General features: G+C 39.3%; 1 protein-coding gene across 1 annotated transcript; it reads right to left on the bottom strand.

Annotated features, from left to right (window-relative positions):
* Nucleotides 1-59,706: 59,706 nt before the first annotated feature.
* foxo6b (forkhead box O6 b) lies at nt 59,707-135,641 on the bottom strand. Its single transcript, XM_028461779.1, has 2 exons — nt 134,586-135,641; nt 59,707-62,198 (listed from the first exon to the last, which is right to left on the bottom strand). Exons 1-2 carry the CDS (start codon nt 135,078-135,080, stop codon nt 60,492-60,494), a joined length of 2,202 nt encoding a protein of 733 aa, XP_028317580.1. The 5' UTR covers nt 135,081-135,641; the 3' UTR covers nt 59,707-60,491.
* Between the last annotated feature and the right edge of the window lie 8,538 nt (nt 135,642-144,179).

Below are 144,179 nucleotides of genomic sequence, written 5' to 3'. Positions count from 1 at the left end.
AAAGGAGACCACATAATGCTGACCCACAATTCCGATAGTATACAGATTACAGAATTTATAATGTATGCAGAAATTTATGTTTTGCAATGACCATTCAAAATTGGTTTACACTTGTGAATAAATACTGCAATACATCTGTAAAGTGTATACTTTTATACTGTGCTAAACAATCAAAGATTAGCTCACTTGTTGATTGACGATGCAATAAAACATCTATTGGTTAAAGAGTAATTAATACTTAAGCGTAATTTATACTTTTACTTAAGTATATTTTTTTACACCAGTACATTTGCTTGTAATTGAGTAAAATGTAAGCAATGTAAAAGTACATTTTCAGTACTCTTTCCACCTCTGCAGTCAAGAGATCATATAAGTTACCTATACAATAATATGCTTTGAACAACTTTAAATAATCTAAAACCCATAATTTATCATATGTAATACATATTATCAGATTATAACTGACATAAAACAATCTGTGGTTCCAGAAAAAGGGATCAGAGACATTTTTAACCACATTACGTTTTATTTTTATTTTTTATTTTTATTCAACACATTGAGTGTGAGCAACCATTCTCAATGTGAAGTTATTTTACTTTCACTTTTGTTCCTCGTTGCCTGGTAGCATCTTTTCCTTTGATATACATTCAAACATTGTGATTTTTGAGCTTATATCAGCAAAAAGTGTCACAAATGTGCTTTTAGTCCATTTTCGGAAGCTTGGAGTTTTTTCACCACGGCATCCGTCGGATTATTACGTCACCTCATGGAAGTGCTTCTGATTGTCAAAACAACGTGATGGCCTTTCCCTAACTCCTTTAGGAAGTCTCCTAACACTTTTCCTTAACCCTGTAGATGATGTCACGGTGTTAAAGAGATTTCAAATACTTTATTAATCCTAGTGGGAAATTCAGGTTTCACACTCTGCTTTTACTCTGAAGGTGCCTTGCTCAAGGGCACCTTGGCAGTGCTCGAGAAGTGCCCTGGCAACTCTCCAGCTATCAGAACAACTTCCATATTTTTGGTCCGCACCGAGACTAGACCCTAAATAAATACAAAACTATAAATATATATATTCTTTTTTTTATAACTTGTCATACATTACCTGAATAAGCAGTGCTTTTTTTGTTTTAAAATTCAAAATCTTAATGATGAAATGTTGTTCTTGTTGTGAGATATTTGGATATTTATGGGGAAATTAGAGCGAGAGCTTAAGTATGTCACATTCTGAGTGAACAGGACCAGAACAAAGGTCCGCTGCATCTGGCTTCCCTCCACAGTGTCTTCACACACAACGGGACTTTTAGGATTTATTTCAGCAGTTTTCAGGTTCTGCTCCTGTTTTCATTCAGTCTGTGGATGTTTCCGTAACAAGATGCTCACGTTCAGCCGTCAACATACACGGAAGTTAATCACAAGAAACAAGAAGCACCAGTAGATTACTTACGCTACAGAAAACCGTTGCTTGTCTGGTTTGTGATTTTTCTGTATTTCTGTTTTAGTTTTAAATTAGTAAAACTAAAGAACCACAGCGTTTATGTTATTTTAATTCACTTTTGAAACGAAATAATCAAAGAACACGGATAGTGTTCGTCTGTTCCCTCTTTGATGGAATCTCTCGCAAGGAGCCGAGGCAACAATTTATCGTCATCTTCTAGTCACAACTGATCAATTGTTTTAATCTCTTTATTGAGACAAATAAAGCAGTAGTGGTGCATATACTGTAGTGTCTATTTCCTCTGTTTCTCTTCTTCTGCATTTTTGGAGGTGGTTTGGCTAGCAAACAACATGTCTTATAAACGCATGTTTTATTAATTACTTATATGATGTAGTTACTGTATGTAACGTATATGACTTGTAATTTACAGTTATGAAAATATATATTAAAAAAGTGTATTATGAAGTGGGCCTCTGATTGGAGGGTCTGTCACTTGTACCAGCGACAATTGCTGGTTTTTAGCGGTATTGCAGGAGTTACAAGTTTAAAAGTTACAGATTGCATTCGCCATATGTGTTCCAAAAGTCCGGTGCACAGAGACAGCCAATAGTGTGTCCCGGTTTGATGACTCACGCATACGGATGTTAATACAGACACAAAATGGATTACACAGACTTTGTTTACAAATCTACTCACATGGATGGAAACATACAGATACACAGATTGTATTTCACACACACACACACACACACACACACACACACACACACACACACACACACACACACACACATGGTTTTACTTAGACAGAGCAATTCTACACATAAGGATTGAAACACACACATGGATCAAGGTACAGACACACGAATTGTATTACGTACACACAAATAGTTTTGTTACAATAATGGCCCCATAAGAAGGACCTTAGTCAGGGACGTGACCAAGACCCCAATGGTCACTGTCAGAGCTCCAGCGTTCCTCTGTGGAGAGAGGAGAACCTTCCAGAAGGACAACCATCTCTGCAGCAATCCACCAAGCAGGCCTGTACTGTAGAGTGGCCAGAAAAAAGCCACTACAGAGTAAAAGGCACATGGTAGTCCTGCTGGAGTGCCAAAAGGCACCTAAATAACTCACAGACCATGAGAAACAAAATTCTCTGGTCTGATGAGACAAAGATTGAACTCATCACCAGGCCAATACTATCCCTACAGTGAAGCATGGTGGTGGCAGCATCATGTTATAGGGATGTTTTTCAGCAGCAGGAATTGGCAGACTAGTCAGGATAGAGGGAAAGATGAATGCACTAAAGTACAGACGAATCCTGGATGAAAACCTGCTCCAGAGCATTCTGGACCTCAGACTGGGGTGACGGTTCACTTTTCAGTAGGACAATGATGTCCTGGTAAAAGGATGTCATTGGTAGGATGGCATTTATCCATTAATAATCTTTCCTAATCCTAATCCCTAATCAACTTTCAGATCTGCACCAACCAGGATCTTCTAACAATGGGCAGGTGATTTTCTAAGAGAACTGATTGGTCAGGACGCAGATGGCGGTGTTTGGTTTCCAACTAAACACACGTGGCTTTGCAGTGTTTATTTTAGATCAGGTAAGTGTTCCCCTAAAAGGCTAATGAATGATTTCTCTGAGTTCGGGATTTAATGTTTTAAATGTTTGTGTGCAGCATCAAACATTCAACATAACGTTAGCTTGACATTAGCCGGACACATCAGGCTCCCATTTTTTTTTTTTTTTTGATTTAAACATGAAATCAATTGTTAATCAAACGATTAGCTTTCACCCTTTATGATAAAAAAGATTGCGCATTTTGTCACGGTTCTAACGGTGTATGGTTGACTACTTTAAAAAAAAATGAAAATTGTAGCAGTGAAAAAAAAATACCAACATTAGCTAGAAACAGAATAAAGAGTAGAGAAGAGAACCGTGGAACAGCTCAGTTAGCTACAGAGTCACTACTGTGAGAAAAGAAAATTGGTTATTTGATTTCTGTTTTTCAAATTTAAGGCATATTTCTTCATCAGGGTCAAAAAGGGATAAACTAACAATTAAAAATCGATTGATTTTCAATTCTTGATTCTAAGACGAAAAGTCCTTTATCTTCCTGTTGTAATTAGCTTTTTTGGATGATAAACAGTGTGATGACATGACATTCCACTCAGTTGTTGACCGCCAAAATGGCTCACACTCGGCTAGGGGTCATGTGACTGGTAGGTCCCTATATTGTGTATATGGTGACATTTTGTGTTCTATGATTAATGTTGTGTTTTGGAGTCATTTATCTGGCATTTAAAGTGTGAATGTGTGATCCTGCTGTGAAATGGTATTTTATTTTGTATTGTGTGCTGTGTTTTAGTGTGTTTTGTATTGGTTTTATTTTTGCAGTGCATTTTAGCTTTTGTTTTATGAACCTTGCCAGTCACATGCTGTAATTTGATCAACCCCATCACATGACTATGTCCAACCCTGAGGCTAATCAACACACCTGAGGTTAATCAGCACCTGTGGCTGGAGCACAATAAAAGGGGCAGACAGGAGAAGGAGCAGAGGGGAGGAAAAACGACACAGACAGGAGAAGGAGCAGCAGGGAAGCTGTGGGTCCTCCCCAGGTTCCCAGGGGCAGAGGAGGACTCTGCCCTCCAGGTTCCCAGGGCACAGGACGGCACACGCATCGGGGACCACAAGCACGCCGGGATCACAAGTGTTGCGAGGCGATATACACGCAGGGGCAGAGGAGGACTCTGCCTTCCGTGTGAGTACCCTATGGGAACGTAGTAACACTTGTTGGACAAAGTCAGATCGGGGATATTGTTGTGGGACGTTTGACTGCCGGTAGTTGTTCTGTGTAGGTGTCCCAGCGTGTGGAGGGCTGGAGCCAGCGGGAAGTATCGAGACTGATTGGAGTGTTAAGAGCCACATACACGCAGAGGCAGAGGGGAACTCTGCCTTGCCCTGTAAGTGACGTGGCAACACCCCTCCTTCGGACGTAGTCTCGGACCCCCGTGCTGGCCTATGTTTTGCATTTTCAGGGGACCCTGAGCCTGTGACCAGTGGGATCTACCGCCTTGGGACAAGGGAGAGCGGAGGACCTGGGCGTAGCTGCACATTGCACTTTATTGTGGACAGTGACTTTTTCCCCTATTTTATTCGTTCCTTAGCCCACATTGTTAATGGATTTTAGCATACATTGATTTTAATTTGTGGGCATTTTAATCTGTTTTATCTTAATCTTTTTAATAAATTTGTGACATCATGGTTGCTGTCCTCCTTGGTAACTAAGAGGTGCTCACACCCGGTCGCTTTACTCTCCCTCCATAAACATTTGGTCAATTCACTGTTATTCAAACTTCCCCAGCAACACCCCACCCCCATTACAAATGAACATGGTACCATGATCGGGATCACTGATCCAGATAACTGTGAATATCTGACAAAAGTCTGAGGTTAAAGGTCATGTGACAATGTTTCAAGATAACATTCATGACACTGTTGGTTGTCGGTTCTCATAAAAACCACATGCATGTTGCAGAGGATCTTCTCCTCCTCATCCAAAGGAACGCTCCCACCTGACCTTGCTTTCTCCCATAGCGCTGCACATCTACACAGTGATAACAAACACTGTGAGGATCAGCGTCTGATGGACGACAAAGGATGAAGAGGAGGATGGGTACAGGCTGCCGTTCAGAGTGAGGCCATGTCTCAGCAGCGTCCTCTCCAAGCTCGCTGGTTTTGATGCAGGCTTGGCTTTTTTAATGCTATGCAACTTTGAAGATGGAGTGTTTGAAGTTATGCATGAATTACACTCATTTCCAGCTTCTTTCAGATTTGTTTTTGTTGTCCACAGTGTCTTTCTTCTCTTCGAGATTTTTTTCATGGAAGCACAAGTTTTGTGTTTGATGTGTGGGGATGTTTCAAGGGTATCTACAGCAGTGACCATTGTGGAAGCAGCGTTTTGTTGCACTCGTGGCTTAATTAAGTAATCGTGACTGTCGTTTCCTTCTTTCCTCATTCCTACACATTCCATAGACTCTCTGCAAACGACCATGTTCTTAATGAGAACCATGTGACTGAAAGAATGTAGTAGCCTAAGGTCATGACGTGTGGGAGAAAATATTTAAAATAAAACATCAATAAACCATTTAAGTGTTTTTTTTTTTTTTTTTAACTCAGCATTTATACATTTTGTTTAGTGCTAATACCGACCATTAGATTTACATCAACACAGGTTAGTGCGTTTGGAATGATGGTGCATTTTGTTTTGAATTTTTTGTAAGGTAATTATACAAAATTTGAAAATGTCACTCTCTGAGCAATGACATCACTTAATGCTGGATTTCAGTTCCTGTTTGTTCATTTTCATCAAACATACTGGGCACTTTTATAGACAGTTTGATGAACATACCATTAGTTTTTTTTAAATATATATATATTGGTACTTGAATTACAGTTAGTTACTATTTAAATACCAGTGATCAGGGGGAGGTGATTCAGGGAGGGATTCTGTGTAGGTCATAAAACACATTTTTTATATGTTCAATGAGTGGCTGGAACGTGAGAACTACAGACACACTGGCCTACACTCCTGCAGACGTGCAATGGAGGAAAGACACAATATTTTTTTGTTCTCCGCATCACACATTTTTGTGGTGCTGCTTGGAACGAATTGCAAACCGAGTATGTCAGTGGAGATATCCTGATTTACCCAGGACAGTCCCGGTTTTCAGAGTTACAGTATGTCTCGTGTCCCGGTCAATTTCCCTAACCCTTACCCTTTCACAATCTCAGTCCCGCTTGTCCAGTTTATTAAAGCTCCCATGTCATGCTAGTTATCACCCATCTCCATTTGTTCTAAGAACCCCAAAACATCGTATTTGAGGTTCATTTTCCCAAACTCGCCTGTTTTCCAAAGTTTTAGCCTGAAAAAAGTCACTTTCGTAGCAACTCCACACAAACAGGCTGATTTGTGGCCTACTTATGCATATTCATGAGTGGGTGTGTCTATAGACGGGACACTGACTTCCTCTTCCCCGCCCGGTGACGTAGGGCCAGAGGACGGCTCGCCCTCCTCCTACCCACTCCGTAGCTGAGATCATGCTGCTTTATAAACACGAGACAGAGCGTGGGGGCGCGGCGTTGCCGGTACATACATAGACTGTAGAAAATCCATAGATAGGACTGCGCGAAGGACGCTGACATGCTTACCTTTGTGGGCGTGTCTTTTTACATATTAATCACGGCAGAGAGCTTCCTGGAGGCGCGGCTTCTCCAGCTCAGTACCGCGTCAAATTCGTCATCAAAGTGGGAACGCATCATCAAATTGGAGCGAGGTGTTTGGGCTCACCCTGCAGTAAGAAAGGAGCAAATCACCCTCTAATGATTGAGGGAATGAAAAATGAAAAAAACACTTTGGGCGTGTGTATGAAGCCCAAATAGCACTTTTATAATGTTTAAAGCATAGAAAAGTTGATTTAGAAAAAACATGGGCCCTTTCTCATACTGTAGGCCAGGGATGGGCGACTCTATCACAGATATACACAAAAAATTGTTCATAGTTATTTGAAATGTAAAATAGTTGAACGCATGACTGCAATAGAGGATGTAATGGAATGCATAACTATGAAAATTGAAATGAAAAAGCAAAAAAATATTGTAGTTTGAACTCCAGGCTCCAGCATAAACACATTTATTGATAAGTTGGAAGAATTATTTGTTAATTTGAATGAAAATAAAACTAATTTGTAGAGACTTCAACATGAATTTGCTGAATGTTTCCACTGATGCCAACAGTTCAAATTTTTTGGATGCCATGTACAGTGCAGGCCATCACCAGGTAGTGTTGTGTTCAAGACCGCACTATCCGAGACCAAGACTTGCCCGAGACCAGAATGCACCGAGACCAAGACAAGACCAAGACTTTCGGGAGCCGAGACCGAGTCAAGACCAAGACCGAGACAAGCCGAGACCGAGGCCAAGACCGAGACCATAAACATTTTTTTTTCAATTTAAAAAAATATATAAATGAATAAAATTATGACAAGGTTCAACAGTTAAATAATATTCTCTCTTTAATTTTAGTTTATTTTAAATACATTTGACAGACAAAAAAGTTGCCTGCAAAAAATTAACTAAAATATTAAAACTACTACTGCTACTGATAAATTCACAATTGTTCTACATATTTGAAAACAATATTTTTATGTCAGCTGAATGTACAGCAAGTGTTTAAAAGTATTTCTGCCAAGAAATAATGATTCTTGATTCTGATTCTTTGAGTTGTTCAGGTTTAACAGGTCACAGATTTCATGATATTTTTTTTTTATTTGAAAAAGCCTTTACACAGGTTATTTTTATTAATTCACTTAGTTGATATAGTTTAATTTGGTTACTGTAATATAACTAGGATATTTAATTAACAAAGGTTTCCAACTGTAACTGTAAAAGTGAAACTTTCTGAAATAAAACTACAAACAAGTTGTCAGCAGTGTAAAAAACATAGAGCTACAGGTAGATGTGAAACTAAATAAAACAAACTCGAACACTGGAAAAGTCATGTGACAAATTAATCAATAGTTATTGTTGAGAATTATTATTATTATTCTGGATACAGTGGAAACAGAAACTATAAAAAATAATTACATTGTGAACCTGTTTATATTGTGGGGAACATATTATATACATAAATGTAATTAAAGTCTAAAGACACAAAAAAACACCACTTTAAAAAGATAATAGACTAATATAAAACCTCTTTAGTTATTTGACTCATTCTGGCTTGTGCAACTCTGCGGCGATGACGCGCTGGTGACGACATAATCCAAGATGGCGGCGGCCCGGACTAGAGCCGACATTATGTAATAAAGCCTTAAAAGACATGGATATAATGAAAAGAGTGGATGGACAGATGCATAAACATGCGGACTTTCACACGGACACACACGGATTTATTAAACACACACGGACCTCAGTAAACACGGTAAACGGAACATGCTTCACCGCTCGGCTGGCACTAGGACCCAGAGGCGGAGTGAGTGCGTCCCCCGTACTTCACAGGCTGTAATATCATCAGTTTATCATTTTACCAGTTGTCAGAGCTACTGTCTTTATCAGGGAGATAATATTTATTACTGGTGATTGTTTTCTGGAGTTTTACTGGGATTTTTACCGGTGATTAGTTCATTTCTCCCTTGCGCTCCGCGGTCCAAACTGACACCGTAGCCACACGTATGAGTGTCACACACGTCACTCAGTCACATTAAGGAAGGTTGTGGTCAATATACGGGGTGGATTAAATAATGAATAAAGGATTGTTTTATCCCGTTCTTCTCCGTGTTATTATCACATTATAAAAAAGTTTAAAAATAGCAGGAATTAGTGCTGGTCTCGAACGGTCTTGACGGAAAATCCCGAGTCCGGGCAGCCCGAGTCCGAGACAAGACCGAGTCAAAATGCTTCAGAGACCGAGACAAGACCAAGACCTTTAAAATTTGGTCTCGAGACCGGTCTCGAGACCAAGACCGGTCTTGACCACCACAACACTATCACCAGGCCCACTCGACTTACCTCTAGATGAGCAACATTAATAGATAATATTTTCCTAAACTTAGGCCTACTAGAAAACTCAGTCAAAAGTGGTCTCCTGATAAACCACACAACTGATCATCTCCCAGTATTTGTAGCATATTCTTGCGAAATAAATAACTACAGTTGTTAAAATGAGAACTGAGGAAACATTAAACCGATTTTGGGATGATCTACTGAAAGAACAATGAGAAAGTGTTTGTAAATCTAATGGGGCAAATGAGGCATATAATGAATACATGCCGCTGTACGATAAGAACAAAAATATAAAAAAAACAAAAAAAGCAAACTGTGATGAGAAGCCCTGGCTAACAAAAGGTATTCTAAGAGCATGCATAAAAATAAATTAACAAGTAGAGGAATGTAAGAAAGATTATTACTCTAATGTGTTGTCAGAAAATAGAAATGTGGAAAGTCCTACGTGAAGCTATCGACAATAAAGTGACACATAGCCATCCATCTTTTTAAATTAAAGAGCATAATAAAGAAATAGATGCTAGCGAAATGGCAGATTCATTTAATTCCTTTTTTGTTAATGTTGGTCTCAATCTTGCTTGATCTATTCAAACAAATAATGAAGACAACAACAGGAAAAGTCAAAGCAAAGTTAAGCTTTCTGTATATCTTGGGGAACTTAGTGAGACTGAATTGCCAGTGTTTCAAAAATGAAAAGGAAATAATTGTGTGGCAGTAATAGTTTAGATATTGTGAAAAAAAAAAAAAAATAGAGTGTATTTGCAAACCATTAAAGTATATTATTATTCTTTCATTCAACACTGGTCTCTTTCCAGAAAAAATGAAGGTAGCAAAAATAATTCCCATTTTTAAATCAGGTGACGTGCACAGTCTCACAAACTATCGGCCTATATCTTTACTTTCTCAATTTTCAAGTTTTTTTGTTGAAAAATGAAAACATTTTATTGAAAGTTTTTCCCGAATACACGAGAGTCACTTTGGTTTCAGGAGTAATAGGTCAACAGCATTAGCATTAACAAAAAATAACACATTACAACAGAATTAGATAATAAAAATTATACACTTGGAGTTTAATGACCTTAAAAAAAGGCTTTCGACATTATTAACAAAATTACAGGCATATAGAATTAGAAGCGTTGTGATAAAATTGGTAGCTAGTTACTTAGAAAATCTTCAGCTGTATGCAGATTATGCAGGGCACGTTTCAAGAAGTCAGCAAATTAAATGCGGTGTCCCACAGGGGTCTGTTTTGGGACCTAAGTTTTTTTTTTTTTTTTTTTTTATATGTATTTTGTACATAAATTCCCTCTGTGTTGTGTCTAAAATATTACGTTTTGCTCTTTTTGTAGATGACACAATTGTATTTTGTTCTGGGAACAATGTAAACACACTAATCAATACTGTTGAAAAAGAAATGGTCCAACTTCAAAAATGGTTTGATAGAAGCAAACTTTCATTAAATTTAAGCAAAACTAAGTTTATGTTGTTCAATCAAAATGTACTAAAAATATTGAACTAATTTTTAATGGAGTTAAAATTGAAAGAGTGTCTGAATTTCGTTTTCTTGAAAAAATTTGCTGTTTTGAGCAAAGTAAAATATTTGTTAAATTATAAGGTAATGCAAATTTTATATTGTTCATTAATTTTGCCATATTTCATGTATTGCCTTGAAGTCTGGGAAATTTGTACAATACTAATTTGATTCCTTTAAGTCATGTACAAAAAAGAGCTCTACGAACAATATTCAAGACTGCTCCAAGAGAACACACCTCAGAACTATTTTTGAAGTCAGGACTATTAAAACTTAAAGATCTAATTGTGTTACATACTTTATTAATTGTGTTCAAAGCAAAACATTGTCTTTTGCCATGTGGCCTGCAAAGGTTTTTTACTGTAAACAGTGAAAGCAACAGAAGAAACCTTGACTTTAAATTGCCTTGTGCGAGAACCACACTTAAACATCTCAATTGTAAAGCACTGGAACTCTTTGAACAATTAACGTAAAACATGTTCAAACATCAATCAACTTAAGAACAAATGTAAATAAAAAAATTATCAAGTCTTATGTAAAGTGGAGAGAAAAAAAATGTTTGTAATCCACAGTTTATTGACACGAAGCATCTATGTTTGTTTATTTATTGTTGATGAGAACGGGGTAGGGGTTAAATAAGACTTTGTCTTCATCCTACTCCGGTTCTTTATGTGAATGTATATTGTACATTACATCATAAAACAACGAATAAAATGAAATGAAAAAAATATTCTGTAATTAATTAATCGCAATTACCACGTTAAAGTCGCAGCTCTAATATAAACATGTCTTACTGGTTCTTTGTCAGATGTCACTCTTTACTTTTGATAACAAGTTTGGATGAACTACGGCCGGGCCCGCAGAACATCTCCGTGCTAAATAGCATCTACCATTTTCCCAAGAATCCATTCAAATGACTCGGTTCCACCAAGTAAAACAAGCATTAATGGTAGTCATTTGAAAAATGAGGCCCCCGGGGGCTCCCTGGCACCCCTGTGTCACATACAAAGTAATGAGCCCCATATATTGGTATGTGTCAATGATTTGGTACCACCAACTGCCGCAACATTTGACACAAATAAATGAGAAAACAACTTTAATGGAAATTACCGGAAACTGGGTGGTGGGTCCCCGGGGGCCCCATCTCATCATATTCATTCATAGAGTATTCATACCAAACTGCATACCAATCTAACGAGAACTAACGGAGGAGTAGTCATTTGAAAAATGAGGCCCCTGTGACACGTACAGGGTCATGGGCCCCATTTATATATTGGTACGTGCCAAGTATTCGGTCCTGCCAACAGTCGTAATATTTGACTCGCAAATGAATGAGAAATCGACTATCTTTTTTTTTCTTTTGGGTGCTTAAATCAAAAATTGGGCTCTGAGCGTCGATGCGTACACGTCCATAGATTATAGCGACCAAATTTCAGCCCGATTCGTTCATGAATAACAGAGGAGTAGTGATTTTAACTACTGTACACAACAACAACAAGAAGAAGGAGAACAACAACAACAACAACGTGAGTGGGTCCGGTAGCCCGGCCTAAAAAGTCCTCCTCAGTGCCTCCTGTTTCTAATTGTAAATAACGTAAACCATTGCACTGTGATTGTACTGTATTTGGGATGAAGCTCTGACAGTTTGGACGATGACCACGATCTCTGTGATGTGCACTTTTAATGAAGCCCATTTAAATGGAGTGGCAGCTCCGGTCAACAAAAAGTTGGTTGGTATTGAATACATTTGCCGCAAGCTTACATAAGTCCTCTTTAATTCGGCGCTCCAGCCCCCTCTTTCCAGCAGCCCGAGACAAGGCTCCCTTCCTCAGCCGAGAGGCACGCAACAGCAATTAGCCGTCCTCTGGAGTCTTAATTAGGGAGCCACGTTGACCTAAAGATGAGCACATGAGAGGACCACATGTCGGTCAACAGCCAAACAAAACAGATAAGAAAAAGACTGAAAAACTAATATAGGCTCCAATTAAATACAAACACTAAAGTGCATCAGTGCAGTAATAGCAGCAGCTCTGAGAGAAGAGATGATGGAGCAGTGATCAACAAAGTTACCATGAACAAAGAGCTGTTGATGTGCTGCGTCCACCTGATCAGAGCCTCATCTGTCATCATCACATGTAAAATACTAACAATTAAAAGAGAAAGTTAATCTGTCCACTTGACTCCTCTATAAATTTGTTTTCTGTATGATTTTAAAAATGTTATGAAAGTCGCAGAATTTAAGCATTCCCTGTTCAAATCCATTGAAAAAAAGCGAGGAGGCAAAGAACAGCAGTTCTTTACCTGTGACGTCACTCAGTCTCACACTAATGGAGCAGCCTGTTGCTTTCTCTCATTAAATCACTAATATACATGTTTAAAGGGTACCTGTAGTGAAAATGTATATAAAAGTGTGTTTAATGTATTACCAATAAACAAAATATGTGCACCTTTTTTTAAAAAAACACATTAAAAACTATTTTATACAGTATCTTGGGGCATAAACTATGGAGAGCTGCCATTTTGATCAGGATTTGACACACGTTTGTTGCTTCCTGTTAGCAGTTGCTAGGCAACAGTGCCTGAACAATGGCAGAGTGTAAATCAATGGTTGCTATAACAACAAGAGATAAAAACTCAGCAGAAACATGTATTTTGTACGGTGGCTGGGAAGTGTCAGGTGAATGTATTTACAGAAACGAACACAAATGCAAACAGGTCACAACACAGACGGACAGGTATTATGATATGATAGCCTGATATGAAAAATATAAGAGTATCCTAATCAACTTTCACTTACTTTCATACGCGTTTCAATGTCTTCTTCTTGTTCTTAACTGTTCTGGTTGGTTAAAAACCTCCGCCAGAAACGTGTCCGTCTGTAATACCGGTCCGTCGGAAACACTTCTGTTGTGGCCATTTTACATTCGTGTTGTGACCTTTTTGCGTTTGTGTTTGTTTCTGTAAATGCATTCACCTGACACTTCCCAGCCACCGTAATTTTGCATCTCTAAAGTTATCTAGACACTGGCTCCATAATATTGGTACACAGGGCTGCTAAATGACAAAAGTGAGACTTTGACCTGATGCATTCCGGCGAAAAAAAACGTGTCCTTTTAAACATGGCTTTGGCCTGTTATAAAGTTGATTTCTACCTTCAGACTGATGTCCTCACCTCCATGCCAGCGGCTCTCTCTGCACTGTGGCCTCCTAATACTAGTTTTAACTAACCAGAAATTAGAAATGAAAACTAACAAGAATTTTGACAAAATACATTTATTTGTCAATATTTCATTTCAACCATCTCTCCATCCTTTAGCTGGGGACATGTCTCATGTTGTAGGTGTTTGTACACGCTCATCAGAATCATCATGGAGGGACCAGAACAGATGGACTATGATGCCAGGACAGATGTTCAGCTGTGGTTCTCCCAGAGCAAGGGTCTGCAACCTGCGGCTCTGGGGCCTAATGTGGCTCTTTGACTCTTTTGCAATGGCTCCCTATGGCTTATATATATATATATATATATAGTATATATATAAATAATACTTGTTTTTTTACAGAGGCTATTAATGATTAATTTTTACAAATTTTTTACAAATTAAAAATTAAATCAAGATATAACAATTTTTTAACCTAAAATAAATCACATTATGCAATGACTCAGCACTTTCCTACTTCATCTCCTGCAACATCTACAGACCATCAACTTTCCTGCACCTGTGGCTAACCTTAAGTTTTAAATCCCTGGTAAGATAATTAAACCAACAAAAACACTATTCTGGAAGAAAATAGAGATTTTAATTGTGTGAGAACAGATTCATTGTGCCTTTTACTTTTTGTCGCCTTTCAAATACATTAACTAAAAAAATCTTCTTTATATAACATTGTGTTCACTTAAAGTGAGATGCATAAGAATTTGAAGATAAAAGATACTGTTTTATTTCTTGATGCCAATTTATTTTATTTTAAACAATTTTTAAGTTTCCATTTACATGATCAATATAAATCAAATCAAATCAAACATTATTCTATATAATTTTAACTGTATATAATTTAATACACTGTATTGTCTTCATTGAGAAGGTATTTTTCTGGCTCCAGGAGGACTTTAATCCAGGTGAGATGAGGTTAAATGGTTCTTTGTAGAGTAAAGGTTGCAGACCCCTGACCAGGGGAAGAGGGTTAGGAGACCCCGCTATCAGAGCTGGACCCTCTGAATTTAATTCCATGCGGTGAAACAATGCAGATGTTAAGTTAGTTATGCTACTGTTAAGTTAATTCAAGCATTTCTGTAAAATAAAAAAACAGAATACATGTAACCTGTTGTTATGATTTGCTGTTATTTAAAAAAGATGTTACGTCTTCTTTTAAAATTATATTAAATAAATGACCTGTTATTTCAGCCACTGCTTGTTGTAGAAACACTTAATATTGACACAAACATTAAAACATTTAGCAAATATATCTCGAGTCATTGTCAGTCTTTACTTCATACAAAACTATGGTACGCCAGTTAAGTCAACTATTCATTAACATGTATGGCTATGCTGTAGACTACCCCCACCCCCGCTCAAAAAAAGGAAAAAAGGCTGCGACCAAATTCTGTGCTGGTGCGACCAACTGAGAAAGTTAGTGTGGAGCCCTGATTTGTTTCAATTACTATGTATTTATGCTGATATAACCTAAAAGTGCAAATCAGTAGCTGAATAAGAGCTTTAATTCATTTGAGTTCATGTCTATCACAGACACACATGTCGGAGTAGGCGTTATAGGGAAAAAAATCACATCACAATTTTTTCTTTGTAACATCACGATCACAATACGATTTTCTTCATTCAAATAATTTAGACTATTTTAAAGTTGTTTACCAATAAAACAAACCAATTCACCTACTTAAAATCATCATAAATAGAAAAAAAGGAATAAAAGATAATTTAAGACAAGGTAATTTTCAAATATTTTTTTAAATAGTATGTAAGCAATTTATCAAACTGGTTCCAAGTACAATTAACATCAAACAAAAGGGCTGATATGTTCTCATTGTCACACAGTCTTTTTACTTTACCTAAAGTGGTGTAGCATTAGCATTAGCATCATTTGCTACATAACAAGGCAGCATATCTGTCTAGTGATATCCATTTGTTATTGAGGTAACACACTCATATTAATAAAATCCTACATCAAGCAGTTGAACAGTGAACACATTTCACACATAATCATATCCTTTACAAGATAAAACGTTACTGCTTTGGTTACATTAGGCCTGGGTGATATGGACCAACACTCATATCTCTATATTTTGTCTCAAAATGGCATTAGGTTGAAACAATTCACCTGTCTCTTCCAAGGCAATAAAGCTACAACGCACTTTTAGGTAACGGACGGATAGGTCTACCAGCAGGGATGAATGCCAACACACACACCAACACATAAAAATAGCTTTGGCTTTAGGTATTAGCCTTGTATTTCAGGCAGTTTAAAGCATAATCCCACCCAAACGCTTGAGCGTAAACCCATGTACAAACATACAAACAAACACAAAACTACGCCCTATGGCGTGAGGAAAGCTATAGTTTGGCAGTCCATAAAAAGTCCATGCAACCTGAAGTCCAAACCCCAATGCCTTGTTCCCACCGCAGGCTCGGTCCTACGGGGTAAAATAAACACACTTGTAGCAACAGGTAGCTGGCTACGTGGCCCGAGGCAGCCAGTTTACTCACAAACACCAAGCGGCTGCCCTCCCGTGCATCCAAAGTTGGACCCGATGATCCCAGCAGCTCCGTGAAGCGTTATTCCACCCGTCAATGGATGATAGAGGAAACACAAACGGTACAATCCACAAAGAGGTTTGCTGCACGGTATTGCAGCTCTGGGCAGTGTCAAGTCGACATGTGACGTCACAACACTATGCACGTCCGCGCACGCGACCTGTTCCCCTCATATAGTGGTGACATCTCCAATTCACAATTACTTTCATACAGCACACTTTCTCACCCACCTCTGCACCCTCTCTTCCAATGTCATTGTGCTTGGCGATTTTCATATCTATGGACAATCTGAACCACTTACTCACTACTGACTTCACATCATGCCTGGACAGTTTTGGTTTTCAGCAGTTTATAAATTTCCCTACCCACTCAAAGGGTCATATCTTTGACCTGGTCTGCTACTCCGGTGTCTCCCCTTTTAACTGCTCCTCAAATGAACTCCCCATTTCTAACCATATGTTTGTATCTTGAATTTGAATCTGTCAATCTCCAAAATTAAAACATCACGCACCATTTTATTCCGTAACATCAAGAACATTAATATTACAACTCTCACCACGAGCATCGAAGCCCTCCCCAACGTCAGCATCCCCTCTACCACAGATGAACTGGTTTCCCTCTACAACAACAGTCTCCATACTCTGCTGAGCTCACTGGCCCCCCTTAAAATCCGTACTGTATCATTCACCCACTCTGTTCCCTGGTTCACTCCCCAGCTCCGCCCCCTCAAAGCTAAAGGACGACAACTAGAACGTCTCTACAATAAAACGGGCCTTACTGTTCACAAGGAAGTGTACCACCACCATATTCTTCTATATAAGGACTCAATCAACACTGCTAAGGACCAGTACTATGCTACTCTCATCAGTTCTGGTGATGGGAACACCCGGACTCTGTTTTCTTTAATTAACAACTCCCTCCATCCACCAGACTCTCTCCCCTCACACTTCTACTCCATTGATCATTGTAATTCACTCATGAACTTTTTCAATACAAATATTGATCATATTCATCAGAAACTGACCAGTTACACCTCCTGCAGTCCACTCCCTCCTGTTCCCTCAGCTCCCTCATGTCAGCCACTCTCATGTTTTCACCTTCCCTCCTCTGCTGACATATCTGTACTCATTAGAAATTCCAAACCATCCACCTGTCAACTTGACCCCCTTCCGACACCCCTGATCGAAGCCTGTCTCCCCTCCCTGTCACCTTTGGTGACCTCTATCATCCACTCCTCCCTTAAATCTGGTTCTGTCCCCTCAGCTCTCAAATCTGCTGCAATAACTCCCATTCTCAAAAACCCTGGTTCAGACCCCAGCAACTTCAATAACCTTCGTCCAATTTCCAATCTACCATTCCTTTCAAAAGTCCTGGAAAAAGCAGTTCCAGTCCGGTTTCTGCCCCCATCACAGCACTGAAACTGCACGACTCAAAATAACCAACGACCACCTTATGTCACCAGACTCTGGACTCCTATCCATCCTCATCCTCCTCGACCTGAGTGCAGCTTCTGACACCATCTCCCATTCCATCCTCCTCCATAGACTGGCATCCATTGGTTTATCAGGCACACCCCTGGACTGGTTTTCTTCATATCATTCAGTTAAAAGCATTCGCATTCCAGCCTTCTCCACTCTCCTCCGGCGTTCCCCAAGGCTCTGTCCTTGGTCCAATCCTCTTCATCATCTATCTTCTTTCCCTCAGCCATATATTGCAGAAACACAACAATAATTTTCATTGTTATGCGGATGACACCCAGCTCTACCTCTCCACCTAACCCACCTCCACCCTTCCTCCAACCTCCCTCTGTGATTGTCTACAGGAAATCAAATCCTGGTTCTCCTCCAACTTTCTCAAACTCAACAGTGATAAAACTGAGGTTCTCCTCATTGGTTCAAAATCCACTCTCACAAAATCAAAAACCTTCACCGTCACCATCGACAACTCTTCCGTTTCCCTCTCCCCTCAGGTTAAGAGTCTGGGTGTCGTCCTTGACGGCACTTTGTCATTCTAAACCCACATCAATAACATCACTCAGTCTGCATACTTCCGTCTTGGAAACATCAACCGCCTTCGTCCCTGACTCACCTCATCCAGCACTGCCATCCTGGTCCACTCTCTGGTCACCTCCCGTCTGGATTACTGTAACTCCCTTCTGTCAGGTCTCCCCCAAAAGTCCTTATATAAACCACAACTGGTTCAGAATGCTGCAGCCCGGATCATCACCAGAACACCTTTCATCCACCACATCACCCCTGTTCTCCAACAACTCCACTGGCTCCCAATCACACACCGCATTGCTTACAAAAGCCTCCTAACCTTCAAGGCCCTCCATAATCTCTCCCCTCCGTATCTCACTGAACTCCTCCACATAAACACACCCAATCACACCCTCAGATCATCTTCCTCTCTCAGCCTTCTCATCCCTCCTGTCCGCATGATCACCATGGGGTCCAGAGTCTTCAGCCGCTCTGCTCCTACCTCTGGAACTCCCTCCCACCTGACATCCGAAACATTGACACTCTGACCATGTTCAAATCACGTCTAAAAACCCACATGTTCAAACAAGCCTACTCACTCTGATTTCCATCCACCACACTGCAAAACTTCTTTTTTTTTATATAATTGGTTTTTAGTAAAAATGTTACCTACCTCCTTTTTAAATCTCTAATTTTTATGTTTTCTATTTACTGCTTTGTAATTCTGTTTTTATTGTTGCTATTTTAACTCTGCTTGTAAGGTGTCCTTGGGTTTTTTGAAAGGCGCCACAAATAAAATGTATTATTATTATTATTATTTACTATACATATTCATCAGAGGGAAACGTGCTAAATGGATTGAGGGCACATTGCGACGCGCAGCAGCCGTGCACTCCTGATTCCCTGGGATTTGTACTGTTAATTAATGACGTTTTCACACGTTTTAATACCCCTAAACTTTTAGTGCATTGTTGCTGTTTGTATCACCTTGCTTTTGTTCACTTTGCCATCGCCACGGTGATGAGGAAGAGCATCGTAGAGGATGACAAAAGGCAATTGCCATGGTGACAGCATTGCAGTGTTTGTGAGTTGCGTCGTAGGCAGTAGAGATGATCCAATGACATGGTGAGGATGTCTGTAGGATTGTTGTTACAGCTGCCACTAAGTGTTTGAGCTTCTGCTTCTGCTCTCCAAGGCCCTGAAGTTCCCTCACGGCTCAGACTCGTGTATCAGATTACCAGCAACTCTGCAGGCAGGAGACAGCAGACTCTCGTTTACTTTAATGAGATAAATCCATGCCTCCCTCTTTGTCTGAAGAGTTTGCTTTTAATATTCAAGTGAGGAAATGTGCGTTGAAAGGATGGAGCGCGGCTGCGACCACGCTAACCAAACAAACGGAATAATGTAATCTGAGAGAGCATAATGTCAAACGCCATCACCAGTCATTTGTGTTTCCTTTGATGCGTTGGCATGTCGACTCGTGCATTAACCATGTTTTTGCGTATACCATTGAATATTTGCAAATGAGCAACGCTAGTCGTGCTTCAGCAGACCTTGACAGCTGACATTATACAAATGCTAGTCTGCATTGTTGTAAAAAGCTAAGCATATGTGTGTAAACGTATGTGTCTGTGTGTGTGGCTGGGCGCTATGCCAGTCTCTAAGTGACAGCACCCACTCTCATCAGAGCATCTTTGTCTCAGAGACTAATGGCACACACAGAATCAATTACCTCCATAACGTTGGTGCTGTGCCAGAGCTGCTGGAGGAGAGAACCAGCCGTTCCTTTGCACTTCCTCCTCCTCCTCCTTACAATTCTCCTTATTCTTATTCTCCTACTCCATGGCCTAGCGTGTCAACCAATGGCTTGTTTGTAACTATGACGTGTCTCCTCGCTTCCTGGCATCAGGCTTTTTGTAGAACACCACAGAGAGATTGTACCCTGCTCCAGAAGCCGCAGTCGCACCCCATCATCAGGGAGCCGAGGATTCCAGTGATGAAGCCGTGGAAAGACACCCAGCTGATTGGAAATTTAATTCCACTGCACTGTTGTTACAACATCCATCTGTAATTTAGTTTCCAAACTGGGATCCTATTCTGCTGTCACACTTATTGTAAACTCACACAGAAATCATACTTTACTGCAGATCCCTTGTTTAAAACTATCTTTTACATTACTTCAAATATAAAAATATAAAATGAGCATGGCTGTGTTTTTTTTTTACACATTTATGCTGCATCTACACAAAATGAGTGTCAAAGGATCTTTGATTTATTGATCTGAGGCCTACACTATGGCTGTGTTCCAAATGTCACACTCCATACTCTACACCAGTGTTTCTCAAATGGGGGTACGCGATGGCACTTGAGAAAGAAAGAGAAGAAAATTAGCAAATGAAAGCATTAAGAATATGGGGTTGGTCATGCTTAATTTTTAGTTAAAAATTATAATCCTACTGAATATTACCAGCAACTCACAAAACAACAACAAAAACATGCACAATAAGAGAGAAATGTACTAAATAATAAAAAAGAATAAACAACAAAATGACACATGCACTATGAGAGAAAAAGCTGTTACCAGCAGCACACAAAACAACAACAAAGACACACTAAATGAGAGGAAAAAAAACAAACAACAACAAAATAAACAACATGATACCAAAAACACACAAAATGACATGAAAAACACACAAAATGATGATAAAAATGATTGTGATTAGAACAAGAACTGAGTCGGTCTGCACACCAGGCGGGAGCTGACCATAAATAATCAAGACGATAGAAATAAATCTATTCAGGAGGCACTAAATACTTGGGATGCACCAAAATGAAAATTTGAACCCGAAGCCGAATAAAATATAAACGATTGGCCGAATACCGAATATCAAATGCGGTTGTTAAGTTTTTAGTGCATAAATAGCCTAGAATACATTTTCAGACCGGTTTTTTTAAAGAAAGTAAATCTTTATTGAATATTATGACATTTTTTAAATATTCCAGTAGCCTTTGCTTTTCATAAAAAGCACAACAAAGTTTTTCATTTATATTAGGCCTTCAAATAAAACAAAACATGTATCTAAAAGCTAAAGTGCATTAAAAGGGAGGTATGATGAAAAAAAATCACTTTATAATGGTTTTGCTACAGTGATATACATTCTTTAGCCTCATTCAGAGGAACAAAGTTGAAAAAGTTATGTTTCCTCCCTCCCTTGTTATTCCACAATTTGTAAAAATCAGCTTTAAAAGGGACAGTTGGATTTTGCCCACCTTGGTAGGTGACGTCACCTAACACGCCTCCTAGAATGTGAGCTCCTCCCTCTCCAACTATCCAACAGCTAAAACTACACTGCTGTTTAATATAGAATATATATGATACTTTATTGCCATATATGTAAATACAAACTGCACTACTTTTTTGCTGCCGGTCGTGTTGGGAGTCACTGATTGGAGCCACGGACACACAGATCAACTGTTAGCACTCCATGCTAATGCTACACCAGTCTATGCAGTGAGACTTGGTGTCATGTAAGGAGAAAACTATAAGGATGTTTAAAGATTTGTGGCTCACAGCGCTAACAACGGAGCAAAAAGGAGAGAGTCTGGCTGTGTTTGTGTGCAGAAAGGAGGAGCAGCTGCTTCTGCAGCAACGCGCACACACTTTTCCGACTCAAAATTACTGCAAGTTGTTTGACTGAGTCATTGCGTCACACGCTACTATTCGGCCTTGCTTTTAACTCACGAAACTGAAGGCCGAATGTTGCTTTTTTTGCAATATTCGGCCGAATATATTTGGTGGCCGAATGCAATATTCGGCCGAATATATTTGGTGGCCGAATATTCGGTGTATCCCTATTAAATACTGTTTCATTCCACTTATTTACAAAATTAGATTCTTTAAAATTAACTATAGTTGTTTTTTCATGGAAAAAAGGGGGTACTTGGATTAAAAATGTAGAGAAAGAGGGTACTACAAACTCATCTACACCACAAACTCATTGAGTATATACTGTCTACTATTAGGATGATGAGTGTTCCAACTGAAAATTTAGGAATGTAAGAACAAAAAGTTATTATGAAAAATGTATGAAACTGGAAACTTGGTCTTTGCTCCATCCATTTCTGGGGCATTTGAGGTTTTCCTGGGAATGACATACAGTGTCATTTTTTGATTGGGTAAAATTTATCACCTGACTGAATTATTTTATCTCCATATGAATTTCCTCGGAAATCACCACTTATTATTATTTATTTACAAATATGGGACTAAATAAAGATAGCATGGACATTTCAGCACTCCTTATAATTACTTTGTTTTGTAGATGCAGTCAGTACATACAGTGTAGTAATAATGGGAGACTATTATATATTGCCGGGTGAAAACCTCCCAAACGTGTGCCTGTAGAAAAAAGCAGGCTTTGGAGTAGGAGAACGTTCACACCTTCTGAAATATCAGAGAAGATGCTGAAGTTACTCTGGAACCCAAGACAATCTTACAAACACAACTTCAGGAAAACATGTAAAGTGGCCAAGTAGTGACCAAGTAGAATATCAACATGTGCTCATTTGATCCATAAAACTCATCCATCCATCCATTTTCAGACCCTCTTGTACCTGTTTTTCAGGGTCGCGGGGCCATAATACTCAAGTGTACACATTTCATTCTGAAATGTCAGAGATTTTCAGAGACCCTCCTTTGTGCAACTGACAAAACTTCACCCAATCATTTTTTTTTTAGATAAAATCATAGTGTGGGCCTCATATCAATGAATCAAACATCATGTATTTCAAAAGGAAAATGTCAAAATTGTCCCTTAAAAGTTTGATTATATCTCCGCAATAAAAGCTCTTTGCGCTTTGCATTGTGGGACATGGAGTCACGGAGACGGGTGCATAGAAGGGTTTTTACTTCATTCTGATGACACGGGGAATACCGGGAAGAAAATAGAACAAAAATGGTGCCAAGCAAATCACTGTCATCCATGTCTGGGCAAAAACAAACAAATAAACCAAAAAATCACAGTGAGAACGAAGTGAAAACTTTCCCATTTATCTGTTCATGAGACCCCCAGCCAATAAACTTTAAAGCAGCAATTTTTCCCTTTGCTTTTGGTGAAAATGATAGTTGGACCATTGAGCTATGAGGCTTACACTTTGATTTTATGTAATAAAATAGTTATGAGAAGCAGGATCTGTATGTTTTAAACTATAACTAATAATATTCCTAATTAAATGTACTCTTTGACATGGTTGGAATTAAACGAGAGAGTATGTGAGGAAATGTTTTTGGAACAATGCTTGATGAGTTTCAACGTTTGCTTTCCTGCATTTTTTGAAAAATCATTTTAAGACAGAGCAACTGTGTCCTTTAGTGCTTCTCTTATTTCCATGCTTGTCCAGAGTTAAACATCAGGAGCTGCACGAACACCCTGTGGCATCCGCTCATGTACACACTGTTGGTACATGGTGACAGCCTGATGCAATCAAAAGCCAGCGCAGACACATCGACCTGCTTTTCTGAGGCTCAGCCCACAGAAAAGGAACATCGCCTCAGCACTGATCTCACGTGCCGTGTTTTTCAAATTATCCATCAAACGAGATCAGATTGTCTCACTTCTCTCACGGCTTCAAACACGAGTAAAGGAAGAGGAGGGATAGAGGCAGAGAGAGAGAGGTGGACGAAGGCATCTGACAAACTTATCTGCTCTTTGGAAGCAGCGCTGAGTGTCTGTAGTAGGAAAACTAAAAGAGATGTCTGTCTTGGGCTGTTACAGTAAATACCTTTTATTTTCTCCAAGAGGAAGAAGCACAGAAGCCTACCCGAGCTTTGAAAGCTGTCTCGTCTAGACAAGGTAAACGGGCTCCATTTGAAGTGATGCCAAACAAAAGATGAGCCGTTAGTCAAAGGCCTCTCCACTCTGTTTTTTTTTTTTAATCTGCGCTCCGTCTTCTTCCCTCTCGAGTTTCTACATTTACTGCTGTTGGCACCTGTGTTCCGGAGGATAAGCACTACATTACATTAAAGAATATATGTCTTTACTGTTCCATCATGATTATTGTTATTATTATTATGCTATTATGCTCCTTATCAGTGATAATTTAAATCTTTTGTTTAGTTTCCTAGGATTTGATAGATTAAAGCTACAGTATGTAACTTTTTTTTGGCGTCATTTGGTCAAAATGAGTGAGAAATTGATCAGTCTACCTTTGGGGTACAGTGTGTGGAAACACTTTGACTTTATTACAGACTGAGATTGTCTGACATTAAATGTTGTTCACTTCTTTGTTTATGTCCTTAATTAATTTATCAACGATTCACTGACAAGAAACCATAGGAATCTCATATATTTCACTCACACTGGTTACATTATTATTTTGGCTAAAAATTTACTGAATCGTGATTTGAATCAAATCATTGCTAAAATGAATCGTTACACACCCCTAGTAGTTAGTACAGCATAGATTGTTTCTCGTAAAGTTGTAACTGCTCCAGGAGGCCCGCCCACAATCAGAGCATTTTTTTACATTTCCAACCTAGATACAGGTTAGTCATTTTAGGGGACAACAGCAGTGTGTGTGTGTGTGTGTGTGTGTGTGTGTGTGTGTGTGTGTGTGTTAGCAGACAGACAGTGAGGAGGGGGAGATGATTTAGCGAGGGTGATTGATGGCAGCTGTAGTGCATGTGATTAATCACACCTGGAACGGCTGGAACAATACTTTATCAAAAAGTCACACATAAATCTGACCATAATCTTTTAGAACAACTTCATTCATTCATGTACCAACATAAAGGCTTTTAACATACTTCATTTTTGGACCAGGTATTAAAGCCAAGATCTTTAGCTGAGATCAGAACGTGTGATTGGCTGCTGCCTGGCACCTTATCATTGGGTATGTGTTGCATTTGCAGATAAAAAATTCATCTTTGCAAAGAGAAGTATGTATCTACTTGTGCTCCTGTGAGGGTGTTGTGTCTTCATCATTATATAAAAAAAAAGGTTATGATGGAAAATGGGAGGTCCTACATATGATTTACTAATAGCATCTTTAAAAACTTGATAAATCAGTTAAAAAGAAAACCCAAATGGAGTTGTTTTGCAGTCAGCTGCAGCTTTTTGGACCTTCTCCATCCTCTGCTACATTAGGCTGACCCATGAATACCTCCCAACATGATTGATTTTCCTTCAGATCAGCACCAGTGTGAGACTCAACAGGGCAGAGTCTCTCAGTTACGTGCAACATGTCCTCACTGTTCAACACTTTTCTGATGTGACGTAAATTAATGAATAACCTGTGATTGCAGCTCGGCTAGCTTGGCTTATCGGTGCCCTTACTTGGACTTTTTTTTCTAAACATAGGGAGCAGGGATAACCTTTTCTCTAAAGCAGCTACACAATGGAAGCATCTTCAACTGGAGTTCAGTGTTGATTTCAACAGCAAAGTTTAATTTAGTTTTTGTGATAGATTTTTGATTAAAATTCTCTTTAGTTTCTGTCAAAATGTAGTCTGTTCTCATCTCAATTTGCAGCCGAGTGTGAAGCGAGTGGGATGAGAACCAGCACTTTCAAATCTGAGTACATGTTTCTGGATTGGAAAAAGGTGGAGTGCCTTCTCCTGGTTGGGCATGAGGTCCTGCCACAAGCGAAGAAGTTCAAGTACCTCGGGTTCTTGTTTATGAGTGTTTGAAGAATGGAGCGAGAGATTGACAGGTGGATGGTGCAGTGTCTGCAGTGATGAAGACTCTACACTGAACCTGTGGTGAAGAGGGAGCTGAGCTGAAAGGCAAAGCTCTCGATTTACTGGACAATGTTGGTTCCCGCCCTTGCCTATAGCAAGATCGCAGGTCCAAGCGGCTGATATGTTTTTTTGTGTTTTTAATAGAAATGAGAGCTATTTCAAAAATAGTTATGTGACGTTTTGCAGAATGCACCTATTATAGGTAATAGTTTATCTTTATTTAGTACTTCCATTAAAGTGAGTTTTGGTAAAACTGGTCATTTTTGTCATTTTTCTGTTAAGGGTTTGGGGGTGTTGTCTGCAGCTGCTGAATGTAATAAAGTCACTTGCAATCTAACTTAGTTACTTTTAGAATCAAGACATCAGTAAAGTAACAAAGTTATTAGTTAAAGGAGTAATAAGTAGTCTGATTACTTTTTCAAGGTAACTGTAGCAACACTGATTGTAACTAAGTAATTGGATCCCAAAGCTCTAGAGCATAAAGATTTAACAGATGATATCTTGATATCTCAGTCTTCCCCGAAGCTATTTGAGCTTCTGTGTGATGCATCATGTTTCCTACTATCCTATTTTTATGTTGTGCTCTTTTTTGTAAACAATCAGATTTCCGTAGATTTCCGCTGTAAACCTTTATGTCTGAAGCCTTATTTAGCAGATAGGCAGAAGAGAACGTCCCTGGATGGCATTTCAGCTCAGAGCCCCCAGGGTGGAGTGTCTGGTGGCTGTGCAAGAATGTGTTTGGCTCAACTGAGACTCATCAGTCGACTTCTTTGGTCAGAGTGCCAATGGCACTTTGAAGAAAGCTGGAATTGGCCTGGGTTTGATGAAGAAGATGACTAAAGTTTTAATCACGTCAAATCACAGGTTTCTTTTTATCCCCTCAGCGTTGACTGCCTGCACAGTATTTTTAGCCTATGGTCAGAGATTCCCATAGTGTGAGATGAATAAGTGTGCATCACTCATTAGGCAGCACACACTTTAAATACAGGGAAGTGACATTCCTTCCATGAAGAACCATTCCGGCTAGGACAAAGGAACGCTCCATCTCTCCTTTATCTCTGGCAGAAAATAAAGTTTTGTGTGACACAGTAAGATCAGGAGTAAAATAAAAAATAACTTCACACTGATGTTGTACTCAATACTACACTATCCAAAACTAAGACTTGGTCAGAATTCACCAAGACCAAGACTTTTGGAAGTGCAGACCGAGACAAGACCAAGACCGAGACAAGCCAAGACAGAGTCAAGACCCAGACCATAAAAATCAATTTTAAAACCCATGACCAACAAGATTAAACAGTTAAAAAGCATCTCTCTTTAACTTTAGATTTCTTTTAAATCTAAGTTGTTTTGGGGTTGAGTTAGGGAGACAAAATGCTGCAGCACACAAGGAAGGAAACATTTGCAATGACCCAGTAATCATTCTGTGTCCAAACATCAGCTAAATAGTGATGAGGCTTGACTGGGAACTGGCCACACACGGGTGCAAAACAGGAGGGAGTAATCACTCACAACCCAAACACACTGGCTGCGTCGGAATAGTCCCTCCTATCTCCTTTCCTTTCCACTTGTCCTTAACATCCGAAAGTGTTTTAGTGGTGGCCATGATAAGGAGTGTTTGAATTGTCTTAAAGCTAAGGAAAGAAGGCTCAATGCTTCCTTTAATACCTCTTTTATCCTAGGAAACACTGATGCATCCTTTACCAAAGGACATCACATAATAATTCCAGTTAAAAGGACTCACAATGACATAAAACAGAGCACTCTGTCGTTCAAATAAAAGGGATCAGTAGTTGGGTTTCCATTACAAATTTTTGCAAAATAAAAGTGATGTTTCTAAATGTCGACAAAGTATAATTGCGCTTTGAACGTGTTTTCATTCAGTATTATTTTGGGCAGGCGCCTCGTAACTCCCATGAAATCTCATCCTGCGAGACTTCACTGCAGAAAAATGGAGGCTTAGAACCTCCTTATAACACTCTGCATTCCTTTGTTGTTTCACGTCTAATGTGGCAGTATTAATTTTAAAGTATAATGCTGAGGAATGTCTCCTCTTCTGTTTACATGTACGGCGTCATGTTTTCTGGAAGAGCAGTGGTCATGTGACTACGTACCTCACGTTCTGTGACGTGTGTTTGCGGAAAAGTGTTTTCATGGTGCTTTTGTGACACATTTCAATATTAACACGTCTGAAATACCTCCTCATGAAAACGTAACAACATTTTTGAAATATTTGAGTGCTTTTTCGAAATTAAGGTGTTTCCAACACCAGTTTTTATTGCTCTATTTAGATTTTGTGCATTTTCAAGGGTAATGGTAATGCAGCTATAGACATTTTTAGCCACATTATGTTTTTTTCACCTAGGAATGCTTTAGGCGGTTGTACATGTGTATACTTACAACATTATGTAGGCCTATATCTTGCATAAATCTAACAATTTCATAAAATCATACTTAGTTTAGATTAACGTGAGTGGAAGTTGAGTGTGAGCAACCATTCTCAATGTGACATTCTTTTAGATTAACTTCTGTTCCTCACAGCCTGGTAGCCTCTTTTCCTTTGATTTACACTCGTGATAGTAGACTATATCAGCTGTTAGAGGCACAGGGAAAAGTGTTTGTAGTTTTTCACCACGGCAGACGTCATTAACCTTCGCCGTTGTCTGATTATTATGTCACCTAATGGAAGTGCTTCTGATTGTCAAAACAATGTGATGGCCTTTCCCTAACTCTTTTAGGAAGTCTCCTAACACCTTTCCTTGACCCTGTGATGTCATTAACGAGGTTAAGGAAAAGTGGATAGGAAAGGAGATAGGAGGGACTATTTGGACGCAGCCACTGACGTCACTGGGAGGTGGAGACACGGGCAGGAATACTTGGGAAGCACAAAAAGACAAGAGTTAAAACATGAAACAAGAACTGAAACCAAACAGAGACTTACAAAACTCAAAGAGGACCACAAGGTCAAACACAGACACCAAACAGACCCTGACATTTCATGATCTACCTTCTAATGGCAAAATACAATATAATAGATGAATAAGTTGTTATTTTCCATGAGGTTTTAACAACACAAAATTCTTCCTTCAGAACAAAGACTTAAAAAAATCTGAATTCAGTGGTGACTCCAATAATCACCTTTATTATTATGAAAGTAGATATGTTGTAGAACGTGATGTGAGCTTGTGTATAAAAAATCCACACGTGAAAAAAATTTAATGTCACAAATGATGGAAAAAAAAATGTATAGACTGATATTTACACATAAAGTTACAGCTGCTAACTTGTAATCCAACATTTATTCACATGTTTTTTAATTATTTGCGTTAATGATCGTTTACAACCACAACTCTCCGGTTACAACTTCTCCAATCTATCGCTACAGATGCACAAACTGCTTTTCCCGTGTGAATCTGCGCTGCTTGAGTTTTGCAACACATTTTGCGAGAATTCTGTAGCAAAACTGATTAATGCTCGTAGAAATGGCCCCTCCCCTCCCCGCCCCCCCCCCCCCCGTGTGTGTGATTGACCAATCAGAAGCGAGGATCTGGAGACAGTGGGCTGTGTCTTTTTTGCACAGCAGCCGGTGATATGACCGAAACAAAGTCATTTTTCTTCACTGTAAAGGCAGGATGCTGAAATTTGCCTCCACAGATTGTTTGAAAAAGGTTGTTAGAGTCGTTTATAAACAAAAAGTCATGGAAAATGATTCTCCTTGTGTACATTTAAGCTAACGCTATGTGGAGATGAGGATCGAGAGCTGACAAAATCTTTATTTTCATGAGACAGTTCACATACATGTTCATTGTTTTATTGCTTCGTCACATTATACAGATTGTAGATTTTACGCAAGTAATTAAGAAAATTTGAATCCATGTTGGATTACAAGTTTGCAGCTGTAACTTTTTGTGTAAATATCAGTCTCTAAATTGTTTTCCCATCATTTGTAACATTAAATTTATTTCACGAGTGTGGATTTTTTTATACACAAGCTCACATCACATTTTACAACTTCACATCACATTCTACAAGCTCTCACATTTTGCAACATATCGAACTTCATAATTATGCATTAAAGTAATCTGTACATTGTTCATTCATTGAACCAATGAGAAACATCTCGTCCTAGAAATTAAAACTATAACAAAAAAACTCAAGGTCTAGAAAACAGTAAATAATGGTTAAATATACACTTCAATAAGAAACATCCCATAGTTCCATGCTGATTCTGAGCTTTATTCTGTCTGTTGTCTGGGGAGACATGGAGGTGATGAGGTCTAGACCAGATGATGGAAACTGTGGAGTCTCAGTTAATGGTTATCATGTCCAGGGAGGAGCGTGTCCACTTTCCATGTACTTAAAAAAGAATAACTAAAAGAAGAGTTAGAAATTGTAATTGCAATGTTCATATTCATCAAAAGAAAAACTGAGAAATTGAAATAACGTTACCTTATAGGCTAAGTTTCCTCCTTTGTTTTCAAATTTGTTTTTGAACTTCCACCCATGGAGGTTTTATCATGATCATGCAGGAAAGTCATCCTTTTCAATTAAATTCAGTTAAATTGTGTTTCTTTTCATCTCTCTCTCTCTCTCTCTCTCTCTCTCTCTCTCTCTCTCTCTCTCTCTCTCTCTCTCTCTCTCTCTCTCGCTCTCTCTCTCTACCTAGTGTGTGACGATTTCGTCAAAGCCAAGCAGGTTTTTTAATGATTCCCTGTGATTAAAATTACCATTAGGAACCATATAAAGCAACTCCTTAGCTTTCAGAAACTGGTGGGATTTCTCCAATAGAGCAAATATTAGCAGAGTCATAGTATTTTAAATTCATGAGTTCTTTGAGATGCGTTCAAGTTCCCTGGGAAATCTGTCAAAATTCAAGAATTTGTAAAACAAGACATGAAAAGGGGACATGTTCGGGTTAAACACCTCCTGGGTCAGCCTACTGCTGTGGTTGAATATGAATTATTGCACAGAAACTTCTATAAACAAATACTCCCTTGTATTGCTGAGCAATGTGAAGCTTTTGGGGAAATAGGATTTTGAGAAGTGCAAAAAGTTGAATGTTCTTTGGATGTGTGAGTCCGACTGTTGTATGACAGCTCGATTATGTTTCTCACAGAGGAATCATTTTCCCTGCAACGCTGTCCACCTCCACACTCTGCTCTCTTATTTTGTGGTAAAGGAGCCAATTCTCTGCAATTCCCCAGGTGTCAGCCTGCACTATCATATCAGAGCCCTGCCATCCTACTCTGACTAGCTTGAAACAGTTGATGTAGAGCCAGGCACTAGACATCTCATTACGCTTTCATACTCCGCTAACTGCCGCAGGTTAGCTGGCTGCTCGTAGCACAGCTTTATATAGACGGCTGCTACGGCTCCACATGCCCAGAGGCACGTGCTTCACTCGCTGCTTCTACAATAATTAATTTCCTGATGCGTCACTCTTCGTCATCCCTGCAGTTCCGTCTTAGGGCTCACTTTAATCCAAGATGTGTGACTTGACAATGCTTGGCTGTGATCTCATTCCTGACACCAAAGCATATAGCTGACATACATTGCCTTAGGTTACGCCTCTGGCCTCATTACCTTATGGGTAAGAAAAGGAAAAACCTACATCCAGTCCGAGGCATCTTCTGTGTTAAACCAAGAATGGATACACAAGCACTCGGAAACAAAAGTCATACAAATGTCTGGCTTGTTTGAGTTGATCGTCAGTACCTATTGAGGAATTTAGTTTTGATCTTGATGTTATTTTTTAGGATAAATGTTAGTGTATGTCAATACTTCAACGGTCACACACCTTTCTGCTTAAGTCCCAAATTGGTCCCTTTGGAACCAAGACAGGCAACTTTTATCACAGCGAGACCACGAACATGTCATTGTATCTGATCTGAGGGTCACATGATCAACATCCAGGTCAGTATTTAGAATAATGACCAATCTGAGCATTAACACAGGAAACGACAAAGGGTTTGTGCATTTTCTCTGTATGTTTTCTTGTCATTTTTGTATACTTGTATTGTTCTGTGGGTTTTTGTTTCGTGTATTTTATTTTGTTTTAACATTTTTTGTTTAGTCACTTTGTGTGTTTTGTTGGGAGTTTTTGTTCATTCTGGGCCTGTACTTCGAAGCTGGAAAAGTATATCCTCTCCGTTAGCCTCACCTAACCAAACATTCTCTGTCAGTGAACCCCTGTCCTACAAAGCAGGTTATCAACACGTTCACTTAAGACCCGGGATTTGAGCCTGGCTACGTGCAGGCTCCAGTGGAAGGGGTGAAGATTGTAGCATCTGACCAATCACAAATCAGAAAAAAACTCTGCAGATTTAAATCACACATAATTCAGACCAAAAACAACACTGTTGCTATCACAATGAATGTGACTGAAGCGACTCCAGTCACATCGCTTAATTCCCACATGATGAGTCGCTTGACCATTGCAAGGCAAGGACAAGGCAAATTTATTTGTATAGCACATTTCATACACAAGGCAACTCTGTGCTTTACATGATAAAACATTCAACTGTTTAAAATCAATAAGAACACTTAAAATCATCAGTAAAATCAATTCAAATCATCAACAAACACATTACATCAACAATATGACCAAACATCACCCTCTCAGTCATATGCAGTAGAGAAAAAAAGTGCCTTTAACTTTGATTTTAAAATGTTCACATGTGATGCTGACTTCAGCTCTGCTGCAGTTTGTTCCACTTCTTTACAGCATAACAACTAAACGCAGCATCACCATTGTCACACTTTTTGGTTGCTCCATGACTTAATCGCTCCAGTAATGTGATGACCGGGGAATAATATGAATATAAATGTGTCTGTGGAGCCATTGGCAGCACTTTGAGGGCTGCTGCATCAAGAGGGCTGTAAACTTCTTCTCCAGCCGTACTTTTACAGCACTTATCATAGACAGCGTGCTTACGATTTAAATAATCAACTTACGGAGATACTAAAGGATGAGTTCACTCAGAATATACTTATTCAAGGAGTTTGCAACTTTCTTTTGGCCCCAGTGAGTTGAGGAAGTGTACTGCAGCCTCTGGCTCTACAGACAGTGACGTCCGGAGGAGTTGTCGCTTGAAGTCGATTGAAAAGTTCAAATTGTTCAACCTAGTAACTGGAATCATGCAAGTTGCGTTGCTTGAAGGGAGGTCGCTTGAGATCGCACCATTTACATTGATTTTTGGCTTCATCAGATGATTAATGTAGGTCAGTCCATCAGATAAAAATCAATGTTTCCTATAGGATGTCATCAATAAATTAAAGGATTGCATTGATGTCGAAATATTCTCTCTCTTGTCAGCGTCACATCAGATCCTCACATTGACGTTTTCACAGAATAATCCACCTTTTATTGGCAGGTTGTTTTCTAAGAGAACGGATTGGTCAAGAGGCGGAGCTTTTTCACTCGCTCAGATCTTATCCACAGAAGTTTACCTGCGTCGTAGTACTTTGTGTTATTTTGGGGGTTTTTTTGAGTCATTTTGTGTGTTTTTGTTGTGTTATTTTTCCTTTTTGTGTGTGTGTGTGTGTTTTTAATATTTTTGTCATTCTCAGTGTTTTTTTTTCTGCTATTCATTTTGTGTGTTTTTGTTTGTTATTCTTCTTTATCATTTGAATGTGCGACAATTCACATTTCAGATTAAAAACACAAATTTGAATAAATTCAAGCACAAACAAGAACAAAATGCACAGTGTCACTGACGATCAAAGGAACCTCAGACTAAATCGTTGAGCAAGAGAAGAAAAGGAGAACTTTCTGCCTCAATGACAATATTATCCATTGCTGTGCCTGGTCTAAAACAAAATGTCTACAAGGTCTAAATTTAGTGCCAAACTAACCCAAACAAGCAAAAAAAGTTTTATTTTCAGTCTGATCCTTTATCATTTGTTTTTTATTTATTTATTTTTTTTTTATGAGACTTTGACCTATTTAAAAAAATCAGCCAAATAAAACGAAAGATTTGCATACTTTATTTTGAAAAACACTGATTTTAATAAGCTCTAAATTTACCTCAAAGAGCGAGATGAAGGTTGTATGGGAGCTCATTGAAGATGAACTAAAGAAGCTGGGTTAAAGCACGCTTGTCATTTCAGCAGCTAAATGAACAGCTCTCCACTGTTTAGTTAAATGGACTGTGTCTCCTCACTGGGTTACTGAGGTTTCTGCTGTAGCGACAACCAGGATGGCAAGAATTAACGTTTGAAGTTTACTTCCTTTGCTCTACAGTTGGTTTTTAACAAAATCAGTAGTCCGAGCAAAGATTTTCTCCTTTTTGGCTTGTTGTAGATTTCTCTTAGGAGTATCTGACTGGAGTGCTCAACTATTTCTCCTGCACTTAGTTGGTGGAGAGCTCAGTCTTTATGAATGTGTTGAGATTCACCTGAGTACACGTCTATCACATCACTCACACACAAACCTTGGGGATAAGAATGTGTCCTTATGCTCTCTGCGAATGGATGGACGCGTTTCTGAAAGTCGTGAGAATGGAAAAAACTAAGACAACTTTGCTGAGTTATAGGACACGAGTCTACAACAAAAAAATAAAAAGTGGAAAAGGACAACAAAGAGTTAACTGAAACACTGCTGCTGGCTATCGCTTTGATCTGTGCAGCTTGTCAACGGCAGGCATGCAATAAAAAGACCAGGGTCTTGTAAAAATGCATCAAACTATCATTAGCAAAAACAGGTAAGGGAAAAATGATAGACACAGTGGTTTGTGATTCAGGACTTTATTGTTGCAGGAATCATTTGGAATCACCTAAAACAGACGTTAGAACTATGGCAGCATGGGGGCCACTTTCACCCATTTTCTGCCCCTGAAGCAAACACACAAAATGACAGAGGGTCAGGTGTATGTGGGGGCATTTGCCGCTTCTTGGCCTGGGGTGTTTTGGTCGTGAAGGGGTTACCTGGACCTCCTTGGCTCCCTTTGTTGCTGTCGGCCTGGCTGGTCTTTCGGGCACAAAGCAGCACCTGGGTTTACATTAGCGGCTCTTGCACGCACATTGGTCGTGGATGCACCGGCATGCTTTGGGCTGTGGGATAAACTTGTATTGGGCTTAACAGATACGTTAATCCCAAATATCAGTTTTAGGTATTAACACTCACTCCTTTACTATCTTCACGGCCACCATCATTATACTTTAACCTGGTGTTGCATCACCTGCTTCAATCTCTCCATATTTGTCACCAAACTGGTTCAATAGATTTCACCCCACAGTAAAAGGACTGGAGAGTGAGGAGTTCCTTGAGGTAGGAAAGGGGAATGTCCGTGGAAGCACTGACAGGTGAGGAGGGAGACATTGTATTAAATTCTGAGTGAGACAGGGAGCCAGTGCAGTGATTTCAGGATGGGGTGATGTGATCATGTTTGTGCACCCTCATCAGGATCCTGGGAGCGATATTCTGGATGTACTGGAGTATCTAAATGCTTATGCCAGAGATCCCAATGAGGAGCGCATTACAATAGTCCAGCCTGGATGACCCAAAGGTGTGGAAACATGTGATAGTGGAAGAACGGAGTTGATGAGGTGTGCCAATAAGGATGTCTTCTGTTTTGGTACTGTTTAATTGGAGGAAGTTGAGCTTCATACGTACCTCTATCTCCTCCAGGCAGGTGGTCAGTGTGGATTGTCCTGAGGTAGAGCTCTGTGTCATCAGCATAGCAATGGAACAATATCCCATGTTTGCTGATGACACTGCCCAGGTGGAGTAGATAAAGGGAGAAGAGAGTGGGGCCCAGCACTGATCCCTGAGGGATGTACAGGTGAAACTGTTGGTGTATGATTTTGCTCTGTCGAGGGAAACATTCTTTTTATTGGTCAGATACCAGGAAGGAGGATGTTGTGGTCAACTGTATCAAAGCTGGCTGTCAGGTCAAGGAGGATGAGTAAAGATGGGGAACTGGTGTCTAACCAGGGCAAAAACCAGACTGAAAACTTCTGAAAAAGATTGTTGTGTTTGAGATTATCCTGAAATTGTGCTGCAACTCTTTTCTGCAGCACCTAGATACCAATCGTGAAGTAATCGGGTTCGATATTGACTCATGTCAATTTCTAATTTCTAATTTATTTAGAAATAATTTTGAATATAATTTTATTTTGAAAATAATTTAGTCTTATTTTTTTAACAAACAGTTGTCCTTTCTCCCATCAGATGCAACTTGATGTTTCGCGGCATCGATGGCTTCTCTTAAAAGGCAAGTTTTCTAATTTTAAAAAGCAAAAAGTAGGAACACTGTCATTAACTTGTATCTCAACCTGATTATGCAGTCCATGTATGGTATTTTTATCTTCTGTTTACGAAAACTTTACTGTTTATTTGCATAACTGCTTTTCTCTGTTTGCAGTGTCAATTTTTATTTAACCTTGTAAAACTATTTACGTATGTTTTTTCATGTTTCATGTTTTTTCATGTTTCATCATGTTCCTTGATGCTGCAGCCAACAATACAGCCAGTACTTCACTAGGATTTTTTCTGGATGGAGCGAGAAGATTCGGATGGCCTTACAAGTGAGCACATTTACATACATTTTTATTATATATAACATGTATATAAAGATAAGTACAAATCTTGTCCTCCATTTGTTGGATATGCAAATGCCATCCAATGCTGTTAAAAGTATTAGTGTGTTTACAATGTTGACTTTGTTGGCTGAATACCCAGGGTAAGAAGTGAGCAAGGAGTTGAAAATGTGGAGATTGCCCAGATGATGTTCACTGTGAGAGGCACAGGATGTGGAAGCTTTATTAGTGGAAAATTCATGCACAGCCAGACGTAAAGTATTTATTTTGCGGTGAAAATTAGTCAATTTAACTTTTTTTTTTTTTAATGTTTCGACATTTTAAAACATGTATATGTAATTTATGTATTTGTTAAATTGTACGATCGAACGCCTATGGAGGGATGTTTGGACTAGTGTGACGTACTGTATACATACGTATATGCTGTATATGTACTACACAGCCTGGAAGAAGATGGATCCCTCGACATCTCAGATAATCTTCTTCTCTTTTGTGCCCAGTACATTTTCCTTCCAAGACTTGAAGCTGATTTAACAAAGTTTTCTGCAGGTTGGAATGATCATCCCACCAGGACGGAGTGTGGACTTTCTCCAAACTAGCTAAGGGAACTGGGAATGATGCAGCATCCCATCAGAACGCCAAACATGTCTGAGGAAAATGTGGCAGTTGAGTAATGATGGCATTTTTTAGTCATGCTTAATAATACAATCCTAATATAATTTACAGTCTAAAGTCTAAATATTAAACCTTAATGCATTTTTGTTGGTGGAGATCCATATTGAGGATATGGATTGGGAGAGCACAGGGACATCCCATCATACTATCCCAGGAGTCACTGTGCCAGAAATGGAAAGCCCATTGAATGCTGAGGATATTCAATCTCTGCGCCTTGCCATTGATCCCCTTTCACCTTCATCTAGTTTTGGAAGATACATTTATTTGACCATACTCTCACATGCTTTGTACCTACTCCACCATCATTAAAGATCATATCTTTGCTGATCAGATGGTTCAGTTTTATTTAACAAGTCCATCACATTTTCCATTGACAATAATTTGACTGTCATCAGTAACTCCAGAATTTAAAAGTACTTCATATGTTTCCCGCTGATGTACAGTGGTTTATCTTCTACCTGCAAAAACTGACAAGTTGACACACACATGGAGGGAATGAAGTTAGAAAGCAAGTCAAAAAGCATTAATTTTTTTAAAAGGCAACTGAAAACAGATTTAAAAACCTGTTACTTTTTTCTCTTTTTACTACTTATTTAAAATCACTGTAATGTATGAGTTTTGGATTGCATTACTCTAGAAGAAGCTTTTTCTGGAATGGGCAAATGCAACAACATTTGACAATATATGATCTCTCAAGACTAGATCTGTTGCACGCTCTCACATGCTTGTAAAGATGAGACAAGAATTATTCAGTGGCAACATGCAACCATAACACTGGATCATCAAACATTACACACTGTCCATGAAAAGTTATGAACATTTTCAGGATTGTAAAAAACATGTCGTTTTAGTTGTAACGAACAAATGAACTGCATTTTTTTAACGAAGCTTTTTCTTTTAACTGAGGGTTTAAACTATCCAAAACTTATGAAATACCTACCCATGCTTGACAGCCACTGTCATCACTTGTTTGCACTCTGCATAGGTTTGCATATGCTGGACAGGTAGTCAAAATGTAATGCAACATGCCGAAACTGTTGGATAGCAAACTACATGAACAACACCATATTCAGTGTGACAGGAGTGGTTGAATTGCACCCTGACCCTGAAGTCTGTTTTCTCTTCTGGCAGAATAGAAATGTGGCCCTGCCTGTGAGACACTGTAAGAATGTACTCGGGGAAAGAGAAGTTGGGTTGTCATCAAATTCTGGCTCTTCACCTTTTCAAAGACACAACAAAATTTTTAATGAAATACTGGCCACTGTTTACCTGTAAAAAGGACATAATTTAACAGTTGATTATTTATATGTAAGCATGTAAGATTTGCAAAACAGAGTGGAAGGAAGGACATTACATATTAAAATGACATGATACCAGCTCTTGCAAGAAGTCCTGTTGATGGTTCATATTTCTCATTTCCACTTGCTGTTTGTTGGAGCCCTTCTCACTAATCTCAGGATGGCACATTTCAAAATCAGAATCAGAATCAGAATCAGAATCATCTTTATTGGCCAAGTGTATGTTGTACACACGAGGAATTTGACTCGGTCAACTGTGCTCTCTCCAATAGTGAAACATTCAATAATAAACAATCAACTAGAAGAGATGATAATAAGTATAAACATAAGTATAAATATAAACAGTAGTTAGACTAGAATGTGCAAATAACAAGATAATAATAATAATAATAATAATAATAATAATAATAATAATAATAATAATAATAATAATAATAATAATAATAATAATAATAGTATAAAAAAAATAAACAAATACAAAATAAAAGTTAAAAAAAAAAAATAAGATAAAAAGAACGAAAAAAGATAATAGAAAAGAAAGATAATAATAAAATATAATAATAATAAAAGGAAAATAGTGCAGTAGAGCATTGATAAGTAGTGCAGGAGAACATTTAAATTAAAGGTATGTACATGAACATTCTCAGTGTCAGATTGATCCAGGGTTGTTATGTTTGGTTCCAAAAACAAAGTCGGCATCAGCCTGGTAACAAATGAAGCAACAATGGGAGTTTACCTAAAGTAGACATAATAAAAAACTGTATTTTAAAGGTGCAGTCTGCAACTCTTATAAAAGTGACTTTTTGTCATATTTGCTAAAGCTGTCACTATGTATGGACAGCTTTACATGAAACTAGTAGTTTATGTGAAAAAAAAACAGACTCATTGAGTTTCCCCTGCTGCTCCTGCAGCCTTTGGCAGATTGCCAGAATGCACCACGCCCGAGCAAATACAACCAATCAGAGCCAGAATTGTGTTTGATGGGCTGTCTGACAGCTGTTGCTCACAGGCCCTGCCCCTTTCCCAGAGCTTGAGCGCCGTCTTTTTTACAGTACTCTGGAGGAGTAATAGATGGACTTGGTGACTGCTTGATTTACATTATGTTTGATTTGTAATTGTTACACTACAAATCTGTAGTCTATATGTTGTTCATGTGCGTGCAGCAGCCTTTGTGTGGGTGCTGGAAGTGACACTGAGTTGTTGCTGCTGCTGAGGTGTGTGCACATTGAGAGAGAGAAGAGCGGCTTTTAACAGAGCATGTTATATTACTGTGATGTTGCTGTCGGACTAACGTCAGCTTGTTAGCTCCTCTGAGGGAGGGACTTTAGAAAGTTTGGAGGCAGGGCAAGAAAGTAGCGGGGAGGGAGGGGGAGAGAGGGATCTGAAAGTCGTGAACTGCACCTTTAGGAGAAATAATCACTATCATACTACGAAGTAAAAGGATACTTTTACTATTATGTTACAGTTTTTTCCATATTCTATTGAGTTCAGTTGTTACGCCAGTTCATTATCAGACATAGACCATCAAGAAATGTATTGCTGGTAAAAAATATTGCATTAATAACTTGTTGTAACTTGTAGTTACAACGTGTTACTGCTAAAACAGACAACTCGTACAAACAGTGGTTGGCAGATGTTTGAGTGTTGACACATTAGATCTACAAGACCATAAAGTTTCAGATCTTCACGTAGCTGAGAGAGAAGATGCACCAGCTGAAGTGTGGCATAAAATACAACAGCACTGTAGTACAGAAAATAAATATGGAGTTTGATGGTTTAAAGACAGTAAATAGAATTATGTTACCGAATAATTTCTTCCGATTTCAGCTCAGACCCTCCAAAATCCTTCTTAATTGAGAACATTATTGAGCAGTAAAAGATATATGACCCGAGAGGTAATGGAAGTGTAATGAGCATCACAGACATCATCTTTTGTAAGCTTGATCTGGAGCTCTCCATTGTACAAGTACTTGTAACACCAATCTTTGAGGCAGCAGGATGGTGGCCCATCTTGAGCCAGACTTGTTGCCCAAATTTCAACAGCACTGTTGATAGAGTGAATGAACAAGAAAACAAAAACATTTGGGAAATACATTCATCATCCAGATTATCAAGTTTTGAACACACCACTGCATATACAGTAAGTATACCGGAAGTTTCCTTGATCAAGATACAGCAAGGAATATTTGGGATATTTTCCAGTCTGGTCACCCTCAAATAACCTTTGCTGTAAGTCAGCAGCTATATCTATAAAACAAAATCCCTCCATATATTCCCTCCAGTAGTCATCACAGTAGAGTCATGTCAACTATCAAATTTAAACCTGCAGTATGTAAGTTTTTTTTTGGCATCATTTGGTCAAAAATCTATAATCACCTTTGATCATATTGTAATTCAAAGTGTTCTCAGTGGACAGTGGACCTAGACCTTGTCTTAGCTTTAGAAATCCAGGAGCGTGATGCTGGATTTCAGCTAAACGGATACCTTTCTACAAGCAGTAAGGCTGCACGATTATTCGATGTAAAATCAAAATTTTATAATTTATTGAGGGGGGATTTTTAACAAGTCAAAATCGGTAAACTGATTTTGCAGTTTAATCATGTGTAGTCACAATCTGTGTACCCTTCGTTCTTTGGTTATTTTATTTTAAAACCAAATAAAAAACAAACAAAAAACTGGTCAACCATTGCAAGAGACCAATACATTCAAAACCTACCTATTTACTAAAGAGTACACCGTATAGTTGCGATATTTCAAGAGGACAAGCTCCATCTTGACGTGATCTTGTACTGATTGTAGATCGTCGAGATCACTACGTGCACCAATTACAAGACAAAACATTGTCTGTAATGGTAGCATCAGAGCATGTGGAAGGCCACACAACATTTAATATTAATATTAGCCGGACAACTAAGAATGAGTGTATCATAGTGTATCATGTTTTTCCTGCAGTCTGTGCCTTCTGTTCTCCCTCCGCTTTCTTTTCTTTTCATGTGTCTTGATGTTGGAGCTGGCGGTTCCTGATCAATGGTTCTACTAGACTAGACTAGACTAGTTCAATGGCTCAAGTAGTCTAGGAGACTTGGATGGACTATCCTTCTATCCTATTCTGTTTGCCCTTCTGTCCACTAACTCCAATCAGTCGAGGTGGATGGCTGCCACCTCTGAACCTGATTCTGCTGGAGATTTCTTCCTAGCAGCAAGCAGGAGATTTTGCACCTTTATTTGAGATCTTAGTAAATCAGTTCCTTTTAGTTCCTCTTCAGACCAATTTTATTGGCGCACCTTCATTGAGTCGAGGACCAGCACCTAACTAACAGGTCAGTCCTCCTGGAAGAGTTCATCATGTAGCCACAAGGAAATAGGAGGGAATAATCTAGTGGGGGTGCGGTTAGTGCTGTAATAGCCACCAATAGTATCCCCTGTAAGCAGGAACGTATAGTGCTCTGAACAAGTATGTTTACAAGCTGAATTGAAGGACTTTCTGAGAAGGAATTCTGTCTGACCTTCGTTATGTCTGGTTTCAAACGTAACTTTGGCTTCGTGCCCATTGGCAAATCCCACAGATCCTTCTCATAGCATCTTAGCTTGTAGGGGTCCTCACGTACCACTGAATTTTGCCCCAACAAAAACGTTTGAAGTGTGTACCCCGTACCGATATCGATACCGATATTGGAGCCAACGTCTGGTTGAATGTTTCTGATTTATAATAATTTTTTTGTTGTTTTTTTTAATATATATAAGGAAATAATGTTCAGATGTTAGAGTTGTCACTAAAGCAAAAAAAATAGCTTTAAAGTCACTGACAGGGAGGAGAGATTCAAGGTAGAAATGTGAAGGGTGGGGAAGAGTTGATTATTGTAAAGTGAGAGTGAGATGTGAAGTTGTAGGCATGAGGCTTAGGTATAATGGTGGTGGCTGTGGACAAAGGGAAGGAGTGAGTGGTAATACCTAAAACAGGTATTTGGGATCAATGTGTCTAAAGTTAAGCCCACTATGAGTTTTATCCCACAGTCCAAGGCCTACCAGTGCATCATAGACCATAGTATGTGCAAGAACCGCCACTGCAAACCCAAGCACTGCCTCGGACCTGAAGATGCAGCCAGGCTAGCAGAAAGAGTTGGGGCCAGGGAGCCCTGGCAACCCCCCCCACGGCCGAGCAGCCCTCCAGAAGCCCATAAGACCCCAAGCTGAGAGGCAGCCACTGCTCCCCACATACACACCAGAGAAAGCACCAAGGAGCCGAGGATCCAGCACACCCCGCCACCGACCCCAACCCCGCACCCATTCCACTGAGGGGAGGGCCCAGAGAGCCCCCCGCCCGAGACCCCAGCAAATAATTATATGTTCTTCTTTTGTCACGATAACAGTCTGGTCCCAGTACTTCCTGCTTCACTCTCCACTCTTCTTCTATCCAATGACATTAAAATGTTTATGAGCCATTTTATAGCAACATCACGCTGCAAGGTAAAATTTTATTAGCTCTATACAAACCTTCTTTGATGACTTTTCTTGAATGAAATTTACTTCAAAGACCTCTTCTTCTTCTTCTTCTTCTTCTTCTTCTTCTTCTTCTTCTTCTTCTTCTTCTTCTTCTTCTTCTTCTTCTTCTTCTTCTTCTTCTTCTTCTTCTTCTGTACACATATACAGTGTGTGCATGAGCAGGTTATCTTCTTGTGGTGATTAACGACATTTGAAGTTGTGTTTACACTAAGCTTTACAGCTAACATACATTCTTTTAAATCATTCTTCAGAAAACACTAATGTTGTTCACATCTAGGAAATAATTTGATTGTAAAGTAGAGAAGGAAAAGGGTTTTTGAAGCCTGCCCCCCTCCCCCACAAACTAAAGTCACAATCAACTTCCACATCTATTAAGCATTCGCTATCAAATCTCACACTGTGTGCGAGAAGGCTGAGCCGCTTATTACAGTGGGGATAATTGTTGCCTTGCGGTGGTTTGAAGTTGCTTGCTGGCTGACTGACTGACACTGATACATACACATACTGTACATGAACTGTAATTACTGACGAGCACATAAAGACACATAAAGAATGGCTGACATTAGTAATTAATCCACATGCAACATGTGAAACTCTCATTCTTCTCCGTTTGAGTGAAGACTGTGTACACGCCATTCAGAATAATCCATCTCCATCATGTCGACACAGCGTTCCATCTCTGGGATTGTCACCCTCACTAATTACACTTTAAGATAATCAGCCTGTGTGGCTGGAGATGCAGCTCCCCTCTGTGGCTCTGTCTTCATGGGAATGAGAGGTTTAATCTGAGTTACAGGGAGGAGGAGGTGGAGGAGGGACGGGGTGCTGATGGAGGGAGGGGGCTGGAAATGAGAAGGAATTTGGGCATCTTAACAAACTCTTAATTACGTTCTCTATCCTCTGCTGGTGGCAGACGTAAATGGCAGTCCCCAGGGAGCCTGTGATCCACTTTCTGATCTGTAGAATTCACAGCCGAGCTGCTGATCAAAAAGATGGAGCGGCCTAGATGCTTCAAACACATGGGACCTTTTTCCAGCGCGGGACTCATAGCTTGTCACCGAGCGGAAGTTCGAATTGTTGAAATCCATGCTCAGAAAAAAAAGGGAAAAGCACATAGTTCTTTAAAGACGTGGAAAAAAGAGATTTTGAAGAGAGCTACAGAGCTTTCAATGGCGCCATGAATTGATAATGAGCATTCATGCAACGTGCTGAAGGCGTTTGTCCCATATATGAAGCAGAATTCATTGGAGATGACCTCCACCCACATTCTCGCTGTTCTAATATGCCAGGCACCGCTTTGATGCTTGCCATCAGCCAAATCCCTGGGGAGGCACTGCTGTAATAAAGCACTGCAGCGAGCACACTGCGGCGTGCTCACCAGCAGGAAGTCCCATCAGCCCATCCCAGCGGCTCTCTGCGAGCTGCGTGAGGTCAGCAGGCCACAGAGGCGGGATCGTGACACATTACTCTACAGTGGCTTTGGTGTCTGACAAATGAGATATAAAGGAATGTTGTAGATAGAGAGATTTACTCACTCACTTCTCCTGAAATTCATATAAGGAGAGAAACCATTAGATCATGTATGATCTGAAAAAAAATTAAGTGAGAAGTGTTGGTTTGTCACAGTGAGAAAGTTGCGGGTGTAAAATCTGAGGCACAGGTCCCTTTGTACGGAGTTTTCAGGTTCTCTCGCCTCCGATTCTCCTGGGTGCTTCCACTTCCTCCCCTTGTTTCTATTTGTACCCAGCCTCTAGAAATTACATCCACCAGATTTGTAAACACTCCTCTTTGGCAGAGATTGACCCAGAGAAGGATGAAGATCCTCCTCCTGAGCATCCATGGCCGTGTTTTTTAGGCCCTCTTTCAAGGTTTTTGAAACGAAAAGCAGTAATTTAATGCTGGAAAAATGAAGTCTGGTTAGCAAAACAAAAGACACGCTGAACATTAATAATACAAACGTTTGTAGTTTTGTTTTTTTGTCAAATAAGCAAAAATTCAGCCCAGGCATTTTCTGTTCATCACTAAAACAATGATGAAACTGTTATTAAGTCAATAATGCTGAACGTGTGACTTTGTCTTTATTATAATTATTATTCCCCAAGAAAACCTGAAAAGAGGGACACTTTTTTACAAATTTTTTTGGCCATTTTGCAACTTCATTTTGTCCCATTTTTGCCTCTTTTCAACATTTTTTGACACTTTTTTCAAACTTTAGCTCCTTTTGTTAATAAATAGCCCCTATTCTTTCTATTTTGTAAAAGTTGTTTTTGAAACTTTTATCCAATTTTTGTCCTTTCTTCAACCATTCTTTTGCCAGTTTTTGTCCAAATAAGCTACCCTTTTCCCAATAAAAACCACTTGTTTCCCTTTTTCCATTCATTTTGCCCTGAATTTGGCCTATTTAAGCTACCTTTTGCCATTACATACCACCTGTTTCCTTGAAAATGTTTTTCCACTCTTGACTGCTTTTTGCCCATTTTTGTCACTTTTCATTCTTTTTTTTTGCCAGTTTTGGACAATTTGTTGAAACCTGTTTAGTCATTTTTTGTCACTTTACTTACCATGTACACCTCCATTTGCACGTCATTGCCAATCATAGATTATATCACGGAGTCTGCCCCGCTCCTCACTCGTCTCCTGACCCAGCAGCACCAGAGTAGTATCAACGGCAACATATAGTTCTGCCAATTTTGTTCTTTCTGTTTCTCAACTCTACCTAGACATTTTTTCCTCCTGTCCATTTTTTCCTGACTAGTTAAAGTTAGCAAACAGTTAGTAACACGAGGTCCCACCCAGCCTGGTTCATGTAGTGATTGACAGCATTAAATAAATCATTGCGAATCGGACTGGCCCACAAGGACGATGCCCGGTATGCCAGATGTCCAGTCCACCTCTGGTTGTAACATACTGTCATATGATCTTTTGATAGAGGTTGCTATTATGATTTAAATTGCCATTTCCATACAGTATTATTAAGTGTGGCTGGTCACATTATTTGTGGTTTTTATCACAGGGAATGTACTTCAGTCCCAGAAGTGTGTAATTGGTCATTTTAATTCAACTCAATCCTTGGACCAGATTACTTCTAGGTCAGAGGTGCACAATACGTCACTCGCAATCTACCATTCAATCGCGGAGGCATTTTGCGTCAATTGTGCACGTGGGCCTCATACTAAATGAATGAGAACAGCACAGTCTTGTTTACCAGAAATAAAACCTAACAATTCAACATTTGAGCTCAATTTGAGGTCGTGCTTGTGCACTAATCTGTTAATTTAAAAGTTCTAATAATCAGTAAAAGAAGACCTTCCTCCAGCCCAAAGCCCCACTACATTTATAGACCTTTCTCACAACATTCGTATTTTGTGTTTTTGCTGTGGAAGCCTTCTTTCCACTCCTTACCTGTTAATAGTGAAGCTAGACAAAAATGGTTTCAGGCTTTTCGACGGGATGAAGGGCCAACGTTTACTATTAAAAAGGGAGTACTTATGTCTGCAGCAGACACTTCACGTCTTGGCGATCACTGTTTCCCTAGCCCTTTTCCTTGGAACGATTACACGTCCAGTACATAAAAAATAAACATTTAAAAGTGAGTTTAAAGTGATTCCAAGAAAAGACAACAGTGGTCAGAGGAGGAGAACATTGCTTCCTGGTACTGTGGGAGTCTGAAGAGATTCAGGGGAAGTGGATAGATTGAACAGAACTACAGCCATGAAGGAACCCATCCTGTAGAACTCAGTTACTGGTAAGTTTTATTTCACCCTGTTCTTAGTCTACTATGATACACTTGCTTCACTCATCAATATTATGAATGTTACATCTAACAAGATGCAGGCTAGCTTGGTAGCCGTTGGTTAGCTACCCTTGTTTTTACACAATATTAATAATAACATAGTTCAGTAATAATATTACTGAATTATGTGGTAACAACGTTTCTTGTTTACATGGATTTATAGCCAATGGTTCACATGTAGCTCAGCCCGTCTTCATCTCTGAACAAATCCAGTAAGATTTATTCATTCTATACAAACATCAACAGGAACAATATTATCTGTTGATCCATCCTGAAATATCAATATACACCATTTACTTGAATGTACATTTGTTTATGAATAAAGGCAAGGGCAAGGCAAATGTATTTGTACAGCATATTTCATACACAAGGCAACTCAATGTGCTTTACATGATCAAAAAGTGCAACAGAAAACATTCAACAGCTTAAAATATATAAGAACATTTAAAATCATCAACAAACACATGACATCAACAACATGACCAAACATCTCCTTCTCAATCACACGCAGTAGAGAAACTTTGATTTAAAAATGTTCACATGTGATGCTGACTTCAGCTCTGCTGCAGTTTGTTCCAATTCTTTGCAGCATAACAACTAAACACAGCATCACCATGGTTACTGTGAGCTCTGGGCTCCACTATCTGACCTGTGTCCATAGATCTGAGAGACCTGCTGGGTTCATACCTGACTAACATCTCACTGATGTATTCTGGACCAAACCCATTCACAGATTTATAACCAGCAGCAGAACTTTAAAGTCTATTCTGAGGCTGACTGGGAGCCAGTGTAAAGACTTTAAAACTGGACTAATGTGTTCTGATCTCTTTGTTCTTGTTCAGACCTGAGCTGCAGCATTCTGAACCAGCTGTAGATGTTTGATGGTTTTTTGGGGGATTCCTGTCAGAAGACCATTACAATAGTCCAGTCTGCTGGAGATAAAAGCATGGACCAGTTTCTCCTGATCTTTCTGAGCCATTAAACCTTTCACTCTGGAGATGTTCTTTAGGTGGTAGAAGATTTGATCTGACTGCTGAATGTCAGATCTGAGTCAATCAGAACACCAAGGTTTTTGACTTGGTCTTTAGCTTTTAAAGATGGAGACTCAGATAATTGTTGACAGTAGTCCTCTTTTCCTTGTTACCAAAGACAATCACCTCCATCTTGTCATGGATTAGTTGAAGGAAGTTTTCACTCATCCAGAAGTTTACTTTTTCTAAGCAGTCATGTAAATAAAATAAAACAGTAAATGAATCAATTACTAAGAACTGATTGTATTTTAAATCTTCTATGCAGGAAAAAAGGAGGAAGATATGAACACAGATGTTCTTCCATGCAGCAGTCAGGGACACAGTTCATGAACCAGATCCAGCAGGACCAGGACCATGTCCATGGACCAAACCTCCAGGTCATGATGAACTCCACAGCACTCGTTGGACTGGTGTTGATTCTGGAGCAGATAGAGACAGGTTTGGCCCTTTGTAATAGAAAACCCAGAATCATTCTTAAGTAAATGGTCATATATATTAAGTTAGTTTGTAAATCTATTTTTACTTTGTATAAATAAAGTTATTTATTTTGTATTCTACAAGGACTTTGTTCATTGTTTAATGTCTACTTGTAAGTACAAATGAATTTTTTTTCCAGATAATTTAAGTGCTCTTCACAAACACACATTCTGAGTTTCAAACATCAGCATTTGTTGGGTTTTTTTTTTCACTCCAAGATAAAACATAACCTGCCCTGCTGTAGCACATACTATTAGGTTTGTTTGTTTAGTTTTTTTGTGTTGTTGATATATTTATGGGAATGTAAAGTTATTGCAGAGGGACATTTAAATAAAATAATGCAATTGATATTTCCTCAAATCACACAATTTATTGAAACGAATCAAACAGCAGCAGTGGGTATAAAACGCGTGGATCAATAAGGTGTCGTTTGTCATCGATCATTAATATCAGTTCCAACACAAGTTGAACAGTATGATGAAGTGGACATACACACATATGTTTATTTAAAAACAACAGCATTCCTTCAGTCACGCACACAGTAGCTCCTCGGTCCAAATGCAAATGTTTGGAATGACATCAGGACACATCAGGACATCAGTCCCACCAGCGTGATCGTGGACGTGCACAGACAGTCAGCATTAAGAGCATCTATAATTATAAACAAACATATCAAAATCAATGTACTGCCTTTATCTGCTGTAAATATGCAAAGCTAAGTAGCTTAGCAAAGGCTAACACTAACACGGGCAATAGTATCCAGCTGCAGCCCCGTAGCGGAAGCCCCTGACGGGGGTACAAGCCTCTGGCTAGACGGAAGTGCCCCTGACGTGACAGTGGAAGCTATTTTTCAATGTGACAAACCTCAAATTTAGCCAGAAAGTGGAGGTGTTAGCGGTTAGGGTTAGTAAAAAGGAAAGGTAAGGTAATTGCAAAGTTGCCAGAAGAGTGGATAGGGTTACTGGTATTCTACGTTACTTCTGTCCAGCCAGGGGCACATCTGCCCAGCCAGAGGCTTGCGTCCCGTCAGGAGCTTCCGCCCCGGGGCTGCAGCTGGATACTATTCTCATTGTTTAGCGATCAAACATCATTGATAATTACCTGTGTTCCCAAACGTCGCAGATTCCTGTGACTCCAATGAAGACGGGTAGAGATGTTCGGCTGAATCTTTACGTAGGATAGGCAAACCCGTGAGAGAAGTTGTATAGACTCTGGTCCATTTTAATTGGCCTGCTGTGTTGACATTTTACCGGAAGTCTGCATACACTTTGATTGCGTATTTCCGGTTATTGTGAAAAGGTCTATTAGCAGCATCTTCAGACTACCTATTGAAGTTCTTCTAAAGAACAAAATGAGCTACAAATACTGAAACGCTCTGTGTGACTGACTGGCACCACTAAATGTGCTTTTTATTGTATTTTATTTTCTTTGATGACGTGAGCAGCTGCTTTTGGTGCTTTGGATTTTCAAAATGATTTTTCTCCATTGTATTTTTGGAAATATATTTTATTCAAACTCAGTTTTTAGGTGTTACTGTTTCAATATTATTTTGGTATTCAACACAGCTGAAGCCAGCTCTTTAACACATTTGAAATCCAAGTTAAAGGCTTTTCTGTTTCTCTACTGATTATGACCGAGAGGGAGAATTTAAATGTACTTAATGCTGATTTAAAATGTTTTTACCCCTGATTTAATGTTCTTATTGATTTTCTAAACTGTTAAATGTTTTCTGTTGCAGTTTTTAATCATACCTGTCAAGTATCCCGTTTTGGCCGGAATACAGGAATCCAGGAGTATTTTACCCTTTTTTCCCGCCAATATTAGTATTTTCCCGTAAATATCCCGTATTTTAATGTAGTATTAATTAAAAGCCTTACTAAACTGAGCGCCGTCACTAGCCTCGTGAGAACTTAAACCTGAAATGGCCTGGGTGGCAGTTCTCACGAGATTAGTGACGACAGTGGCAACAAACCAGAAGAGAGATGATGAATGAAGACGTTCAGGTGAAAAAAAAAAGAACTGGTGTAAATACGTTGTTAAATGAGACACAGAGTAAACCATCATAAAGACCATCAGGATGGGACACAGTTACACGTTCTGTAAGATTAATAACTGAGATTTTAACGGAACAACGAAAAATCAGCCAATCACAAGCGCCACAAATATACACTGCTTTAAAAGTGTTAAAGAATGTAAAGGCAAGGCAAGGCAAATTTATTTGTATAGTGCATTTCATACACAAGGCAACTCAATGTGCTTTACATGATAAAACATTCAATTGTTTAAAATCAATAAGAACATTTAAAATAATCAGTAAAATCAATTAAAATCATCAGTAAAATCAATTAAAATCATCAGTAAAATCAATTAAAATCATCAACAAACACATTACATCACCAACATGACCAAAAATCTCTCTCTCAATCATACGCAGTAGAGAAAAAAAGTTCCTTTAACTTTGATTTAAAAATGTTTACATGTGATGCTGACTTCAGCTCTGCTGCAGTTTGTTCCACTTCTTTGCAGCATAACAACTAAACACAGCATCACCATGGTTACTGTGAGCTCTGGTCTCCACTATCTGACCTGTGTCCATAGATCTGAGAGACCTGCTGGGTTCATACCTGACTAACATGTCACTGATGTATTCTGGACCAAACCCATTCACAGATTTATAACCAGCAGCAGAACTTTAAAGTCTATTCTGAGGCTGACTGGGAGCCAGTGTAAAGACTTTAAAACTGGAGTAATGTGTTCTGACCTCTTTGTTCTGGTTAAGACCTGAGCTGCAGCGTTCTGAACCAGCTGTAGATGTTTGATGCTCTTTTGGGGGATTCCTGTCAGAAGACCATTACAATAGTCCAGTCTGCTGGAGATAAAAGCATGGACCAGTTTCTCCTGATCTTTCTGAGTCATTAAACCTTTCACTCTGGAGATGTTCTTTAGGTGGTAGAAGCTGTTTTTGTGATAGATTTGATCTGACTGCTGAATGTAAGATCTGTCAATCAGAACACTAAGGTTTTTGACTTGGTCTTTAGCTTTTAAAGATCCAGACTCAGATACTCGCTGACAGCAGTCCTCTTTTCCTTGTTACCAAAGACAATCACCTCCATCTTGTCATGATTTAGTTGAAGGAAGTTTTCACTCATCCAGCAGTTTACTTTTTCTAAACAGTCACACAACACCTCAATGGGACCATGGTCATCTGGTTTCAGTGATAGATATAGTTGTGTGTCATCTGCGTAGCTCTGATAATCAACCTTAGAGTTCTGTAAAATTTGTCCTAAAGGAAGCATATAAAGACTAAACAGAAGGGGTCCAAGAACAGAGCCCTGAGGAACCCCACAGGACATTGGTAATCTGTCAGATTCAAGGTTTCCAATGTTACAAAATAGCTTTGCTCCTCCAAGTATGACTTAAACCATTGCATTACTTTTCCATTTAGTCCAACCCATGTTTGCAATCTGTGCAACAAAATTGTATGATCTACTGTGTCAAATGCAGCACTGAGATCCAACAGAATGAGAACAGATATTTTTCCTGAATCAGTGTTCAACCTTATGTCATTGATCACTTTGATCAGAGCAGTTTCAGTGCTGTGATGAGAACGAAAACCTGACTGAAATTTATCAAATATTTTGTTGAATGTTAAGAATTGACTCAGTTTGTTGAAGACCACCTTCTCAAGGCTGTAATAAATGTGTCTAATAAGTCATTAGTGAATACCAGAGAACCACATGAGTGAGTATGAGAAATTATAAGAAAATATATAATAAAAATAAAATGTTAATGTCTAACTTAAAGACAAACAATGTGAAATTAATTATAAATATGCAACGTGTTGACTTGTATATAAACTGTAAGTAAATTAAATAAACACGTGCTTCATATACACATTTATGTTTTTATTTAGGCTGTTTTATAATTTAGGAATTAGGGCTGGGCGATATATTGAGATACAAGATGTATTGAGTTTTCTGTTTTGGCGATATAGAAAACTATAATATTTCATATATCAATATATATATTTATATATTATAGGTTATTATGTATCAAAATACTAGTTTTATGAGTCGCTGTTTTTACTTATCAGAACAACATTTAAAGCTCAGTTAGATGATTAATGAGTGGCACATATTGATCAGCTGTTTGTTAATAAATGTTCCTGTGTAGCATTTTGCATCAGCAAAGTTAACGCAGAATTGTTTTTCTGGTCAGACTTTATTTGATAAAATTATCTAGATTTATATCATTTATCACCATTTTGAGAAAATATATTGAGATATGAGTTTTGGTCCATATCACCAGCCCTAGTAGGAATGTTCACAGCATTTCAATGTTAATAAAGGTCGACCTTCCAGACTCTAATCACATAATTGTATTTAGTAAGTGGTTGATAAGTGGCTTTAGATTTCTTGTACACCTATATTAAAATATAAGCGATAATGAAGCTTGGTTTGGGGGGTGGGACGACTCGTAGTGGACGCAAGAAAATTAAAGCACATTGAATTGCCTGCGGTATGAAATGTGCTATACAAACACATTTGCCTTGCCTGTCTTCCCTTAATATTATACAGCTATTGAAAAAATATGTAACAATTGTAATAATTATAATAACGTCTTATCATCACACTTTTTAGCGTTATTTACAGCTTACCAAAGTGCTCTGTTCGTCGTCTCCAAAGATAGAAGGAATTGAACCCTCAATCAGACAAAGTCTTTTGGTAAATCCTTCTTTATACTGGTGGAGGTTGATGAAGCAGTCATCCTTGAAGTGCTTAGCGCACACAAAAATGACCTTATCCACAGATGTGGGTACATTTCCATAAAAAATAAAACTCAACCAGGCACTTTGAAAAGGTTCTGATGCTGGGAGATGGTGTAATGAAGCGTGTGGGTTACTACATCCAACAACCGAACATTTTGACTTGTCCTCTCGTAACTTCAACATCCTTGAGCTTGGACTACAAAATTGCAGCGAGAAATAAAAATGGCGGATTGCTCGAAGTGTTGGGCCTGGAGTTGATGTCTTAATTTGGCAGTTCCGCTGCAAATACTGTGACGTAATAGTTCAAAAAACGTAATAGAGAATAGAAAAATCGAAACAGATAAAATATGACCAAAACAGAATAGAAAGATATCTACGGAGCACCTGAAGAGACTAATTTGATTTTTTCTGTACTTCTAAGCACTAAATATACAACAAAATGCATTTAAGGGCTAAAAGTGTAAAAGTGTATTCAGCATGATATGTCCCCTTTAAGTGAACTTCACAGCCACTGCCAGTCTGATGACACACATGGGTAACAGATTTGTCTTCCGTCATCTGCTACAGTAAGCTACACCCAAGTAACACCTCTATTCTATTCTATTCTGTGCTATTCTATTTCATTATATTCTATTCTATTGTGTTCTGTTCTGTTTTATTTTATATTGTTCTATTTTTTTCTGTTCCTTTCTGTTCTGTTTTATTCTATTCTATTCTCCAGATTGTTCCATCTGCCTCAGATGATCCAGGAACAGCCTGAGCAAATCATCTCCCTCTGTTTGTGCAGCAGAAAACACGACTCACAAGGCCAGGACGAACAGACTAAAAAACGTTGGTTTTTTTCATCCCAGAGCCATTGATATCGTGTTAAATGCTGTTTTTGTAATAGTTGCAGTGCGGTACGTATGTTTTACTGTTTTTTTTATTTCCAAGTACCGCTATGTTCAGACAAATGTGTACATCCAGTGTTGTGACCTGTTGAAATGACATCATTCTGCTTGACATTGACATCAGATTTCTATATAATAAGTCTATACGACATTTTTTGGCTTCATTAAAACTGAATAGTTTTAGGTATACATATTTTTTGAATCAATATCTGCATATGTGGTCAGAGTTTAACACTACATGTAATAATAATGATAATAATAATAATGCATTCAAATTATATAGTGCTTCTTTGGACACTCATAGCTCTTTAGATTGTTTCACTCCACACTTAGTGGTGGTAAGCTACTATTGTAGCCACAGCTTCCCTGGGGCAGACTAACAGAAGTGAGGCTTCCGTAGTGCACCATCTGTTCCGCCTAAGAACACAATGACAGATAGCTAGAGCTACTGGTAGAAAAGTAAAAGGTGCAGAATTACAGAAAAAAAAACAATCATTACAAAATGATACTAAAATTATAAATACAATTATAAAAAAAAGCTTTCAGACTGATGAATTAATTCATTCATGTATTCTACAGAGACACACAGAGAGCCTCAGTCCTGTAAAATAATCTAGGTTATATAAAATACAAGTCAGACCCTTCAGGAATTTAAGAAAAACTATTAAGGCAAATTCAGCCATTCCCCACAAATTCTGCGCGGCCCTGCAATTCTTTCCAATCACCGTAAATTAACGCATTTTTTTCCATTCTGACAAAAGATTCCTGTCGATTCGACGACACGACGAGGCTGAAGTCCGTACCCAAGTGCAAGAGGAATCACATTTAGTCTGGTTGCAGACTGTGTCACAACAGCCAAACTGACTCTTTCGAGCAAAATAGCAGCAAACGTGTCTCACGAACGCAAATGTTTCATGATCTCCTGCTGCGCTATAAAAACTTTTACAGAAAATAACCTCATGACACCTCGATTATTATAGATAATCTTTGATAGAGCTTCATTACAGGTACCGTCTAAAACGACAGCAGTGTCCAATATTATTGGTGCTCCGCCCCCTGGTGGTCACTCCACGCACACATTTACAAATTGCTGACACATGAGACTTTTCTGCAACAAAAGTGTTTATAGCAAAAGTCATGAGTGCATTGATTAGAACAATTTTTTATTTTTTTTATTTTAGGATTTTTCAATTTTTGTTTCAAAAACTTAAACTGATTCTCTGCACTGGAAACCATTAAAATGTGATGGAAATAATCCACATCTTGTTAAATTATTGTGAATCTGAGGTCTTTTCTGTATTGTTATGAAAGAATTCAAAGGCAATCAGGTTTTTTGGCAAATTGACCATTTTAGGCAAAGTTAACGAAAATAACAAAGCCTCAACATTGTGCAACTTTTGCCAGTTTTTTGAAAATACTGCGGCAAAATCAGGCATTTGAGGCTGCAACAATCACAGAAACTGGCCATGAAATCCTGGAAGGACTGAGAAATATTGTCCATCTTATGATCTCTATGAACGCAGCATCAGAGCCACAGACAAGGTACAGCATGTGCCTTAATAAAGTGAATTTGATCAGTGTCTGTATATTCTCCCATTAATTATTATTGTATCATCTCACTAATTTAAGCATTAACATTCATCAATTCATGCATTCCTTCCTTCCTTTTTCTGCAGCAACAGTGTTGTTTTTGGGCTGAATTATAGATTTTAATTCTTCATATTTTTAAAGAATTATTCCTCAATTGTGACGTAAATTGCTCTACATGGTTTCTTCATGTTTGTGATTGTTCTGACTCTGCAATCTCTCCCCCTTTTATGTGAACACGCAAGTAGCCAGGCTAAAATCACCAGGGTTAAGCGAACGTGTTGATATCCTGCTTCATAGTACAGCTGTTCTGTGACAAAGAATGTTTGGTTAACTGTAAAAATACACAAAACAAACACAAATACACAAAATGACTCCAAAAACCCTGAGAATCATCATCTCTGGACAGCACGGGGAATTTCAAAAGGCCTCATTAGCAGTCAAAGGACTTTTCAGGTCTTTTCTAATATTTATTGGCAGACCCTGTGCGTTGATCAGCAGTACACAGATATCACACACGGATATCAGCCAACAACCTTTTGTCAGATCACAAAATTCCATATCCTGTGAAATATGGAGAAGTGTGTGAACTCGCTGCTGAGAAACACGCGCAGTCAGATTAGGGTGGAAAAGTGCATTAAAATGCTCCGGCTGTAAATATATACGAGGAGAGGAGGGGGGAGACAGAGAGGGAGTGTAGGTTTTTAAGTTGCTGTCACCGAGCTGTCACCGTGTCTGTCAGAACAGATCCATCAAGCCTCTGACACGCCAGGCGTCACATTTGCATAGGGTGTAGTAAGAGCCGGTCCTTATTATACATTCTGTCTCCCTCACTCCACCAACAACTAACTAGCATCCGAGAGGCATATTTTAAAGAGCTGAAAGTTATTGTGTTATTGTGTGTGTGAAGGGTTCAGGTGTGGCCGTCTTCCAGCTGTACCTGGTTCAGCCATCTTGTTAGATGACCTGCTTCTAACTAGCTAGCTTTAACTTAACTTTCTCTCTGCTGCAGAAACGCGGTCACAGAGGTGTTGGGGGGTGATTAGAAGACAGCCGTGTGTGTCTGGCACAGTATGGCGTTGCAGATGCACTCGGTCCCTCAGTGAGGAAGTCTCCGCTGGGACAGACACAGCTGTGGCACAGCATCGGGTTGCTAACGAGCCTTATCGCAAAGGCGCTAGACGACACACACACACACACCTGTACACACACACACACAAAGCCACAAAACAAAGAAGGTTTGGGTGATGCTTTTGTTTAGTAAAGCTTCATGAAGCTGAGCTCACACATATTAGCCAAATACAGGTTAGTCCCTTTTATTCTGTGACATTGTAACCATTTTAGTTTGAAAAGCCTATAATTAATAGGGACAAGATAAATAGAAAACAAAATAGATTGTCTATCTTTGAAAAAGAAAATATTCTTGCCTCCCATTCTAGTTTTGTTATATATTATCTAAAGCCAGAAATGAACTGTTATCTTGTTGCAGACATTGGCATCTAACGGCCTGGGGGCCACATGTGGCCCTGAGTCTAAACTTGTACTACCCCAAATTACATAAAAACACACAAGACGACTAAAACCACCAATATAACAAAAACAAAAAAATGACTTTTTAAACACACAAAAAAATGTCAAAAACATACAAAACAGAACAGCGTTACACCAAACGACAACAAAAACACACAACGCAGAATCAGAAATAGTTTTATTGCGCCATACAATGTCTCACCTTTTTAATTGTGCCAAAATAGCTGCTTTTGGTTTCCAAAGACGTGCTGGTCTATCTTAGGCCACCAAAAATAGGAGGAATTAGTTTTGATCGGTTGGTCAAACAAATATTGAGACAAAGACATGAAGTGAGCAAACAAACAAACAAAAGAACAGTGGAATTTTTGGAGGGAAGACACATGATGATAGTGCATGTTGTCATGAGTAATCACATTTGCATTATATGTTAATGTAACATATATTGTCTATGGTGGTGGATATGTTGGGAGGTGGGGGTCTGGTCTATCTCACCCTAATGGACCAGAGCCTCCTCTTTGAAAAACACCATATGTGCACAATGTGCACAAAAAGAAGAGACAATTATTTAAAAAAAAAAATGATTGTGACCCTGAAAAGGAGCAAGTAGGTTGAAAAAGGAATTAATGGATGATTTACAAAATAACTCCCAACACACAGAAAATACACAAAATAATACCACACGACTACAAATTGAATACAATACACTCACTGTAGGCCAAAGCACCGTTATAGTCATGCTGTGTGCAAATGTGTGTGGACTTTACACCTCAAACTGGACTAAACTTTATTGATTAAATGATACAATGTTGTAAGGATTGATTGGATGGTGGAGATGCTGCTTGTGTGTCCACGACTTCTCGCCATACTAGGATTTCTTTCCACAATCTAAAGCTTGTATGTTACTTGTAATCTGGCCATTCCAATGACCTTACCTATCTGGCTACATAGGTTTACATGTATTAAAACCAAACTAAACACGGTTTGTGTTGATGTGTATTTATGAAACCCAAAGAGACAAAAATAAAAAATAAACGAAACAAGCATGTTCATAATTGTTTTTATTGTACAGTCACTAGATGAGGAGATACATCATTTTAGAAAAGAAATTGATATTTGCAAAAAATTTATAATTTTATCAATATAGATTATGTACAGAATGAATGTTGGTCAACAGAAATAGCATTTTGGCTCTTTCTCATTACATAGATAAAGGAGTGAGGGATCTGAAGGTCCACTGTAGACCCATTTTCCCAACCAATAAATATAAACTGTATATATTATGTATGCTGCACTCAGCCAGGCATGGACAACACCAGGGCAAGCTAATTCCCAACAATATTCCCTTAATCAGTTCTTGTACATCACTCTGCTACAATAACACACACACACACACGCACCCATAAGAAGATAGGCCTACATGTACACACAGTGCACGCTGGCCAGAAAACAAATTACACTTGGGATACAACAATGGGCAATCCTAAATCATGAAAGGGCAAAAAGAAACCAAGATCAAGAATGAAGAACTGAAAAGAAATGTGCATGGAAATACCCGTCATTGTCCTTGATCGGAAAGCAGGAGTGGCTTTGTGGTCAAAGCTCACCGGAGCTGCCTGAGCAGCACTTGACATTTGGCCTGATTCAAACAGCCATTTCTACAGAGAGCTCCCGAGCTGGAAAATTTCAACTCGCTCTACTCACCTCGCTCCTTCCCTCCCATTCTCTGTCTACCGTTATTCCTGCTCTTGTTATTGTTTCAGTGTGAAGTGGAACAGGTACCAAAATCAAGGGTTGGCAACCACTTTTGTTTGTTTTTCTTGCCACAAAACAATGAAAACGAAATGCACACTAAAGCTCCAATCCACACTGCATTGAAACAGGACAAACGACTACACAATTACGGAACAAGCACAAGAAAAGACAATAGCAAAATAAAGCTGGGGCCAGAGGATGCTTGTAGGACTTAGAGGACACAATGAGAACGCCAATCACTGGGCCACCTTGTTGCCGGGTGCCACACCTCTCAAAAATGGTCGTCCTTGTGCTTCGGAGAAGAATTATGACTTGGAGCCAATGCACACACTTGCATAAATCATCCATCTTGTTTGGCGGTTAATTACTCTTGTTTACCCTCAGAGTAACCTGAGGATGGGGCGGCGCGATAGGAGGGAGTCTGGGAAGAGGAGATAGCGCCACATAGTAATCTGCTGACGCTGTTCATCAGCGTGCAATTCACAGGAGTGAAAAGCACTGAGTGGGCTTGAACCGAGGGTTAGTGAATTACACAAGGTTGCCCAGGGTCTGAGGACGGCAGCTCCATCAACGTCCCCGGCTTGACCGCAGCAAGCTCGCAAGGCTGTTACAGGGTCAGCCGGTGAAGGTGCCGCTGCTGAGACAAGCCGGCGCCGGCCAATCAGGGAGCTCCTCTGGATTGTAGAGAAGGCTCTGATCGTTGCTTATTTCATTACGGGGAAAGCTACATAAATCCACAAAATGGAGACCAAGAGGCACAGAGGGAATATTTGCATTTCTCCTCTCCTATCATCTCCCCTCTCCTCCCTCCCTGACATCACCCCTTTCAATCCCTCCTCTATTTAGTGCAGAGTGACTTTAATCATCACTTTCACCCAAACACATTAAGCCAGTATGTCCGAAGTTGAAAAGGGATAGGTGGGGGTTGAAAAAACAGAGAGTAGCGCATTAGATTTGCAACACGGATGCATCACTCTGGTATTACTTTGGAGATTAAAGATGGGATGCTGCATTTCAATGGAGCGCTGCTGATAGTTGCCTGATGGATGTCTGTCCTAGCAGTACAGCGACAACCAATGTCCACCAGCAAAGGAGAAGTCCTACTGACCCCAGATTTCTCCTCATACTTTAACATGAGCACACATGTACAGTATACTGAAGATATTTATGCATCTGTTTGATCGTGTTGTTAGGAGGGGAAAATACTGTAAACCAGATTACATACACTAACTTATTCCAATAGATAATGTGACTTTACTTAGTCTTTGTATTACTGCATCTGTGTGAAAAGATGGATGTAAAGTGCTTGAGAGCTTAGGGCAGGCAGGAAGAGATGAGCATAAAAATCCACAGAACAGAACTGAAGGGCATCAACAATGAGGGTGTAAGGGTCATTCTCAGAGCTGGGCTCAGTGAGGGCAGGTTCAATATGGAGACCAAAAGCTTCATAAACAGAGTGGCAAAGAGAGAAAGTGTACAATGTGGGAAAACGGGCAGACCCCGGGAAACAAAATGACAATACACATTGTCTGAGAGAAGCAAAGTCACAGACAACAAATATAGCCCGTCACCAGTGTAGCCTAGCAGACCAGCGATGTGTGTCCACAGCCTAAGGCCTCAGTTCACCCCGGCACCCAGCTCTGGCTGCTGTGTGCCACTGGAGGGCAAGCAAAAGCCCCTAAACTCAGCCCCATCCCCATGCCTACTCCTTGAGAAAGAGAGCCATCAAAGTTGAAGTCCATGCTCTCTGTGTCCATAAAGTCATTGAGCAGTATAGAGTCCACATCACAGTCCAGGCTATTTGGACCGTTATCCATTTCCAAACTGGCAGGCATTCTGCTATGGGAGTTCTGTTGTTGTTCCTGGTAACCAGTGTTCCCGGGCTGGTGGTTGTTTTGGTAGTAGCTGTGCCACGAGTCAGCCACACCCAGATGGTGAGCTGCAGGGTAAGGCTGGTGACGAGGATGGGAAGCTGAAGCTAGGCGACAGGGGTCCTGAGGAACATCGATGACACCAGCAGGGTTGGCTGGCAGAGTACGGGACATTGTGAGCTGAGGTCGGGGTCCATAGTGGTTTGAGGTCTTAAGACTGTAGGGCTGCAGGATGTCAGTGCTGACCCGTGGCGACAGGGCCTGGTGGTGTGGCCTGCTGTGCATAGGGTTATGAGGATTGTGCGGGGTTTGATTGTGCATCTGATTGGAGCGAGAGTTGTGATCCTTAATACTGTGTCCGTGATCATGGCTTTCACCGTAGTCGTGCGCCAGGTGAGGCTTGTGACTGTGGTTGTAATCCAGGCCGGCTTGGTGCTTGTGACCCTGATCGTGGTCCGGATGATGAATTGTATTCTGATCATGCACCGAGCTACGGCCATTGTGTAAACTGGGGTTGTGGGCATGGTCTTGACTGTGATTGTGGTTATGATTGTGACTGCGATTCTGATTGTGTCTGTGCTGACTGAGAACACCGTTGGCTTCCTGTGTCATGAGGGTATGGGGTTCACGGCCCTGACCCAGCACTCCATCTTTACTACAGTACGAAGCACTTCCGGTAAGTAGACTCTGGAGGGCATTATTCTCTGAATATCCCCTTAACGGGCGCTGAAAGGCAATTGGTTTGTTCTCTTGGATAGTTTCCATAGGAGTGTGGTGCCGGAGCATTCCGATAGGAGGCTGTCCATAGATTGCCCCACCATAGGAACCCTCTGCCTTGGGCCCAGGCACATAGGGGTAACCATTGCATTTGATTTGGGGTGGCTGGGAATAGCCACTCTCATCGAGGCTGATTGCCCCCGTCAGGTCAGTGAGCTGAGGCAGCTCCACAGTTGGACAGTGGCCCCCAGTGCCCAAAGCTGGGGAGCGGTTGCTGGTGGGGCTGGGATATAATCTTGGGGAGGCTGAACAGGAAAGCACGCCGTCTTCTGGTTCTTTCACCTCCACCTCGCCTAGAATTGGAGACAGACAGCCACTCAGCGTGGAAGCAGAAGAGGAAGTACGAGAATGAAGCTCAGTCCAAGTGTCAAACTCCTCTCCACTCATGCCAACACCTCCTTTTCCAGCGGGACTGCCGTGCTCAGGGGAGCCTTGCATTTGTGGTCCGCCTCCCTGTCCCTGTCCCCTTCCAAGACCCATGGCCCCGGCTCTTTTCCGACTGATGCGACCTTTGGTCTTCAGGTAGCGTGTGCCGTTGTCCATAGATGCTGCACGTCTTCTGGGTCCTTTACCCATCTTCCCTCCTTCAGGATTTAACATCCACCAGGAACTCTTTCCAGTGCCTTCATTTTGAACACGGATGAAGCGACTGTGCAGTGACAGGTTGTGTCTGATCGAGTTCTGGAGAAAGAAAAGTGAGAACAGACAGAGTTGGGAATGGAGAAAGAGGGAGAGGAGAAAAGAGATAAATATTATCACCAGTGGGAACATTGGGGGTAAATAATCATTTTCTGAAAACACATAGACTTTTGAAAAGAAAAAAAAAGGCTAAACTATCAAGGCTGCATGACAAGTGAAAAACAGATGAAGAAAAAGCAGAGGAGAGAGGGAATAGCCAAGATAACGTTGAGAGTGAGAGACCAATCGATACCTCCCTTGACCAGCCTCTCCTCTGTGCACACGCTTACAAGTCATAATATGGACATGGGTGCAGCCTCCACATCAAACCATCACCAAGGTTACAGAAATGAATCACGAGAGGCAAACCAATCACAGACAGTCCATATCGATTTCAGAGCCTCCAAAAATGAAAGCCTGATATCTAACCAGAGACGGCCCAGAAGGGGGAGGGGAGGGGCAGTAGAGGGCAGTGTGAATTGGCAGAAGAAAAAAAAAACACTCATACACAAGCCTGGAATGTGATAGAGCAGAGCTGGGCAACTGTTATCACAGCCACAAAAGTGTGACTGTCTGACCCAAGGGTCACATTATTAACGTCATATCATCATTTAGGGAATAATGATCAACCTGAGCATTAATACGGAAAATAATACAGGCTTTGCATGTTTATAGAGTCTTTTTGTTGATTTTCCTCTCATTTTGTGTTTTTACAGTTATTTTTGTGTATTCTTGCTGTAGTTTTGTATATTTTAGAGCATTTCTGTAGTCGTGTTGTGCGTTTTTTCAAATAATTATCACTGCAAAAAAAGTAGTAGCTTCAGAGGCATTTTGTTTTTTTTGTCTAATAGCAGGATTAGGTCATTTTAACCAAATACAGACCTTATGCCATGCAAGATTCTGTTAAATCTTGGTGGAGATCCAAATCAATATGCTGAAATGAAATTAAGATTTTTAGAGTAAAAAGGTGAATTTTTGTGTTGTTTTATTGTTTTTTAATTTCTTGCGTGTTTTTGGAGGTATTTTGTGTATTTTTGTGTATTTTGCTATCCTTTGTTTTTAAATTTTATTCTAATATTTTTGTAAAGATTGTTTTTGTTATTTTGCCTTTGGTTTTTTATATTTTTCTAAATGTTTTTGCATTTACAATTTTGGGGGCTGCACAAAATTATCCCGAGGGCCACAAGTGGCCCCGTCTGTGATAGAGGGCATGAAAAAGGAGAGATGTGGGGATGGACATTTAAACTCTTTTGAAATCACTGTATTCTTCTGTAGCGAGTTTTTAAAGGGAGGACAGTTAAAAGGCTTGGGAGTGTTTTTTGTATGTGTGTGTGTGTGTGTGTGCTATAGAATAAGATGCCTCCCCAGTCTCCCTGTTTAAGTGTCTGAGTGAATCCTGTATAGCTAATCCAGGGCTACGCAGCGGCATTTGAAAGTGTTGCCAACCTGGAGTGAGTTGATGAGATCTAAGCCTGCCTAAAGGAGAGCTTAGCGAGGGATACGCATCATCCCAGCTGGCCAACTTAGCCTAAGTACAGCATGTTCCTCCAAATTCCCTCCTTATACCATTATGCACACTCTCTCCAGTCCCTCCACTCTCTTTCTTTACCTCACTTTTTGCTTTTTACTTTGGGGAGAAATCCCCCCTTTAACTCTGCACGCACAATCACACACTTTTCTTTTTCCTCTCCTGAGATATCTATCTATTTCTGCCTTGTTTATTACCTGCACATAGCTCACAATCTACGTCTCCTGGTATCTCAAACCATTCTCTATCTTCATTCACTACCGCCTCCTGTCCAATTTTCCCCCTCTCAGCCCCCTTCATCTTCCTCACCTCGTGTCCCAGCCACTCTTCATCACAACATGGCTCAGTCTGCCTCTCTCTCAGCCTCCATCCTCTCATCGTCTCACACCACTTTCTTCATTCATTCATTCGTCTTAAAAAGTGAACATACATACAGACAGATGACTATTCATCAATTCAGTGATCAATTTCACACACACACACACACACACACACACACACACACACACACACACACACACACACACACACACACACACACACACACACACACACACACTCAGGTCTGAAAGCTGAAATAAGGTGATGCCTCTTTGTTGTCGTGCAGTATTACGAAATCACAGCATCCAAAGCAGCAGGTAATCGCTTTTCTCGCAAAATGTTTACAGGAGAAATTCAGTTTTAAGTGGGCTTCAAATCCATCTTGTGTCTCTCCAACTGTTATTTTCATTCATGTAGAAAAAGCCTCCTCTGCATATACCTGCTGTCCCCACAGCGTGATTCCCAACAGGTCATTTTACCCCATCCTCCACTCAAATCACGCTCTTTTAATGGGACTCATTTTTTTTTTTTACGGAGGAGAAAATCTGAAAGGGTTCTCAGTTTGTGAATCTTTGTTGCCATTTTGCCTGATATATTGTTATTTTATGTATTTTTGTTGTTATTTTTAATATTTCTTCTGATCATTTTAGTTTTCCTTTGTGTATTTTTTGAGTTATTGTGTGTATTTTTGTTGTTGTGTATTTCTCAGTTTGTGTATGTTTGTTGCTGTTTTGTGTGTTTTTGGCGACACTTTGTCTATCTTTGTTGCCGTTTTGCCTGATATATTGTCATTTTGTGTATTTTTGTTGTTATTTTTAATATTTATTCTGATTATTTTAGTTGTCCTATGTGTATTTTTGTTGTGTTGTAGTGTAGTTCTCAGTTTGTGTATGTTTGTTGCTGTTTTGTGTGTTTTTGACGACATTTTGTGTATTTTTGTTGCTATTTTTAATATTTCTTCTAATTATTTTTGTCGTCATTGTGTATATTCTAATTATTATGTATTTTAGTTTTCAGTTTGTGTATGTTTGTTGCTGATTTGTGTGTTTTTGGCGACATTTTGTGTATCTTTGTTGCTGTTTTGCCTGATATATTGTAATTTTATGTATTTTTGTTGTTTTTCTTAATTGGACTCTTTTCTTTTTGGAGGACGAAATCAGAAAGGAGAGACGGACTATTAGAGCTGTTAAAAGGATGGGGGTTCTCCTTAATACTTTGACAAAATGTTCACAAGCCCAATGCTCAGTGATGAAACACACTGAAACTGAAGCCACGAACACGATAATGGACGCTTAATCAAAACCAAATAGTAGGAATGAAAGAGGACACGTGGCAAAGCGTGATGCGAGAGCAGCGCTCTGACATGTTCCTCTCTGTGAGACGTGATGCCTCTGACTGAGCGTAACCATAGCAACAGCGTAAACCAAAAAAGAGGGAGAAGTGAGGCACGGGAAGGTGATGGAGGAGAGGAGGTGGTAGAGAGTGGGGGAAGGCAGGCAGGCAGGCTGAGGCTGTTTGATGCTGCAGGCAACTCCAAACAGCCTTTTATCTGAGTCTGTCAGATTCCTGCTTCCAATCCACCAGGGAGGCTCAATCACCAGCAGTCCCAGTGCCTCACTACCTGAACCTAGCTGTGATTAGCTCTCCTGTGTGTGTGTGTGTGTGTGTGTGTGTGTGTGTGTGTGTGTGCGTGTGTGTGTTTATGTCAGAGAGAAAGTGTGAAATGGAGAGTGGCGTAAGTGGCAGAGAAAGAGTTTCAAACAACTATAAGAGCAATAAATACCATGGCAGTCGACTGGAACAATGGAGCCAGTTGGAAAACTCAATACAAAGCTAGAACTGGGAACTTTATGAAACTTAGTAGTAGGCCTGTTTTTAGAGACAACCCAAGCATTTCATTGTCAGCCCTGCTTTATATAATAATAATAATAATAATAATATTTTTTTTTTAAGGAGACTTAAAGCGTGTTACACAAACCATTATTAATTCACACCAGTCACTCACATCAGTCATACCGGTGGTGGTGGTAAGCTACATTGTAGCCACAGCTGCCCTGGGGCATACTGACAGAAGCGTGGTTGCCATTTCACTCCTACGACCACCACCAACATTCATGCACAATCCATGCCCAGTCATACGGGGCCTATACTACAAAGCTAGATTAGTATATCTGGGATATCTTTCTGTTAGAGGAGTTCACCTAACCAAACATTCCCTGTCAGAGAGAAGCTGTCATACGAAGGACGATAACAACACGCTAATTTAAGCCAAGTGATTTCAGGTTGGCAATGTGCGCGCTTCCATAAAAGTGGTGGAGAAACCTGGCAGAGCGAGGAACAGCTTATGATCTCGAACAAATATAATGAATTCAAAACCACGATGACAGCAAACAGCAACAGTGTTATCGCAGCGCGCACCGCGATGGAATGGTGAGGAGGCGGAGCTTTTATATCCACTCAGATCTGATCCAGTTCATAACCTGGTCCTGACCAGGTCAGGTGTTCAGCTTAAGTTTAAAACTATGAAGATATAAAATCCATAATTCAGATCAAAAACAACAGTGTTGTTACAGAAAAGGCAGGAATGAAAAAACATAGGCAGGAAGTTGCTGACACTGTTAATGTGTAAAAGTATGAGATTATTTTATTTTATTATTAATCCTTTAGATGATAAACGGACAGTGCTCTGATCAGTTTCACTTTATTACAGGCACATATTTTTCATATATTCAGGTAGACCTCTATTTATCAGGCGGGGCTTAGCACTCACTTACATCCTAGCCAGAACAAAACCTGGTCCTGACCAGGTAAGGTGTTCAGCCTAAGTTACCATGGTGATTTTCATATGAATGCGCACGTACCGAGGCTGAAAACACTTGGTTTAAATTATCGACTGACGTAGGACAGCTTCGCTCTGACAGGGAATGTTTGGTTAGATGAGGTTAATCGGATATGAGATTAATCCAGGATATTATGATCTAGATTTGGAGCATAGGCCCTTTGAGTTAGAATTTATTTAATGAAATTATTTAATTATATCTAAGAAATCTCTCTCTAAACTTAACCAAACACACAAAGTTAAAGCTTTGAAGTTGAGATGAGCAGATGGTTGAATTATACTCAAGACTGTAAGAGGGAAATATGTATTTCCAACTGGGGGGATAAAATCCTACATTTTAATGCAGAATGCAGATGTTTTTCTGATTTATAAGATGACATGTTGTGTCATGCTTGAATATCCAAACAATCAAGGAATTTATTCTGTGTTATAGGAAGTGACGAGAAAGTATTGTATATTAGAACAAAATAATGATGGTTTATTATTTAGTTTAAATATTTGCTAAAGGTTGTCTAACCCTGAATTTTACAACCTTTAAGAGAGCACCTACAATTCAATTCATTTAGCAGGGAACTCTTCTAGCCGTGCCCGCTGTAAAACATCATTAGGTTGGTACACTTTATGACTGAGGACATGAATTAATCCTCTAATCCAAGCTTCTCTGATTAAGATGCATTTGTTTAATGCATTATGTCCCTGAAAACATGCATTTTTATTTGGTTGTCTTTTCCTTAACAATAAGAGGTTTTCGTGTTAAATACATTCAACTTTAAACCTTCATTATTGAGGGACTAAAATATCAAACGTGCACTAAATCAAATGTTGTAATGCAGTGGAAGTGAGGGAAAGGACTGAAAGAAAAGAAAGTAAAGTTGGACACATTTTAAGTGACGGACAGTTCTAGAGCAGAGTGTAGACAAAGGATAAAACCATGTAAACAACAATGTTTGTTTGTTTTTTAGTAGTATTTATTTTAGAAATAATATAAAATAGTAATATAGAATAGAATAAAAAAAAAAAAGTAGAAAACCCTAAAAAATAACCTGAATAAATCCAATATTAACAAATTAAGTATTGGAGCGATTATATCAGAGATTTTAGAAAAAGGCCAATATAATCCAGTAATTTTTTGCTGATATTGAAGCGATAATGGATTGCAAAATCTGACGTGTTATGAAGCGATGGGACCGACTTCACCTTCTGAAATAGAAATATCTATAATATACAGACTAAACCACTGTAAAGCGGGCGGTCTAATGTTAGCTTTAGCAAGTGTAGCAAACAGCTGGACCCTAAATCTTGCATGATTTAATGTTCTGCTTGTTTCAGCACATTTCTGCTGTGTATAAATTGACATTAATGACAATTTAGTTAGTCATTAACTGTATCAAGCATGTTTGGCATGATTTCAGGAAGTTTAAAAGTTTGTAATGACATCTGATTAGGGAAAGATGAACTGAACATTCAGCATTCTGTTTAATTTTGTGCAGCCCCCCACAATAAATGCATAAAATGACCCCTAACTACAGGAAAGTACAAAAAAAATACACTAAATTTATCCAAAAACACACCAAAAAAAAACACAAATATACACATAAAGAACAGAAAAATATATAAAACATCAGCAAGAATAAACAAAAGAACTCTAAAAACACACAAAACAACAATAAAATACACAAAACTACTAAAAAAAACACAGTTATTTGTTGTTTCCTGTGTGTTTCTTTAATTTACTGCAGACATAAATGTTGATCATGTGACCCTCAGATCAGATTCAATTACATTTTGCAGCCCCTGAAAGTTGCCCATCGTTGCTCTATTGTGTTTAGGAGCAGATCCTAGATTGTGTGACTGTTCAGTGTTTTGTCCTAAAAAATGTCCTCTAAACATCAAGGGTATTGCAAGACAAGCTGTAATAGACTGTATAAATTACACGTGTTATACTGAAATTAATCTGTTACTCCTTTAAAGGTAAATATACAAGATAAATATCTTCTTTTACACATGGGTCTAAAAGTGTTGCTCCACCTGAAAATTTGAGCACAGAAACGTGAAAGATGATGGCTCCACAGACACAAAATGATGCAATACACCTGCAAGATACTGGGTGACTAAAACTTGCTTCACAGTTTTCAGTCCCGTGACTTTGTCTGGGTTTCCAATCATGAAGATTTGAGGTGCATTTAACTACCACAGCTAAACGACACACCCATCAATAATCTGTGTGCGTGTGTGTGTGTGTGTGTGTGTGTGTGTGTGTGTGTGTGTGTGTGTGTGTGTGTGTGTGTGTGTGTGTGTGTGTGTGTGTGTGTGTGTGTGTGTGTTTTGGGGACAACATATTGTGAAAAGTGGCAACCACTATCTAATATTTCCCAAGGTGTTCACCTTAAAGCGCACATGTACAAGGACTTCCCTCACTATCATCAGCTGTTAGTCCCTCCCTCCCCAAACTGGCAATCATCCTTAATCTCTCTCCAGCCTGAGTAATCCGTGACAATCCGAGGCTAATCCTGGTTAATTCTGGGCACTCCTCGACTGGGTTTCAACCCTAAAACCACAGAGACAGGGAGGGGATTGGTTCTCATGGTGGCGATTGAGGGTGGTTATTACACATAATTGGTTGGGCTGTTTATTGGGAAGTAAGAAAAACAAGCACAGGTTTTCACGGGTCTTCACAAATACGTGCGGATTGACCCTTTCGATCCCCTATTTGTCACATCCTGGCTCCATGGTGTAGAAAACATGTTTTCACCCTGTGCTGTATGTCTGCTTTGTCATGAGAGGCCTCAGTGCAGAATGTGTGTAACCTTTACTGAATAAGGCAAAGGAAAGAAAGCTAAAAAAAAAACCAAAACAACAACAACAAATGGGCAGGTTATACACCGTGGGCCATTTCTCTTCTGTAAGGGCTTCTGAGAAGTCATTAGCCTCTATTCAATCAGCTCTACCTATTGAAGCTCCTCGCTCAATTCTTCTTAGTGGCTATTGATCCTGATTCCAAAACGAAGCACTTAAGACGCCTTGATCAAGCTGCTCCTTAATCTAGCGTTAAGGAGATTGAGACCTTTTCACCTTGTGTCTCAGACAGACGTATTGCTTTGGCAGAGCGGAGAGCATTTCCCCTATCAAAGCCTCTGTTTAAGGTCTTTAGGTGCAGAACAGAAAGACTTGCTGTGTTTGAAATCTCATACTAATGTACTGCTTTTACTAAGTGTGACGTCGAAATAAGTATCTAGTGCGTTCACATTAGATAGTATGAAAAGATTGAGTACGCAACAAAATACTCAAATGTATGCACGGTGGGCACACGTCATACTCAACCATCCCATGATGCATTGGGAGCGGAATATAAAATGGTCCTGGGACTGGCTTTAAGCTAAAAATCAAGCATCCCCTTTTCAAAATAAAAGCATCTCTTTTTGTCTTCCATTAGTTTTTGAGCTCTTCTGTAAATAGGGCTCTTGTTTTGTCAGTAGCACAATGGACGGTCTCCGAAAAACTCTGAAAAGTGTATACATGAGTTTTATGAATCAAATGAGCACATGTTGATATTCTACCTAATCACTTTCTCGCTTAAAATGTTTTCACAACTTTTAAAGGTGAAGAATCAACAGAGATATTTAGCCTCAGGTTATTTAGATTCAGGTTATTGTTGTTGGTTCCAAATGCATCTTGGGAAACTTGGAACTATGCTTTAATGGGAACGTTAATTATCCTAATCAGTGACGTGCAGTCAGGGTAGGCAGTGCCTACCCCAGGGTGAATTGAAATTAATGAATTAATTTTGATTATTTGTTTTAATTATAAAATAATTATAAATAATTTTCCAAGTTTCCATAGCCTACAATACTTGTGAGTTTGAAAATGTCAGCACTTTGTGTTTTTTATAGCCCAAATGACGAAACCTGGTAGGACGAATTGCTGCACAAGTCACTCTCACTCCTGCGCTGTATTACGGTGGAGGCCGAGCAGCAGTGTGCCTTTGGGAGGGGCCACACCCTCTCCCAAAGGCACACTGCTGCTTTGCCTTTGCCCTTCATATCAGTGTTTATATGTGTTTGCACATGTGCAGTCAGTTCCCCAATATGAAAACCATTTACGTAAAAAGACAGATCGCCGCGCTGCCTTGGGACGTAGCATTGCTCTTGCTAAATGCTATATGTATGATCACAGTGCATTAGTGAATTGATACAGCGCGGGCGCTGTGTCGCTATGTTTTCTAGCTAATGGGCGGGATAACACGACAGGAAGAATGACAGTGCTAGAGAGGATAAAGACATTTTCACAACTTTCTTTTGAGGAAAAACAATAGCTTTTAAAAGATAGGAGACCAACACCTGAGCTACAAGACCTTCAGCAAAAGAAAGGTCAGAAAATTGTATTTGTATTTTCCAGAGTGAATGGTACAAATGGTACAAAAGAAAGGATTGGCTTTGTGGATACGCCCCACTGCTTCCCATGTTTGCAGTTTGGTGGCCGTGGCACCACCGACAAGGTCTGGACAAATGCGGGATACTGAGATTTGAACAACTTGCCCTGTGGCATAGCCAAACATGAAAAGTCAGAGATCCACATACAGAGCAATATTGCTCTGAAAACATTTAACAACAGCAGAATTGACCTGGCTTTGGATGAGCAACGACAACTGGGTGTTAGCATGTACAATGAGAAAGTAAAAAAAACCAGAGAGATCCTTAAAAGTCTCATTGATGTTGTGTATTTCCTCTGTAAACAAGAGCTCGCTCTCAGTGGAAACAATGAGATTGAAAGTTCTTCGAACCGGGGAAATTACATTGAGCTGCTGCACCTGCTAGCCACTAAGGATAGAGATTTAGCTTCCCACTTGGCTTCATCGACAGAAACTGAATTCAGAATGACTTGATTGAGGCCATTGCACATGTTCTGATGGATGACATTAAAGACAAAGTGAGTGCTGCTCAGTTTGTTGCCGTGGAGGTAGATGAAACTACAGACATCACAAACAAGGCTCATCTCTCAGTCATTTTAAGGTACGTCTCTGGCAGTGAGGTGAAGGAGGCTTTTTAGGGCTTCGCTAATGTTAGTGATGGCAGGAGAGCGTCAGCAATCAGTAACAACGTGTTTGGTGTACTGGACAAGTTTAACTGTGAACACAAGTTGGTAGCGCAAACCTATGATGGTGCGGCAGTTACGGGCATCCCAGCTAAATGGAGTGCAAGTAAAAATCTGAGAAATGGTCCCAGAAGCAATGTTTACTCCCTGCTACGGTCATAAACTGAACCTTCTCCTTTCACAGTCTGCACAGATGAGTGTAAAGTGTTTTTTAAGACTATGGAGGGCCTTGCTCTAGCAGGTCTCTCAGATCTATGGACACAGGTCAGATAGTGGAGCCCAGAGCTCACAGTAAACATGGTGATGCTGCATTTAGTTGTTATGCTGCAAAGAATTGGAACAAATTGCCAGCAGAGCTGAAGTCAGCATCACATGTGAACATTTATAAATCAAAGTTAAAGGCACTTTTTTTCTCTACTGCGTATGATTTTTGGTCATGTTGATGATTTTATTTAATTTTACTGATGATTTTAAATGTTCTTATTGATTTTAAGCTGTTGAATGTTTTCTGTTGCACTTGTTGATCATGTAAAGCACATTGAGCTGCCTTGTGTATGAAATGCGCTATACAAATACATTTGCCTTGCCTTGGCTTGCCTTGTTTTGCTGTTTATTTTAGCAAGTCCACGCACAGCAGCTACTAGATGGAACTCAAACTCCAGGCTTGTTCAAACCATCATTTCCAACCATGTAGAGCTTTGTGAGATGTTCAACCTTATTCAGGAAAACCCTGATGAATGGGATGGACAAGCTCTAGTTATGGCCTCTGGATTCAGTCTCTGGCTCTCTAAAGCTTCCACCTGCTTTCTTCTCCTGGTGTACAGCGCGATATTCACAGAGACAAATGCATCAGTTCCATGTTCTTCAGGCCAAGGTGATGGACATAGGATTCCGTTCCCTTCGTATCAGCGACACCATGAAAGCCTTAAACAACCAGCGCGAGTCATTTGACTCATTTTATGATTGTTTTCAGGAGTGGTGTGAAGCTCTGAATTTCATCGACAGCAACAAGCGCAGCAAGCAGCAGACCCCAGTGGAGAGACGAAAGTTGTTTCACAGCATCCTGGATAGCATTGGCTAGCAAATGGAGGCACGATTCCAGAACCTTAGAGAGCTTGATTTTCTGGCTTTACTTGACAGTAAAAATTTTGATGATCTGTCAGCTCACCTTGATGACGCAAAACTGCACAGCTTCACTAATAATGACAAGCATTATATTTTGGGAGGCTAAAGGCCGACTGCAACTGCTGGCTTTCCTGGTTGAAAATGACCTTGAACAGACTGTTCCAGAGGCAACAAAACTGCTGAAGTTGGTGTTGACCATTCCAGCCACCACAGCATCGTTGGAGAGGTCATTTTATGCCTTAAAACGCATCAAAACCTACAGCCGCAACAGAACAGAGCAAGGAAGACTTTCATCGCTGGCTCTCACATTTATTGAGAAAGAGAGACTCATAAAGCTGAAGGCCAAGACAGCTGACTTTTACACCGCTGTGATCGACATCTTTGTCAAGAAGGACAGGCGCATGGACTTCATCTTTAAATAAAGTAAGTCTAAAGTTTAAACTCTCTCTCTCTCTCTGTTGTGTGATTACAGCGAGGGTCCTTGTGTAAGCTATATGGTGTGTATATGTTAAATTATGGCGGGAATCTGAAATTTCTATTATTAGCTGATGTCAGGATAACCGTGTGGCATGAATTAAGAGGAAGAGGTGCTGCACATTTCAATATGTGCATAAGCCTATTGTTGTAAAGGTTTTGGCTGTTACATGAATTTGGAATGCAGACGTGCCACTGTTATTTTACAGTGTAATGAATCGCTGGCCCTTGTTTTGTGCATATCTAGCTAACTCACTGCTACTCGCTAAGCTAGCGCTAACTCGCTAGCTATGTTTGTCATCTTGCACATCATGGACAATGCAATTAGTGTGTTTGTTTTTCTGCATTGTATTGTCTAAATGTGGAGTACAGTAGACGGATGCATATAAGTGTTTTCCCTTCATTCTCAGGGTGAGTTCACACCGATGGACTCTAGGATTGGTTTGCTCTGATAGTCCGTCTTGTTTGGTTGGTGTGAACAAAGTCTAGAGCGCATCAAACAGGCGACTTCTAGAGCGATCGTTTCTGTCGGTCTCAGAGCATTTCTAAATGAAGTCTAGAGCGATGAGGTTCGATGTGAACCCAAGCGCACTCGGCGCTGACTAAAAACAGGAAGTATTGGAGATGATGTTGAGAAAATGCTGTTGCTGCTCCATTGTTGAATGTTGGTCCAGAACAAACGGAGAAGGCAGAAAATGAGAGCCCCTTCTTTTTACGTTTCTGTTTCTCTGCCTAGAAAAGTCTTTACTCCAGTAACAACTGGTTTTGGCGCAGGTCAGATGTTGCTGATAAATGATCTGATTAAGAAAATATCATCTCCAGCAGCATTAATATCAGCAATCGGAGATTCAGTGTTGGAAAATATCGGCCTAGGAAGCAAAAAACTAATATGGAACATCTGTAGTTTTAATTAAGTTTGCAGGCAGAAACTAAGTAGTGTTTGTCTTTGAGTGTAAAAAGTAGAAAATGAAAAGTGGCTCACCTATTACTGTGAGCGATCTAAGGAAATATGTGCTAGACGCTGTTATAAGCAGCTTTTACCTTTAAGTTCTCAGAGGAGAGATGAGTAGGAACATCATGTCGTGGTTTTTATCGCGCTGCTTTCTGCTTCACGTTTGAAGACACCCTGCTTTAATTTACGACACACTCTGCGGTGCGTTTAAAAGGACTTTTGCATTTTTAAATTCCATGCAGCACCCCCATTAGATGTGGTTTGCTCAATTCATCCAAGTGGGGTTTGTTCCACGCCGCCTTGTTGGGAACTAGTGAGACTAGGCAAAGCCGTTCTTTCCCCTTGCTCAACTATTATTTATTAATCCATTTCACACAGCCAGCAGTCATTATGCACAGTCTTGTCAATGGGTATCTCTCTATGCTGCGCATTTATTTGATAATAAGCAGGAGTGGGGGAGAAGATAAAAGCGTATTCATTGTGGGGATTTTTCTGCAGGCGGGGAATCTTAAATGAGAGCAGCCAGGCTCTGTGTGGGAATGGGTCTCATCGGCTGAGCCTGTCTGGAGGCAATCGATGGAAATTAGTCAACGGTAAAGATTCACTTCCTGTGACTGATGTCATGGCCAGCGCTTGTCTCTTTGAAGGGAAATAAAGGAGTGGGAGGTTCAGGGATTAATGGGGTTGGAGAAGGTGTGAGCAGAGCTGTGGGGCAGCAGGGGAAAGATGCTGTTCTTTAGACGGATAAGGAATAGAAAAAGGCCAGAATAACCAGAGGAATGTGCTGGAGTGCTCCACTATCTCACTAAGGCAGTGGAAGATGTGAAGCTCTGATAAATTTGTCGTACCAATTTGTGTTGTGGGATATTTAACAAATAATCAACAACAACAACAACAAACGTGATTGTAGCAACTAGTTGTTCTGTCAACCTGGGAATGTGACGCCGTTGTTTTCTAAGTGTGAATTTGTCAGTGGGAGAGTTTTTCAATCACACGGGCACAGAGAGACAACTGAGGACTAATGTGTAAGGAGGAAAATAATCTATTATTAGGGCTCAAGAACCAAAAGCCCTATTGTTCCTGTACTGATTCGTCTTAATATTATTCTTTTTCTGACACTTTACTTAGATTTTTGAGGCCCTTCCCGGGGATGCAATTTCAATAAGATACATGTTATGTTGTTGGTTGTTCAAATTCGGATAAAGGATTTATTCAATTTTTTTTTGTGTTCATTCTTCTCTTTCTTTGGCATATTCCACGCTAAATAACAACGGAATCTGAGCACTACAAGATTAAAGTTGTAATATTTTGAGAATAGAGTCGTAATTTCATGAGAATAAAGCTGTATCTTAAAAAACTCATAATGGTACAGCCCTGATACGTAACGGTGATAGCTCTGAAGTCGACCACTTCCAGCCAGTTCCTCCTCCAAAATAAAAGAGGATATTTGCACCAAATCAGTCTGGTTCTTTAGTCAGAACACACGCAAACATCTGCGAAATTGCTTTAAAGTCCTTAAACTGATAAGAGTGTGATGAACATGGGCCATAAGGCTCAGTATCACCACAAGAGTGACCACAACACAGATCCTGTTTGTATTTACATTTGATTGTCTAAAATTATGACTTTATTCTCAAAATATTGTGACTTTAATCTCAAAAAATTACTATTTTATTAAGATACCACTTTATTCTCGTAAAATTACCACTTTATTCTCGGAATATTACAACTTTAACTTCATAGTGCCCAGTTTTTTTATAGTTTTTTTTTTTTTTTTATGTGGCCCTAATACACAGTTGTATTATCATTATTATTGCTGTATTACATCAACAGAAACATAAGGAAAATCATTCTTTTGCAAATGATCGGTATAACTCAATAATAGTAATAAGTTATTTTTCAATTTAAAAAAAAAAAAGGTTTTCTGAAGATTTTTTTTTTCCGTTTCATTTTACTTTGATACTAATAGAACTAATAGAGCTGGGATTATATGCTTTTGTCCTGAATCAATGTTTTGGCGTCTATTCGGTTCAATTGTAATGCTTACTGTGATTGTAATTTTCTTATCCCAAAAAGTTAATCAAAAAAATGTATATATATATATTCTCCCCTTTATTCATGGGGAAGAATATTTATCATTAATAATAAAAAAAATTTAAAAAATGTACCGGAAACCTGTATTTCTTCCGCAAACACACGTCACAGAATGTAACGTACTGGGTCACATGACAACTTCTCTCAAACATGTAAACAGAGTGGCATTATACTTTAAAATCATTAGTGCCACATTAGACATGAAACAACAAAGGAATACGGAGTGTTATAAGGAGGTTCTGATCGTCTGTCTTCCTGCAGCGAAGTCTCGCGTGATGAGATTTCATGAGAGTTACGAGGCTCCAGTCCAAAGCAACGTTCAATGGAAGCACATTCAAAGCAGCGCAATTATACTTTGTCGACATTGAGAAATATCGCTTTTATTTTGCGAAAATCTGTAATGGAAACCCAGCTATAGATATAACCTTTCTATAAGTAGAGAACAACTAACAGTGATAAAGAACTAGCTGCAGTTATTAGTCCTATATTCATAGTGGCTGTGACTATTGCATGGGAGTTTGTGTCTCAGGCAGTTGTAGCTAAAGCTGCAGCAGTTATCTCATGCTCACTGTACAGCTGGGAGACTACAGCCAGCCCTGAGGCGACAGAAGGCCTTTCACTCCTCCTTATTCCCTGTGGAGATCCACAGACGCACAAGGAAGGAGCCAGCTAGTCCAGGAAATAAGGAAGCTGGAGAAAAGAGAGGAGTTGGAGAGGAAGAGAGTGAGTGAGGCATCGTACGGGGATAACCTGAGGAAAGGTAGACAGGAAAGAGTGCCTGAGGGGCTGGGGGAGGACAGCTAGCCCAATTCCCACAGAAGAGCCCTCTAATTGGAGCTGCCGGCCGTCCGAGGAAGCCTCTCCCTCTGTGGGTGAACATAAGGAGTTGAAGGCGGAGAGCCCGGAGTGGGAGGAGAGGGCAGATAAAAATAGAGCCGACATGTAATTGAGCAATCTGAAAGAGGGGCAGGGGAGAGGAGAATCCTCGCTGTGTGCCACAGATGCCCAGTCCAGTCCAGCTCTGTAATGACCAATGGAGCCTGATGGAGCCTGGGAGTACCATGACTTCTAGCCGTTATCATAACTCAGTGCTTTCTTCCAAACCTGTTTTTCTGAATTTAGAAAATAAAAAATCTAGCTATTTAATTTGACATTTTTGGGGAGTGGCCTAATGTGAAGAAGTATTAATGACTGGTTTAACATAGTTCCAACCTATTGGTCTGTGTGTGACAATAAACATGATTGTTGGTCATCATTAGATCCTTCGTAACATTAACCACATTACAAAGACTTAAAGCTGATATCCCGAGTTTCTGAGAAACGTCTCGATGTCCCGCCCTAAACAGCCTCACTTCCTCCCACTGCCTCTGCCAATCTACCAGAAGCCACACCTCTACTTTTCTGCACTCGCATGGCCGAACATAACAAGGTCGCATCGGGTCGCATTGATATAGGTCTATGGTGTGACTCCGCTACAGGAAGTTGAAGCCCATTGACTGGGCGATCATGGCGCTCGTTTCCATTTGTATAGGGGTCTATAGGAGGAAGGCGGGATTTATATACATTGAGGTATATGAATGACCACCAACAGTAGGCCATAGTAAAAGACTAGTTAGGTATTTTCAAAAAAATGATACATAGACATAGATTTCTCAGAAACTCCGGATATCAGCTTTAAAGTTGCAGTATGTATGTTTTTTTCTATAATCTATAATCATCTTTGAACATATTGTAATCCAAAGTGTTCTGAGTGGACAGTGAATCTCTTCTTTTCCTGGCCCTGTAGGGCTTTAGAAATCCAGTAGCGTGACGCTGGATGTCAGCCAATCAGAGATCTTTATACTGTACAAACACGTGTGCTCCATGAGCTGTTTTGGGCATTACTATTGGCTGCTTGACTGAAGTCAGGCACGTTCACGTACCATCAATAGTAAAAGTGCAGTGGCGGACGTTCCGGCAGAAGTCTCCAGCACATTGTTAGACACAACAGTTACACGGCAAATCAAAAGGTAAAAGGCAGGCAGAGGTGGAGAAGCAACTGCAGCAACTGAGTGATCACAGCTGCTGCTGCGTGATTGATTAAAACTGTGACAGACACAGACTTCTGTCCACGTTGGTCACAGTGATTCATGTCCAACGTAAAGTCACAGTTTGATTCACTACAGGGTGAAACAAGCTGTGTATGCAGATGAGGATGGACTACAAACTGTTCCCACACATATGTTAATGAGGTTCAGCTCAGGTCGCTTTAAACAATTTATATTTAAAACTGCGTATTATGGAAGCCAATAGTTCTGTTTCACTGTAAACATCCCTCTGTATTAAAGCAGGACGCCCTGTGGCCAGGTTATTTCCTCATATCTCCAGCATCTAACTCTGTCACGCTTTACAGCGATGATGATGATCAAGAAGAGAAATTTTAAGTGACTCGAATAGAAGAATGCAGCTGATCGTCAGTCACACTGCAATAATCTCATCAATGATCTGATCAATCAACCAACCTGTTACATTGTTTATCAATGAAGGCATTTCAAATTAAAAGTGAATTTTATCATTTTCATGGATTTCAATGACATCAGCCCGCCTTCATTCACAGACTACGTGGTTTTGCTCTACTTACGCGCAGTGGGCGTGTCAGGAGACGTACGCGTAGGAGAAAAGTGCGTAACTTCAGGCGCGCAAAAAAGCGCTAAGTCCAGACGGGAGAATAGAGCCCATAGTGAACAAATTACCTTATAGAGTTTAGCTAATCCACTAGAAAAGGCATGTTCTAACTATGTGCGGCCCACAATTTAAACACACAAAAAGACACCCAAAAAAAAAAAACTCAAAACAAAATATATTTAAAATATGATAAGCCGCATTGCCCGATCTCATCAGATCTCGGATGCTAAACAAGGCCTGGTTAGTAGTTGGATGGGAAACCAAACCACTAAGAACATGCTCGTCCTGTCGATGACGCGCTGGTGATGACATAATCCAAGATGGCCGCCCTAAGCAAGCGTTGGACTCAAGCCGAGATTATTTATTTATGAGCCTTAGAAGATATGAATATAATGAAAAGTGAGGATGGACGGAAGTATAAGCATGTGGAAATTCACGAGCAAATTACACACACACACACACACGCAGACATCGGCAAACGAAACAGGCTTCATTGAGGACATGAAGACCTGCACCAGGACACAGAGCTTCACTAATGAAACACGGATGGTCACTAAGTTCTCCTTCCACTCAACATTCTGTAGATGGAGGTAAAGTAGCCGCTGCATTAACCAGTGGCTCTGATTGGCCAAAGTACGTCTTCTATCTCCTTCTCCTCCTCAGCTGGCCAAAGTGAATCAGTATGTTATGGTCTAGCTGCTGCTTCAAAACCAATCAAAATAAAAGTGAAAATACTTCTTATTATGTGGTCTTCAAAAATAAAGGGTTGCTTTGTGGGTTTTTTCTGATAGACGTGAAAATGTCACCCTGTCCAATCAGAACCCTTCCCAACCCCCAGACCTAAAGTGGACTTATACATATAAACATATTATACATATGACTATTTCCATGTAAACACGAAGCAGAATACTTTAATTCCGAATTATTTAATTCTAAATATTTAAATCTGAATTAAAAAAAAAAAAATATCATGTAACCGTGGCCAGTGTAATAGTAACAGCAGTGGCTGTAGTTTGTCACCTCCACCTTTCACTCATAAAAGGACAGACCTGCAAACGCCCCTAGGGAGCGTTTACATGCCAGGTGTAGCATTGTGACACCTATGGGAGCCAAAGCAGGATCTGATAAACAGGCCTTATCACACCTGCCATCAGGCCTCCAGAGAGCACCACCCACCTCAGCACTCAGGTGTCACAAGCATCCACACACCCACAGGCTGTGCAACACCTCCAGCAAATGTTCCCATTCACAGTGAAGAGCTGGAACTGGCACCAGAGGAAATACCACCACTTATCAGATGAATTAAAGAAGAGGCAACACGCTGCTGACTACTCCTGACACTGCAGCACATGTTAGAGGATGAAAAAGGAGTTTTTATGCTTGAATAATGAGCTCAACCTTTGGCCCTCTCACCCATAAATTAAGTCAGTTTTCACACGCAAACGGTATAACCCTGAATCAATGAGACACTACAGAAGAAGAGCTGTTTACGTTGGGCTCATTCAACAAACCACTTCATCCTGGCCATGAGCCTTGCACACTATGAATACATAATTCATTATTTTTTAAATGACATATTGTTGAATATTTAGAACCTTTGATCCCAAATTACTGATGGATGAAAGTATCACATTTCCTTCTTCAACAGTGAACATTACTCACATGATAATCAAAGCAAAATGCCATTCCTTCGCACTTGAGTCATTTTTTTATGTGATTGCTATCAAATAATCCACTTATTATTGCTAACGTGGATTTCTAATATTATTGGAGAAAGAAAGCCATGTTAAACATCTGCTGGGGCAGATTACTGGCAAATCTTCTGAATCCGGAACTTTTCCTGAATGCATTTGGATCATTTCTCCTTTTAGCAAAACCCTTTTTTCTTTCCAGACTCGTTGACTCCTCTTCTGTATCCCTTTGGAGGGATGCAGGAGTTGTTGGAGCCCATCCCAGATAATTTAGGGATCAATCCAACAGAGAAACAATAGTTTAGAGCCATTGGCAGAACTTTAATATAGAAAAAAGCATAAATAACAAAGTGCCCACAAGTGAACCCTGACTCACAGTCATCCAAGCAAATGTTCCATACTCATGACATAAATAAAACATATACGTATATCCTTCGGTTTTTTCTGGCCAAAATCAGATTTTTTTCAGTAGAGGAAAACACTGATTATTAATATACTGATCACATGAATCCCTGTCACAAATCTAATACCAGCGTTAGGTAGAATAAAGGTGAGATATTGTGATTGATATGTGATTACAGAACTCTCTCCTGGTCAGTTCTGGTCAGACTGCCCTAAGCAGGCTCTGCTCTGTTATGACTACCGCTATAAGCATCATATACAAAACCCTGAGAGCACTGAACAGCAGCAGATTCACTGAAAGCCTGTTTACCTCCTAATCCCAGACCAGTCTGTTCTCCAAAACCCTTTGACGTAATAAACCCTGTGTCCACATCTGACCAGCAGCCCTAACGCTTGACTCCATCTCATTCATCTAAACCACCACAACAGTTGGGGGCTCAGGCGGGATCTACAGTAAATACATAAGAAATCAGTGCCTTGCCTGGTAAATGATTGACTACATAAAGAACTCTTTAAAATCTTAATTGGTAGTGGTTAAATTATGTTAAATTTTTATTTCATTTTTCAAAACAAAAGAGACGCAAAGCAGTCAAGGATGAGGGGTCCACATTAGAGATAAATTTGTCTTGTTGCTGGAACATGGCCTGGATTTATTTTTTACTATGACTTTAAACATAATGTGGGATGTTTGCATTAAAATCCACACAAAATGAGTGATTTCAACTTTGGGCAGTGATAGTAGCATATGGGAAAAGACCCTGTGGGACAGGTAGAGACGAGTGCTCATGAGGAGGGAGTATCCCCAAAGGGATTGAGTCTCAGTTAGAGCTGGTTGGACTGTGGCTGAGGGACTGATTTCCAAAATGAGATGTCAGTATAAAACACCATGAGGTGTATCACAGAGGGGAACATTGGTGTCTTGAGGAGGGGGTCATATAAAAAAATTAAAAATCCCTCTGTGTTCTTGTGTATCTTCTTCAGACAAGGAGGACAGTGATTCGTTCGACTCCATTTTTGTTCTCGTTTGTTCCCAGTATTTGTGATATCACATCACTCCAATAGATATCTAATTTCAGGCGGAGCCCCCAAAAATCATCCACCTTGTTTTGCCACAACTTTCACCAGATGTGTTGGGAAGTCACTTTGGCAGTGTTTTGGGGTCAAACACAAGACATAACAGTAAGAATGAAGTATAAACACTTCTATGCATCCGTCTAAGGGGACTCCACATCCCACAATGCAATGCATCAAACTTTTCCGACAATCTCAATAGTGTTTACAGTAGAGATTAAAGCAAACTTTCAATACATATCTCGTCCCCGGCAGCTTTAAGTTTTTTTTTTTTTAATTATAATTTTTTTTGTCATCTTTCTTTTTTTCCCTTTTTCTTCCTCTTCTATTGTTTCTCTTCTTGGTTTAGCATTTGGTTGTGTATTGTGTAGAGGTGTGAGATCTGCTTTGCCAGTGTAGTGACATACTGTATAAAGAGCGAATATCTACGCTCAGATACAATCATGATAAGAGTGAACAGCAGGAGTAGATGTGTGCTTCCATATGTAACAGTGTTAGGGCAAAGTACTTTTGAGTTTGTGCAGATTTGTGCATTTACTATCAATGAAAACCGTGTGAATTCAGGCAATGCGAGTAGTTTTGTTTGGTTTTTATTATCTGTGACGGTAATGATAAGCGCTTTAACCTTCATTTCTGGACATTTACTAGCAGGTATTTAAGATGGGTGGATTGATTGAGGGTCATCACTTATTAATCTTTATAATTATAAACTATATTTGAGGTGCATGTTTTGAGTGGATGTTGCATACTTAATCTTGATCATCATTAGTTATTTTTAAATGTAGTCAAAATCCGATACCTACTGTGGGACCAGCAATCACACATTAAGGCTGAAGGGACACTTATCTATACCCAGTGATTCGATTAGAGCTTCTTCTCTTTCAAATACTTCAAAATCTCATTTTATGATTGACTTTACTGCGTCTAAAGAGACCATTTATGCCAATTTATTCACACTTTAAGGACACAAATTTCCGTCTCCATGCATGCGTTTTGAAGCCTGCCAATTTTAGAATAAAAAGAGAAAGAAAGAGACTGTCTTTGAAATTATCTACGGTGACAGTCATTATCCCAAATCAAAGGTAAACACTTTTGTATCACAGACAATGTAAGTAAATTGGAAAGTGTATGAAAATGTTGCTTTTACTTGCCAAAAGAACAGGTTCTAGGGATAGATTTGGAGGATAAATGGAGTGAGGCTTCTGAAACAGAGAAAGCTAATGACTCAGATGTGAACTTGTGCGTGGGTTTGTAAATAAATGATCACGTTTTAGCCCTTTGAAAGTATTAAAACCACCCAATGTGTCAATGGCATTTAAAAACCATTTAGATAAGGAATAAAATAGTAGTTATGCAATGCTGCTTCAGTGCTGGGACGTACTCACTCTGAGAGTTTTAAAGTTCCTAAATGTTTGTGTGAGTATTGGGACTGTGAGTACACACCTCTGTGTACATCATGGCTGTCAGATTAATTTTAATTCAGGGGTCAATAACGGACCAGTTTTATCCTAATGGGCCACAGATTTTAGGCAGGAAATGTGATAATTTTAACTTTAATGTGCTCTAGTTTGCACTTCATGTATAAATGAGATGTAAAGTATGTGGCACTGACAATATCCAAGTAATGAGTGACATATCAGTTCCTGCAGGGTCTTCACTTAAATGTCCTTGACTTTGTGATCATTTTTTTATTTCATTTATTGTGGAATAATTTGAGAAAAATGGCAGGATTTTAATAAAAAATATGTGATGATACGTGAGGCCTGCAAATATTGTGGAGTTTATTCAAGTATGTGTATTTGGAGGGACTGAAAAATCTACAACTGAATTAGTTTATAATTTACACAATGACTTCTCTGTCATTTTCACTTTCACCTGAATTCAGTGTTCTAAAGCATTGGTTCTCAAAATCTCAAAAGGGATTCAAAATTGAAGGAGAAGTGACAGAAATGAGAGTAATGTAGCAAAAATGTGTTAAAAAGAGAAAAAATATGCAAGAAAAAGTGATGAAAATATGACAAGTTTGGTAAAAATAAGCATAAATAGAATCAAATTGTCCTAACATGTTCTTGGTTTTTTTGAAGGCATCTGGCAACCCTCTCCCAGTGTCTGGCGACCCCAAGGTTGAGAACCCCTGCTCTAAAGGGCCAGATTTGGCCCCTGGGCCTTAAGTTTGAGTAAGTCTAGTTTAACCTTTTACCAGAATCAAAGGAACTTTTCATATTATCCTGTAGACACCATTCAGTGTCTGTCACTATGAAAGACTAATACAACTTTCCTGCTTCAGTTTCCTTTAAGTTAATAGAGCCCAAGTTTTTCTATTACAACATTTCCCAAATTCCATTTCAGAGTTTATCCATTTCTGCTTCATTTCACACTTTTACGTTTCCTTTCCGTTTCTTCATTTTTCTCTGTTTAGACGACAATACTGCCTATTAAACTTCCCCAAATCGTACCAAACCAAGTTAATAGAGTCAACTACTGTTATTTATTTTATTTCTATATGCATCGATGAATAATGGAAACGGTTAGAGGTGTAATGCTTCTCCCGTGACCTGTCACCAGGTAAACTTATCACCAGTTAACCTAATACACCAACGGCTAAATCTGCCTTTGTACCGGAGCCTTTTAAGATTTTAATGCAGTCATCATAATCTGAACAACACATTAAAAACACAGGCTCTGCATTCTTTCTGTCACAGGACAACGTGAGCATTAGTCCATCCGTAACACACAGCGTGAGATTTTGGTTGCAATTGTGTTCATTTCTTACATTTTCTAGTAATTGAGGGCTCTATTCTCCCGTCTGGACTTCAGCGCTTTTTTGCGCGCCTGCAGTTATGCACTTCTCTCCTACGCCTATTCTCCGGTCCAGGATCCTAATACGCCCACCACCAAAACCGGTAGTCTGTGAATGAAGGCGGGCTGAAGGAAAAGAGTCATTTTTTGGGGTTGTCTAGGAATTACGGAACATGCCGTTTTCCCAACGATTGTAAATGTCATTGAAATCCGTAAAAATGATAAAGTTTACTTTTAATTTGAAATGCCTTCATTAAAAAACAATATAACAGGTTGATTTGATCAGATTATTGATCAGATTATTGCAGTGTGACTGAGTCAAAATTAAAATCTCTCTCCTTGATCATCATCATCATCATCATCATCATCTCTGTAAAGCGTGACAGAGTTAGATGCTGGAGATATGAGGAAATAACGTGGCCTCAGGGCGTCCTGCTCTAATACAGAGGGATGTTTACAGTGAAACAGAACTATTGGCTTCCATAATAATGACAGTTTTAAATATAAATTTTTAAAGTGACCTGAGCTGAGCCTCATTAAAATATGTGTGGGAACAGTTTCTGGTCCATCCTCGTCCGCATATGACAGCTTGTTTCACTCTGTAGTGGATCAAACTGTGACTTTATGTTGGTATGAAAATAGTTGAATCACTGTGACCAACGTGGACAGAAGTCTGCGTCTGTCAGAGCACGAGTCCGTGTGGCTTCAAATGTAAGGCCATATTTCTAGTGCAATATAACGTTTCACCTTATCGGGGCGATGCACTTATCCCAGGGTTAGAAGCGCATAAGAGGAAAAGGACTTACGCACACCGGAGAATGCGTGTAAAGCCAGATTTGAATGGGAACGGCCACATTTCAGGGTTGCTCCACCCACAGTGCGTAACTGGGATGAAGGCGCGCAGCGACTGACTAAAGTACAGGGGGAGAATAACACACAGCCAAAAACAGCGCTGCTGCACGGCTTTTTTGATTTACGCGCATGAAAGAATAGAGCCCTCAGTCACCTGTTTTCTGGTGAAAAATAGTGTGTATATGTGTGATATTTGCCCAAAACATGCATGTGAAGCATTTGTGTGTCATGTTAGGGCCTGACTTTAAATAAAGAGAGAAAGGACAACAACATGAATGTAAATTCTGTTTCTTTTGGGGGTTTTTGTCTGTTTTCTGTGATCACTTAAAATCAGAGTCCCTACTTTAACTAATAGAACTAATATGCATTCTTCATCAGAAATCTGAGTCTTTTTGTGATTCCCTGCTTTAGAAAACAGATGTAATTTCAAAAGAAAGAAAACCTGCTCAGTGTGCATAAGTTGTATTGGAGTTTTATTGTTGGAAATCTCAACAGTTTGACACACACACACACACGCACACACACACACACACACACACACACACACACACACACACACACACACACACACAAACACACACACACACACACGCGTCATGCTCCGCTGGCATGGCATGCTGGGCCGACTCATTACTACAATGCCAAGCTACTAGTTGCTAAGGAGACCTGAGGGAGAGGGAGGGTTCCTGTTGCCATGGCAGCAAGCTGCATCCTGCCAACTGTCTCCCCTCATGAGACCTGACCACCGTAGACCGAGAGGGAGAGGGTGTGTGGAGGGAGGAGCAGAGAGAGGAGCTGGAGGGCTTATGGTTCAGATGTTGAAAGAGGACGACTTGTAAAGATGCCTGCGAGGCTTGTTGGAGAATCACAGTAACTGTTGCAATAATGCACAAGGAAAATTGATGGGGTGAGAAGGAGCAAAGGGAGACCTTGGAGGAAGAAAAGAAGAAGAAAAAAACACTCCACGATCACTTTTCTCTTCCTTTTCAAAGCACCCATGTGCAGGAAGCAGCTTTTCCCATGGCTAGTGGGACTGTGCCTGCACGGCAGACCACAACTACATCCAGGCACTAGACAAAGACGCCCAAACAGCCCCCACCACCATGCACCAAAAAGCCAGAGCCCTCTTTAGTGTGTCAGTCACAGTATCGATGCCACACGGGTCCCCGCATGAACCCGAGCTGCTTCACAGCTTTTCCAACACAAACTGAAGATCTGACAGAGCCTAAATGAGCTTTTTGCAAGCGATCATCTGTCATGGAGAGAAATGTGCTTTGGTGAGAACGAGCTGTAATGAATGCTGGATGGTGGAGAGAGGAGAGCATCTGTGAAGGATGAGCAGGCACAGATTAAACTGATAGGGCAACAGAGAGGTCATACACGGCCAAGAGAGAGAAAAAGTTCTTAGTCTCAAATTCAAATTAGCTTTATTGCTTTTCAAGGACACCAAATTGTTTCCATCTCCTGTTTCTGTCTCACTGCCCCCCCCTCTCTCTTTCAATTTTATAACATGTTAGTAAACATTTTTTTTTTTTTAATAAAATGCAGGTCAGTGCTGCAGCATCAGGAAAACCTTAAAGCTACTGGAGACAATCGTTTTATATCCAATAAAGACACAATGTAGGCCTCAGAGAAGATCATCTATTAACTAACATTTTTCCCTGTATTTCCTCCAAAAGTTGTTCTCATCCAGTACTGATGATCAAAAACTCTGCCAAAGTGCCATTTCAGCAGTTTTCACTAGGGGTGTAAGGATAAACTCAAATTGAATCAAAGGTGGGATGTAATGATGAATTTAATTTATTTCAATTTGAATGAAAAAATTGAATTTAAAAAAATTAAATGAGTCAAAATACAGATTTTTATAATTTTATTTAAATTGTCAAGAATTTTTTTTGAACTAACATATTTCCTTCTTATAACCTTCTTATAACCCGTTTGTATAAACCAAAATAAACTGCACATTTCTTTATGTATCACAATGCAAAGTTAAACAAAAATACACATTTAAAAAAAAAAAACTAAATAACAATGTAAGAATAGTTTGCTTTTGTGCTGTAAATCAGATTATGTGTATCTATTGACCCAAGAAATGCTGACTCTCCTGAGATCTACATGCATTCTACATGCGCACACACTAGGGCTGGCCAATATATCGAGATTCAAAATATATTGAGTTTTATATTTTGGTGATGTAGAAAAACACAATATCGCCTATATATATATATATATATATATATAATTTTTTTTTAATAGCTCATTTTTTATTGAAAACTTGTTGTAGGAGTCGCTGCTTTCGCGACTTCTCAGAACAGCATAAAAAACACAGTTTGATGGATTGCTGAATGCGTTCTAACTCAGACTTTAGTTAGGACCCTAAACAAGCCATGCTTCACTTACACGTGCTGTCCCTTATGAAAGGAAAAGCCAAAAGTGGCACATACTGTTTTCCTCAGCAAATTTAACCCAGAATTGTTTTTCTGGTCTGACTTCATATTGTATATCGCCATTTTGAGAACCATATCGCCCAGCCCTAGCACGCATGGATGTGAATAGTGTTGAGTTGAAATGGGTTTAGACTTAAAGAGACATCAGCTTCATTCGGGTCGGACGGGTTCGGGCCGGGTCATGTCTCCTTTTATTGGCCTGTACCAGAAACGTCTAAACAAGTGGCTCTAAAACAGTCATAGGACCCCCTATTGTTTCAGCAGAGTATTGAAGCACATACTATGCTGTAGGCATTTTAATCCCCTCTTATTTGCATTGATTTTTGATTTAGGACATATCCTTAGATCCCAAATGGTATCAAGTGAATCACTGTCTTCCCTGTGTGGTGAAGAAAAACACATGAAATCACAATCAATAAAAACACTTCATAAATATCAAAAATATGACTTTGAACATCGCAGTCTAAAACTTGCATCTTAAGTTTAGGCATTGCATGTAATTTGCAGGCAAACCAAGAAAAAAAGAATATATTTTATTGCCTGTATCCTTATGATCCTCTGTCGTGAAACTTTCCCGCTTCAGCCCCATCTTTGCATTTTTCTTAATCCTTTAAAACAATGACGGAGACTTTCCTGAAGTTCAAGTCACATGACTATTTGTCAACAAACCCAAAGACAATCGATTTCCACCTTCTAAATGTGTCTATTCTTGCTTTTTGCAGGAAAAATCCTTTGATTTATTGATCCGTGAGGCCGACACGAGGTCTTTATCTGTGGTTAAAAAATAAAAGAAGAAAAGGATCAGCCTTGGGTTTGATTCCTGAGGCCTTTCTGTGTGGGATATGCATGTTCTCCCTGGGCCTGTTTCAGGGAGCCAAAAAGATGCGATTGTATCTGATCTGATCAACGTTCATGCAATAATTCAAGACCAATCTGAGCAATAATACAGCAAAGAACAAAGGGTTTTTGGTGCCATTTTGTAGTCATTTTGTGGTCTTTTCAACTCTTATTTTGTGCATTTTTTTGTCATCTTGTGTATTTTTTGGTGAAATTGTGTATTATTTGTTTTGATTATTTCCTGTTATTTGGTTTTTGTTGTTTTGTGTGTGTGTGTGTGTGTGATGGTTGGTTTTGTTATTTTACTTTGTATTTTGTGTCTTTTTTAGTGTTTTTGTTGTTGTTTTCTAAAACATTCTGTCTTTTCATTTATGCATATTTTCCATATTTTTTGCATTTTTATTGTCTAGTGTGTTTTTCTCTAATTTTGCATGTTTGTGTGTTTTAAATTAATTATTGATAAGTGTTTTTGGAGTATTTTTGTAAATTGTTGTGTATGTTTTGGGGAGTCATTTTTTTTCAATTTTGCTACTTTTAGTGTATTTCTGCCGTTTTATTTGTGTATTTTTCCTCAATTTGATGTATTTTTCCAAGTCATTTTGTGCCGTTACTTTGAGGTTGCCCACTTCTGGAGTAGATGGTTGTAACACAGCACATTCTGAAAATATTTAAACAGACATCCTAACTTTTTGTGTAGCGGAGGTTCCAATACTGCTTTGTATTCTGTGTTTTATAAGCATTTGAAGAGTTTTTTGTTTTTTTTATTGGACACCACAACAATGTATGACTATCAAATGAAACCAATACCACTCACCACGAGCTAAGTGTATATTTTCACCCATGTTACGACTCGGTCTTGTAATTTATAGCTGTGGAGCAGTTTTTCTTCAAAGACAGAAAACACCCCCACAGTTAATTAATGGGTTGCATATTTTGGGTCTGCAGAGCTGGACCAAAACTGTCAAACAAATCCAATCACAGGCGGCAGAGCTCGCTACATGTGGATCATCATGGGTGTGCGCAGAAAAGAGAATTCCAGCCAGGGATTTGACGTAGTGATATTTATAAGCCCCTGGTGAATTTTGATTTAATGGAACACACCCACACATTAAGCCATGTGTGAATTTATAAGAGCGTCCAGCGTATTTGTGGACTTTAATAAGATTCTGACATTTTATTTATTCCATTTTATCTGAATCAGATGCTTGACATAGCGTGGTGTTGTCATTCTGAAGGCAACAGGAACAGCACATACCTTTCACTGTGCTGGTCACACCATATTCACTCACTTTTTATCTTCCAACAGAATCAGATGTCCTAACTTGTTTCAGATTAAACTACGTCAGCTTCAATCAATGAACTGTACAAAAGTGGCTCCAGTGTGGGACCTTAGAACAGACATGGGCCCTCGGTTTCATTAACCACACAACAGAAAAAATAGAGAATAAAAAAGAATGAATAAAATAACAACCAAATCTCCTTCAAGCTCCAAATCTCCTCTTTTCCAGATATTGACACTTATCTGGATGAGTGATCCTGATCATTATTCCATCATTATTCATACTTTAAAGGCTTGGAAGAAATGTATATTCCCATTAACAACCATACAGTAGGTCCAAATGTATATGGACACTAGGGATGGACGATATTGACTAAAACAATTATCCAGATAATTTCTGGTATTATCACAATAACAATAAAATTCATGATAAATAAAAACTATGAATAAAAAAACTTAGTGTAAACAAGTTCCTTACAAACACAAATAAATCTGAATGTATCATCATGGACATCTGACGGAGGAACTTGAATGGGTTCACTTTGTTGCATGGTTATCTGGTTTTAACCAAGTAGTGGTCCATGATGTATCGCAGCACGGCAGCTTCAGGGAGCCGCGACGATCAGCTCACATGTAGAGGCGTTTGTGAGGGGGGCGGTGGTCGTGTACACCGTGGAGGCTCGGTGGCAGAGCTTCCGTAAAACAACGTTCCGCTCCAGAGAATAAGTCGTTGAGAACAAACAGGGGCAGTTTTGGGCCATTCTTGGCTAAATACAAATGGCCCGTGGCCCTCGCTAATTTCCAACATGGGAATTTATCGTTTATATCGTGGGATGAAAAATTCTTACCGGTGAGAATGTTTTTGACAATAAATCATGAACAGGAGTACAGCAGCCCGCCTACCTGCCCGTTCATAACAAGTAGTTATAAGCATCTAGAGAGTTGTACGCTTTTAGGTTTTCTTTCATATATACACTGGGTTTTTCTATCAGATATGTATACCGGAAATATCTGGCCATTGAACATCGGGCCAGGAGAACACACCGGATGACCACGCGTTTTCGGGAATGCTTGATGGGTCCTGCAATCGTTCACCTCTACTTAAAGTGAGTTTCCTTAAATAAGCGGCCGCGTCCTCAGGTATCAAGCTTTCTACATACGACCAACTATTTTCGAGCCTTAACAGCGATTCATTCATTGCCATTTTTCAATTTGCAATATGTACGCGCACGTCAGTCACGTGTCTAAGGATGTCCCGATCCAATCACGTGATTGGAAATCGGGCCTGATCACGTGGTTTCAAACTTGATCGGAATCGAACGTTATCTCCCGATCAGGACTCGGATATATATTTATTATCATTATAGGGGTGGGCGGTAAATTGGTTCATACCAAATACCAATATATATTTTCGTTATGATATATATTTTTTATATACCACCGTACCAGTATATTCATTACACAACGTTCGGAGCATCAGACCAGAGCCTTTTCAATGTTGCACTGCAAAGGTAAACAGTGGTGCTCTGGTTACGTGTAAATGGATAAGAAAGCTCTGAAGCTGCAGAACTAGTAGAACATGATGACACAGAAGAAGTTGTGTCAAAAAGAGGAGGAACCATGTCTGTTGTTTGGTTGGCAGAGCAAGTTGGATGCAGAGCAGAGGTGGAGAGTTAGACCAAAGTTCTCAGACGTTTGTGAATAAAGGAGTTCAACAGCAGGTAAATCCCTACATTTGTTCTGTTTGGAAGACGAAACGTATCGTCAGGCTCTCTGGTAACTAGCCTGATGCTAGTGTGTGTGCGCACTGCGCACAGATGTTTGAGGGCGGTCTGTGTGCTCTGCACTAGTGTTTGTGCATGCATGCCCGCTAGTGTTTGTGTGATTTGCGTGTGTGTGAGAATAGACCATCATAAGTCAATCTACTGCAGTATTTCCTGTATCAAGCACCTACAGCAGGATGTGCAGGTGTGTTCTAAATCAGTGATTCTCAACTGGTGGGTCACAGACCTGTACTTGGTGGGTCGCAGACAGCTGGTCAAAAATAAATGAATACTTAAGGTCTCATGTTGGACTTGTCTTTTATTTTGAAAGAAACTTTTCTTTTGACTGGCATGCTGTGACTGCATGTTGCACAGGAAAAATATATAGATTTTATGTTTTAAAACAGATTATGTGGGTTTTCAACAGCTATTTTTGTAAAACTAAATTTGGTTGAATTCTAAAAAAAAAAAAAGTGGGACCCAATGACAAACTGTGGGTCCTTGTTGGATGAGACCAGCTGAGAACCCCTGTTCTAAATTAATTAAGAGTGCAGTTCCTAAAACCACATTACTGGCCTTACTTTACAGCACTGTGGCACTTTTATTTTCTTATTTGTTAACATGCCTTTTGGGTATTTTAAGATGAGGCACTATTCATTTTTTTATGAGACATTTTTATTTATTATTTAATGTACTAAAGTCTTAAGTACATTTTCTTTTAATTTATTGCTTGATTGATCAAGCTACATCACAGAAGTGCTCTGTAAAGGGTTGAATGTTAAAATAAGGTGAATAAAATAATATACACATCCTGGATCTGTTTTTTTTTTGCTGTTCTTTACCTTTTTAATGTATTATAGAAGTATCGGACGGGACTCGGTATCGGCCAATTCTCCAAAATAAAAGGACTCGGGGGCAAAAAACCTGATCGGGACATCCCTACACATGTCTGTTTGTCCACATTTAAATGGGTCTATAAATGGTTTGGTTTTTGCAAGGATATCAAAATAAGCGTTTGTGTGCATCACTCTTGCTGTGTTGCTGTGTGTGTCACATACAGTATGTGAAGAGCTGTGTGTGTTACAGCAGGAAACAGGTACATAGCGTCTGTAGCATCACATGAAGCTGTTTAATTGTCATGTTTACAGTTGTATGCAGAACAAATGGCTACTAAATAAAGACGAGATATTAAAAAAACTAGCCTACATGTGTGTGAATAGTGTCGGCAGGATTAAAGAGAGATTTACACGAACAGAGGGGGTAGTGTTTTCAAAAACTTCCACTCTGGAGTTGTCAAGCACCAAAACGCAACAAAACTTTTGCTGTTTCACTAGAAAACGTTCTCGTGTAAACAGGGCCTTATAGTTTCCAGAAAACTACAATGAATCAGTTTCCGTGCGATGTGCAAATAAGCAGAAACAGTGTGAGCTCTTCCCTCTCTCGTTCTCTTTCTTTTGGTCTCTGGTTTTAATCTCCTGCTGTGTTGCTCTCTTCTTCTGGCTCTTGGTGTCTCTTTCTCACTGAGGCTGTTTCTTATTGTGAGGGAATGTGCTGTGGTTCTTTGTCACACATGCTGGGAAACATGATGCTTCATCACCCTCAGCCTCATCCCATTCAAACACAGACACACACACACACACATATACACAGCTTTATCGACTTATTCATGCATGGGTTTGTTTTGGGGGCAGAGCGTCTGACTGCCAGTCCGACAGAAACCCCTCCCCACATCATCCCATCCTCTCAAAATCCCCTCTACACACAACACACACCCAGCTAACCTATGCATACGGCACATACAAGGTACTCATGAGGTTCTCTCAGGTTTTTTGCGACCGTCCCTCCCCCTCAGTGCGACGATCACTTAGTTTCCCACCTCTTCACTTCTCAGTGTCTCTTTTCCCTCCCTGCCGTGGAGAAAAGGGGAAGGTATGCCCACATTTTCCAAGAACAAAGACAGCCCAATTAAGTCAGTTTGAGTTAAGGTCTGTGTGGCACAGAAAAGATTGGAGGAGAGGAAGCTGAAGAGGGAGAAGCGACGGCACAAGAAGCACACAGTCGAGAACGGGAATTGGGGTGAAAGAAAAGTCGGAGAGAAGGAGGAAGAAAAAAAAGAGGAGCGCAAGTCACTTTGTAGCGGAAGCGGGTCGGCGTCGTTTTAGCTCCTCTATGGGAGAATATGAAATATTAATAACTGCTCCAGCCATACACTTCTGAGCCCTATGGTGAAACTTAAAGTCTAATGAGACGCCGCTCATGAATTGCTAATGGCTGATGCTGGAATGTGTGTTTTTGTGTGCGTTTCAGTAGTTTTTCACGTTTATGTGTATACGTGTGTGTATGTGCGTTGAGCAAGGAGATAAAGTGTGTGTGTGTGTGTGTGTATTGGGGGGGGGGTCAAACTGGTAACAGAGGGGTGAGCTTTCACTCTTTTTAAGAGTAAGATAAGAAACTTCATTAGAGTTGTTCTCAGCGCACATCCCAGCTTCCAGTGCACTTCTCAAACCAGCACCCAAAGTTTGAAACATCCTGCTAATTAAAACAAAATGGAATGAATGTGTTTGTCTTTTTTTTTAACACTTCTCGTCTTTTTGTGAACACAGTTATTGAACTAAAACTGCTCAGACAGTTTGAGACTTTGTTGTACAGACATCGCCGTCCATTTTCAGTGCAAATATTAGCATTTCTAAGACGGTTGGTGAATCTGCATACAGCAAAGTTTGCAGCTTTTTTTTATTTGTTCATTGTTTATATTGTTCAAGGCAGGAGTGTCAAACTCTATTTGGTTCCTGGGCTGAAACAACCCTGTTTGAATTCAAATGGGTCGAAACAGAAAATAACAGTATGTCCAAATGGGGTTTTTTTAGTTGTTGAAAATTGCGTTAAAAAGCACAATCTGGATCTGATCGAGATGAAACTTGGGAGACATCAAGGAACAAACCCTTTGAACTCAAAGCAACCAAAACACAACAACTGTATTATTCTTATGTATGAGAAACTGATTTGACAAATTATTTTGCTTTAATCACAAATGTCACTACCCCAGATCTTCACTTTCAAAATGTCATGATTTTGCCGTAATTTTAAAAATAAATAATTGTAATGTAAATTGCAGGCATTTGTTGAGTAATTTGCAAAAAAACTTGCTGGGTTTTATAATAATAGGAAGTCATGCAATTGTAAATGACCATAATGATGTAAAAAATATACAAAGAAAATTTGCTCAGTGTGAGGCCCTTCAAAATAAGGGCCTGAGTGTGGAAACAAATAGTTATTTATTCACAATAGGTTTTTTTCTGCAACTTTTACTTTTAAATAAATCCTTGAGTATGACATGACCCAGGTTTTTGACATGGTACATGTTACACACGACCCTATCCTCACAGTAACAAGATATAGGTTCAACCATTGGATCATTCAATAATGAATATTGATCATTGGCTGATCAAGTTTAAATTGGCTGCAGCTGATCATTAATCCATTCATACTAACTGTGTCAAATAGGGATGTAACGATTCACTCAACTCCCGATACGATTCGATTCACGATACCTGGGTTCACGATACGATTCTCTCACGATTTATTTTACAAAATGGGACTGTATATACAGTAAATGACTGAAAAATATTCCTTTATTTTTTTGGGAAAATACAGTACAATTTTTCATTGTCAAAAGAATCCTTTGATAAACTATTCAAAACAATGCAATTAACTAAAAAATAAATCTTGAATGAAATAAATAAAGGAATAATACAAATGAAGAAGCTTATTTTTAAATTCTGATTCTATAGTAAACAATACAAAACTGCATAATAGTTCTTTTTCTTTTTAAAAGGGCAACTGAAAATGTATTTTGTGCCTTAACAACTGGACTTACAAAAAAAAAAAACAGTCATTTTACAGTATTTAGGGCAGATATTTGTTTGAACCAGCAGAGGGCGCTGGTAACCCAGTGGTCGGTTGGCATGCAGATATCTTGCAGTGAAGAAGAGATGCTCTGGCTAGCAGACAGAGCTAATAGAAAAAACGTGACTTTTACAGAGATATTCGTGTAATATTACAGAAATTCTTTCGGTGCTAAAGGGGTAAGTAATCATTTATGAATATGTTTAAGAGTAGAAGGCGGCCAGAAAGAAAGTATTAGCAGATTTCGCCCGCCGCCTACACTCGCCCTCTGCTGGTTAAAAAAAGTACTGCGATTCATTTTTCACAGCATCGATGTGAACCTTGATACCTATGAATCGATTTTTACTGCCTTACGATTAATCGTTACAATCCCTAGTGTCAAACAAACAATAAAAAGTTGTTGGACCACACAGAATATGCGCTGTGCGTAGGGGCATCATCTTCCATGCGGGGCCACGTTTTGCACGAGGGGATGCATTTGCACACATAAGTTCTGGAGCTAAAACAGAGCTGTAATAAATGTGACAATAACCAATCAGAGGTGAGCGTTTGCAGAACTGCAGAACGTGAAGTTGTCGACATCCTGAGTGAATCAGGAGTGAATGAAAAGTTCAGTGAGTAATTATTCACCAATGTATCCTTTATATCAATCATTGATTAAGGTCTCTAGTAACTAGTAGTGCATAATGTATGTTTAGTTAGTGAAGGCTGAAAAACTAGTAAACTAAGTAGACCCCAACATATTTACTAGTGAACGAGTGGAAGTAAGATATCTATTAGTAAAGCCATTTGCTTTTCCATACAACCAACTACTTCTTTAGTTACAGACAGTATATATTTATTACTATTAATGGTTGCCAAGTTAAATGTATGTTGTTATACGATCATTTTGTACTAATGATACATTAGAGACAAGGTGATTTTGGGGCCCCGGGTTCCAAAATCTTGCTTATGGCCCCAATTTGGTGAGGGGCGGCTCTGAGTTGGACAAATACATGGATGAATCCATTGTGTATAAAGGAACGGGATTTGGAGTCAGCGTCCTTGATGCATGGTTCGCAAACCGAAGTTGACCAATCCCAGTCAAGCACTAGCACAACTAAAGAAACCCTTCCTAAAGCTGCATGGAATTTCAAGGTGAAATAATCATATTGTCTTTTTCCAGGTGAATGCACAGATGAAAGCTGCAGGGCTCAGTTCCTCCAATGATCTCAAGAACCACTGCTGTAAACTTTTTAACAAACTTTCTCAGGTCACTTTCTACAGAGTTAACATTGAATAATATCTTACTGAAATTGATACACTGACATCTAAAAGTTGTCAACTTCTTTATTGTGCAGAAATGAAACAGTTATCCTACCTCCATACAGAAACTGTATAGGACTGTAGCACTAATTTGTCCCACCACAGCAATTTGATTAAAGTGAAACAATCTTCACTTTTTGTGTAATGACTTTCACTTTGTTGTTTTATTCCCTGTAGCTTCACCAAAGAGTCTTTTCCTCCTGTTATGCCTCAGTCAAGCAGATGGATGCATGCTATGTGAATATATATCATATACTTTTCCTAGGGACTATTTATGAATACTTCCCAAAGGGTCTGAATGCGGCCCACATAAGAAGTCCTGTGGAAGCTTCACAGCTTTTATCAGCATTTTTTAATAATAAACCCTACTTCCTCGTTAGAAAGGGAGAACGCTTTGACCTTTTACTAATGAACTTATTGACACGAAAATGGAAGATGGAAAGTCGGACATAGTTACCGCACAGAACAACTTATTTGTAATTTTCTTTAAGCCGTCCATTAATAACAGGCAAGCTTGAGATCTTTACACGGTAGACGTTGCACTGCTAAAGCATTCATGATTGTGTTAACAGAAGATTACATTCAGCCAGGAAACACACATCCCTCCTCCAACTTACTCCATTAGTCTCCAGCAGAGATAATAGAAATAAACCAACGGCCACATCTCTGTGCCGGAGCCATCGGGGCCTCACAGCGCCTCAGTCGACCCCTTGAGCTGAACCGCAAAGGCAAGTGTGAGCCATCAGCTGGGCCGGGACAGAGGGGAGCCCAGGGGTGTCGCCTCGTGTCACAGCGCTGCTCACTGACCTCATTTCATGGCTCCCTGTAGCTGCCCCAGCAGGGCACTGATGTAGAAGCGCCAAGTCGAGCGATCAAATAAGACCGAGCGGTGCGACAAAGGGCCGTCTGTAGTGACCCTTTAACGTGGCAAAAAGGAAGACCTCACATGAAGATATGGATCATATTTCCATATGCCTGCCTGTTTATTATTAGTCAAGGCCAATTCATTCATAATTGGAAACAAGAGCAGTGGGAGAAGCTAGTGCTTAAGTATCAAAGAACATGGAGATATTTGGCTTTTATCTAAGGCTACTTCCACTTCTTCTTCTGAAAGAGTAACTAAACCCCAAACTAACATTTTTCTGCTGAAAACATATGTACTTGGGTATTAAGTAGTGCTGTTGATTGATCCTAGTCCAACTTTTAACATTTTAGTAATTGTATTTTTATTTTGCATATTCAGCTGTAAAATGTCAGAGTTACTGCCCTCTAAGGGTTGAACAATTGAATTTTGCTATTGGCTGAGATGGATTCTTTTGATTTTCACGCATCACTAACTTTCACTGTTGGCCCCGCCCCTTCTATAAAAGCTGAGAGGAGGAAGGAGGGTTTCCGCCAATCACAGTCCTCAGTGAGAATTGATTTACAGTTCTAATGAGGAATTCCTTTCTTCAGCGGTGATGCTTTTGACTCCTATAAAGAGCAGATTCTGGTCTAATCAGAGGGTGCATCAAGTGTTAATGTATAAACACAACGTGTACATCTCACTGCTGTGTGTGTCTTTATGTGCATGTGTGAGGCTGTGATCTGAGGCTCATGGCGGGAGTAGAGCAGGGACTGTTTGTGAGTAATATAGTGTCTGTGGGGCTGTGTGTGCTGTGTGTTTATGCTTGTGGGCTGTGCATTGTGTGTAGTAGTTGAGCAGACAGCGTTGCCTGAGTGGGCGTGTCTGACTGCGTCAGGAGCAATGCCCATAATCAAGGGATTTTTTGAATGTCCCCCTAGTGGCAGCTCAGCAGAAAGCAGGGGTTTAGTTATTCTTTAAGCACATCGCAGAGATTTAAACACATCAGTAGTGCGCTGTTGACGCTCTGTAGCTTAAGTTAGCGAAGTCTGTGGTTACTCGCTAACTTCAGCCACCAGGGCGTCAGCTGCGCACTGCTTAAAGGAGGGTAAAGGTGCCTTAGGAGAGCTCTTCTTCTCTACTTAATTGTCCACTACCAAACTGCAGAGTCGGAACTGTCACAACTTGCGGTCACATTTTTAAAAGGCAATACAATTAATATGGTACATAATAATGCGATTTGTTTGGCATAACTCTTTTAATCAGTACATTTCAAAAACTTTAGGCCACATTTGTAAAAACAGCGAAGGATCCCTTAAAGCAAGATTGTTAACCCTAACTGCTAACAGGTCATCATTGCAACTTGTTTTCAGTGACTTCTTTGGTTAAATAAAGATAAAATTAAAAGTTCCTCACACCACAAATGTTCCACACAATCAACAAGTCAAACCTGCATCTTTATAAACATGATGAACAAATCCACCCAGCTACTTTTTACACAATATTCCTTTATTAAGTCATTCACCTAAAGCTAGCAAAAAGTGCAGAAACCTCACTGATGCACGCCTCTTACTATTCACTTCCATTCAAAACGTATATGCTCATTTGCATAAAACTGCATTGAGGGTAATTCAGCTGCTCAGTGCACATTCAATAATGTAGGAGCAGAGAACCTATATACACTGTGTGTGTTCGTCATCTGCTCCGCGTATATGTCTGCTGATGTGTGACTGAACAAATGGGCGTGATCGGTTAATGTAGCTCTATGTTTCATACTGAAAACGCTTATGCAAGTTGGCGTGCATGTTTGGCACACATGCATGTTATATAGGAACGGGATGTGCAGGAGTTCATTAGTGTGTGTGTGTGTGTGTGTGTGTAGGGGGAGCAGATTTCCACATGAGTAGAGCTGTCAGTGAGCATCAGTCAGCCAGGCAGCGACAGGCAGAGCAGATCATTAGCAGCGATGGCAGGAAGAGAAAGGGAGAGAGAGGCGCTACAGAGCAGAGGGAAGGCCTCACAGTCGCTTCTCTAATATCCGTCTTACAAAGATTACACACATGCACACACACACACACACTCAGGCTCTGCTCAGTCACGCAAGCCCAGTTCTCCACCTCTGTCCTGTCCTCCTTCCACCCTTCCATCTGCTCCAGGATCACAACTTTCACCTTTTGACTCCAGAGTCACTAAAGCTCATATTATGAGATTTTAAATAACTTTGAATGGAGTCAGTTTGGTTCAAACTGTTTGAATAGTTCATGTTATCAAAACGATAGGAACAGGTCTAGGGGGTACTCCAGAAAGGAGGTTCAACAAACTCTAAGTCTATCCATAAACATACCCCACGATGAAAAACTCTGAGTATCTGATTCCAATACAACAGGTATGAAGACGGTCAATCAACTCTGAGAATGTAAACCTTGGGTTATTTACGTGCACAAGTGCGATAAAAAAACCCATCATAAATGGAGCAAAGATAACAAAAACTACCATGGCAACCACCCAGAAGAGGGTGATTTATTCACTCAGATGGGTGAAATAATCAGGTGTTTGTGGAATATGAGCCTGTTCAAAAGGTGCGTTCACACAGAACGCCACTTCAGCAACTATAGTTGCTTAAATCGCCCATGATGAGTCGCTTGAACATTATCGCGCTTTTTGGTTGCTTCATCACTTCATCGCTTAAGTGACGTGACGACCGGGGAATAATATGAATGGTATAAATAGTATGTGCGGAGCCTTGGGCAGCACTGAGAGGGCTCACTAAGTAGAGGAAGTGCACAGCCCTTCCGCTGCAGTGAGAGGGCTTCAGCCTCGGCTCTACAGACAGTGATGGCCGCTTGGCATCGCGTCATTGACATTTATTTTAAATGTAATGTAGTCATCAGAGTCGTCTGTACATCCAAAAAATTCTAGACATAAAAAAGATGACCAGTAAAATGTGAACCTTATGCCTTCAAGCGTGCTTCCTTTCTCATTGAGCCACCACCTCACACACACTCTATCGTATCAAGTATACACTTACTTGTAATATCCATATTGCTCTTAGATCTTTTTAAGAATTAATGTAAATGTCGAGCCTTAAATGTGTATTTCTTTTAATTGACATTTCCCCTTTACATTTGCCACAGGTTTGTATCCAGGAAACTTTACTATAGACGTCACTAGGCTTTTTAATGCAGTTGAACCTTTCTGATTGATCCACATGCAGTGTCTTTCCCTAGATGCTCTGCATCCACAATTGTATAAAAAAAAAAAAAACTAACATTTGCAAAAAACAAAAAAAAAAAAAGAAAAGCAGAACATCATATGTATCAATGTGAGCACGTCTGTGGTGTGTGATGTTACTAATGTGTGTCAGAGAAGAGTGTCAAGGTAAATTAAAGTGTTCCTTGAGAAGTGTTCAGGTGGGTGGAGCCAGGTAGAAACCCAGAATTTCTTAGATAAAACCTGCCAAGGAACAGGTTCAGTTCGAGAAGATTGTTACCATGGCAACATACTCACAGTAGAACTTACCTTGCTTTCAGGAATGGGAGTTTGAGCTCAAATGAGTTTCCCTCATTTGAGCTCAAACATACTGTTAATATGAACATAACCCGCTTTCTGTAATGCCCCTCTGATCTTATGGGTTTGCTCTGTTTTAAGAAGAAAAACAAAGCATTTGACCAGAATATGGCCTTCTCCACATGTAGCTGGGTATTTTTATAAAAGAATATCCACTCTCCTCTGTTTAAAAAAAAAAGTTATGTCCACACATCATTGTTTAAAAAAATAAATAAATCCTCACAAAACTGCATAAATGTGCTATCCACAAGTGAATGAACTTCACTCATTGTTGTCAACAGCTTAATGTATTGGGGTCCCAAGTTCACTGTTAAGGCTTTGCACACCTGCCTAACAACGTTTGAGACGACCTGTCTGTACAAACCAAAAAACGCTTTTGCTGTTTTTTGCGTAACCATTCCTGTGACCAGAAAAGGTGCTGATGAAAGGCAGCTCAAGTGAGTGTTTGAAACAGCTGACTCAGCTGATATTTGAGAGTTTACTTCCCTGCGGCACATATCACTTTTATGGGATGATCTGACATGTTTGTGACCTAATGCGATGCAGCGGTTGGACAAAACAATGGCCTATCATCTTAAATGGACTATTCCTGTGGTCAGTAGAGGTGAGGAGAAGAATGATTTACTGCTGCTGCTGCTGTGATAAACACAGCATGCCTGAAGCAGCATGTGTGTTCACGCCCACTCATGCATATGCATGAAGGCACAAAAAACAGCCTGTTTTTAGGAGCAGTCTGAAAGTGACTTTTCAGCGGGCTAAAACTTCTCAAAACAGGCCGGTTTGGGAAAATAAACCTCAAATGCTACTGTATGTTGTTGGGGTTCTTAGAACAAATAGAGATGGGTGAAAAATAACAAGACACGTAACTCTGTTACTGTTACCAGGGGTGGAAAGTAAAAGTACTGTTACTTTGATGAAATTTTACTTAACTGAAGTACTGAATCAACTGAATGGCTCGTTATCATGCTTCTGCAGAGCTTAATGACAACACAGTGGTTTCAACCAGGTGTGATGGAGCAGGGACACATCTAAAAGTCTCAGGAATCCAGCCCTCGAGGACTGGAGTCCGGCACCCCTGGTTAAGGCTGTCCGGATCCTGGAAATACATTTGCTTAACAAAGCATGTGAACAAGTGATTGGACAAACAAGATTGATTTTTAGCACACACACAAAAGACTATTGTCTATAAGACACTGTGGAGTGCGCCCCCTGGTGGGTAGTTGTGATGGTGTAGTAGGGACACTATTATTTTTGTAGCTCCACGAGTCGAGGTGAGTGGCTATAATAATATATATTTAATCTTATGGGTTCAGATACAGTTGGTTGAAGTTTGCTGGCACATAACGATGAACGGAGCACACTTCCAGTTTTATTTTAGTATATTTACATCAGCATGTTGTCGAGTTAACACAGTGGCTCAATAGCTGTGTATTCATTACAGATTTTCACAAAAAATTGTGCTTTGATCGTGTTTCCATTGAACGTTGTTTTGGGCTGGAGCCTCGCAACTCCTGTGAAATCTCGTCCCGCGAGACTTCGCTGCAGAAAGACAAACGCTCCAAACCTCCGTATAACTCTCTGTATCCCTTTGTCGTTTCCTGCTTAATGTGGCAGTAATCATTTTTTAGTTTATGCTAAGAAATGTCTCCATCTTCTCTTCTGTTTACACGTACCCCGCCATGTTTTCTCGGAGATCAGTGGTCATGTGACCAGGTACCCCACGTTCTGTGATGTGTATTTGTGTAAAAAGTGTTTCCATTTGCGACACATTTCAATATTAAAACGTCTGAAATATCTCCTCGTGAAAGCGTCAAAACGATATTTGAGTGCTTTTTCAAAATTCAGGTGTTTCCATTACCAGTTTATATTGCGCTTTTTAGATTTTGCGCATTTCCAAGGGTAATGGAAACTAGAGGTCGACAGATATGAGATTATCAAAGGCCGATGCCGATACCAATTTAGAAAGAAAAAAATTCAGTCGATGGCTGATATCAAAAGCCAATATTTCAGGCCGATGTACTTTTTTTAAAGCACATTGATTATGAAAGACAATTGAAACACACATATGATATAAATGTATGTATTACAAATTAAATTAAAGACACCAAGAGAACTCAACATTTATTGAACTTTAAATATACCCGTACACAACCAAGTACAACAAAAAGTACAGGACAGGTAAGTAGCAGTAAAGCACGACAGCAATATACAATGTGCAAGTAATGGGTTTAAAATAACATAAATACTTGTTTTAGGTATTACCACTCACTCCTTCCCTCTGTTCACAGCCACTACCATTATAACTATATATATATATATATATATAATTTTTTGAAAAAAGTCCACATATCGGTATAGCAACAGACGAGCTAAAACAACATCTTCCTTTGCAAAGACAAAGTCACAGAGGATTGAATGATCAGATCTATTCATACGTAGCCTGAGCAAAGAATGCTAATAAAACTTCAGACGTGTGTTGAGCAAGTCACGGACAAGTGTAAATTTTTTTAATCACCAACTGTTTCACTCACTGCTTTTATTCCACCTCTCTCTCCTGCACAGCTCAACTGTTTTGCATTTTGTCCTTTCATCGTTCAGCGACTGGGCCGTAACTCATCTTTTAGTGGCGCGTCTCGCACTGACCACCTTCCACTCAACGCCATTAAACAGGCAGATTAATGCTGCCATTAAATCCACACATTGACGTAGCGCTCATCAAAGACAGTATGTGTGACTCGCACTATCAAGGCTTTGATGAAGTCAGACTTTCAGAAGACTGATAAATCAGTTACAGCAAGTGCATTGGAACACTTCACAAGGTAGAGGCAAACTGAAGGGGAGAGCAGAACTACAACAGATCAGTGTGTGGGAAACAAAACATTCATAGAGCCTCGAATTTTCTGTTTGAAAAGTTCCCCAACTCTGTTTTATCGTCTTTCCGTAATCAGATGTGATCACAGGCTTTTAAACTTCCCCAAAACATGCCAAACATGTTTAATATGGTTAATTTAGTTAACATTTTGTCATTAATGTCATATTTATACACAGCAATAACATACCAAAACAAGCACACACCAAGATTGTGTAATCATTGTGTGTATTTTCCTCTCATTTTGTTTTGTGGTTATTTGGTTGATTTTCCTTTTATTTAGTGGTTTTTAAGTAGGGCTGAACGATTTTGGAAAATAATCTCATTGCAATTTTTTTCCTCAATATTGCGATTTAAAATGCAATTATTTTGTCAAAGGCCTCTTGTCATGTATTTTTCAATGAACACAAGCAATAAATCAATCTGTTTCACAATAAACCATTTCAGATTTATTTAAACTTTAAATAAATATAAAATGTAAATTTTAAAGCACAGATTACAACAATAAAGCAAACAAATCTGTGACTTATAATACTATACTACTACTTTTATCAATCCGGTACTTTATCGATACCTTACTTTTTTTGAATCAATGAAAAAACACAATATAACAACAACAAAAAACAAATAATATGGCACACAAAACAAATGAAAAATACAAAATAAATAGTTCTAAATAAAACACTATAAATGCAAAAATAAAACGGTAAAAAATACCATATAAATAACTTTTTTATATTAACAAACCACTAAACCAATTATCTAAACAATACAAATATTTAAATCAATCATATCAAACAACTTAATGAAAAAATGTGCTAAAGTAGAAGTAGAAGCGACCGATGTGCGGGTAAACTACGCAGCCTAGAACTGCTACGGCGAAACGACCCAGCGGCCCACGAAGCAGCGGGTTTTCCTGCCAGCACTCGCCTCCATTGGAGCAGACGGAAGCGGCGTGACAGACGCCAGAAGTGTGGCTGCCGCGGAGGACTATCGGCTAGGCTAAAGGCTAAGCCGTGGAGAACCCCACGCGGCGCACACACACACACACACACACACACACACACACACACACACACACACACAACTCCTCTGGTTCTGCAGTGGCACAAACACTTTTCTGACTCAAAATCACAATAGCCGCTTATGTGTTTTACTGGTAATGTGCAGTTTTCTGGCTGAAAACAATAATAAATGTGTAGATAGCGTCTACAGATACGCCTACTCATGAAGCGAGGCGAAGAGGCCAGCACTGTCTACAGTAGCCCCTCCCATCAGTCAGCTCCGCATGCAGGTTCTTAAGGAGGACTGACAGGCAGCACGGCAGTACCCATGCTTGTCTGAGGCTTGAGGATTAATGCAACCTTAAAAATACCGGTAAAAGGTCCCAAAGAAAATAAATTAATTTTTTCGTCTTCATGTTCTCCTTTTGAATATCTTTGTTGTCATCTTGTGTGTTTTTGCTTTTGTGTGTGTGTGTGTGTGTGTGTGTGTGTGTGTGTGTGTGTGTGTGTGTGTGTGTGTGTGTGTGTACACACACTGATAAAAGACACTTAGATGAACCAACACAGCACAGTTCACTTTAACTCATCGTATTTCCAGCTCACCCTGTTTTCCTCCCGTAGCTTTAAAGGATCTACTAAGGTCTTTATGGTTCCCACGGGACCACTGATATGTGATGATTACCTCACAACCACAGTGTTCCTTTAGTTATTGATAAGGCTGAACAACAGAGAAGCGTCTGATGAGTGGACCACTGAGAATTGAACTGGCTTTACTGCTAATATTTTTAATTATTGGATAGTTGTTGGACAGAGAGCTACATTTGGTTTGGCTGAGAATGGGATTAAAAGCACGGAAAAACCACCTGTGAGGGAGGTTAACACACATGAAGCCACATCTTGGATTTCTAAATGATGTTGTATTTTTTGTCCAGGTTGTGACAGCGTTTCATGAAGTTGTAATAAATCACTTAAAACGGAGGATTACAGAACTTTAGATCATTAGATATCAGGGATGCAAATGATCAGTAGTTTTAAGCATAGGTGACAAGTCATAAAATACAAATACTTTGTATTACTGTACTTTAGTTTTTCTGGTATATGTACTTTAGTTGAGTATTTATTTTTTTGGCGACTCTATTTTTACTCTTACTTTTTAAACAAATATCTGTACTTTCTACACCTTATATTTTAAAAATGAGCTCATAACTTTTAAGACCTTCAAAGATGACGCCACAATGTAAAATATGCAAAATTTTGGTAGTTTTATGGTTAACATTTTCAAGTTTTTAAAAATGTTAAACTCAAAGCTGCTCTGGGTTTTTCTTAAAACATTTTATTTCCAAATTGTATCCATAATGAGTGCTAAATTATCCATACCAGGTGTTCATAAAGAGTAACAGATTAAAAGTATTTCCATGTACACGTTTTCTACAAGTTCTTAAAAGTGTTAAACTCAAAGCTCTGGGTTCTTGAGACATTTTATTTAAAAATGTTATCATTATATTAAAGCTACGTGCTCCAAACACCAGCCATATTTGAATCACACACAGGCCCAAACATTGGTGCAGTACAGAAAGAGGAGCTAATGAATGGAAAGTCTAACGTATAAAGGCCCTCAGACTAAAGCTTCACCAACTCGTATGATACAGAAGTGAGAAATAAAGATTAAAAAACACTTAGATTTGTTTTCCTTCTTTATTTCTGAATCAAAACACTCCCATACACTGTCCTCAGTCAAATTGTTTTCATCAACAAAGATTTGTAACATTTATTTCTCTTCATTGGGAATTATTTTTTCATTTTTTTATATTGTACCGTGAGTATTTCATATCGTGAGTTAACTATTTTGTTACACTCCTACATGATGATGAACGTATATTAGCGGAGTACTTCTTGTTACATTTATTAACAAACAGCTTCACAATATGTATCACTTTTGGGTTTTTCTCCTCTAAGGGACAACACGTGTGAGTGAGTTCTGTAGTTGTTTTACGTATTTTTGCATACTTTTTCTGTCATTTCGTTGACATTTTGTATGTCTTTGGGTGTTTTTCTGTAATGTTTTGTTTTCTTTTTCTTTTGAGAATTTTGCTGTGATTTTGTGGACATTTATTATGTTTTCGAGGTCAGTTTGCGTATTTAGAAATCTCGATATTTTCAACTAAATAATAATAATTAAAATTTAAAAAATAATTTATTAAACAGCTACACAATATGTGTCACTTTAATAATTTTTCTCCTATAAGGACAGCACGTGTGAGTGAGTTCTGAAGTGTGTCCTTGTTTAGATGAAGGTCTGGGTTCGAACGCACCTCAGAAATCATCTAACTGTGCTTTTTATGCTGTTCTGAGAAGTAGTGAAAGCAGTGACTCCCTAAAACAAGTATTTTCAAATAAAATAATCTATAACAAATATATATATACAGTTTATCACAGCGGTTAGGTTCTAAAAACAACCCGCAATAGGCGAAATCAGCAAAATAGTCAGCTTTATTTTTTTACTATTATTATACATGTTTTAAGGCTGTAAAACTTCTCACCACACACTTTATACACTTTTTCAGACAGGAATGAACATTTATCTCTTGTTTAAACTCTCAAACCTTCATAGATTGTAAAACATAAACCTGTTTTCAAACATACAGCACTTCAGAGTCACACTGCTAGTGATCAGACATTGATCGTCTTTGTTGACGATGACGTCACGTCAACACGGACACTGGTCTGTTCACCCATTAACCATGGAGTAGAAGCTGTGTGTGACCACCTGGAGCTGTATGACGCGACCTTTATAACCAGGACCAGACTAGGAAGGATTAGGTGTGGAGGAGAATCAGTGAGGAGGTGGTAGTAGCAGGTAAAAGTTCTCTATGTAGCACTGAGCTAGCATAGCATTAGCCGCTAATCACACCGGTTTTTTTCGCTGGTGGTTTATGTTTATGAGAGGAGAAAAAGGAGCACAGCTACTCACTTCAGCAGACGGTGAAACTCACTGAGTTGGATGTGTCACTGGTGGGTGAACACAGCAGTAGCCAATCAGGACGCAGAACACAATGCGCATTCATACGCTGTACAAAAAAATGGATCCAAAATTGGACTGTAAAAAAAAACCCGCGAAACGCCAAGGCCGCAAAAGGGGAACCGCGATGTAGCGAGGGACTACTGTACTCAGTATAGGCGATAGTGTAATTTTCTCTATCACTAAAATAGAAAACATGATATATCTTCAATGTTGATATATCGCCCAGCCCTAGATGGTTACACTGTCTACCTTGCTAAAAGCAGCAAAGCTACCAAGGATAAACACTGTGGAGATACAGCTTTGACTTTTGTCTCAGTTGAATCATCTAACGTACCAATAGTGTTTTCAATGGCTGTGAGAAAAAAAGCTCAGAGTTGATCTAATTGGTTGTAATTCAGCCTCATTGGAATTGACTCACAGCTTTTCTTGCACTTGCCAGTATTTTTCTACCAGATTTACATATTGTACATGTCCTCATTTGTGTGCAGCCGCTCTCTAAATGCCAGAGGTGGATCCTGCAAATGACTTGTTGATGCCTCACATGAGGGCAAATGTTGCAGTGACTGAACTCTAAGTGAATTCACCTTTAAGAGAGTGACTTTCAATGTGCTCCGGTCACAAAGGATGAAGGTTCCTTCCTCTCTATGGTTGAGTAACAAATCAAGGCAAACATATGTAGCCTCTCTGAGACTAAACACACTCAGGAGCCTTTGGTGAAGCTATGGTCGCTCACTGCTGTACAGGGCACAAATATATTATCCCCATAAAACTCACACTGAACATCTATTTCCTCTGTGCTCAGCAAAGCTTCAATGCTCACAAGTATATCTAAATCAAATAAATTCTACCCGACACAGTCTATTGTTGGTTTGAGTGCAATTTCACAGGAGGAGTGGGCTTTTAATCTACAGCCCGCAGATTTGAATTCCCTTACGTGAGGCTGTGAGCGATGTGGGAAGCAGCCAAGACGAGAGAATGACAGGACAGAGTTTATATTACGGTGTGTGTGTGTGTGTGTGTGTGTGTGGGTGTGTGTGTGTGTGTGGTGGTGTGTGGTGTGTGTGTGTGTGTGGTGTGTGGGGGGGGGGGGTACATGGAGCAACAGGAAGAATGAAGTTCATGTAAGGCGAGCTGTCGTCAGGCGCAGCATCAGCCGTCACATGTGCTAGTGCTAGACGTCAGACTCACCATCCTGACCTATATTTGATCAAACTGACAGAAATCCAGCGGGGGGCCCGTCTCCGTCTTACACTACCAACCATTGTCTGCCTTCTGGACCACCATCCGTCCCCCAACACACACACACAGAGACAGACACGCAACTTAGACGCTTCCATGCGATGACATCCTACAGACTGACATGATTCCTGCTCAGCTGTTAAATCCTTTATTGTCATTTGTCTGCATGTGTCGTTGACCTCATGAATATTCATGAGAACAAACTCTTTCCTGAGCTGTTTGCACAGACAATAGACAATCAGGGTTCTCACCAGGAATTAATTCACAATAGGGGTGCTTTCACACCAGCACTATCTGGTCTGCTTGAAGTGGACTCGAGTTCGGCGCACCTGCAAATTTGGTTCGTTTGGGCTGGTGTGAAAGTGGACCAATTTGATTTGGTTGGAACTAAAGAACCGTACCGAGTAGAGAACGCTGAACGGCCCAGCGCTGTTACGTAGCAGCCTTTCTGGTCTACGGAGGCTTCCTTATTTTGTGAAGCGCTCACTTCATTTTTTCACACAAGTTGGGTTTGACGCTAACGAGGGATAAATCTGGGACAAACGTGGTCAAAAGAGGAGATAGTGCCTCATTGAAATGTGGGCAAACGAGCACATCAATGGTCAACTGTCGAGCACCCACAAAAACACAGAAATATTTTCACAGTTATTCATAGTAGTTGGTTCCTTTGCAAAAACACTGGTGTGAATGAGAACCAAACTAGATGAGAATCACCCACAGACAAATCGTGTGGCGTGTTGTAGGGGGGTCTGAGAGCATTCCCCCCGTAACATTTTGAAATATATAACCTTCAGAAACAATATTTCCTGCATTTTGAGGCCAAATTTGGTGAAGTAAAGCTAAAGTTTTTTGTATATTTGTTCCAGCCTTACTTTAAATGGAAGCCAAAAGTTATTTGTTGAATTGGTGAAAGTAATGGATTACAAGTACTCATGTTAGTGTAATAGAGTTGCTTTTATTGGTACTTTTGAGTATGTTTTGAAATAATTTTACTTGTACTTAAGTATAAATATATATCGTAAATACATTTACTATATACATTTTCTCAGTTTGAAAATTCATAAATGTAGCTATACTTAGAGCCTGAGAATGTTTATATTTTATTTTATTTAAAAAGAATTGCACGTTTTGACAAACTTATTTTATACAGATGCATTTCTGCAAAATAAAGTTCCAATTGTGCAAGTTTTGGTCTCTTCCTTTTTAAGTTTATAGATGTTTACTGTATGCAAGAGAACCGTGGCAGGATTTATTACCGAACATCTAATTGAGCTACTTTTTACTTGTACTTCAGTATTCTATGTATGACTTTCTTGTAATTGTGAACAATTTCAATCAACTAACAGTACTTCTACTTGAGTAGAAGACTTTTACTGTACTTTATGTTGTTTTTGTGATAACTGTGTCTGTTTTGGCTTGAATCTTTAACGTATACTTGTTGTGAGGGGCATGTGCAATTTTGTTGTAATTTTGTGATTCTCTTCTATTCTAGTAGAATATATCAGTACTCTTTACACATAAACAGAGATGCACAAACAGGTAATAATTACATTGTTCTCATTCTCTGAGCTGTTCATGCAGCAAGAGCAAAGGCTATATATTTTTTTTTCAAATTTAAAGGAGATATTATGTGGGACTTGCAGTAATAATGGGACTGTTATGGACACGCCCCCCAACTTAATTTTCTATTTTTCAAGTGTTATATTTAGTTGATTGTTTATATTGGACAGTGATTATGGGCTACAAAGCAGAGGATACACACAGTAGAGCTTCAATTTTCATTTTAAACCCAAACTTGTTTCAACCCGACACTAATTACATCCATTATTATTATCAATATTGTCAGGGTTCTCACCAGCGCTGTTGAGCGTAGGGGCCCCCGACGTTGTAATTTTGTTGACCGAGTCAAATTCCTCGTGTGTACAACATACACTTGGCGAATAAAGATGATTCTGATTCTGATTCTGATTCTGATTTTGCTCCCCAACGGAGTGATGGCGCCCCCTACGCTCTGTTGTTTTTTCCTTTTTTAATCGGTACCGTCGTAATAATTGTTGCACACTTGGACACAAAAGGGAACTTTTCGCTGTAAAGTAAGGCTAGAAAAAAAACCCAACTTTAGCTTTACTTCACTAAATTTGGCCCTCTGAGAGTTATACATTTCAAAATGTTCGTGCGCCACACAATCCCGCTATGCTATAAAAAAATTCTGGTGAGAACCCTGATTACTATTATTATTATGACGATTAAAAAAGGAAAAAAAAAACAGAAAAACCGACATCACAGCGTAGGGGAATCAAAATCCCAGCGACAGTTTGAATAATTTGACATTTAAATGTAATAATGGAGGGGGTTTGGTTCCAACACACCAAGCGATCCTGCTCCTTGGAACACTAATGGCTGTAATTTTCAACAAAGCTTTTATCAGCTGCGATCAAAGTGCAATTCCAGACAATCTTTAATGAAAATGGATTAAATTGCAAGCAAATGAAAATGACTTGATTGATGGCAAACGTCACCTCGACATGACTGAACCACGCGTTGAACAATGCACATTAAGAGTGATTGATAGTACAGTAAAATGATGGAGTGTTGCTTTTTACTAATATGCCCTGTTGTTCTTTAACCAACACTGCCATTATTTTCCGGGGGAAAAAAAAGTCAACCTTCACTGCATCTGTCACAGTTCAACTATGCTCCTCCAACTCAACCACTTCCACTAATCTGAAACATTGCTGTGGAAGGATCATCAACTCGTTCTAAGTGAAGAGCTTTTATGGAGAGTCATTATTGTATTTGTGGTAATCTATTCTAGCAAAGGCTTTTCATACTGATTCACTATTATAAGTCAATAAGTGAACATGTGGTTCATGGTTATGAGAAAAACCAACAAATACAAAAAAGAATCAAAAATAAAGTCTTCGTAAAATCCAGTGATATTGATTTCCATGTCCTCCAAAGAGTATTAGTGTTTCTTTGTTCGAAACACATCATTCTTTTGGTTATTATGAAGCTTTGATGGCTACCAGGAACAACTTATTCTTCTTTGACTTCTTCGGAAATTCTACTTCCCACGCGCAATCACCACATTTTGCACAAAGCTCCAGTCCCATCCCAGAATGCCGCAGCTGCAAAAATCATCTTACAGGTGGCACTACAGCCTATAAAGTTCAACATTTTGAAAATTCCCAACTAATTAACCATATGTGCTACATATTTGTAACTTTCAACAAAATGTAGCTTCAGCACTAAAGGAAACGGTTGCAGATTTAAACATTTAACATTTAACATTTTGTAGTCTATTTTTCAGCTTATTAAACATGTCGCCTCCCACATTTTTGATTCAGTTGACATCAGATTTGCTACGGCACATCTTCAGGCTGTTCTACACAAACCAATGACACAGATTTGAGCCTACAGTGCAAATTTAATTCTATTTTACAACATTTTGAATTTTGCCATCATGCAAACAATTACAGTCAATGTAAAAATGTTGGTTTTAAACATCTACGTTTTACCTTTGGAGCCAATAAATCATTGTTAAATTCAAATTACCAACATCCCCATACTGTCTAGATGCAATATATGTATTTTTTACGATTTTGGTCTTGACTGAATATTTGAAACTAGTTGAAATATGCCTTTAAACGCTAACAGCTGTCTTGCGCACAGGTGACTAGTCTATTAGTGAAGCTACAGATGATATTTCCATGTGTTGATTTACTCAGTGTAAATAGAGCAAAGGTTGTGTTTGAAATGTCACATTAACGTACTATACACTACAAACTCAATTAGGAAATACTGTCTACCATATACTATAAGTATGATTAGGATGACGACTGAAGTATACTTCAAAGTTTCCCAAGAAGATTTGGAACCAACAACGACAAAAACTTGAAGCATTTTAAGCAAGAAAGTGACCAAGTAGAATATCAACATGTGATCCATTGATCCATAAAACTCACGTAGACACATTTCATTCACACATTTCAGAGACCCTCCATTGTGCTACTGACAAAACTTCCTGTTAACTTCAAAACAAGAGCCCTATTTACAAGTGTTAAAAAACCAATGGAAGACAAGAAGAGATGCTTTTATTTTGAAAAGGGGGTGTATGATTTTTAGCTTGAAGCTGGCCCTAGGACCATTTTACTTTCTGCTCATAATGCATCATGGGACGGTTGAGTATGACCAATGTGCACACCATGCATACTTAAAAAATGTCCTCCTCATATAGTATACATCTGGGTATTTCTCACATACTCAATCTTTTCATACTATCTATTGTGAATGCACTACATACTAATTTAGACGTCAAACTTAGTATAAGTAGTACGTTAGTATAACATTTACAACAACACGACCACTGTTTCTTGGTGTTTACGAGTTCAAGCCTCAGCTCGTGCAACATTTCCACTTTTGCCGACATCTGTCTAAAAATTTCATCTCTTTTTTAAATGAAGACAAAAGCACACATGATAAATTTAGATCTAACCTTGTAGCTGGGATTCAGCATTGAATTCAATAAAAGTTAAAGATGCACCGGTCGATTGGTGCCGATCACCCTGACTTTGGGGGATCGGCGATAGGCCATTCTTGGCATATGAAACCGATCGTTTTCACTGATCTTTTGCACCTCTGCAAAGGTCTTAAAGTCTGTCCCTTCTGCTGTGAGATGACTGACAGGCCCCGCCCACCAGGCCATGTTCGCATGCGTGGACCTGTGCACGCCTCTGCAACACGGAATAAAAACAGCAGTCACCCAAAGCACGGTTAGCCTAGCATGTGGCAGTATTACACAAAAAGAGAGCAAAGGATGTAAATTTGTAATTTGTGTAACGCGTAAATAAGTATTAATGGAGCTGCAAACAAAATGCTAACTCATTTACCATTCAGAAATGTATGCAGTATTAGCAGCTACCAATCAAGCTAATGCTAAAGCCCGTGGAGCAAAGAGGCCGTGGTCTGCTGCCACTAATGTAAAAGTGACTGTAATAAGCCTGAGAACAACTAACCTGTGCCATGTTCATTTTGTCATTACCCGTTGACTTTTTCCTGTAAGCTGATGTAAGTTATTTTCAAATTGATATTTTAACATTTAAATATCCACATTTTTTTTTCTTTTTGTACTACAAGGAAGCTTAAAACTTTATTGGTGTTTTGTTTAGTTGTGAATTGGTCCTGTGGATTATTTTTTCTATGGTCTACCTGAAACCTCGTGATTTTTTTTTATTTGTAAAACCAAAATACTGCTGTTCACTTTCTTTTTGGCAAAGAGCTCCTAACAGGTGTGCAGTGGAACATGTTGCACAAGATTAGTTTGTTTTTAAAATGTGAAAAATGACCTGATATAATTTAGTATTTGAGACAGCAATGTTCTAAACTGTTCATTTATATTTGAGATAATTACCTCATGTGAAGTAAAAACAACAAGTTTGTATTGTTTCATGGATATTGTTCAATATTTTACAATAAAATAAAATGGGAACATTCAAGGTGTTTAGAGGAGCAGTTTTATGAAAAATTGCTACAGTGATATATATTCTTTGAGCCTCATTCAGAAAACCAAAGTTGAAAAAGTTTCGTTTCCTCCCTCCCTTGTTATTCCACATTTTGTAAAATGTCAGCTCCAAACAGGCGAGTTGGATTTTATGACATCATAGTGCGGAAACTCGTCCTCCTGACAATCCCGGCTCCTCCTACCCTTCATTAAGATGTGAGCTCCTCCCTCTCAAACTACTTCACAGGTAAAACCAACATAGCGAAGGCAGGATTATATTAAGGTTAATATAATTTAGTTTAGTATATAGATAATCCAAAGAGCGCTCACAATCAGTTTCACATTTAGTAGCCGTTACACCACCTTGTATCGCCTTTATGGGATGATCTGACGTGTTTGTGACCCAATGCGATGCAGCAGTCGGACAAAACAATGGCCTATTATCTTAAATGGACTAGTTCTGTGGTCAGTAGAGGTGAAGAGGAAAAGGAAGACTGTTAATACTGCTGCTGCTGTGATAAACACACACGCTGAAGTAGTGTGTGGGTTCACGCCTACTCATGCATATGCACGAGCACCCAAAAACTGCCTGTTTTTAGGAGTGCTCTGAAAGTGACTTCCGAGGGCAAAAACTCCAGAAAACAGGCGAGTTTGGGAAAATAAACCTCAAATACTATGTTGTTGGGTTCTTAGAACAATTGGAGATGGGTGAAAAATAGCATGATACTGGAACTTGAATGTGGGTTATAAAAAAAAAAATCGGTAATGGTCAAAATCGGAATCGGTAGGTCAGGCTTTTTGAACATGAGTGACCATTGATCGACCATAAAATTGCAATCGGTGCACCCCTAATAAGAGTTGCTTTCAGTCAGACAGAGTTTGTGTAGGGACATCACTCTTTACGTATTGTAATGTAGAAATGAAAAATGAGAAACAGGTTTCTGGTTTTTAAGTGTCAGACTCTTCAGAAACGTTGGGGTCAGAACAGTGTGATCCGGGTGATGTGGCGCGGGCGAGAGAGCGTCACTCTCCTACAGCATTAATCACAGGGCAGCTGCCCTTCCACTGATTACCTCTCATCAATCTTCATTGCCAGCCTCTCCAACAGGAGTAAGCCCTCATGAAGATCTGATTAAAAATGTAAGTGACTCATAATGGGAGTGCACGTCGGGCCATGGAGTCGATAAACAAAAGCTCTGAGAGGAACTTATCTCTTCATCAGCAAAAATGTTCCTTCATCTGCACGTGGATAAAGATCCAGACCCGATGTGGAACAAGTGGGATCTGCTGTGAAGAAGTGAGGTCTGGAACAGAACCAGACTCTGTGTGTGTGTGTGTGTGTGTGTGTGGTCGTCTTCTGCAGCTGTAGACAGGAGAGGAGGATGGTGTGGGGGGTGGGGGTGCTGAGAGTGTCTGAGAGGCACATCCTGCCTGCAATTAAGGTGGAATCAGAGAGAGATCTGCACTGCCTTGATAATGAGCCTCATCTGAATTATTAACTAGAGCTGTACCCCCCGGACCTGGACTCCCATCAGGCCCTGCAACACAACAACAAATGCAGATGCACACACACACACACATACACACTCCAAGAATCTTCAAATCCATGCAAACCTCTATCAAAGCCATTTTAGCATGTGCAGGAACTCCAAAACAAATCCCATTTGCAGTAAAAATAAGGACAGCAGCGCATTACTTAAAGTGGTCCTCGTAAGGCATCAAGAGCCCATTATAAACACACTGTGAAAGCATAATGATTTATTAAAATCACTCTGTAGTATAATGAGTACTCTGTGCATGAAAGTTTGAGGGTGAATACTGTATGAGGCAACTGTCATTAATCACATTATAATGTAGCCCAATTTCAGATGCATGATTACATTTTCACATTCTGTGTCTGACTCCAGTGGGATCCCAATCAGCTTGATGCTTCTCCAAAGTGATGGACTGGGGCTGGTGCTGGGGAGGGATTAGTTTAAAGGTTAAGTTCCATGGGAAGTGGAAACAGTTCAGAGGAGTCAGCCTTAAATAAAGTCAATGAATGTAAAAATATGGATGTTACAACAACTCCTCCAAGTTCATAAACCGACAGGAAGAAGCTGTAAACCAAAGGGAAACAGTAGGTTTCCAAAATAACACACTTTTTTTTCTAGTTTTGTGTTCCTGGAGTCATTTTGTGTATTTTGTTGTAATTATTTTGTGTATTTTTTTGTAATTATTTAGTGTTTTTTGTTGTCACATTGTATATTTTTCTGTCATTTAGTGTGGTTCTGTTCTTTTTGAAAATATTTCTTTGTTGTCGTTTTTTGTATATTTTTCTGTTATTTGTATGAATTTGTAGTGTTTTTGTGATACATTTGTACATTTTGCTGTTTTGTGTATTTTTCTTTCATTTTGATCTGGAAGCAGTTCATGGGTTAAGGGACTTGCGCTGAACCAATGACCCTCTGCTTACAAGTTTCTTCCTTATCTATTAGACCACCACTGCCATATTTGCATTGGGGGCTGCACAAATTGACACTTGAGGGCCACGTGTGGACCAGGTCTGATGCACAAAGGAAGAGTGTGTGAAAATGCAGATATGAGGTGACATTGTGTCACAAAGGAAACCCTACCTGCTCATCTTCAGTAAAAGGACAGAGGACGATGGCATGCTGCCACAGGTCAGTGGGTGACACATACTGGTTTGCTTCTGAAGGCCTCGTTAGCCATTCTGACCGGTTCCTGAGTCACAGTCTGACAGCCAGCACACGACACTGCATGTTATTTAGACTTTGCTCATCATCCGAGCCAGACACCACAACGTTTGAAGCCCTGAGGTCTGCCAGACATTTTATGAGGCACCAACCAGACCCTGGTCTCCAGATCTGCCTGCCCCTGTTGAGTGTCTGGACTTGGTTTTCTCTGTGGAATTTCACTCTGCACAGTGTTCTTCAAGACTTTTTCATCCAGATGATTTATTCCAAGCGACTGAATCGTGAGGGGCTGAGGCGAGAATACTTCTATTCTATTCCAACCACTATGAGTCATTTCAGCTGCACACAGCACTGCCTCCACCCATGGTACATCCCAGTAGAGCTGCAAATAACCATCATTTTTGCAGTCGACTAATTTATAGATTATTTTGTCGATTAGTCGTCTCGTTTTCAGAGCACCTGCTTAAATCCTTCCAACTGTGAATGTGTCCCTGTTGTACTGTGATAGCATGTTTAACAGAGGAAGTTAAACAATGACATAAAACCTGTATTTGTTGTGTAGTTGTTATATTTAACACAAAATATAATTGAAATCACAATAAAATCATGAATGAATGAAATATCTTAAACATAAAGTGTAAGTTGACTTAAACAAAGTAATAGTAAATATATAAATAGTGTAAATAAGTAACTTTAAAAAGCTAACCTGCAGGTTGTGGAGGTAATTGTTTGAAAGAATCCTTACGAGTTAAGAAATGTCTCATTAATGTTATCATTATTACATAGTTGATAATAAATTAAAGAGGTTTACTGTACAGAATAAACACTAGTATCAGCAGGAAATTATATTTTAAAGCAGGTACGTCACAAACTCACTGATGAGTGCAGTGATAAACATGCTTTCAGACGTTCACACAGACCTAATAAAACCACAGACTATTTGCAAACAAACACATTTGAATGAAAGATTGGGTAGATATTATAATATCAAACCGACCTTGGTCTGTGTACAAACCGGGGCTCCGCTGTTTCTGTTTGGGGGTCCCTCCCTCCCTCTGTGTATCTCCATTGTTGAGAACTGAACTTCAGAGTTTACACTTAAAGAGTAACTAAACCCCAAACCCTTTTCTGCTGAACACATATGTATTTGGGTATTAAGTAGTGTTGTTGATTGATCCTAGTCCATCTTTTAATATTTTAGTAAAAGTATTTTAATTTTGTGTATTTAGTTGTAAAATGTCAGAGTTACTGGCAACTAAGGGTTGAACGCTGCTATTACAATTGCATTTTGCTATTGGCTGAGACAGATTATCGTGACCATCGCCCATTACCAACTTTCACTGTTGGCCCCGCCCCCTCCTATAAAAGCTGAGAGAAGGGAGGAGGGTTTCCTCAAATCACAGCTCTCAGTGTTTCATTGGTTTGTTTTCGTTGAAAAGTTTTGAGGCTTTAGAAACTTTAGGTCACGTAAAGCTTCTTCAATTTTTTCCTCTCTCTGCCCTTCTTCTTCTTCACTGTTTACTTGCACAAAGTGGGTGGTGCAACACTGCCCCTAGTGGTCAATGTAAAGTCTTGCAGAAGGAAGAAAGCAGGAAGCAGCCACAGGCTGGATTTGATCATTAATTTCAAGATCAAACAATGCCAAAATACACATTGACAAAATTTCATAGTCCACATTACTGATTATGTCGACTAATCATTGCAGCCTTACATCCCAGTGACGACCTTTCAGATAACTGAGAACCAACAAGTGCCTACACCTCTGCATGAACCTCCCTTCCATTCACACGACCCATCAGATGAGTTTTTCTAAAGACTCCACCCACACACCCCCACCTTTAGCCTTCCATCCCCCCCCGTTAACCTTGCGCCAAGTGCGGCAACTCAAGTGCTGCCTCTTCTTCTGCTGTGCCTTTGTGATAAAAACAATGGGTGTGTAGCACTGCAGAGGGCTTTCTGTTGAGCCCGTGCCAGGCCGGCTGGCACAGGGAACCCATCTAAGCCTGTTCCACCAACTCCAAACCAATTCCCCTCTGTGTGAGCCGCTCTACAGGATTTAAGAGGGCTATAAATGTGCTGAGCAGCAGGGGCCACCGCCGCCGCCGCCGCCACTCACACACAGGCTCCATCTTTCCCCTCCTTCTCCTACTCCATTCACAATTCAATTCAAATAAAGGGTTTATTGGCTGGACAAATAATACCTTGTTCTTGAAAATGTCTCAGGCTCTTTCCCGTTTCTCTCAGAGCCCTCCTCTGTGTATTCTTGTGCCGGGCACCTTATTTTACCCCCTCATACCTCTCAGAGGAGGAATCTGGGCTGAACAAGGTGATGGCGGTCAGCATGGGTGGCAACTCTATCACTCAAGTGTTTTGTAATGCATTACAAACAATGCATTACACACAACAAGAACTACATTTGGGGCTATACTATTAAAGTGACCAAAGAAAACAATCCAAATCGGTCCAATATAAATAGAGGTGAATTACTTTATTTAAATAGCATTATATACAATACAGTAATGCTGCAACAATGAATCGATGTAATCAATAATAATCGATTATCAAATGCATCGACAACGAATTGCGTCATCAATTCGTTGTGTTGCGCGACGATGTCGCGGAACTGTGACGTAATTGTCATCAGACGGTGCAGGGCAAGAGAAGGAGAGGAGAAGAGGAGCACGGGACGATGGCGGAAGCAGAGAAAAGGAATAAAAACAAGTTGTCGAAAGTGTGGGAGCACTTTACATTAGACGATAAAAACACGCACGTAAATTGCAACATTTGCAAGTCGGACCTGGTATGGCACAGGAGTGCAACCGCACTGATGCAGCACCTGAGACGTAGGCATGTCGGAGTGGAAAGCGGAAAGGAGAGCTCAGTGTCCGAGTAAGTGACTAAACTTTGTTAAGTTTTAAGTGTGAAAGGTGGTTCTAGCTGGTCTAAAGTGCGCTGGAGGAGGCTTGGCAGGCAGAGATGTCACGTAGGAGAACCTTCACCTTTAAGTCACAAAGTGAAATCCTGACTTCACAGAAGTCTGTAAGGGTTTGGTGCCTTTTTACGCGCCATCCAGCTCGTCATGCATGAGAAAATAAATGAAGAGTAACATGTCTAACTACAGTGAGAGGTTGTTATTTGAGCAGTTTAAGGCTTACAAGCTTAGCTAAGACTAACGTGTTCTGTGTTTGGTCTTGTATTGTTCATGCACGATGGTGGTGAATAATTGATTAGATTAGATTACATTAAGGGAGGGCGATATGGGAAAAATATCATGTCACAATTTTTTCTTTGTGAAATCACAATCACAATTTTATCACGATTTTTTTCATTCAAATTATTTAGACTATTTTAAAGTTATTTACCAATAAAACAAACCAAATCACCTTCTTAAAATCATCGCCCTAATTGCACTGTAATGTAAGCAATTAATCAAACTGGTTCCTAGTACAATTAACATCAAACAAAATGATTGACAAGTTATTTTAGTCACAGTCTTTTTACTTTGTTTAACTAAAGTTGTGTAGCATTAGCATTAGCATCACTTGCTACATAACAAGGCAGCATATCTGTCTAGTAAATTCTAATAGTTATTGAGGTAACACACTCATATTAATAAAATCCTACTTTAAGTAGTGCTTGAACGCCTCATTTCACACAGTTTAGACAATATTATCCTTTACAAGATAAAACATTACTGGTTACATTAGGCCTGGGTGATATGGACCAATATTCATATCTCTATATTTTTCCTCAAAATGGCAATAGGTGATATAAACTCCATTTATTTATTTTTTTCAATAGTTTTACAAGATAAACAATAATGGGTCAAAGTCAGTGGAGCCACAAAGACCCTTTTATTAATCACTAGCAGCACAATAACAACATTTTGTGTCACTTTTGACTTTATTCCTTCATTAAGGCCGAAATGTGATTAAATTATGTAGTGTTGCTTTTTTCAGGGCAGCTCTGAGTTGATGAAAGTAGTTTTTAAAGTAAATCACATTCCGTACACTGTCTCTTTAAGAGAGTGGAAACAACCCCGTTAGCTACAGCAGCAGCAGATCTCTGCTACAGAGTTAGTTAGAGAAACACATGCAGTGTTTTCTCAAACATATTTCAGTGCTTCAACACTCAGAACTGATAGAGTTTAACAGACATCTGCGCTGAACCTCTGACAGACAGTCGCTAACACGGAGGAAGCAGCACAGCTAAGTCTGTGTCCGTGCACTGGGGGGGGAGAGGGGGCGGAGCGTACTTCTGCCCTGTTTAAGCGCTTAATAAACTGTAGTATCTGTAATGCTGACATGCTGACTAGCAAATGGTGTGATTTGGCACAGAGAAAAAAACCATTGGATGTGCTGTGTATGAACCACAGACATATGACGCAGACACGGCACCGCAAGGGTTAAAATGTGAACTACATACGGTTCTACGATCTCCGTGATTTGGGAGATCGACGTCATGTTATAATCCTTAACGATCTAATATCGTCATATCGCACACCCTTAGAATACATCATCCTTTATTTTATCCCACAGTGGGGAAATGTGCACGTTACTGCAGCCAAAGACACAAAGAATAACGTTACATATAAAACAAGTCCTGGTAACAGTTTTTGTTTTGGATTTAATTTTATTGTTATTGCTCTAAAATCTCAGGTCCCTTTAAGCAACAAAATACCTATTTTGTATGCACTTCTTTAAAAACTTTTTAAAAATTATTTATGATTTGATATTTCATCAGCTCTGGGACATTTCAAATGAAAACATGTTGTGCACTTTTTGTACTGTTGTCATTTTTAACTGTGATGTTGAAAAAAAAAAGTTAAAAATGTTTCCCGTTAATCTGTAACAATACCTGCCCGAGACCAGAATGTACCGAGGCCAAGCCAACACCAAGCCTACCATGACAAGGTTGATCAGTTAAAGAGTGTTCTATCTCTAATTTTAGTTTATTTTAAATACATTTGACAGACAAAAACAAGGATTGTGCAACTCTTTTAAGCACAACACACAAAAATCTCAAATCTTATGAAATGTATTTAACTAAATTCTTCCCAAAGAAATCCTTGTATGTATTTAAAAGCAAATGATAAGTCCAGAATCATTTTAAATAATATGTATTTATTTGTCAGGTGAATGAGGCCTAAACTACGTGTTCAGAGTGATTTCTGACTAACAATCAGATGGACTGATGTCCCAGTGTCGGCAGATGTCTGACACGTAAGGCACTGGAAAAGAGTTTGAACAGTGAGCTAATGCTAATGCTATATGTTTGAAGTTAAATGACAACAATAATTAATCAGGAACAGTTCACAGCTCTTTTCCTAATTATTACATTAAGGAAGTTGAAGAATCTCTACTGGTGTTGAAGGAAAAGCCAAAGTCTGGCCAGTCTGAGACAAAGGAAAGACCATGACCTTCAAAATGTGGTCCACAACACTACTCTGCACTTATTATTTGATTTTATTTCCACAAATAACAAGACAAAATGTATACAGTGGTTAAAGAACATAACTGTGCAGGAGAGAGTGAGAAGACCATTAGAGGTCTTGTAAGACCACCTCCCCAAAGTCAATTTAAACAAGAACACACTTGAGCAGGTAGGTCAATGTTTAAAATATATATATATACACATACATACACATACGCATACATACATATACACTTGTTAAAGATTACTTGTGTAATAGCATTCTTTTTAGCTGTCTTTTGAAAGAGTCAAATGTGGATATTGTCTTTAGAGCAAAAGATAAATGATTCCAGATTCATCTCTGCAATGCCTGGTGAAGTAGGCATGAACATCTGAAGTATATATGAAACATTTCTACATTCTCTGGGCATAACATTGGACATATGCACATATTTATACATGAAGTGACAAATGCAATAGATATTAACATTATATATTGTCAAAACATTGTATTTCCTGAAGAGAGGAGTAGATGAGGATAATTTATTTGAAAAATTCATAATTCTTAGAATTAGTTTTTTGTATCAATAAAATCTTATTCAGATTTGTTTGGCATATAGCACCCCAAATCATATTACAGTAAGTTATATGTGGATAAATTCAACTATATATTATATTGCATTTAAAAAGTTGTATTTTAATGAAAAACAAGGGCTGTGAATATTATTTATATATTATTGTGTAAACATTTCTACATTGATTTATTTTAAAATATTAACAATCGTCCCGTCTCGTCCTATATGCCTGCTCTATCCTCTACAGACTTAGATAAACAAAATTAAAATGCATGACAGAGCCAAGTTTGGGGGTCAGCAATGACATACATTATCAATTCATTTTCTTTCTTTATTTTTTTAATGAAGATCTTTAATGAAAAATGTACAATACAAGACGGGAAACTTTCATACAACAAGTTACAATTCACAGTTCCATAAAAATATGAGCAAAGATGTATTAAATTTATGTCATATCGTCTTCTCATATGTTCAAAAGTACAACATGACTCAGTCACAGTGAACCACTGGTCCCTGTGTTGACTTAATACTGGACTGCTCCAGCAGGGGGCTCCACTGCCAATAATAAGCAACGGGGTGGGTGGAGCTTAATATTTACTAAAGTGGAAGAAAAAAACGCTCCGTATGTGGCGCTAACACGTGACAACACTTCAACACTGGGAATAAGAACGGGAATACTGGGACAATACTGTAAATAATAATAGTGGTAGTTTAGAAAAAAAGAGCTGCTCTTTCCTGCTGTAACGTGGACAGACTGTTTTCCCTCAGTTTGTCTCTTTACACATTTGAATGTCCAACGTTAAAATGTATGTAGGGATGTCCCGATACAACTTTTTCACTTCTGATATGATATCGATATTGCAGCATTGTGTATACATACTTTTATTACTTATTATGTAGTGTGGCATGTTAGAAAAGGCTTGATCAAGTGATGTCACTCAAACAGAGAACAATAGTCGGCAACAGTAGGTATGACAAAAACTGACCCATTTATATTAATAATTGGTTACATACATTTTAACCTTCAACATAATATCTACAGTATTCTACAATTGAATAAATATAATATATATCGGAGATTTTAGATGCAGTCCAATAAAATCCAAAATTCGTTTTCTGGCTGATATCGGATCAGGACACCCCAAAATGTATTATCAGTTTTCTTATATTCACACTGGAAATTTCTAAATCTATAAGTTGGATTCCTTGTGCACTTTATTTCAATGAACAATGGGGCGGATTCACAAAAGGTTTAGTGGTATTAAAATGTGTGCAAACGTCACTCCACTCACTAATACGGAGTACAAAGCCCAGAGAATCAGGACTGCATGTCTTCAGTGAGTCAGAATGCGCCTTCATTCCATTTAGCGTGTTTCCTTCTAATGAATATGCATAGTCGGCGGATCTCCCTGGGGGAGCAAAAATATGAGAGGAGAAAATACAATGTAATTAATGCAGGGGACGGAATGTGATTCATGAAATCTGGAACTGTTTGCAGTGATTTTTAACTGAGAAGCAGGTGCAGACACACAGTTAACAGAAAATAGAGCAGAAAAGGCTCCAGTTGTGTGTGTGTGTGTGTGTGCGTGCGTGCGTGCGTGCGTGTGTGGGTGTGTGTGCGTGCGCGTGCGTGCGTGCGTGTGTATGTGTGTGTGTGTGAGAGAAAGAGAGAGAGAGAGCAAAAAAGGGTCGCTGTGCGCAGAGATGGATATATGGATATGACCATGGATCAATATCGCTTCAGAATCACTCCTCCAGTTTGTGTCTTTCTCTCCATGTTTTAACCGTCAAAGTCTTGTGTTGTCAGGCCAGAATCAGATGTGTAATTTACGCATGATCACTGATGGCACAACGATGACATAGAGAGTGTGTGTGACACAGCGCTGCTCAGACCTGCGCTGGATGATGGTCAGTAGATCATCTTCAGATGTTGCAGACTGATTCACAGACAGTGTAGCTGTATTAACTCAGATCAGTGGTAGATCAATAGAATGGTTTCTGTCCAAATCTGCCTATATTGCATGCACTGATCAGAGCAAAGTTACAGGACTGGATGGAGCGCGCACATTAACTGAAGTGGAAAAATATAATTAATTAAAAATAAATAAATTTTAAAAAATTCTTTTATTTGTTTAGTTAGTTTTCTACATTATTCAATGTTAGTGCAGCAGACAGAGAAGTCCATCTGCCTCAAATGTAACTTCCTCAAATGTCAGTGTGCTTGTGCGCACTGATGTCTCCACATTAAACGAGCAAAACTCTCATTTAAATAAGGGTGGTCTGCACCAGTTCTACTCATGCACTAATGATTGCTGCAATCTTAGTGAATTCTGAGCAGCAGGTGAGGAAACTGCGTCACTAAAGGATTTAAGGAAGCAACTGGATTACCACCCTTTATTTCAGATCTTAGTGAATCCGCCCCGATGTTGGCTATTTTTTTTAAAAGCAAGTAATAGAGGGTTCCCACACTTTTTTCACAATTATTTTTCAAAACATTTTCACAACTTTTCCAAAATATTTGACCAAATTTCCATGACTTAGTTCTGAAGCAGTAATGTTTTTCCTGTGCATTTCAGCGTACGCCAGCTAAAGTGATCTTCTACGCACAGTTTTATGAATGAGGCGGAGAGTGAATTTGCGTCTATTTGTGAGACCTCATTATGCTCAATTAAGCTGCAGGTATGCAGCACTTTCACTTTTAAATAATGCTTAACATCTTTGGGGTTTAACATATTTCCAAAACAGTTAAAATATGACTTTTCATGATTCAAAAATCGTTTTTTTAAATTCCATAACTTTTCCAGGTCCGTGGGGACCCTGGTAATGTTTTATTAAAGCCTAAACCCCTAAATGCTGCATGGTTCACACTGTTCACAGTGTTATTCTTTGTAAAAAGAAATGTTTTTTTTCCACAATACACCTCAATAAATGAACCGGTAACTGTTTCAGAGTAAACATAATTCCTGTGCAATAACTTGTGGATTCAGTGCATCGTTAACAAATACATAAATGCAATAAAATGCCATTAATCACGATCAGATTTTATTCAGTTAAAATTGTATTTTTTAATCAATTCACACCATCAGAATTAATTTTTTTTTTATTATTATTATTACTTCCTTTTTTAAAAAGAAAAAATTCACTACAATCTGTCATTTTTCATTTATTTACACGTCAATAAGAACTAAACAACACAATTATCCTTCTATATTTTGTTGTTTTTAAGGCCCACATTCACACATGGCGTTATTGTTTGATGAGTAGTTTCCATTAGGCGCTGCACGGTGAAATGGTTACATTGACTTACACAGTACTTGTGTAGTGAGTGTGGTCAAGTTCCCACACTTGACCACACTCACACACTGAAGGTGACAAAACATGAATCATAACTCTAAACACATAATACACACTCTATATTACATGTGTCAACTACAGAGCCTGAGGGCCGCATCCATCTTATTCCTCGTACCCACAATTCTTAGGGTTACTGCTACAATGTGTTACAAAGGAAACGGAAAACGAAAATCATCTTATCTTCAGTGATCAGCCACTGAAAGGGATGTGGAAACATCACCTTTGAACCTTCAATGGGCACAAAGTTAAATAAATGTTTGTATTTTGAATAAATTAGGAATTTATTAATTCTTTCTTCTCCTATTTCCCATCCCTTCCAATTTTGCACAAAGGTTCCAGTCCCATCCAACACTGCCTCAGCTGCAAAAACAGGCCAATCGTCCCACAAGTGGAGCTACAGCGTGCTTTTAAAGTTCAACATTTTGGAAAATGTACAACAAATCAACCACATGTGCTACAGATTTGTAACTTTCACCAAAACGTAGCGTCAACACTGAAGAAACTTTTGTACATTTCAACCTTTTGAAAATTCTGAACTGATTGTTTTTTTGTTTTTTTTATGGTTAAACCCATTAAACCTAATTCCACCCACATTTTTGCACGACACTAAACTTGCTAAAGCTCATGTCTTGACTGTCCTAACAAACCATCCACACAGATTTGACCTACAGTGCATCATGTTAATCAAAAAAAGGACAAAATCCTGGAGTCATTGTCAGAATTTTACCTCTAAAACTGATTTTTTTTTTTTAATGAGGCCAATAAATCAATGTTAAAAACAAATGACCAACATCTCCATGCTGTCTATAGATGCAATTTATGTATTTTGGGGATTTTTGTCCTATTAACTGAATTTTTGACTTTTGAAGGCAAGGGAAATTTATTTGTATAGCGCAAGTTATACACAAGGCAATTCAATGTGCTTTACATGATTAAAAGGTGCAAAAGAAAACATTCAACAGAAAAAAAAATCCGTAAGAACATTAAAATCAGCAGTAAAAATATTTACTGTCTTGCATGTGACATTTCCAAGTGCTGATTATTGTGAGGTCAAGCCTCAACTGATGTAAAAATGTATATTAGAATTCCACCTTTATTTAATCTTCTTACACTTTCATGCTTGTTACTCAGAATTGCCTAATGTTGCCGTAAGTTGCCTGCATAGCCCCAACCATATAAATAATAATTAGAATTGATTTGTTTTCTTCTGTTGACACAGGAGGTTCTGAACAAACATTTTGGGCAACATTACAAGTGATTTCACCACTATAAACTGTAAAAAACATCTTTATTTTATATTTTATTTTTTCAGCTGTAAAACCGCTTTTTCCACAACACCTTCTTACCGTCGCCTTACTTCTGGCCTTTCATACATTCAGTTTTAGCATCGATATCAAAATAAAATAGCATACATTTTATCTTGTGCAACTAAAACTGAGTCCTTGTCTAGTGATTTTATGCTGTGTTTGCAATTTGTCCATATAACCTTTCACAGAAGTTGTAGGTCTTTTCAAAATAAGATAAAGTTATAGAAATAGACACAGACTGTGTCAGTATGTTGTCCTGAAATAGTGATATGATATACATATTCTTTTATTATATTTTCTATTGTTTTACATATATTTATTTAGTTATAGGCGGCGACTAAGAACTTAATTGTCGAATGAGCTCCTTGTGTCAGTAACCAATCACAGGCAGTTTCAAGCAGCGCAAGCAGAGACACGCGTTGACTGCCAATGAAGCAAAAATACTTTATCTTTTTAATTCATATAGTCAAGAATAGTTCAATGACAAATAATATATAGACCAAAAAAACTTTTCTTTTCTCAGGCTTTTCAGAATTTGATGAGTTTGTGTGATCACGTGACTGATGGGATTCAAACAGCCACAGTGTTCAGGTGCAGTTAGAGGTGGAGTCAGCTCGAATGTACGTACGGTGCAGTTTGCAGCTCCGCACAGCCATTCCCACGCACAGACACTTGTGAAAGGAACATAACACTGTGTGCGTGCGTGTGTGTGTGTGTGTGTGTGTGTGTGTGTGTGTGTGTGTGTGCCCACCTACAGAACTGATCTCCTTCACAGGACCAAACACAGCCTCCCACCTGCAGCTGCATAATCATAAACACGGCCAGAGCGCCTGACCACCATTAGTGTGTGTGTGTGTGTGTGTGTGTGTGTGTGTGTGTGTGTGTGTGTGTGTGTGTGTGACCCCCAAAGTACACAAAATGATGCTAAAAACTCACAAAATGACAGAAAAAAAAAAAACACAAGACAAAGACAAAAAACAACAGAAAAATAACAAAAAACTGTACAAAATTACAACAAAATACACAGAAATTACTTCCAAAAAATGACAAAAACGCACAAACGAATGAATGAAAAATATGCAAAACGACAACAAAAACAGACAAAATATATGACAAAAATCCAGAATAAAAAATTAGTTCAAAACAGTATGACTTCAAAAACACACAAAATTACTTTGAAAACACACAAAATGGCTTTAAAATTCCACAAAAAAAGACAAAATTAGTCCAGAAAGACATAAGATGACTTCAAAAATACACAAAATGCCATAAAAAGCTAAAAAAAAACACAAAATTATTTCAACACCACACCAACCCTTTGTTGTTTCCTGTGTTAATGCTCGGAGTGATCTTTATTCTAAATGTTGATATTAAAGTTGATAATATGGCCCTGCTGTGATAAAAGTTGCCTGTGTCTGATCTACACAATTCACTAAAAATATTTTTAAAATCTCATTTAGGTCTGTGTGTGTGTGTGTGTGTGTGTGTGTGTGCGTGTGTGTGTGTGTGTGTGTGTGTGTGTGTGTGTGTGTGTGTGGGTGTGTGTGTGTCAGAAGAGTTATTATGATTGAATTAAGTTGTTTTTGACTCATTCCACCAATCAGCTCCTTTTTCTCTTTCTTGTGCCGACCAATCAAAAGCAACACATGCCCGTGGGGGGGGGGGGGGGGGGGGGGGGGGGGGGGGGGGGGGGGGGGGGGGGGTAAAGCCGACACTTCACAAACAAGATATTCCTATAGCACTGTGCTTTAAATCCAATTATTGATATGTGACTTTAAGATGGAGATTAATGTGCAGGATGAATGGCAGAGAGAAGGAAAACATGGAGGGAGGTCACATGTGGAAAAACACTGGTGATGGAGGATTGTGAAGCTTCAGTGTGTCCGTCACACGCAGATGGTGTGAAACACGTATTAATCCTCATCGTCCTCTCATGTAGGATTGATACTCCATCCACTGCTGCCAACGCCACACAAAGGAACATTCAACAGCTTTCCACTAGGGCTGCACGATTATGATCAAAATCATAATCACGATTATTTTTTATCAATTTTGTAACTATGATTATATTCACAATTATTTATCATATTAGGAAAAAAAAATCTGTGTTTTTATTACACTACTTTTAAACAAACCATATGTGTAAAGTTTAAAGGGCAAAATGATGCTGTAAATAGGAAATATAATTAAAAATAAAAATAAACCCAATTATTTAAAATACACCAAAGGCTAACTGAATAAATACACTATTACAGAGTAGGGCTGCACGATTATGGCTAAAATGATTATCGTGAGAAAACGCCTGTATATTCTTATTCAACTACTTTGTAACAAACAATATGTGAACACTTTAAAGTGCAAAAAGATAAGCTTTAAACAAGAATATTGAATAAATACTCAAATTTTACCTCATGATTTGTCAAAATGTACTATGGGCTAACTATAAATAACTGCTACAGAGTGCAACTCCTTGAAAACAATTGCAGCGTATAAAGAAAAGTTAAGAACATTAGGCTTAAGTTTACAGGTTATAAGCCAGAAAACACCAGTCGTCAACATTTCATTCAGCCTTAGTACAGAGTGTATATTTATTATTATTATTATTAGTGTTTGATTTATTTATTTATTATTATGATTGTTTCTTTAATTTTCTTTATATGCTGGTGTTTGCCTTTCTAATTACCCACAGGGATAAATAAAGTTTTTTTCTGATTCTGATTCTGATACAAAGCCCGTATTTCAAATGTAAATATTGCCAACGATCAGGTTAATTTAATTGTGGCAACCAAAATTGTGATCACGATTAAAATTTGATTAATTGTGCAGCCCTATTTCCCACTGGTCCAACCAGAATGCTGCTGCAGTGAAAGGGTGTAACTAATCAGTAAAAAAAAATAAAAAGCCTCCTCAGGTCATGTTTTCTTCATTCTCCAGGTCAACATTTAAAAAGTGCAGCTGTTCATAAATATGCCTGTGTTGCATTTTTCATCACCAGAATTGTCTTTCTGGAGTTAAAAATATTGAGATTATTATTGTATATCGAGATAAAATATTGAGATGTGAGTTTTGGGTCCATATTGCCCAGCTCTAACTGTGAGGCTTTGTTTTCTTCATGGTCCAGGTCAATGTTTAAAAATTGGAATCATGGGAAATGTAGTAAGAAGAATAAAAACAAACTTGGTGACACTGGCTGTGATTTTAAGGCACAAAAAAGCAAGAGTTTAAAGCTATAGGAATCATATGTTTTCAACTTTAAATCCTTGTCAGTTGCATTATGGGAAATGTAGTATCGAGTATATTTTTATGAATCAGAAGTTACTGCTGGCTTTAATTATTATGGGTGCAGAATCGGATGTTATTTAGAATGATATTGTAGTTGCATAATCCACATTTATACTGTTTAAGAATTTATATCAAGAATAAACAAACATATGGACCTGAAGAAAGCCATGTTGGCTGAAATGTTTCTATAGGCCTAACCTTAATAAAGGCTTTTTAAGATTGCCTCTGAGTGCCTCAGAAATCTTTTGTAATTAAACAAACATGTATTTTTCTATATATTTTGTTGTGGATTTGAGCGTTTGTCGCCACAGTATCTGCATGTGAGGAGCTTTCATATTTGAAGATCTCTGTAAAGCTACTGTTGAATTTGTTAAACTTGTTTGTTTTTTCTTTTAAAGCTACTAGTGGGATAGAAAAAGAAGTGAACCTGCTTCCTATTGTTAGATGTAACTGGGGGGCGTCCACTTTTTACAACCTCCCATTAGCTGCAAAGATGCTCCGCTGAGGCGTCCGCTGTGTCCAAACAACCATAAACCACAACATTACAGTTTCCACCCTCATTAAAAAAAAAGTTTGTTAAATATTTTTAAATCCAACTTTAAAGACTCGACAGATTCTGTATTGATATTATTTTTAATATTAATATTTTCATTATTATTTTTAATAAAAATCCAAAACTTGAATCTGAGCTTGGACATACAGTATATCCAGAAAGTTCTTTTGTCTTATTTTTGAATAATATGTTGCGGTTTCATTTATTTAGACAACTTCTGACATGTCCTTGACTTTCCAGAAAGTTATTTTTGTCTTCTTCTATTTCAGGAAATGTACTTTGACCTCAAAGTAAAATTTGTTGAAAAAACTTACCTGAATAAATGAAAACTTAACATATTATTCAAAAGGAAGACAAAATGAAATTGCTGGAATTATTACACGGAAGTCACGGACACACCAAAATGATCAGCAGATACCTCTGAAGAAGACTGGCAGTTGACAGTCAAAACATGTCAGGAGATCAAAGTTATCTGAATGAATGAAACGTTAACATATGAAATGTTGAAAACAGGAGTGAGGTGTTGTGTCGCATTTCAAAACAAGACCTTTAATCTAAAAGCAGAACGAGTGGTGATTTTAAGCAGATTACAGCCACCAATGTAATAGATTAACCTCATATTAGTTTGAATGTAAAAGGATAATCTGTAGTTACATCTGTTTGCTGTGACATCATCTGTTATTGTCCTGTACTTTAAGCCCATGTTTCCTTGGTTGTGCCAAAGGGTTAAACAGGCTAAACGGGAGTGGGTGTGTGGGTCCAAATGGGTAAATTGGAGCAGAGGTGAAACCACGGCCTCGTCCTGACCTGACACGGCGGGGAAATACTCGCCTTTATACCCAACAAATCCACACACAGCCATTCCCTACACGTTAAACCAAGACAATAAATCTTTCATTTGGTAAAGTGTTTGAAAAGCAGGAGTTTTTATTCTTTTTTTCCAGAGTTGAATGATCAAAAATTTTAAAACATTTCATATAAAACTATTTTATTTCAAACACAATACTCCAACAGAAAGAAACCCTAACCTACCATGTTCTCATTCCGTTTTACCAGTAACTTTAATACCCTGAGTGAGCAATAACACTTTTGTGTTAAATATGTTGTATTATAGTTATTTTTGTGCAATTATATGTTGTTTTGATTTTTGTTGTTCTTATTTTCATTTTTATTTTTTATTTTTTATTTTTGGGGTGGGGGTTCTAAAAATAAGATAAATGGTCAAAGGTACATTTTTTCAGATTCCTGTGTGAGTACATCTAAACTACTAGCAGTGGAAGCCACCAACAAACATACCGTGGGCGTCAAATTGCTTCGGACTGGCACTGCCTCATAAAAATGTGAATAAAAACGTTGTTTGTATGAGTGTTTGCTGTGACTCCCTGTGTCATCATCTGTTATTGTCATGTACTTTAAGCCCTTGTTGCCTCGTGCCAAGCCTTCGCACAATCGGTGCGTAACGGTGTGCCACAGGCCCACGGGCTAAACGGGAGTGGGTGTGTGGGTCCAAAGGGGTAAATTGGAGCAGAGGTGAGACCATGACCCCGTTCTGACCCGACACGGCGGGGAAATACTCGCTAGGTTTGGATCAGGCTGGGCCACGTGTGCGTCACGGCGCGCGTGTGAGGAAAGGAGACTTTTTGGGTGAACTCGTTGACCTTTCCACTCACACGGGGACACGCCAGTGAAGCTGGGTCAGACACACACACACACACACGTGGCTTACCTTCCATCCCGCCGAGCTGTTGCTGTCTCCTTTATCCTTGAAATATGGCACAAAGCGCACCATCCAGTCGTAGATCTGGGACAGGGTGAGCCTCTTGTCCGGGGTGCTCTCGATGGCTCTGGTGATCAGCTCTGCGTACGACAGGTTCCCCCACGCGTTCCTCCGGGACGACTTGGCTTTCCGCAGCTGTCCGGCCAGGTCCAGCTGCGCCCCGGTCATGCAGGCGGGGGCGGGGGAGGCCACCACCGGAGCCGGGGCCTCTGTGCCCGGTGTGCTGCTCTTCCTCTGGCACGCCGCGGGCACGTTAAAGTGCTCCACTTTGACCGACGCCAGAGCCAGACCGGGCCGGCTCACGTCGCCTTCTCCCGGCACGGGGAAACCATCCGGGCACGGCAGCGGCCAGGTGCACGAGCGCGAGCGGCCGTGGGGTTCAAATCCCGAATCCACGTGAAGCTGATGCGCGTCCATGCCGCTGTTGTCCATCATCATCAGCATGATGGCAGTCAGAAAGGGGCAAGGTCACACACACACACACCGACTGACCTTTAGGTTGGATTGTATTGTCTCACACGCACGCACGCACGCACGCACTCACACACTGATGAGGAGGAGGATGAGGATCAGCCTGTGAGTAGAAGCGTGTTCTCCTTCTCCATCAGAGCAGATGAAGGTGTATCCGAGGCTTCAGCCACAGCTCGAGCCTGTGTTCCATGTTAGACACGCGCGCACATCCCCGACACGCGCACTCCGCTGCAGCAACAGTTGATCCCAGACACGCGCTCGCTCGGTCCAGACGTGCACGGGAACACACCGACAGACACTGATTTCAATCCTCTGAAAAACAAAGGAAATCTTTGATGTTTGGACTCTTCTTCCCCGTGCGAGTGTGCGTGCGTGTGGCCGCGTTCAGCTGAAAGTTACTCCCTCAGAAACAGAACGAGTCGCTCATCAACCATAGATATGAAGCAGACAGAAGCCTGTGATGGTTTGAATGGGAAGCATCCCCCCAGTCTCCTCCGCACACTTTCACACCTTTTGTCTCCGCGCACATGAGCCGCGTGCGTCTCCGAAGGCTTTGGCGCACTTCACTGAAGGCTGGAATAAAGTGGAAGAAGTGGAGCTTCCATTTAATTGGACGCTGCTCGGATCAAGTCACTCCCTCCAGAACAGGTTTCCACAGAGAGGAGGAGTGTGCGCGTGCGTGTGCGCGCGGATTGTATACCCAACAATTCCACACACATTGGAATCTTACATTTATTAGAGTTTTTAAAGAGCAGGAGTTATTGATTAAAATGTCCCCCTTTTTCCAGAGCTCAATGATCGAAATGGATTATTTTTTTTTTTAGTTTTTTAATCATTTTATATAAAACTCTTTTATTTCAAGCTCAATACTCCAATAGAAACAGCCCCGAACCCACAAGTTTTGCCACTAAATTAGATCCAGAGGTGACAAGGAACGAAATACAATACTAAGTTTTAAAAAATGACAAAGTAATTATTACTGTTACTCCTAATTTAAAAAATTAACTTGTTGCTTTTAAGACCTTCTGCGATGACGTCACAGCGCGGGGGGGGGGGGGGGGGGGGGTGTCTAAAAAGAAAATAAATTGTCCGAGAGTTTCATTTTATGTGGCCCACAAAGTAAATGCACAAAATGACTTCCAAAAAAACTTCAAAAAATACAAAATTACAGAAAAAGACACAAAAGTACAACAAAAACACAAAATATATTAAAAATACATGAAATGACTCACAACATAATAAGACAACAACATAAATACACATAATGAGAGAAGAATATGCAAAACAACAAAAATATGAGTATAAAAATACACAATAATAGACAGAACTGCAACTAATTACACAATACACTAAGAGCAGGATTACTAGTGCAACATCAGTATGATGTACAAAATGTAACCAATAAAAACAAACAAAAATACACAAAAATCTCAGTGCACTTAACAAAATAAAAAGTTCTTAGTAAGAAAGAAAGAACCCAACAAGATTCACATGAACAAGCATTTAGCGACAGTGGGAAGAAAAAACTCCCCGTTTTTTTTTTTATAGAAAGAAATCTCCAACGGAACCAGGTCAGACGTGGCAGCCATTCACTTCGACTGGTTGGGGTTAGTGGACAGAAGGACGAACAGAATAGGATAGAAAGATAGACCATCCAAGTGTCCCAGACCAGTTGAGCCGTGGACCACTGATCAGGAACTTTCAGCTCCAGCATCAAGACACCTGAAACAGAAAAGAGAGAGAAGGGCAAGGAGAAGGCACAGACTGCAGAAAAACATGATACACTATTAGCAGGTATGCCTGCAGGTTTTGGGCTTTGTTTTTAGTGGTTAGGTTAACGTCAAACGCCTTGCGGTGTCTGCCCTGGTCTGAAATGCTACCACTACAGACAAGACTCCGTCTTGTACTGAGCACTAGGGATGGGCGACATAGACTAAAAAAATATCCTGATAATTTCTGATATTATCACAATCATGATAAATAAAAAAATATAAATAAATAAATGAGACAATTCCCAACTTAAAGTGTGAACAGGTTCCCTACAGACACATTTGAATACATCAACACTAGACACAATAAAAAAAAGGCTACAATAACTGCTGACTCAAAGAGTTCATGAGCTGATATACTGATATGGATCACTATTAGTGTTATTGTACGTTTTTCCTGTTGCTGAATCTTGTTTCATTCATCTTATAAGTTATATAAAGTTATGGTTGATAAATAACTCAGATTTCCTATAATTAAACCGGATCAAGCTGATGATTTAATCATTCAGTATATTTAGGTGTAATAATGTCAATAGTTACATTAGTCTAATGGGACCAGCTTTGTCTGTGAACATGTGAAATATAATTAAAAAAATATTGCTACAGGTCTTTTATAAAATCTGGCGACCTGTTTTACGACATATAGATACTTTGCACATTGAAGCTGAAACACAATGAACTGAGTTGCTGATTGTCCTATTTATTTATTCATTTGATTTTCTTTTTACTCCTTGTTTTAATTTTGTTGTTGTGAAATTTTTTTTTTTTTTTTTTATAACTGTAATTATTTAACCCCTGACTTGTGATTGTCTTGTCCACCTTGTTGTTTGTGGTGTGAATGGCCGTGATTGAATGATTTGTCTCGTTAGGGAAGGGTGACTTGTCCTTTAATGCTCCCTGGATTTATGTTGTGTTCTACTGTAATAAGTTTGATCCAATTGTGGGGTTACCACTGATGCACATCTGGTATATTGTTGCGTTGTACCTTCCCAATGTAAAAGCCAATAAAAAATATTTGACAAAAAAAAAAAAAATATTGCGTTTCACAAGTTTGGACAGATGAATAGTGACATTAGTATTATGCTAATATTTATTTCACACAGTGTGTGACATGTTTAGCTTTTATCCTTCATACAAGTGTTAAATCTGACCATAAACAAATCGATGGGTCTCTGTGGTTTGATGACAGTAAGACGTGTTCTTTCACTTGGTCTGTTCCTTATATGGAGTGGTTAGCGTTAGCTCTTAGCCCAGTTTTTGTGTCCGTGGATTAGCTTAGCATAGGTAGCTTTAGTTGAGTTTCCAGTTCATAATCGTTGGGTGGATCTGATGGAGGAACTTGGATTGGTTCACTTTGTTGGATGGTTATCTGGTCTTAACCAAGTAGTGGTCCATGTTGTATCGCCAGGGCTGCCAAGTTTCAGAAAATGACAAGAGTGAGACTTTAGTGACATGATGAGTTCCAGCAAATAAAAAGTGGTCTTTTTTAACATGGCTTTCATTTCTACCTTCAGACTAATGTCCTCCATGCCAGCAGCTCTTCCTGCACTGTAGCCTCCTAATGCTAATTTTAATCAACCAGAAATTAGAAATGAAAACTAACAAGAATTTTGACAAATTACAATTATTTGTCAATATTTAATTTCAACCCACCTCCATCATTTATCTGGGGACATGTCTCATGTTGTAGGTGTTTGTCTCAGATGTTGATGCCTTGATGACAGAGGCAGGGGGCTCCCACTTAAAACACTGTGGCCCAAGGCAGTGCTACCTTTACCTCAGCTCTAATTGTCTGCAACAGAAAGGTCATTAAAAAGGTAATCATGTAAAAAATATTAAAACATCAAGTGAATTTTGATTGAATGAATGTCTTAGCAGCAGACTCAATGTCCATAGAAATACACTATTATATACAAAAATAATCAAATAGAACAGTTTAAATGAACATTAGATTAAACAAAGCATTTGTTTTATTTACTATGTATTTATGCTGATACAACCTACAAGTGCAATTGAGCTCCTAGCAGTGTTCATAACACTGCTAGTAGCTGAATAAGAGTTTTAATTAATTTAAGTTAATGTCTAGCACAGTCACACACATAAATAAAAAATAAAATAAATGGTTTATTAAGTCCCTCTCAAAAAACAAAATTGCACTTGCAATAAATATTAAACATTGAGGCACAGAGGTATATAGTTGTACGTTCCTTAACAGGTGACACTTCTAATCCAGTTAGAACCTTTGTAAACAAAAACGCTAGCGGCCCAGCCTCCTCTTGTTTTATTCTGTTCCGTTTTCATTCAGTCTTAAACCAAACAGAAAGGACCAAAATACTTAGACTTAGCTCGGCATCCCCGCTCCTGCTTCCAATCACAGCGCTTACGTCTCCTCCACTGGAGGACACCGCTGGTACGGGGCTCCACTGCCTCACAGGCCGTCACTGTCAGTGACTTTTGAAGCTATTTTTTTTTTTTTTTTTTTGCTTTATTGAAAACTATACCATCCGATTGGTTTCCTTCTATAAAAAATAACAACAACACTGAGACAAGGCTTTTGATGGCAAAATCATTATTATTTTGCTATCTGGCTCACAGTTGAATGTTTTGCTTACTGTATTTTGTACCTGCTCCCCGCATCAATCACACAGACATAACTTCCTCTTCTTCCCGTCATGCAGAGATGACCCGTTTAGCCCGGTTAGTTGATTGTTTTCTCTCACCCTCGCCACACTCTCAATAGTCTACTTAGTTCCACACATGCTTTGGTCGAGTGTGCGCTGCTGTGAGCTGGTGGAAACTTCAGCATCAACTCTCGTAGCGTGATTTTCTGCCTCGTAAACTCCGTTCCTCTCCCTCGGAGCTCTGCCCATCACGGGTGATCTCTCATCCAAAGGTGCGCTGCCTCCACCTAAACGTCACCTAGTAAATTGGTATCTGTCTCACAGTTGAATGTTTTGCTTACTTTATTTTGTATCTACTCCCCCCATCAGTCACACAGACGTAACTTCCTCTTCCTCCTGACACGCAGAGATGACCCGTTTGGCTCGGTTAGTTGATGATTTTATCTCATGATTGCAACATTATCAATAATCCACTCAGGTCCACACATGTTCTGTGGTAGTATGTGGTGCTGTGAGCTGCTGGATACTTCACAATATCACTTCATAGCGCCATAATCTCCCTCGTCCCTGCTTCGTCCTTCTTAGCTAATGGTAGCATCAGTGGCTAATCTCTCATCCAAAGGTGCACTGCTGCTACCTTCAGGGCACAGTTGGTCACCACATCAACGGAAAAGCCTTATATTCATAGGACTTGAAATGACGTAATATTACGTCAATGGCACTGAATGAGTTAAAGGTGTAAAAAAAGTTTGGGACATCCAGTTTTTACATCAGTAGCTGCATTTCCATTACAATTTCCATTACAAAATTATTATTATTATTGGCTTTGGTTGGTTGAAGCGACTCTGCTTCTATTGGCGCGGGGGTTGCTGATGTCTGCGGGGATCCTCTGTCATCAATTGGCATTGAAGCTGTGCAGCAGTAGGTGGATTGACATGGTGTTTGTCAGTGGCTGTGTGCGTGGAGCTAGCATGCCGCTGGACTGCAGCTTTGAGGAGTTTTCGAAAGGCTCCAGAGGAGGTTTTTGACCGGTGGGAATTTAACCCAAGCGGTGGTGGAGGCGTTTTCCTGGCGGTTGTTTCAGTCAGCTTAATTTGACTGAGTTTGTCTCCGTTTTCGTATGAGAGGGCATCAAAATGATTGTGGAGAGTAAGCAGAGGGGGGATGTAGTGTGGAACAGGACAGTCTTGAACCAGGATTGTTCCAGGGAAGTGTGTTGTTGTCACATGGAGTACTATGAAGGAAGGATGACCGCGCTATTGGCTGTTGTACGGCCGTGTCCGTATACTTAATGAGTAGTTCATACTCAACTTTAGGGTAGAAGCATGTACTCAACTTTAGAGTAGATACATGTACTCAACTTTAGAATAGATATATGTACTCAACTTTAGAGAAGATACATGTACTCAACTTTAGAGTAGATAAATGTAGTCAACTGTAGAGTAGATATATGTACTCAACTTTAGAGTAGATACATGTACTCAACTTTAGAGTAGATACATGTACTCAACTTTAGAGTAGATATATGTACTCAACTTTAGAGTAGATATATGTACTCAACATTAGAGAGGATATATGTACTCAACATTAGAGTAGATATATGTACTCAACATTAGAGTAGATATATGTACTCAACATTAGAGAAGATATATGTACTCAACTTTAGAGTAGATACATGTACTCAACTTTAGAGTAGATATATGTACTCAACATTAGAGTAGATATATGTACTCAACATTAGAGAAGATATATGTACTCAACTTTAGAGTAGATATATGTACTCAACTTTAGAGTAGATATATGTACTCAACTTTAGAGTAGATATATGTACTCAACTTTAGAGTAGATACATGTACTCAACTTTAGAGTAGATATATGTACTCAACGTCAAAGTAGATATATGTACTTCACTTTAAATTAGATATATATACTTAACTTTAGAGTAGATATATGTACTCAACTTTAGGGTAGGTAAATGTACGCAACCTTGGAGTAGATATATGTACTCAACTTTAGAGTAGATACATGTACTCAACTTTAGAGTAGATATATGTACTCAACTTTAGAGAAGATACATGTACTCAACTTTAGAGTAGATATATGTACTCAACTTTAGAGTAGATATATGTACTCAACTTTAGAGTAGATATATGTACTCAACTTTAGAGTAGATGCATGTACTCAACTTTAGAGTAGATATATGAACTCAACTTTCGGGTTATATGTACTCAACTTTAGAGTAGATATATGTACTCAACGTCAAAGTAGATATATGTACTTCACTTTAAATTAGATATATATACTTAACTTTAGAGTAGATATATGTACTCAACTTTAGGGTAGGTAAATGTACGCAACCTTGGAGTAGATATATGTACTCAACTTTAGAATAGATGCATGTACTCAACTTTAGGGTAGGTAAATATACTCAGCCTTTGAATAGATATATGTACTTAACTTTAGAGTAGATGCATGCACTTAACCTTAGAGTATATATATATACAGTATATATGTACTAAACTTTAGAGCAGTTACATGTACTCAACTTTTGAGGAGATATATGTACTCAATTTTAGAGTAGATATATGTATACACAACTTTAGAGTAGATACAGTATATATATGTACACAACTATAGAGTAGATACATGTACACAACTATAGAGTAGATACATGTACACAACTTTAGAGTAAATACATGTATTCAACTTTAGTGTAGATACATGTACTCAACTTGAGAGTATAGATATGTACTGAACTTTAGAGTAGATACATGTACTCAACTTTAGAATAGATACTGTATATGTACAGAACTTTAGAGTAGATATAGGCCCCTTTAATATCTGCATTAACGGAATTGTGGACGGAATCGAGCAATAAAAACGTTTAAACACAGAAATGGACAAAATCGGCATGAAATGCCGTCACCGTGGTGCAAACAACATTTTTTCATGGGGAAATGTTTCTGGGGACCGCTTATTTGGCGCACCGCCCTCTCCTCCTGTCCTGGCTGCATTAAACTCATCTTAAAGGGGACATATCATGCTAAATCCACTTTTTTAGCCCTTAAATGCATTTTGATGTATATTTAGATTGTTTAGAAGCACAGAAAAGTTCAAATTAATCTCTTCAGGTGCTCTATAGATATCTTTCTATTCTGTTTTGGTCATATTTTTCAATCTGTTTAGATTTTTCGATTCTCTGTTACGTTTTTTGAACAATAACGTCAGCGGAACTGCCAAATTAGGACTTCGACTCCAGGCCCAACACTTCGAGCAATCCGCCATTTTTATTTCTCGCTTTTATTTTGTAGTCCAAGCTCCAGGATGCAGAAGTTACGAGAGGATAAGTCAAAATGTTCGGTTGTTGGATGTAGTAACCCACACGCTTCATTACACCATCTCCCAGCATCAGAACCTTTTCAAAGTGCCTGGTTGATTTTTATTTTTCACGGAAATGTACCCACATCTGTGGGTAAGGTCATTTTTGTGTGCTCAAAGCACTTCAAGGATGACTGCTTCAGCAACCTCCACCAGTATAAAGAAGGATTTGCTGAAAGACTTTGTCTGATTGAGGGTTCAATTCCTTCTATCTTTGGAGAGGACGAACAGAGCACTTCGGTAAGCTGTAAATAACGCTAAAAAGTGATGATAAGACGTCCCTGTCATTGTTTTGTTAGCATTAGCAGTTGCACCGTCTTCATATGTTAGCGCTGTGTGCTCGTTTTAGATCCTTGATGATTTGGCCTACGTGATTTAATTTAAGTCTAAAGTTTTCATTAGTCATTTAATTTTGCCGTTTTTGTCTCCGAAAAGACTGTATTAAAATGCATTTCATGACGTTAGCTTGGCGCTAGCGTTAGCTCGGTGCTTGTGTTAGCTCACTTGTTAGGGTTCTGCAGGTTCATCATCTTCATTTTCATCTCGCTCTGCCGGGTCCGACTCTGGCTCGAACATGTAAGGCTGGATGGACAAGTCTTCTGTTGTTGACATTTTGTAAATAACGTGTGAATAAACTTTTTCTGCGCCGCTACATAGCCATATCTCTTCTATCAAACTACAAAAATGGCCGAGCAGGGTGGAGTTGAACCTGGAGAGGGGGCGGGGTATGAAGTTTCTCATTTGCATTTAAAGAGACCGCACCAAAATGAGTTGCTCTTAGAAGCACATCAAAAAAGGGGTAGAAAAGGGGTGGAGCTATAATAATGAGGAATTCAGACCCAAGCATTGCAGTTCCGCTTTATATAGACCACAACTGTATGATTTATATCTAAAAAGGAAGGATTTAAAACCATGATATGTCCCCTTTAAATCACAACAAACACCGTCTAAAACAACGCAAATCATCACCGACTCCTCACTACAGAACCTCCAGTGACTGTTTAACTTTGCTGTGCCTGTAAAGCTCCGTTCGTGTTTCGTGTTGTGCAGCAGTGCTCCGTGAGAATCATGATCAGCTTTAATCATCTTCCCCTGCTCAGTGTTCGACCTGTTATGCCTGGCTAACTAAGAATAAATTAGTCCGTGTCGTCTTTTAGTTCTTTTTATTCCAGCCTTTTGTCCGTGTCTCGTGGTTACACATTCACAGTCAGCTAGCTACCTCAAGTACAATCGTTTCAGTGGGAACTTCCGGTTTACAAAATTAAAGTCCGTTGGAGCAACGTTATTAGAATGTTACATTCTAA

Source organism: Gouania willdenowi, chromosome 11 (genome assembly GCF_900634775.1).
Source record: "Gouania willdenowi chromosome 11, fGouWil2.1, whole genome shotgun sequence".
NCBI classification, from domain to species: Eukaryota; Metazoa; Chordata; class Actinopteri; order Blenniiformes; family Gobiesocidae; genus Gouania; species Gouania willdenowi.
This window is presented reverse-complemented; position numbering and strand designations above follow the sequence as displayed.

Coding starts and splice junctions, on each gene's coding strand:
- foxo6b (XM_028461779.1), bottom strand. CDS start 135,080: ATGCTGATGATGATGGACAACAGCGGCATGGACGCGCATCAGCTTCAC. Junction 62,199..134,585: donor ACAGCTCGGCGGGATGGAAG/GTAAGCCACGTG, acceptor TTCTTTCTCCAG/AACTCGATCAGACACAACCT.